At 45.2% G+C, this 144,179-nt stretch overlaps 2 protein-coding genes across 8 annotated transcripts; one reads left to right on the forward strand and one right to left on the reverse strand.

The window, feature by feature from the left end:
* Positions 1–15,933: 15,933 nt before the first annotated feature.
* On the forward strand, positions 15,934–46,275 carry NFE2L2 (NFE2 like bZIP transcription factor 2). 2 transcript variants are annotated; one of them, XM_083154722.1, is made up of 5 exons: positions 15,935–16,173; positions 39,862–40,134; positions 40,229–40,303; positions 41,501–41,683; positions 43,714–46,275. In XM_083154722.1, exons 1-5 carry the CDS (start codon positions 16,132–16,134, stop codon positions 44,893–44,895), a joined length of 1,755 nt encoding a protein of 584 aa, XP_083010848.1. In that variant the 5' UTR covers positions 15,935–16,131; the 3' UTR covers positions 44,896–46,275. The 2 variants fall into 2 exon arrangements, with proteins under 2 accessions (XP_083010849.1, XP_083010848.1); XM_083154723.1 differs by lacking the exon at positions 40,229–40,303 and having other exon boundaries at positions 15,934–16,173.
* An 8,106-nt stretch (positions 46,276–54,381) lies between these two features.
* HNRNPA3 (heterogeneous nuclear ribonucleoprotein A3) lies at positions 54,382–76,376 on the reverse strand. 6 transcript variants are annotated; one of them, XR_014450861.1, is made up of 14 exons: positions 76,232–76,376; positions 72,626–72,652; positions 70,548–70,670; positions 68,793–68,939; positions 68,505–68,715; positions 68,102–68,191; positions 67,563–67,694; positions 67,395–67,475; positions 66,388–66,552; positions 66,124–66,246; positions 65,954–66,041; positions 57,690–57,746; positions 56,254–56,390; positions 54,382–54,852 (listed from the first exon to the last, which is right to left on the reverse strand). XR_014450861.1 is itself a non-coding variant. In XM_083154725.1 (12 exons), the coding sequence occupies exons 1-11, from the start codon at positions 76,250–76,252 to the stop codon at positions 65,971–65,973; spliced, it is 1,176 nt and encodes a 391-aa protein (XP_083010851.1). In that variant the 5' UTR covers positions 76,253–76,375; the 3' UTR covers positions 65,417–65,855; positions 65,954–65,970. The 6 variants fall into 6 exon arrangements, 3 of the variants coding, with proteins under 3 accessions (XP_083010851.1, XP_083010850.1, XP_083010852.1); XR_014450859.1 differs by having other exon boundaries at positions 57,686–57,746; XR_014450860.1 differs by having other exon boundaries at positions 57,634–57,746.
* Between the last annotated feature and the right edge of the window lie 67,803 nt (positions 76,377–144,179).

A 144,179-nucleotide genomic window follows, 5' to 3' on the forward strand; every position in this document is an offset into this window, starting at 1 on the left:
TATCAGAGTCATGAGCCAGTGCCACAAAACAAAATGGCGGCAGAGTAGCGTGCGGACTCTTACTGACTGATTCTACAGATGTCAATATCTATTGCTGTTTTCCAAACTGTAGTTTGTAATTAGCATTTCACGTACTTGGGATCTGTGTGGATATATCAATTTCTCTCTTAGGGCGGGATGTATTAATAGACATCGCCGCCCTTCGCCTGGCAGCTGCCACGATGCTGCCGCATATGTACTAACATATGCGGCTAACATCGGGTTGCGGTGATGGAGACCCCCGCGATACCTTTGATGTGGTCTGCGGGGGTCTCCGTCACCTCCCGGCGGCTGCCAGCGCCCCCCTGCGTCTCCTCCTCCCCCCTGAAGCCGGATGTCCTCCCGGCTGTGACACCTGCTGGGGGAGAAGGAGATCAGGAGGACGGGAGGGGGCGCGCAGACGGCGGGTGGCGGGCGGCAATAGAAGCCCATAGGCTTCTATAGGGTATCGCCACCCTCTGGGTGGCGATACCCTGCCAAGCGAAAACGGGGCGGACGGGTAATGGTAAATAGGAAAATGCGGTAAACCCCCGTTTTACCACATTTTCCCTTTAGTACATCCCGCCCTTAAGGTGCCCATATACTAGGGCAATAGAAATGCAATTTTGGTAACTTTTTATATAATTATGGCAAAAAAAAACGCATTAAAAAAGTCCAAATCACATGTATTTGACATCGGGTCTGATCCGTTGTGTGTTCCCGTGCGCATCGCACCGAAACTACTGGGTTGCACGTGCTGGACGTGCGGTGTGTTACATGGCAGCCAGGTCACGCAGGCTTGGCTTGGAAAGCATACCATACAAAGTAAGCATATTTATTTATTAACAGTTTCTTATATAGCGCACACATATTCCGCAGCGCTGTACAGAGAATATTTGAACATTCACATCAGTCCCTGCCCCAGTGGAGCTTACAATCTATATTCCCTACCACATGTACACGCACACAGACATTCTAGGGTTAATTTTGTTTAGAGCCAATTAGCCTACCAGTATATTTTTGGATTGTGGGATGAAACCGGAGTACCCGGAGGAAACCCACGCAAGTACGGGGAGAATATACAAACTCTGCACAGTTAGGGCCATGGTGGGAATTGAACCCATGACCTCGGCGCTGTGAGGCAGTAATGCTAACCATTACACCGTCTGTACTGCCCCAGTTGTTAGTTACACCCAACTAATACAATACACATTCCTTCCAATATATACTTCTCACAAATATATGTCATACCTATATACTGTAGATATCAACAGCATATACAACTGTTCATATCTGCAATGCCAGCATTCTTCTCATAACCTTTATATTAACCTATGGCTGTTTAGTTATTTTCGAGCTGTTGTTGAACTACAGTACCCAGCATGCTTTGTGGTGGGAAGTAATACAATACCAGTTCACCAGAGGTGCGTAATATTGGCCTAATTCTGATTATTATTTTTTTTAAGCGGCAATCACTTACATGGCAAGGTTTGCCTCGTAATTGACTGCCGCTTAAAAAATATGTCGGGCTGTAGTACATCCCACCGCTGGTGTGCCATAGATAGCTTATGTATGGATTAGTACACATGAATTTTTTCTGCATTATTTATCTTGTTTTTTGGTACTTGTGTACCCGGTATATCGGATGTGATATCGGCCAATATATCAATGCGACCCGAAGCGATTTTTGACCTGTTCATAGCCCCACTATCCACTACGCATGGAGTTGATTTTATATAGTGTGGCGAGCGCAGTAATCTGCGACCCCTTGCGGGGCTCGCTACGCTGGCCACTCTTCAAGCTCGGTGCATCGCCACACTATATAAAATCAGCTCCATGCATAGTGGATAGTGGGGTTATGAACAGGTCAAAAATCGCTTCGGATCGCATTGATATATCGGGCGCTGTGAAACTACACATGTACCTGTTTTTTTTGCCATCTATTTTTGACTTTATTATGCATTTTAAAAACATGTTTTTTAATACGGTTCAATTTGATAATTGGGTAAAAAACTGTAACACTGAGAAAATGTACAGACAGAAAAATATCCAGCGGTGTAGTGTAACTTAAACTACTTTGTTTTGCTCTTTTAGTTTCTCCAACAGTTACAACCTTGAACAACACAGGACAAAGCTGAGTTTAACACATAAAATACATAAACCAACCGCCTGGCTCTGTCCTGTACACTGTCTATATTAGCATACGCCCCAACATCTGAGGGTCAGAAATCGGTACAAAATCAGAAAGGGGGTGTGACCACAGGAAAGGGGCGTGGCCACGCCTCCATTTCTATACTTTAAATAGTACAGTTTCTAGGTTATGTAATTACAGGCGCTGAGTGCGGGGAGACCGGGGTGGGCCTTACTTACCCCGCCATAATGAATAAAAAATTCACTGCTTACCGCCACAGCCGTTCCTGCCACAGATGTCCTGCCACGGATGTCACTGACATCCGAAGATCTCTCTACCAAACAGTGGGGCAGCACCTGAGTGCAAGAGCAGGTCCGCAGACCCGGCCACGTGACATCATGATGCGACACACGCTGCCCAGACTGGGAATGGGCATACCTCCCAACAGTCCCTAATTTAGCGGGACAGTCCCGATTATTAGGGCCTGTCCCGCTGTCCCACCCGCGGGCGGCAGTGTCCCACGGTGAGGGGGGGCTGTTGGGAGTCCCCCCTGTCGGCTGCTAAGCAGCGGGGAATAAACGCTGTGCCAGGGGGCTGGGGGCATGGCTAGAGGCTCACAGAGCCTCTGGGTCATGCCCCCATAGCGGCAAAATGGGGGCGTGGCCTCGCAGGAGAGCCGCAAGTATAGGTCACGCCCCCTAAATTAGGCCATGCCCCTCGAAATTCACAACGCGCCTTCGGCGCGCATCAGCAGTGTCCCGTGTCCGGGGTGGGCTGCTTTTCAATGTATTATTAATGAACAGAAATCCTGGCTTACGTGAGCAATTTTTTTTTTTTACATAATTATGCATGCATTATAACAAGACCACTTGCTCTCAGCTATGTATCATATAATCAAGATCTCTGGACCGACAGTGCAATCAAACTAGCACCATAACCATCAAATGCAAATATAACCAGCAATACTCCACCTGGCATCCTCACATAAACTTTGACACACAATACTATAACGTACAATGAATGGAATACTAGCTGCTGACAAATCTAGCATACTAGCACTCACACAATGTACACTAAAGTTCATAACCATGGGAACCTTTGTAACCTTGTTAGTTTATTTGGTGTGGGACCTTGTTTCAATTGAATGTGAACATGATGATGTGACTTAGGGTGGGATGTACTAAAGGGAAAATGCGTTAAAACAGGGGTTTTACCGCATTTTCCTATGTACCAATACCCATCCGCCCCGTTTTCGCCAGCCTATGGGCTTCTTTTCGCCGCCTGCCGCGTCGCCGCAACCCCGTCGCCTCGCCGACCCCCCCCTTTCCCTTTCCCTTGGGCTTACCTTCTTGCAGGTCCCCCAGAAGGTAAGCCCTTCATCCCCCTATCAACGCAGCCGGACGTCCTTCCGGCAGGGAGGAGACGGAGACCCCCCGCAGACCACAGTACAGGTATCGCGGGGGGTCTTCGTTACCGCACCGCAATGCCAGCCGCATATGTAAGTACATATGCGCTGGCATCGCGGCGGACACCCGGCGAAGGGCGGCGATGTAAATCCCGCCCTTAAGGGGGGAAATCAATGGCTGGTTGTTTATCACTCTCCATTTTATCAGTTTTTGGAGCTTGATACATCTGGCCCACAGTATGGGGGTTATTTTGGTTCACTCTTTCTGACAAATTCCTTCTAAGGAATGTGCACTACAGGGGGGCAGATGTAACATGTGCAGAGAGATTTAGATTTGGGTGGGTTGTTTTGTTTCTGTGCAGGGTAAATACTGACTGCCTTATTTTTACACCGCAATATAGATCTCACTTTGAAGTAAAACCCCACCCAAATTTAATTCTCTGTACAAGTAACATCTGCCCCATCTGCAGTGCACATGGTTTTGTCCATTTTAGAAGGAATTTGCCTTTGTAAGTGAACCAGAATAAGGGCCACAACGCCTTACCTCACCTATGAGGAAAAATTAATTCAAATCCCCCTTAAGAGTACAAAGGTGAATATTTATCAAAGCTTGGCGAGGGATAATGTGAAAAGAGATAAAGTACCAACCAATCACCTTCTAGCTACCATGGCACTGCCATGGGCAGCATGGGTGGTGTAGCGGTTAGCATTGCTGCTTCACAGCACTGAGGTCATGGGTTCAATTCCCACCATGGCTCTAACTGTGCGGAGTTTGTATATTCCCCCCTTACTTGAGTGGGTTTCCTCCAACAATCCAAAATTATACTGGTAGGTTAATTGTCTCCCAACAATTTTAACCCTAGAATGTCTGTGTGCGTGTGTGCATGTGGTAGGGATTAGGGAATATAGATTGTAAACTCCACTGGGGCAGGGACTGATGTGAGTGTTCAACTATTCTCTGTACAGCACTGCAGAATATGTGTGCGCTATATAAGAAACTGCTAATAAATAAATAAAAATAATTGTAAAATGACAGGTAAGGGCTGATTGGTTGGCACTAGGGAAGACAGACCCATCATTTTTATAATCAAAGGATACTGGATTGAAGAAAATCTCAATACAGAGATTCTGTGTTTGAATTCTGAAGTGTCAGAGGATTGCCTTCACAAGAAAGTAGGGGTAATGTTTGTTGCTCAAAATCACTGATTGGCTGGGAGCACACCACACAGTGATGATGTCACCACACAGTATCCTCACAGAAAAGGCATCATGGGATAATCAATTTTATACGCATATAATTACACCTAAGGGGACTGGAACTACAGGTAAGTGTTATCCCACTGCTCCCAGCCCAGAGTGTTTTAATCCCATAATAACTGGGATCTAATTATATTAGCTTCCGTTGTTGGTACTTTATCTCTCTCCACTTTATCTACAAGCTTTGCTAAATTTGCCCTGCAGTCCAGTGGCGTAACTAGTATTTTTTCGCCCCCCCGCTGCTATAGGAGGTGCCGCCCCCGCCCCTCCCCCTAGCCCTTCCAACACAGTTAAACACCCCCCCTTACCCCTCTGCATGCCGCTGCCGCATTACCACAGCGCAGATCTCTCCTCCAGGCTCCAGACCGTCTCCTCCTGACGTACAGTGCTAATGAAATGTTACCATCACAAAATGGCTGCCCTCTAATAGCAGACAGTTTTTAAGGATGCTAGAGGAGGCCGCCGCCTCCTCTAGCATCCCTACAAAAAACTGTCTGCTATATGGGGGCAGCAATTTTGTGAGGGGCGGTTTTCAATAGCGCTGTACGTCAGGAGGAGACGGTCTGGAGCTGGGAGGAGATCTGCGCTGCGAGAATGCGGCGGCATGAGGAGGGGTGATTAACTCTACGAGGGCAGGCGGATGGGAGGGCTAGGGGGAGGGGGGGCCGCGCTGTCTGCCCACACGTCCCGGTCAGCCACACACAGAGGTATAGTAACATAGCCCTGCAGCGTAGACCGGCGCCCACAGTTACTTAGCGCCTCCCCGCCATGGCGGGGGCTGCGGGGCTATAGTTACGCCACTGCTGCAGTCTCTGTGCACTTACCATTGTGTGTCCTGCATCCAATGATGGGGTATTAGAAATTATACAGATCTGCACCGCCATAACTACAACCCTGCTGTTTTTTGCTGGTTGTCCCTCTGCCGGTCACAGATACCAGGAAGCTTTCTCTCAGGTAAAGAACTTGCTTTGGATTCAGCAGTCTCCCCAAGAGGATAACTGGATCTAGACTCATACTCTTCTTTCCTCATGTTGCTGAGCTTTGTAGTCCCACAGAGGTTGTGGCTGCTTTCAAATGGGGTTTTTCCCAGTTCTTTCCCTGTAAAGGACCACACATAATGTTACTTCGCCTAACCTGCTGTTCTGTCTGGCTTTCCCACTCTCTCCTCTGCTCTGCCCCCCATTATAGGGCCGGATTAAGGTTTGTGGGGGCCCTGGACAACAAAATGACCAGCCCCCCCCCCCCCCCCCCTCCCCAATGGAGGCAGGTTACCCCCTCCCAAACGGGGGCAGGTTCCACACACAGATATATCTATCTATCTATCACTCACCCCCCCAAAAAAAGTAAATAGCTGCCAACAATGGCAGACATGGTGGCTTACCAGATAGCTGAAGAGCTGGATGGTGAGCTGGCTGGTGGAAATGCTTGTTTCGGCAGGAGGTCTGGCTCAGCAGGCGAGAGGGCTTGCAGCGCTGTGCAGCGTGACAGCATAACATCTCCTGTCCCCCTGCGCCGCCGGCATGTGCTGCGGATGCCGCCCAATCCCGAAATCCGGCACGCCACTGACTTCAAATCCCCCACATGGACCCCCTTCCCGCTCCACACTTCCTGACCCCGCTGCATGCCACCCTCCACCCGCCACCTTCGCAGCAGTGGGGTGGCGGGTGTGGGGGCCCCGGAATGTAATCCGTCGCCCCGTGGGTAATCCGCCACTGCCTCATTATGACTGCTGATCCCCCCCAATTTGCTCTGTCCCAACCTGGCCCCTTCCAATGGAAGCTAGTGGGTGGGGATTATCATTCATTTCTGCTCCCACTGCGCATACAGGACAGGACAGACAATAGCAATTATTATATAGATAATTTTTATATATTATATACAACAATATATTACATATTAAATACTATAAATCTATAATTCATCCATCTGTTTGTCATCTATCTATCTATCTATCTATCTATCTATCTATCTATCTAGTGCATTTAAAGTATACACGCCATTACATACTAGAAGAGAACTCTGGTGACCTATGATTTCAGAACACCTTGGCAGGAATGTTTAGCACGAGTAGGCTAAAGGTAATGTTAGTGTAACTGCTGATGAGACAAAACAAGCAAGTTAGTCAAGTCGGTTCAGCAAAGTTCTTTTGTTCAGAGAAAGTTTATCAGAGACTAATAACGCTACAAGCTGAATAGTGTTACCAACCGCACCTGCCCAAAGTTCTATTGTGGTTAGATGCCTGGAGAACTTGTCTCCATTGTGCTGTTGCCCCATAGATAAAAGGGATGTGCACCACCCACTTTTAGTGTTTGGTGAAACATGTTTTGGGTCTGTATCTCCAGCAGTTTTGGATCTGTTCCAAAACACCACGCTTCAGTGTTTTGTGTTTTGGATCTGTATTTTTTTTTGTAAAACATAAAAATCACTAACATCACAGAATTTTTTTTTCTTTTTTGTTTCTACGCTATTATTAACCTCAATAACTCACTCATTTCCAGTCTCTCCTGAATACCTCATACCTCACAATGTTGTTTTTAGGTCAAAAGGTTGCTGGATGACTATGCTAAGCGACACAAGTGGGCGGCACAAACATGTGGCCCATCTAGTAGTGGCACTGCAGCGGCAGACAGGATGGCAGTTTGAAAGGTCTAGGTCCCAAAGAGCATATAATGCCGAAAAAAAGAGGTACAAGATGGAATTGTCCTTCGGCACTCCCACCCACCCTAATGTTGCGTAAATAGGACATGCACACTTTAACAAACCAATCATTTCTGCGCCAGGGTCTGACACATGACTGTGGCTGAAATGATTGGTTTGTTTGGGCCTCCACAAAAAAGAAGCAATTCATCTCTTCATGTACAAATCGGCTCTACGGAGGCAAGATGTCGTCCTCATCCTCATCCTTCGATTCCTCACCCCCTTCAGTGTGTGCTTCCTCATCCTTACCGATTATCAATTTTTACCTGATGGAATCCACCATAACAGGTCCCTCTGTAATCTCTGGAGGCAATTGCTGGTCTTCATTGAAGAATTGATCATTCATTTTCATTAACATCTTCTCCACATTTTGTGGAAGCAACCTCCTACACTGCTCGCTGACCAGCTGCACTAAAACCTCTTTCGGAGTAGACACTGGAGGGGGACAACTCAGTTAAAATAGTGCCAGTTTGTACAGGGGCCTCCAAACTGCCTTTTTTTTCCTGAGTACATGCGGTCTTTCATGCAATTCGATAAATATTTTGTGCAGCACATAATATTTTTCGATGCGACATGGGACCGGCACATCACGTCGGGGGACCCATTATTCATGCATACAATCCTTTGATCTATCGCCCAGATGTGGTTGAAATTAAAGGATTATATGCAATATCGCTCTAGTGTATGGGCTACATTACATGCAACCAAGAGGGTTAGGGTTGGGACATAGGGGTAAGAAGAAAATAAATATCACAATGAATAGTTACAAACAAGAAACCCCTTATTGCAGGCAGCAGTGTTATTCCCCTTTCCCACTGCAGCTAAAAAACGGTAAATTGCCGATTTTCAGCGCAATTTACCTTTTTAAGGCTGCAGTGGGAAAGTGCTAGAGTTGAAATACCGTTGAAAGCTAAATGGTATTTCAACCCGTTTTTAAAGCAGAGTCCTACACGTTAAAATAACATTTAAGAGGCAGTGGGAATGCCTCTTAAACGTTATTTAGCCTCCAGGTAGTCCCAGTGCCTGATGAGACCTAGTAGTTCTCACTTTGTGCATGTGTAATGAGTGCACGTGCATAATAAAGAGCCACTCATTCAGGGCCGTTTCTAGACAATTTAGCTCCCAGGGCGAAGAAATAAAAATGCGCCCCCCCCCCCAATACATAACATGGTATCATCGAAATTACGCGCGCCGAAATAGGGGGTGTGGCGTAATTTTAAAAGGGGGTGTGGCTTAATGTAAGGCGTGGTCTAGCAGGAAAACAATTACCTTATATCACACTTTTGCAACCTGCATGACCAGACATTGGTTACCGCAGGAATTGTTATTGTCCTCCTGCACTTAAGTTGGCCGGCTGAAGGCCACACACAGTGACCTAGTACGCCTCACAGATCAAGGCCAAACAATGACAGGCTACTTAAATCATTATACACTATTTATCCGTGATGCCAATTACACATTACGCCGTACACTGTGATGACGATTACATATTACGCCGCACACCGTGATGACAATTACACCGCACACCAAGATGCCCATTAGACCCCACACTGTGATGGCAATTACATAATACTCCCCACATCGTAATGCCCATTACACATTATGCCCCATGTGCCGCTGCCGCACAACTGATGCCTTTTACTAATATGCCCCCACAGTGCCAGATATGCCCCCACAGCGCCACACATATGCCCCGACAGTGCCACAAATATATGCCCCCACAGTGACACAAATATATGCCCCCACAGTGACACAAATATATGCCCCCACAGTGACACAAATATATGCCTCCACAGTGACACAAATATATGCCCCCACAGTGCTACACATATGCCCACACAGTGACACAAATATATGCCCCCACAGTGCTACACATATGCCCCCACAGTGCTACACATATGCCCCCAGTGACAGAAATATATGCCCCCACAGTGCCACAAATATATGCCCCCACAGTGCCACAAATATATGCCCCCACAGTGCCACAAATATATGCCCCCACAGTGCTTCACATATGCCCCCACAGTGCCACAAATATATGCCCCCACAGTGCCAAACTCACTTTTTCTCCGCTGCTTCCGAGGGGAGGGGAGCGCATCGTGCCTCTCTCCTTCCCCTGAGCTGAGCCGTCAGCCATTCATTTCATATCTCGCGCCCGAGCTCTGATTGGCTGACAGCGGCAGCCCAGTGACGTGAGCGAGGGGATGGAGAGACGCACAATGCGTTCCCCTCCCCTCTCCAGCGTGGAGTCGGGCCGGCCGGGGAGACAGACAGTCACAGCGGCGGCTACGGGGTGTTGGGGGGGAGACTGCCGGGCGCCCTGGCTGTTTCAGAGGCGGACAAGCCGTGCGGCGCCCCGGGCTGCTGCACGGCTTGTCCGCCTCTAGAAACGGCCTTGCACTCATTACATATGTGCATATGTAATGAGCGGCTCATTATTATGCACGTGCACTCATTATATATGCGCAAAGTGAGAACTACTAGTTCTCATCAGGCACTGGGACTGCCTGTACCCCGCATGGACCCCCACTGCCTCCCCACTCCCCAATCCCCGTGCAGGTAAGCACAAGGGTAGGGGAGGTGGGGGCACAGGGCAGGTAGGGGGGTTAGGCACTCTTTACACTTGGGGGGGGGAGGGATTAGGCACTCTTTACACTGGGGGCGGTTAGGCACTATACATTTTACATGGTTCACTGCAATGGGAATGGTACTTAAATGGTATTTAAAACGGTAATCTGCTGCAGTGGGAATGCTAATACCATTTTAAATACCATTTAAGATTACCAGTACTTTAAACTGGTCTGCAGTGGGAAAGCAGCATTAGTATCAATACTTGCAAACTTCACAAAATATATTGTTAAGCTATTATTGAATACACACTGGGTGATCTCAATTGTTGAGAACATACATGGACTATATCGTTATCGTTATTGCGTGCATATCACCCAGTGTGTACAGTCCATATAGTTAACGATGCGTGCGGACGCAGGTCACTAATGACCCCCACCCCTGATGTCTGTACATGCAGATTAATCTGACAATCTCATCAGTGAATGCATGTACGGTGCGGAGGGGGTGGGTGACCTCTCTGACCGATATCGCTATTGTTCCACCGGGGCACCGTCCATATAGTCACGTCCATAATGTGCACCCAGCATTACTAGTGTTATATAGAAATATCTAATATAATCTAATATAACAGCAAACTGTTAAGCTTAGACACGCCCATATGTGGAGCTAGACACGTCCTTTAAGCAGAGTGTGACACGCCCCTCTCATTGGTGCGCCTTGGTTCAACCTGAGTAATCTCCCTGATTATAGTTTTCAAAAGTAGGCAAATATGATGCAGGTTGTGCTCTGAATACAATGTATATACAGCAAACATGTACTGCAGATAGCTCTTATGCTAAACGTTGCATCAGAAAGCGGATTGTGATGAACTGATGTAAACTGAAAGCAGAATGTCTTACTCTGGGCTATTTCTCTTCCTTCTTGTATCACTCATGTTCAGAGCTCACCGCCTAAATGTCTCGCATGGACGTTCTCCCAGACGTCAGGAGTCAGTAGAAACGCTTATTTGTAATCTTCAGATACTTCCTTTAAATATGACACTGGCATTATTCCATACTTACCTACCCTCCCGGAATGACCCCTACATACCTCCCAACTTTGAGGAGGGAGGAGGAGGGACGCTTTGGGGGCGTGACCTAGCAGGAAGGGGGCATGGCCTGTGCTCACGACGCTCCCAAGGGACTCCTAACTGCCCCCTCCCCCACCGTGGGCCCCGGGAACGTCCCCAAAAAACAGGACGTTCCCGCGTAAGCGGGACAGTTGGGAAGTATGCCCCCATCCCGCCTCTCTGGAAGGGTGGGCAAGCCTCCTGCATTTAGCGGGGCCTCTGCACCAGCCTCCGCACCCCCTCCCTCTGCCAGTGAAATACCGGCATCTTTGTGCTAAATGATGCCAATCGCTTCTTGCGTCATTTAGTACCACCCCCTCCCTGACGAGGCTAGAATCACGGCATTTACCAGAATGGGGGCGGGGCTTAATGACGGCTTCACTGTCGACCTAATAATTCACACCCATCTGTAATCGGGATACAGTGGCTAGGTCGACACTAAGAAGGTCAACATACATTACGTCGACCACTAAAGGTTGACAGGGCTTAGGAAGACACATGAAATAGGTTGACATGGGTAAGGTCGACGGGGTTGGAAGGTTGACACAAGCATTAGGTCAACAATGACAGTCAAAAGGTCGACATTAGTTTTTCATGTTTTTTGTCACAGATGTCGACGTAAGTTGACACGGACAACATATCAGTGTACCGCGTCCCCTCGCACGGCTCACTGCACTCGCCATGCATCGGGCGCGGTGCCTCGCTGCGATTGGCGCACTGTTATATTCTCCCTCCGCGCCCTAGTGGATGGTAGGGTATGAAATGCCGCTTGTTTTGGAAAAAAAAAACCTTCATAGTGTCGACCTAGCATCCGTATGCCAATTACAGATGGGTGTGGATTATTAGGTCGGCAGAAATTAGGTCGACAGCGCATAAATCGACCACTATTGGTCAGCAGACAGTAAGTCGACACAAGAAAAAGGTCAACACGGTCTAGGTCGATACTTACAAAGAAGGTCGACGTGGAAATGGTCAACACAGGAAAAGGTCAACATAAGTTTTTTTTTTTTTTTTTAGTTGGTGTCTGCTGGGCTCGCCCCGCACAATTATAATCTAACCCTATGCCCACGTGGATGAAGTAAGAACAGTCAGTAAAAAATAAAATCATGAAAAACTCATGTCACCCGTTTCATGTGTTGACCTTTAACCTGTCAACCTTTTGCTTGTGTCACCTGTCAATGTCGACCTAGACCATGTCAAACTTCTTCATGTGCTGTTTGACTGTTAATCTAATTACTGTTAACCCATCCATTGGCTGGATACCATTACATATACCCTACATCATATACACCAATAACTATAATTACAGATACATTACATCAGTGGTTCTCAACCTCGGTCCTCAAGGACAGTGCACATTCTCCAGGTCTCCACATAGAATCACAGGTGAAATAATTAGCTGTGGATCTTTTAAAATGTGTCAGTGAGTATTGAGTGCACCTGCCAGGACTGAGGTTGAGAACCACTGCATGACATCATACACACCAATAGCTAGAACCCCACTAAATAGACTCTATGGGTGAGATTCTATGGGATGCGCTAAATGCGCATGTTTTATTCGCGCACCACATCGCCGCAAATCGCCTTTTTCTAATTCGCACTTTTCAGCCAAAATTCGATTATTTAATGTGATGCGCATTGGAGGCTGAAAAGTGCGAAGAGGGGCGATTTGCGGCGAAGTGGTGCGCTCTATTTAGTCCTGAAAATGTGCGATTTTCATGTCTGAAAATCGCACATTTGCAGGACAGCGCAAAGTGTAAAAAAAAAAACCGAGCGCGGGGTCCCCCGCCCGAGTATAACCAGCCCCGGGCTCACTGAGCCGGTGCTGGTGACATAAAATCAGGGTCCCCGACAAATAGGGGTCCCCTTGATTTCATGAAACCAGCAACAGGCTCAAGGTCCGGCGCTGGTTCCCAAAATACGGGGGACAAAGTGACTAGGGGTCCCCCGTATTTTAAGAACCAGCACCGGACACAACCAGCCAGCAGGGTAATGCCACAGCCGGGGGAAACTTATTATATAAGCTCCCGCGGCCAAAGCATTAACCCCCTGGCTGGTCAGCATGGGCAGGGGTCCTGGGGAAGTGGGGACCCCCCCCCCAATGAAGGGGTCCCCCCCCTCCAGGACTTACCAGCCCATGCTGATAGTCCGGGGCTGTCCCCGATGCCCCTGGGCGGTGGGCATCGGGCTGATGGCTTGTGTAAAAAAAGAAGTCAAACTATTGTTTTATACTGGCGAACTATGAGTCCCAGCAAGCCTACCCCACATGCTGGGACTTGGAGAACCACAAGTCCCAGCATGCGGGGCATTAAAGGGCCCGCTGGCACTTGTAGTTCAGCAGTACAAAAAATAGTTAACAAAATCACACTGACACACTGTAAAATAAAAGTTTAATACACACAAAACACACACACACTGATACTTACCTACCTTGAGCCCATAGGTCGGTCCCTGGATCCTGGGTCCGTCCTCCGGGGCTCCAGGGCAGAAGAGTCCGGTTCCGGGGCCTTGGTCCTGGTTCCGGGGCTGGTCCTGGGGTTCCGGGGCTCCTGGGCTGCAGAATCCGGGGTCCGGGATCCGAGGTAGTCCCCAGGGGTACCTAAGGAAGCAAATCCAACTCACCTGGTCCCCGGCGACGACCTCGGAATCCTCTCCAGTGACAGCGCTACTCCAATGTGGTATCCGGCTCGCAGGACTTTGACAGGCGCTGAGATGTTTCCTCCTCTGCGTCTCTGCACAGAATGATTTCTTGGCCAATCAGGAGCCGAGAAACTCGGCTCCTGATTGGCCAGAAATCATTCTGAATACAGATGCCGAGGAAGTAACATCTCAGCGCATCCAGAGCAGAGATGTTTCCTCCTCGGCGTCTCTAGTTAGAATGATTTCTGGCCAATCAGGAGCCGAGTTTCTCGGCTCCTGATTGGCCAAGAAATCATTCTGTGCAGAGACGCCGAGGAGGAAACATCTCAGCGCCTGTCAAAGTCCTGCGAGCCGGATACCACATTGGAGCAGCGCTGTCACCGGAGAGGATTCCGAGGTCGTCGCCGGGGACCAGGTGAGTTGGATTTGCTTCCTTAGGTACCCCTGGGGACTACCTCGGATCCCGGACCCCGGATTCTGCAGCCCAGGAGCCCCGGAACCCCAGGACCAGCCCCGGAACCAGGACCAAGGCCCCGGAACCGGACTCTTCTGCCCTGGAGCCCCGGAGGACGGACCCAGGATCCAGGGACCGACCTATGGGCTCAAGGTAGGTAAGTATCAGTGTGTGTGTGTTTTGTGTGTATTAAACTTTTATTTTACAGTGTGTCAGTGTGATTTTGTTAACTATTTTTTGTACTGCTGAACTACAAGTGCCAGCGGGCCCTTTAATGCCCCGCATGCTGGGACTTGTGGTTCTCCAAGTCCCAGCATGTGGGGTAGGCTTGCTGGGACTCATAGTTCGCCAGTATAAAACAATAGTTTGACTTCTTTTTTTACACAAGCCATCAGCCCGATGCCCACCGCCCAGGGGCATCGGGGACAGCCCCGGACTATCAGCATGGGCTGGTAAGTCCTGGAGGGGGGGGACCCACTTCCCCAGGACCCCTGCCCATGCTGACCAGCCAGGGGGTTAATGCTTTGGCCGCGGGAGCTTATATAATAAGTTTCCCCCGGCTGTGGCATTACCCTGCTGGCTGGTTGTGTCCGGTGCTGGTTCTTAAAATATGGGGGACCCCTAGTCACTTTGTCCCCCGTATTTTGGGAACCAGCGCCGGACCTTGAGCCTGGTGCTGGTTTCATGAAATCAAGGGGACCCCTATTTGTCGGGGACCCTGATTTTATGTCACCAGCACCGGCTCAGTGAGCCCGGGGCTGGTTATACTCTGGCGGGGGACCCCGCGCTCGTTTTATTTTTATTTTAACCCTTTATTTTATTTTTTACAGCAGAACCCTGCACAGAACATTGCGATCTGTGCAGGGTTCTGGCTAATTCGCCAAACAGACCCTGGTCTGAAATAAGTGCGATAATTAGGCACCTAAAAAATGCGATGTGCAAATGCGCATTGCATTAAATAAGCGACTTGTATACTTTTCTATACGAAAACATCTGGATGCGATAAAAATGCGAATTAATCTCGCAATTTTTATCAGCATACCTTAACGCACATAATATGCGATTTCAGTCCCTTAGCGCATCCCATTAAATTAACGATTTAATGGGAAAATGCGATATCGCCATTTTGTGGTCTATGTACCGCAAAAAAACGAAAATCGCATCCCATAGAATGTCACCCTATGGGTCTCATGGGTCCTCAAACTGCGGCCCTCCAGATGTTGTGAAACTACAAATCTCAGCGTGCCTTGCCACAGTTTTAACGCTCCCTTATAGCAACTGTGGCAATGCATGCTGGGATTTGTAGTTTCACAACATCTGGAGGGCCGCAGTTTGAGGACCCATGAAATAGAGACTTCGTTTTGTTTTCCACGGGGAAATAATCTCTACATATGATTGGACGACTATAAGCAGAATATATAATTCACTCAATAAATAAATCACTTTAACTTCACAAAGTAACTTTCCATGCCCAGAATGCTATGCCCATTGCCCCGCACTGCAGCCCAGCAGCCCAGATCCGCCCAGCACTCCAGATTCCGGCAGCCAAGGAGTTAATGAGAGGGGCGTGGCTAAGACGCGATGGGCGGTAACCGAGCTGTCACTTCGTGTGGATGTTCGCCGTGTTCCAAAGGGCGTGTCCCGCCGAGCCCCGCGTTCCTATTGGCGCAGAGGAGCTGACGGGCGACTTTGGCCGTGTTGTCCAGGACTTTCCCAGTCATATCGCTCAGGACGGTCCTGTGTACGGATTAGAAGCGACCAGGCCGGGGACAGTGAGACGGGGGGCGCGGCACACCGAGGAGACTACACTGAGCAGAAAACACCGAGGATACACCCGGCCAGGGGCCATCATGATGGAGATAGACTTGCCCCCCGCACAGCACTTACAGCAGGTGAGGGGGCAACTGGGGGCGGGTTCCGGGGCAGCTCTGCTACTACACACCCTGATGGGTACCAGATCCCTCCCCACCCCCCTGAGGCCAACACGTGATTGGCAGCGCATGGGGTCTGCTGGTCCCGGGGGTGACTCCCTAATCTCTATATCATGCCAGTACCAGATATTATATCATCCCACAGCCGCTGTCATGGCTTCCAGCTGGGATTTGTAGTTCCACATCAGTTGGATACACATGCCCCTCCCCCCTAGTGGACTGACCCTGGTATGGAAGCCTGTCCTTGCTGTGCATGACTTTGTGGTCTCTGCTGGAAAATCTCCTTTACAGTGTCTGTACACTGTGATATATAATGCATCAGCCACAACAACTGTATATGTATGTACTGTATATATATGTATGTATGTATGTATGTATGTATGTATGTGTGTGTGTGTGTGTGTGTGTGTATATATATTTATATATTATTTCTTTTAACACACTCAATATGAGTACTGTTATGTATGAGTTAAGAACTGCTATCAGGCTGTTATCTAACATTGGCAGCCTGGCCAACATTGTGGTTAAGGATTGCTGTTGCTTTCCCTCAGTATTGGATCCCTGTGGTGTGGTGGTTCTCCCCAGTCCCCCATGCTGGAGCGGTGGTAGAGTTTGCATGCTCTCTCCTTGACAACTGAATGTGCACAGTCACCCAGGGGGGCTCCTTTAGGGGGTACAGGGAAGTGCTGTGATATGTCCTACTTGGGTCTTGCTTCCTACAGTACATTGTATTTGGGATTATTCTCCCAGCGCTGCATGGTGTCTGCTGGCCGAGCTGGCATCATGTATGTTCTGTGGTGTGTGAAGGGAGGGGTATGAACTGCAACTGTTCTATGTGCCATATTAAAGAGTATTTAGCCACCATATACCCGCCCTTATCTTCTGCCTGTTTGTGACATTGAGCTGGGTACATTAAAAGTGGACTTGAGTTTATCTGTAGAGATAACCAGAGACCTAACAACCTAGGCACAGTACGGCTAATAGTCATGCGTAAGGTTATTTGAAGGATATTTCTAATGAAAAGAACATGTTAAGAGTTTATTAAGGAAGGATATTGTTCCATAATACAGAAGCTTCATTCTTTCTTCATAAGATTTGGAAATGAGGTGGCATCATTGCTTCCGCTGCAGTAGGCAGCCGGAATGGGACGGTACATGCTACATACATTGGTGGCAGCCATTTTGTGGTGTGAGCCATTATTACTGGTGACCTGCAGCCTGTGCAGGTGATGGGTCCAGGCTATAGCAGCCCACCAATGTGTCCCCTGGCATCGAATACAAAAATGTCATGCCCCCCATAACTCCCACACAATTTACTATTACTGGTTACATGGCTGAATGAAGAAATATTTGGTTAGAAGTAAGATCTTTCATTCGTTAATCCTTTGAAGTGAACTAATGTGGGACATTTATGGGCAGAGCATGGCGCTATACGGGTCTGCGGCCTACTGGATCCAATAGAATGGCGCCCCCAGTGGACACTGGTAGACCGATTTCATAACTTATAGTGCGGTCAAATAAACAAAAACCCTGCCAGAAATCTGATTACTGTATAAACAGTATAACATTTTCCAAAAATGAAAAATAACAATATAGCAATGCAAAATAAAACTCACCCGAACGCTCCAGCAATACACAAATGCAACATTATTGTAGCCACATTTTACTGAGCGGTGGAAAGTGAAGGATTCTGGGGGAAAGTTACTTATGGGAGGTCTATTTCAGATCTATTATATTCCTGATCTTCTAGAAGGTGCTAAATAAATAAGAAGTAGTTTCTGATTGTTGCCCATAGCAACATCCCATGTGAAATAGAATTCCCATTTTAGTAAATTCCCCTCTTTGATGGTGACAATTAAAATAGACCCGTTTTCCCCCTAACCTACGGTATGCGGTCCATTAGGACGCACTCAATATGTCTACCAATATTGGTTGACACACAATACATTGACATATGAAATAGATTTAGGTCGGCTTTGACAAAAGGTTGACGCAAACAAAATGTCGACAGGTAAAGGATCGACATGGAAAAAGGTCGCCCTGAGTTTTTTCATGATTTCACCATCCCATCCCAGTGGGAGTAGAACTTGTGTTGACATTTTCCCATGTCAACTATGCACATGTTACCCCTTTTGGTTATGTCGACCTTTTTTTGACCACGCCAACCTAAGCATGTCAACCGGTTTCATGTGTCAACATATTGCCCGTCGACGTAATGATCCACGCCCTAACCTATGACACGAATCTAACAATAGAGGATCCAGCTTTCCTTCTGCGTTTGTTATGTGAGTGACAGCTCTGGGCCTAGTTATGTCAGCACTGACGTATGGGATGTGGTAAAGGCCTAAAGCCTGCAGGCCTGAATGGTAATGAAATATAAACATATGCATGTGTCCAATAAAAGACAGAATTATTATTTATTGACCCTTATTTATACATTGGCAGAATATTCCTAAAGGGGTATACACACAAAATCGAATCGAAATCGAATGGTTTTTAAGATGCATTGGATTCGATGCATGCTCCCGCTTTCTCTGTATCGAAAAGAAAAACAGACTGTGCAGGCAAGGAAATATCGAATTGGATCCAGTAAATCGAATGTGAACACTGTGCCTTGAATGTAAATCGAATTTGGTATAAGAATCGATATCTAATGCAAAAGTACAGATCTAATGCCAAATTGAATGCAAATATCTAATGGAAAAATCGAATCGGACATTAAATCTAAAGCAAATTGAAGTGTGTGTACTTACCTTAAGCGCTCTACAATTGGGTAATAAACGCAGTAGTAAAATAAAACACTGGGTATTAATCAGTGGTGCAAGTAGAAAAAATGTCTCAGTGGTACTGTGCGGCGCGCGGGAAAAAATGGGTGTGGATTGGGGCGTGGCCATATGACACAGGGGGAGTGGCTACATGACAAAACTTTAAAACACAATGACATTTCTGTTTGGGCTTGTGCACATATATGCCCCCACAGTGCCAGATATCATTTACCCCCACAGTGCCACACATATATTCCCCCACAGTGCTAAGTATGCCCCCAGTGCCATATATGCCCCCAGTGCACAGTGCCACACATGCCCCCAGTGCCAGATATGCCCCCACAGTGCCACACATATGCCTGACAGTGCCAGACAGTACCAGATATGCCCCCACAGAGCCAGATATGCCCCCACAGAGCTAGGTATGCCCCCACAGTGCCAGATAGGATCCCAGTGCCAGATATACCCCCCACAGAGCTAGGTATGCCCCCACAGTGCCAGATATGCCCCCACAGAGCTAGGTATGCCCCCACAGTACCAGATATGCCCCACAGAGCCAGGTATGCCCCCACAGAGCTAGGTATGCTAAAGGGGGGTATAAAAGAGCTGTCTGAGTGCTACGGTGGACACATCTGATGGCCTCTCCCCAATGCTGCACTGAGTTGTTAACAAGAGCTGTACATTGTGCAGCCGGGGAAAAGGTCTGGTAGTTGAACAGGGTGTTAAGAGCTGTGGTCCGCTGTAAACATTTGGCAATAGTAGGAGGTAAAGGGTAGGGAGCCACACCAGCATCAGACTACATATATACCCTGTAAGTGCTGGCAATCTGTCAGGGGGGAGAAGGCTGAACTTACGGCTGTAGTTCCCAGTTAGACAGGGGAGTGGAAGAGCTGTCTCTGCTGTTGCCGAGAAGAGCGGCAGCCGGGGAAGAAGTGCCGCCCACTCTCGGCCCCATCCAGCCAGAGGAGATGCGCCGAGCTGACACTGCCTGTAGCAGCCGCACATAAGCCCCGGAGAAGAGGTGCCGTCCACTCTGCCGCTCGCTTCGCCCACGCAATGCCGCCCAGCCAGGAGATATCCGGGGGATTGCCGGGAGAGCCGCAGCTCACTAGCAGAGTGACAGCACCCCGAAGAAACTCAGCTGTGGCTGGGCGGCAGAGGCCAAGCCCCCCGCCACTTACATATGCGCGCATGCGCATTATACAGTTCGGGGGGTATTTGTTATGGCGGTACGGGGTACCGACACAATATGTTTTACCGGTACGCCGTACCACCCCGTACCGCCATACTTACACCCCTGGTATTAATAGACAAAGAGGTAAGCGGGTCTCCTAATCTGTAGGACAACTGGAGTTATGCTGAGAACACACTGGCCATTATAGCAGTCGTTCAGTTGAATGGCCGATGTATCTGTGGAACATCGGCCAGTGTGCACCAGCAATATGTCTGTGAACCACGTTGTTTAAACATATTGAGTCGACTGTGCAACACAGCTGATGGTCGATTCAAGTGTGAAGCTATATCAGCGCATCGTGCTGTGCATATGGGCGATCAGCGAACAGCCCGTACAATTGCACCAGCAGTCAGCTGTGATTGACAGCCCAACTGGGGGGGTGCATGTAAACCCTCCCAATTGTTGCGTTAGTCACAACGAATTGGGCAGTGTGTATAAAGAACAACCTGCCCGATCTGTCTGTAGATATCTCTGCAGATCTGAGAGACGGGGAGGTGTAATCATATCTTCAAGATGGCTGCTGTGCTGCGTCTTCATAGGGCCCCGATGTTTACAACATTTCTGACCACACTTCTTGTTGGTTTTTTGTTGTTGTTGTTGGGTTTTTTATAGTACAGGTGCATGGGTGATCATTGGTAAGTCCTGTTTATTATTATTATTAATAATAATAATAATAATAATATTTTAAAAACGTAACAATTTATATTCCTCAAAATTATTTTATTTTTGATGCCTCTTTTGAAGTTAATAAAGATCAATGGGCAAAAGTAATAGCGTGCGGGATGCTGGCCGGAACTCTGTGTTTTTTGTTTGTTTTTAAAGGGGCAATCATTTATTTACAAGGCAAAGCCGTGCAGTGAAGACCACCATCTGCAGTAGCATATTTAAAACAAATTGAAAATAAACTGTATTTGATGCACTTTTACACTATGGGGGTTATTCTGGTTGATGCGCAGAGCTGCTTCGTTAACAGCACTGGGTGTAATTTTTCGCCCGCCGGCCGTTTGCATATGCTGCCACCTCCCCTTCGCAGTGCAAATTCCCCCGCACGGCTGCGAATGGATGTTTAGGATAACCATCCATTCCCAGCCTATGGGGAAACACTCATCATTTAATGGCCGCTGACCAGTGAATGATGCTGAAGGTGCACGCACAACTAAGTGACTCTCAGGTCACACCCGACAGGAACAGGATGGGCTGCTGCCTGCACCTGCGTCACCGGGCAATTTGCATGGGAATGCCCAACGTTTTCATGGGAACGGCCATGAAATGCTGGGTGTGCCCATGGGCGAACCCCACCGCCCCGCGCCAGCTGCCCACAGTCTTGGGTACATGTGCCCGGCGAACACTCTGTTCTCCGTGACCACACGCACTGGGCACATGCGCACAACCAAAACATCGGTCCTCCGTGCGTGCATGCGGAGGACCAAATGAACCAGAATAACCCCCTATGTACTAACCGTCTGAGTAGCATGTACCATGCATTTAGCTTCACCCTATACTATGGAATTAATGCATCTGCATAGCACAATAATTAGGTGTCCTGCTGCTTAATTGGCCTCCGCAGATTTGGAAAATCACCTGCGTGACACAAGTCAGACACATGACATAGATTGTAGGTCACAAGTGGCCTTGGGAATGCTCTATGTGTATTATAATAGCGCTTCCCTTTGTCAGTAATAAGGATAATGAATGGAGATGATCATACTGGACTGGGACCTCGGATGCCCGTCTGTTCCTCAGGGGTAGTCTGGGCATGCCTTTTAATTGCCCAACATGTTTGTTGCTAATTGTCTTGTAGCCGTTTCATATATATCAAATAGGGATGGCCATCGTTGCCTTTGTCGTTGATGGTTGCGATTGATGTCAAAAGTGCAACAGGCCATCGATGGTGTACAAGTATGCAATGGATGACCATCGATGTTTTTACATATCGATGGTCATCCATTTGCTTTGAAAGATTGGCCTGTGGGCCAATCAAAATATGGGGGTGGGGCTTCAGAGCTGTTGGGGGCGGAGCTATGCTCCGTGTCCCGGCCCCTTAATGAAAAAATAAAAACAAAACTAATCAGTTAAGCCTGACATCGATGGTGGGAAACCATCTGGTTCTCCCCCATCAATGATTTCTACTCCTAGATGGTCGATGGCCATCCCTAATATCAAATATATTCCACTTTTTAATGCATCTGAGCAGCAAATGGTCTCTAATGCTGGGCACATACTATTCGATATATCTAATGGCGCTGGATCATCGGAATGCTCATTGTTTTATGGGCGTCCCCATGAAAAAGCTGGATGTTCCCACGGAAATGCAGGGGGGGCGGGGGGGGGGGGGGGGGGCGCGATGCCTGCCGGGTGCCGACGTCACAGGACGTCAGCACCGCCCCGTCTTCAATGGACTCCGAGGGAAATAAGTCAGTTCAGAATTACTTTTTATTTCCAAATGCAAGAGAAAACATTCGATGGTTGCCGATCATCGAATGATTTCTCCTGCTAGCGGCCACAACGCGAGGGGATGTGTTGGAGAACACATCCCCTTGCATGGTACCGAGGGAATTTGGCGATGGGAGTCAGGCGGGCGGCATATCCGCGCCTGGTAAGCAGCGATTTTCACTACTTAATGAGCCAACTAGAATCAAGGTCCCCGGCAGTTTTATGTGAGCCCACCCATTTGAGCTGTCAATCACTGCCGGCTCTAGTGTGGGTGTACGGAGCGGTCACACAGCACGATGCGCCGATATCTCGATAGATGTATATCTATCGATATATCGTCCTTTGACTGTGTTTCAATATTTTGGAACGATATTGTTTAGAGACATATCGCTGGTACACATTGTCTGATGCGAAATCCTCAGTTATGTGAGAAGTCCAGGAGCAGAACATTGTGTACCTGACAGGAGGGTCTTCGCTACTGATGATATTCCCATATACTCCCTCACTGTTCTACCGACCATCATGCTTTCTGCTCCTCAGACTGTCAGCCATGTAACACATGCATGCTGATGTCATATGGAGGTGTGGCCAAACCCCCAGGGGACTGCCTGTTTGAAGCCCTGACATGTCACATGCATAGAAAACAAATGACACCAGGTCATGTGTAGCTTAAGTTATCATTAATGGCAAACTTGTTTTGTGGAAGCAAATAGCATGACAGAATACAGAGTATGTACAATGTCATTTCTCTCTCACAGGGGTATATGTACTAAACCGTGGAGAGGATAACGTTGAGAGAGGTAAAGTACCAGACAACCAGCTGCTACCTGCCATGTCACAGGCTGTGTTTGAAAAATGTCAGGGGCTGGTACTTTATCTCTCTCTCTACATTAGTACATATGCCGCTTTTTTTTGTTGCCTCCTAAACTTTTTATATGTTTTATTTGTGGCTTGCAATTGTATGACAGTAATGTCTGATGTGTCTTGGTGGATTTGCTGGTGAAATAAACTAAAAAAAAAAAAATAGATTTATTTGTATTTCCTGTGAGGATATCGCCTGTCTTATACCGGCTAACTAAAGGCTTCGGTGGGAAAGTGAAAATCTCAGGGATTAAGGGCGTCGCTGGCTGTTGCACGTCCGCAGCCCCCTTGGAGGATCCCTGTTCCTTTGCGTGTGAGCTCTTGTACTCTGTGAACAGCAGGGAGTTGTTGGGACTGCTGAGGCTATTGCACAACCACCAGCTCTGCACTTCCCTTCCACTCCCTCTGCCAAGAGCAGCCTCCTGGCTTTTATGTGTTCTCTTTTTCCCTTCTACATCTGGTTTCAGCAGCCATTATACACCCACATAAAGGGATGTTACGTACAGGTTGCACAATACACTGACAGATGATTGTGAGCTGTACTTGTCCGCAATGAACCGGAGCTTTTCTGGTCTGGTATGAGAGTAAGACCTGGATAAACAGTGTGCTAGTCAGACCGTCGCTGGGTAACAAGTAACTTAACCTAAATACGCACCCAGGGCCTTGACTCGGTATAAGGTCGACACATAGTCTAACGTGGCTAAGGTTGGAAGGTCAACACAAACATTTAGTCGACAATGGCTAGGTCGACAGTCAAAAGGTCAACGTTAATTTTTCACTGTTTTTGTGGTTTACTAGGACGTGGAAGGAGAATAGGATAGTGTGCCCGAAGCATGGCGAGCTCAGCTATCATGTCAACATTTTGGAACAAAAATTGTCGTTAAAACTCATGTTGACCTTTTGGCTGTCCACCTAGCCATTGCCGACCTTCCAAACCTGTCTACCTATTTCATGTGTTTTCCTAAGCCATGTCATCCTTCTGTGATTGGCCCAATGCATGTCGACGGAACATGTCAACCCCCATGACCCATACCCCTTGATACGCAGGTGGGCGCAGTGCAGATTGTGGGCACAGTGGAGCAAAGTTTAGCTATTGCGCATGTGGCGATGACTAAGGAGATTGTGCATACACAGGGGATATATTTGCAGTGAATGACCAGGTAGTTTGTGAATGGGGGGGGGGGGGGGGGTTTGAGGTGGCAGACCTGGGTGTGAGTGTCTGCTGGTTATCTACTGCAATTTCCTCCACACCAGATAAGGCCCAGGCATCTTATGTGAGAATACAAAGTACTGGGAGACAGGGACGTGATGTGAATCCTGAAGATGTCGCTTCAAATCCTCTATTTTAAATCATTCCATTTCCTCCATTCAGAAACCCCAAACAGAAACTCACATTACATTTCTGGCAGGTGTGCACATAAAGGTATCGTTCAGTTCAGTGCAGAAAGGGTAAAAGGACACTTACATTCTTATACTGTTCCGCATACACTGAAAGGTATCTTTGGCCACCCCAAGATAAACGACAATTTCACTCTTCTCAAAGTATAAAGGGAAACTTGCATTAAATTTCTACCTCGCGTTCCTCAAAAGATATCTTTAAATTCTTTAACGCCAATGAGCATCTACTTCCATATACAAAGATTTATTCACAAACACGAAACTCACAGTAAAAAAGTTCACAAATGAAGTCCGGGAGACACAGGGAGCCGCTCGCGGAAGTGGGGTGCAAGGTGCTGCAGACACATACAGACCTTCTCCACGAATCAATCACTTTGCGGCTTGTTCACAATCCCGGTCCCGGTCACACGACTTCTTAGATCTTTGATTCTGGCTAGATGCACTGGAGATTTTGACTAAGCGATGTAAAGGTCCATACACACTGGGTGACTATGCCCAGCGTGTATGGACAGTGATGATTGGCATGCAGCTTTCCCCCTGCCCGGCGCCGAGGGGGGGGTGGAGGACGGCGTTGCATAGCGCAGAGCTATGCAAAGCCGTCCTGAAAGCCGCTCATCTGCTGGTATAACCAGCAGATGAACGGCTTTCCCGGCGATGATGCGGGAGCGCGCAGCAGCACTCACCGCCGGGCCATACACACTGGGCGGCTTTGAGCTGAAAACCGCTCAAACTGGGTGTTTTGAGCGACTTTCAGCTCAAAGTCGCTCCCAGTGTTTATGGGCCTTAAGTAATGAAAGTCTATGATATAGTCAAAATTGCCTTGCCTCCAGTCTATCTATGCTAAGCAATCTGTGCTAGATAATATTGCAGGAGAAAATCTGGGAGATTTTGACTAACCTAACCTTGCAGGAGATTTTGACCATCTAGACAAAATCTCACTATGTGTGCACTGCTTAAGGCCCCCACACACTAGAACTATTTTTTTTTGTCTGATTTCTGACCGATTGTCCGATATAACGGCCGATTTGACCGATTATTGCAGATTATCTGTAAAAATCGGTCAGAAATCGGACAAAAAATCGTTCTAGTGTGTGTGGGCCTTTAAGTCTGAGATGGCATGGTGCTACTGAGGAGACACATCCACTGTGTGTCTGATGTATGGGTGGAGAATCATTAGGTCAACAGGCAATCTCGTGACCCCTATTTGTCGACACAGCAAAATGTTAACATTTATCATGTTGACCTGGTCGAAACAAGCAAAAGGTAGACAGGAAAAAGGTCTACTTGATTTTTCCATGGTTTTTTTTTATGACTACGTCGACATGGACATGGTATGACATTTTTTATGACAGATGTCGACATGGCCACGGATGAGTGTACTGCATAGCTCGCTGCGCTCTGCACACTATTTTATTCACCCTCTATGTACTCTTCGATGGATGAGTAATTCAGTTTTAACAAAAATGATGTCGCTCTCTGTTGTGGTGTTTCTAGAACAGTGTGGACTGTATTTCAGCAGTGATGTTCAGACCATGAAAAGAAGCCCTTGGGTTCTATGGGGTTATGCCAGCTTAGAGCTGGCGTAAGCCCTCTTAGCGAAGCCCAATAATAATTTTTTGTACCGCATTTTCAGTTTAGTACATCCCACCCATAATCATGTAGCCCGTGTGTTCCCTGCACCCTCCTGTGTCTCCCAAGTTACTGGAAAACAAGAATTGCCTGGCCTGATATTCAAGAGAACCCCCCCCCCCCACTAACTTTTATTGTTCTGAATTGTTGTGGGGGATTTAATTGGATTTTCTTCTTAGAATTGTGAAATCTGAAATCCAGGAATATGTAGGTTGGTTTCTAATGGCACCCATGAATTCCCCGCTTTTCCCCCATCATGACTTGATGTTAATGCTTCTGTGGTCATGTTTTCACTTCCTCAAATAATAGATGTGTAAAACAACACAATCCTACATGTGAATAAATGAATTGTGTAAACTTGCAGGTTGGGAGATCTTATCCAGGTCTGGAGTGGAGAGAGATAAAGTTCCAACCATCCAGCTCATACCGGATACTTTACAGGCGGTGTTTGATAAATGGCAGAAGCTGATTGGTTGGTACTTTTATCTCTTTCCACGCTTTGCAAATCTTCTCCTTTATTTCTCTCCTTATTTTGTAAATTTCCCCCATAGGAACATAACACAGAACAAAAATTCTGAGCTTTACCCACAGAAATGTAAGCACATCATGGTTCACCTACACCCGGGGGGCTCAAACCGGTCCTGGAGACAGGTCATGTTTTCCAGACCACCTAGTTGGTGCACAGGTGCAGTCATTACTAAAGGCCCATACACACTGGGTGATTTTAAGCTGAAAGCCGCCCAGTGTGTATGCCCCGGTGATGAGCGGTGATCGTTGATGTGCGCTTCCGCATCATCGCCGGGAAAGCCGTTCATCTGCTTGTATTACCAGCAGATGAGCGGCTGTGTGGACAGCTTTCCATAGCTCTGCACTATGCAAAGCCGTCCTCCCCCCGCTGACAGCGCCCGGGTTGGGGGGAAGTGGCACAGTGTGTATGCAACGAGCGGCTCCCCCCCCCCCCCCAGCGATGACAGCGGTCATTGCTGTCCATAATCGTCCAGTGGGTATGGACCTTAACTGTCACATTTTCAAACATGGACTGCAGTCATTCCTAACCGACACATTCCATTGATCCACAGGTGGCCTGGATAACATGATCTGTTGGTAGAGCTCAAGGACCTACCCCATGAATTTAGTGTAAAATCATTATGCCGGTTCTGACCCAAGATCTCTGATCTACTCTGCGCTCTGTAAAATCAGTGGATTATTATTATTCTTTTTATAATTTAATACCACAATATTTGGGAATGTCTCCTTTTTATCCCAGATCAGCCCCACTCAGAGCTGATGTACAGAATACATTTGTATCTGTTTAAGCTGTAAAATGATCTCTTTGGCAAACTGCTTTGGGTTGAAGCGACTCTCTTTTAATAATGAGCTGCAACCCTCGTTTGTGGCATCGGTCTCTTAGAAATCATTTAAAAACGTGTCTACTGTGTAAGCTCCATACCGTTAACGCCCCCCCCCCCCCCCCGGTCTTCTGTGCATGCAGCCCAATGACTGCATTGCGAGGGACCTGATGACATCACTGGACGCATTGTGTATGAACCATTGCGTACAGGCTTACAGACGATTGCATTGGTTATTGTTGGTAGAGTGCGTCATCTAGTGCGCACGGGGCTTATATCATACATGTTTCAGATTAAGATTTCAATTAGAGAAGTTCTAAAGAGGAACTTTTATTCCACTGTTAAACTCTTAAGTGTGTTCTACCGCCTCCCCGTTCTTTGACTGTTCCCTTCAACAGGACATTGATGTCGATTTATCAAAGCTTGGAGATATAAAGTGAAGATAAAGTACCAACCAATCCGCTGCTATAGGCAGAAAAGTAGATTAAATATATTTATTGCATTGCACGCATAGAAACAGAATATTCCCAGCAGATAAAAACCACAGTCGGGTTGGGAACCAATGAATCTGCCAGTATATTTTTGGATTGTGGGAGGAAACTGGAGTACTCGTGCGGGGAGTGCGTACAAACTCCACGCAGTTAAAGGCCGTGGTGGGAATCGCACCCATCATCTCAGTGCTGTGAGTCGGTAATGTACAGTTTTCCAGCCTGTTTTTTTTTGCAGCTGTTCTAGATGGAACACTCTGTATTATCTCTGCCAAATCCAGTTTCTCCTGTAATGTCTCTATTGTAAATGGTGCATACTGTATGTGCATAAACTGCTTGTGTTTATTTATCCACTCTAGGCTGACACTGGATATTCGGGTTACTCCGCAGCTGGCTCTGTGTGCTTAGATCTGCTTACAGAATATGGACTCTTGTTTAATGACATAGGGGTTATTCACTCTGAGACATCTGTTCGGTTCCTGCTGTTATCTCGCTGCGTTCCACGTAAATCTCTTATTAGGTAGTTTACTTACCAAACCAGTCATCCAGTCATCCATGCCAAACCAGTCATCCGCATTCACCTAATGTGCCAAACCAGTCATCCGCATTCACCTAACGTGCCAAACCAGTCATCTGCATTCACCTAACGTACTAAACCAGTCATCCGCATTCACCTAATGTGCCAAACCAGTCATCCGCATTCACCTAACGTACTAAACCAGTCAACCGCATTCACCTAATGTACTAAACCAGTCATCCGCATTCACCTAACGTACTAAACCAGTCATCCGCATTCACCTAACGTACTAAACCAGTCATCCGCATTCACCCAACGTGCCATACCAGTCATCTGCATTCACCTAACGTGCCATACCAGTCATCAGCATTCACCGAACGTGCCATACCAGTCATCCGCATTCACCTAACGTACTAAACCAGTCATCCGCATTCACCTAATGGGCCAAACCAGTCATCCGCATTCACCTAATGGGCCAAACCAGTCATCCGCATTCACCGAACGTGCCATACCAGTCATCCGCATTCACCTAACGTGCCATACCAGTCATCCGCATTCACCTAACGTGCCATACCAGTCATCCGCATTCACCTAACGTGCCATACCAGTCATCTGCATTCACCTAACGTGCCATACCAGTCATCAGCATTCACCTAACGTGCCATACCAGTCATCCGCATTCACCTAACGTACTAAACCAGTCATCCGCATTCACCTAACGTGCCACACCAGTCATCCGCATTCACCTAACGTGCCATACCAGTCATCCGCATTCACCTAACGTGCCATACCAGTCATCCGCATTCACCGAACGTGCCATACCAGTCATCTGCATTCACCTAACGTGCCATACCAGTCATCCGCATTCACCTAATGTGCCAAACCAGTCATCCGCATTCACCTAACGTACAATACCAGTCATCCGCATTCACCTAACGTACAATACCAGTCATCCGCATTTACCTAACGTACAATACCAGTCATCCGCATTCACCTAACGTACTATACCAGTCATCCGCATTCACCGAACGTGCCATACCAGTCATCCGCATTCACCTAACGTACCATACAAGTCATCCGCATTCACCTAACTTACCATACCAGTCATCCGCATTCACCTAACGCGCCATACCAGTCATACGCATTAACCTATCATGTGCCGTCTGGTAGGGCACAAATCCAGTGGTGACCTCGCCACAGCATCACAATAGCTGCATGCATCCCTGGTACTGCAAACGCTGTCGGCCTAATTAATGGCTGTCAGTACCTGGTGCCCAAGCCGGGTTGCATCCAATACTGGAAATCTGTGTTTAACTGAAATCCTTACAACTATAATCTTTTTGTGAAGGAGGTGATTTAATAAAGGACGAGTGGGAAACGCCTTTCAAGGAGTGGTTGTAACTCCTATTTTATAGACCAGCGTAATTAGGATTTCTTGCGTGCAAGAGTTTGCAGATTCAATTAAGTAGCAGCTGCTGGTCCTCCTGGGGTGGTGGGAGGCACAATCCGCCTACCATCCATTGACGTAAAAAGCACGCATTTCGCCGATGGCAGCACGCTTCATTTGAATATGCCTCTCAGGGAAGCGATGGTGTGAGTCTTTGTGCTTCACTACTGAGCAAGTTCTGTAAACACAACAGCATTCACACATAGGTCAGACTCATATCGGTGACAGCCAATGGAATGGCTGATTTTCTGCCCACAGCCTGTGGAGGAGGTAGCAGAAGTAAGATGCCATGATGAAGCTTGTCATAACTCGTCGGTATATTTTCTTTTGTTACAGTTTTTTTTTTTTTCTGTTTCATTTTGTAGAATTCTATTAAAATGTTAAATTACAATTGGTGAAGTTGTGAGGGCGGAGAAGGAATGAGTACACACAATAGCTGGGTACACACCATACAAAACCGTTAATGAATGATGCCATTCTCATCTGAACTTCTGGGCAAATGCTATAGTGCGTTCAAACTGAATGATATCGCCAATGTTACGGACAGGGGAGCGCATGTGTATGTGTGTTTTCCTAGTCTGTTATGCCCTGTACACATGGTGCAATTCCATCTTGCTTTCAAGTTGATTTATTTATATCGAATCGACATCCAAATGGTTCTTAGCCGAATTCGATCCCGATGCATGCTCCCGAGGCATCAAAATCGATTACAAAAATAGACTGTGTAGGCAAGACTATACCGTACAAATCGATTGCGTTTAGCTTGCCATGCAATTCGATCCCGTTTTAATAGAAAGGCCTGTTTCCTGCCTGTTCTCCAGAATATGTTGATGACTATGTGCCTAAATCTGTCAGCTGGGGACCACTGTTAATGTCTCTGTAAAGGGGCCTATAGGATACTACTGGATCTGTACACTATTGTCACGGAACAGTATACATTGTCTTTATAATTAATATTCTAGAATCTGTCTCTACATATCATCATGTCACTGGCGGCAGTGGTTATATCTGTGATGTAAAATATTTAGTGGCTAGTTCTACCTCCGCTTTATGTGTCGGACAAGCCGCCTCTGTGTGTCGTGCGATAGTCTGCATTGTGGAATCCAGAAGGGAATGTGGCCTGTCTGGTTCTGCTGAATGGAGCCCGGCCTGCAGAACGCGTTTGCTTTGTCCCTAATTACTTCATGTCTTTTATAATGAAGTGGTTGTTATGGGCTGAAAGACATTGTTGTTACTAACACCAGTCACTGTGCTCTGATTGGGTACAATCCTGTACTGATCGGAACCCTGGCATAGGACATGTTGTGTACCACGTTTGTGACCTCCAGTTAGTAACTACTGGCACAGTCTGTTGCAGACCGTATAAGTGATCTGCAGGGATTGACCTTAATGTTGGGATTGTGTCATGGCTGCCCCCCCCCTTTATATTACATGGCTATATGCCAGTGGGACAGATTTATTAAGCCTGGTTAAGTGGCTGGTGATATTGCAGCAGCCAGTCTGCTCCTAATTGTCATTTTTCAAACCCAAACCTGTAATTTGCCAGTTGGGAGGTGCGTTATCACCACCCACTTTATAATTTCACCAGGTCTTGAAAACTGTGTTGCTATGATCTGTGGCATTATTATAACACTAGTTACCATGCTGTCATAATGGCAGAACAACATAAAAATGTCAGCGCCGGCGGTTCTGTCAGGTGCCATCTAGTGTCCACAACACCTGAATTCCCCTCCAGGTGAGGAGCAGCGTTAGCTTTTTATTGGATTGTCCTGGGTGTACACAATAAGACCGGGCTTGACAAAACCTGCAGGCCAGGATGCCATGGCGACCAGTTTCTGCTTCTTGACAACCAGATTTTGCAGGGAGGGAGGAAGCAGACCCTGCACGTGGCAGAATGGTGCGCTTGCGGTAACGGTAGCAGCCGAGCAGAGCGTAGGACATACAACTTGGCTGTATCAGACCAGGTCCAAGGCTATTTCAAAACTCAAGCCAATTGGAGCTCATGGGCCAACAGGCAATCAGAAGCGGCAGTGGTAGCTCCTGATTGGTTGTCAGACCGCAAGCTCGGATTGGCTTGCGATCCGCTCTAATACAGCCATGCTTCACTTGGCACGCTTCAGGCTCGTTGGCTTGTTTTGCTCGCCACAAGTTTACTAAAGCACTGGAGGGTGGTGTGAAAGTACCTTTAGTTGTCGGAGACAGGTGACCAGACTTCAGCAATTGCTTTCAGAGAAGCGGCTTACGTAACTGGCGTATCGGTGGCCGCAAAGATGAGGAAGTACCAAAAAAAAATTCTCAAGCTCTGCCGGAACATCACATATTTTTGCATTTTTCACCAAACAGATATTTCAACAATTTTCTTTAGACCAAGCCTGTCCAATAACTATACTTTATATATGCTACAAATATCCTACTGCGTTCCGACACTCATAAATAACTTTGTACTTAAATCAAAATAGTTTTGCTAAGTTCATAAGGTACATCTCCATTGTTCTACTACTGTCTGCTATACATACTGTATAACTATATGGAAATGAACCTGTGCTGCTAAATTTATTACGGGAAGGGAAGCTTTGCCAGATCCTGTACCTCTTACCAGCTATACATATTACAGATTATCTTTACAAGGCGTGGAACCTTTGCACTTTTTTAAACCCATTCACACAGCCCTTCGTCTGAGCTGTGTTGTTCCCAGATTGTGGAATTAAGCTGTATACAGCTCAGGTATAATATACAATCATCTGTTTTGATCATTATTATTATTATTATTAATAATCATTTTACTTATATAGCACTTTTCTTCAGTAGGTATCAAGGGTCAGGATTTACAGTTGGTGTTTAGTGCCTTGAGCTATTCAATTATATCACACAGTAAACCCCACAGCTACCGTGAGGTAAGGCAAAGATTCCAGGTTAAGTTCTTGGAGCTATGCAATTAGCACATGGTATAACCCCACTGCTAGCCTAAAGTGTGCACTTAGCGCAAATGTACAGTATACTGAAATGCAAATGAAAGCTCATATTTAGTCACCCTCTGGCAGTAATTGAATAGCTTTGGGCTCTTAATCTGGGGAACTAAAAGTCAACGCTCAGTCACGTGGCTAATTTTATACCTCCAAGGCGCTTTATAGAAGGAATGCAATATAGAGGTTTAGATTTGTAGAAGATACAGAAACTAGAAATAAATTACACGGACGGTGTAGTGGTTAGCATTACTGCCTCACAGCACTGAGGTCATGGGTTCTATTCCCACCATGTGTTATATATACGGGGCAGTATGGATGGTGTAATGGTTACATTACTGCCTCACAGCACTGAGGTCATGGGTTCTATCCCCACCATGTGTTATATATACGGGGCAGTACGGACAGTGTAATAGTTACATTACTGCCTCACAGCACTGAGGTCATGGGTTCTATCCCCACCATGTGTTATATATACGGGGCAGTACGGATGGTGTAATGGTTAGCATTACTGCCTCACAGCGCTGAGGTCATGGGTTCTATCCCCACCATGTGTTATATATATACGGGGCAGTACGGACGGTGTAATGGTTAGCATTACTGCCTCACAGCACTGAGGTCATGCGTTCCATTCCCACCATGTGTTATATATATATGGGGCAGTACGGATGGTGTAATGGTTACATTACTGCCTCACAGCACTGAGGTCATGGGTTCTATCCCCACCATGTGTTATATATACGGGGCAGTACGGACGGTGTAATGGTTATAGCATTACTGCCTCACAGCACTGAGGTCATGGGTTCTATCCCCACCATGTGTTATATATACGGGGCAGTACGGATGGTGTAATGGTTAGTATTACTGCCTCACAGCGCTGAGGTCATGGGTTCTATCCCCACCATGTGTTATATATACGGGGCAGTATGGACGGTGTAATGGTTGGCATTACTGCCTCACAGCACTGAGGTCATGGGTTCTATCCCCACCATGTGTTATATATACAGGGAAGTACGGATGGTGTAATGGTTACATTACTGCCTCACAGCGCTGAGGACATGGGTTCTATCCCCACCATGTGTTATATATACGGGGCAGTACGGGTGGTGTAGTGGTTAGCATTACTGCCTCACAGCGCTGAGGTCATGGGTTCTATCCCCACCATGTGTTATATATACGGGGCAGTATGGACGGTGTAATGGTTACATTACTGCCTCACAGCGCTGAGGTAATGGGTTCTATCCCCACCATGTGTTATATAAGGCAGTACAGATGGTGTAATGGTTACATTACTGCCTCACAGCGCTGAGGTCATGGGTTCTATCCCCACCATGTGTTATATATACAGGGCAGTACGGACGGTGTAATGGTTATAGCATTACTGCCTCACAGCACTGAGGTCATGGGTTCTATCCCCACTATGTGTTATATATACGGGGCAGTACGGATGGTGTAATGGTTACATTACTGCCTCACAGCACTGAGGTCATGGGTTCTATCCCCACCATGTGTTATATATACGGGGCAGTACGGACGGTGTAATGGTTAGCATTACTGCCTCACAGCACTGAGGTCATGGGTTCTATCCCCACCATGTGTTATATATACGGGGCAGCACGGATGGTGTAATGGTTAGCATTACTGCCTCACAGCACTGAGGTCATGGGTTCTATCCCCACCATGTGTTATATATACAGGGAAGTACGGATGGTGTAATGGTTAGCATTACTGCCTCACAGCACTGAGGTCATGGGTTCTATCCCCACCATGTGTTATATATACGGGGCAGTACGGACGGTGTAATGGTTAGCATTACTGCCTCACAGCACTGAGGTCATGGGTTCTATCCCCACCATGTGTTATATATACAGGGAAGTACGGATGGTGTAATGGTTAGCATTACTGCCTCACAGCACTGAGGTCATGGGTTCTATCCCCACCATGTGTTATATATACGGGGCAGTACGGACGGTGTAGTGGTTAGCATTACTGCCTCACAGCACTGAGGTCATGGGTTTTAATCCCAACATGGCCCTAACTATGTGGAGTTTGTATATTCTCCCCTGTGCTTGTGTGGGTTTTCTCCGGGTGCTCCGGTTTCCTAAATCAATCCACAAATATACTAGTAGGATAATTGGCTCTTAACAAAATTAACCCTAGAATGTCTGTGTGTGCGTGTACATGTGGTAGGGAATACAGATTGTAAGCTCCACTGGGCAGGAACTGATGTGATGTTCTAATATTATCTGGACAGCGCTGCGGAATATGTGTGCGCTATATAAATAAAATAACTACAAACTATGAATAGAACGGGAAAAGCCTAGAGGACATGACCGTTAATGGGAGACATACAGCAAAGTACATAAACCTTACAGAATCCTGCCTATGAGGAAGCCATCTTGGGCACGCTACATAGGCTACAATGTGCAAGATGAGCAATGCGCGGGGGATGAGGCCTACAAGGGTATAAATGAAAACTAACAAGGTACCCACTGAATGAATCATGCCACGCGGTCATCCTGGGTGTGAATTAAAGGATAGACCGTGTCTAGGTCAACAGTCAATGTCGACCATTGTCCGCATTGAAAAAAGGACGACACATGAAAAGGTTGGCATGAGTGTTTCAGGTTTTATTGTTGCCTGTTGACACCTGAACATGGTGTAATAAATACCCCTTGCATGGTTGGCTTCACTCACCATGCTTTAGGCAAGATGCCTTAATGCGCTTGGCACACTTTATCGTTCCCAATCGAACCCAGGTGGATGTTTAAGTATGAAAATGTCCCCCCAAAAATTTTTGGAAAAAATTGAGCTCACGACGACGACATATTTTAATGCATCGACCATTTTCATGTTGACTTTTTTTTGTAAAGTAAACCTGGTGCATAACGACATTTTGGGGTAGGTACTGCGCATGTGCAATCATTGGATTTCACTCAGCAGCCCGTAGAGAGGTGTCCCGGAGGGAGGGAATGAACACCTCCCAATGAGGCTGCCTTGGTGACCGGCAGGTCAGACTTCCAATAGGAAGTCACTGCCAGTCACCGTAAAGCCAGTGCAGTTTCAAAAATACTAGTGACCTGGGATTTTTTTTTCCAAGGCAACAAGCCGGGTTTTAAGCAGGTTAAACCTGGGTAATGAGCTGTGGAAATGGCTCTTGCCTGGGATTTTATACACTGGTAAATCAAAAAGCTGCTGATTGGTCCTTCCAGAGTGATGGGCTGCGGATGTACCAATTTTTAATGACATCCACAGGTTTTGCTGAGCCTACCCACATTAACACATTTCAGTGGAAACTGAGTCGACGCTGGAAAAACCTGGGACTACAGTACTTTACAGTGGAAACGGGTTCTAGGCCAGGTATGACCCGGGGATATTCCAGTTAAAAAATCCCAGGTCAGACCACGCAAAGTGGGTGGCGGTATACAAACTCATGAGAATTGGAATTCATGCCATTTTATAAAGCATCTGTGTTGAAAATAATGCTAAATCGTATAGCCTATAAAGTATTCCTATGTTCTAAATCAGCATGGATGCTGGGTTGTGGCCAAACATATAATTATTTCACAATTTTTATGCCATTTCTTATTTTTGCCTTCTATACAGTGAATAACCCTTCCGGGCACCAAGTGGTCTACATTCTCTTGGGAATAAAATAATGAACCTTTTTAATAAGCTTCTGACAAAGCGTGCATAACATTGTAATAAAATTGAAGGGGGAGCCTTCTATATGCATCCAGATTAAATTGTATAATACTATATATTTTTTTTATATTGCATAATGTTCCAGTTATGCCGAATCAGCTAAAAAATTGTACACGCGTGAATTGAGCCATTAGAAGATGTGTAAATGTTGAAAAACTCTATTAAATCAAATACCGTAAATGCATAAAAAAATCTGTGTCGCCAAGACGATAACGCTATTTATAATTTTTTTGCTACTTAATCTCTATACATTCCGAGAACACAAGTAGAAGGAAAAAACTTAACGCGTGTAAGTAAAGATGGTAAATTGACACCATATTAGTATAATGTATGAGTTATTAATGACCTTTCCATTGTCTCCTAGAAAATAGTTAACTGATGTAGTGCTAATGATTTACAGGCGGTTGTACAGTATATCAAGATGCTGGTTAGACTTGGAACTTGAAATGTGAGCTGTTTGCAGAATTGCAACACTGTTTTTCTCTTTTTTTTATTGTAATTTTTTTTCCCTTTTCCTGGGTTAGATTAAGCCCATTGTGTGCAATAGAATATTATTCTGACAGGAAATGAAATGAGCCCAGTCCCTGTGCTAGTTCCCTGTTAGCTGGGATATCATGTGACAGTGGGTGTTTACAAATGACCACAACCCTCTTCCTGTACCTTAGGCTAGAATAGATAATGTCCCAAATAAAGGAATACAGTAAATCCCCTAATAGAAGTTGTTTGTGTGTAATGTGTTTGAATGTTTTTGTATTTAGGTGGTGTTTCTGCAGTGGTCGGACCGTTCCGATGGTGGTGGGGCTGCGCATGCACGTGTAACATTCGCTGAGGCATTGGCACGAGGGAGGGGGACGGACGGGGGTGGACACTGGCCTGAAGGGGGGGGGGCAGTTGGTGAACAACCGCTGCTTAGCGAGTGGTACTGAATCAGGCCCTTAGTGCTAAAGATGTGCATTTATACGATGTAGGCAATCCTTGGTGTTCTAGTGTCAGGCGGATCCCGGGGCTGGTTGAGTGTCGGCATACCTGTCGGGATATTTACACCCTGTCGGTATGCAGGAAATGACTCCTACTGGATTATATGTCCTCCTCGGGGGTTCCATCAGGTTTATAGAAATTAAAGTGATCTTGGGGTTTTCCCCCTTTACATTTGTTTTTCCATCCACTTACATTACAAATAAAAAGTCAATTTTTTTCAGACCTTTTATAAGGAACATTTCACAATTCCGGAGGTGTAAACCACCTGTGGTCAGATAGGGGTTTCCCCACAATTGCCGATCGTGTCTGTTTAATACACCTATGGTTCTCCTTCCTTTTATAACGTATTAATGAGCCAGAAGTCATTTGCATCTAACTAAACCCCAGGTTATATCCGTAATGGAGCAAAGTTGATCAGAGCGCTAGATACAAGTCTAGCAGGTAAGGTGGCCATACACCAGGATTATTTATTTATTAACAGTTTCTTATATAGCGCACACATATTCCACAGCGCTGTACAGAGTATAGTTGAACATTCACATCAGTCCCTGCCCCAGTGGAGCTTACAATCTATATTCCCTACCACATGTACACGCGCACACAGACATTCTAGGGTTAATTTTGTTCTAAGCCAATTAGCCTACCGGTATTATTTTGAATTGTGGGAGGAAACCGGAGTACCCGGAGGAAACCCACGCAAGCACGGGGAGAATATACAAACTCTGCACAGTTATAGCCATGATTAGTATTGAACCCATGACCTCAGTGCTGCGAGGCAGTAATGCTAACCATTACACCATCCGTGATGCCCAGAGCGATCTCAGGCCCGAATACACAATTTCCACGGGTCGTGAGATCGATTGTGTGCACATCATGTTCACATTGTGAGGAATATCGGTACGATGTGCGGTCCCACGGGTCGAGCCTCAGATCATATGTGATGCAAATATGATCCGTCGGCTTTGCCTGTGGTCGTAAGCAGATTGTATGTGCTTTTAAAGCATATGTGATCGCTTTACGACCTGCAGACGATCAGGTCGTATGCAGGTCATTCTGGTGTGTGTGTGTGTGTGTGTGTGTGTGTGTGTGTGAGTGTGAGTGTGTATCTATCTAGTGGATGGGTGTAATGATTTTCAGTCTAAAGGTTAGGCTGTATTAACCCTTTATTGGTCACATTGCCTTTGTACTTAAAAAATAATAAAATAAAAACAAATCCTGCTGCAGTACTCCAGTTTCACCACCAGATGGTAATGGTCAGTCTGATGTTGCCAAATGGTCACAATGTCTGAATATCAACAAATTTACAGCGAGATGACATTAAACACATTCCTGATTTTTTGTTGTAGCCATTTGGCAACTATATCGATAGTGTTAAATACTCTGTGCCATATTGTAGGGTGAGTTGACATTTTGCCTGTAACTTCGGGAGAGAAGGTTATTCACCGGGGGGAGAAGGAAGCCCCTGGTGCCATCTGCGGCTTTCCCTTCCCAACGCCTGGGGAACACCTGCACTACCAGAAAACGCAGGGTGTCAATCGCCCTGCTAGCCTTCGCTCGTGAATGCGCACAGTATCTGACGACCGTGTATGCGCACGGTACAATCACTCGTGCTGCAAATTCACAGTAGAGCATGCAATTTTGAATCTTGCCCACTAAGGAGCACTGGTACACAAGGTGATGAGGGGAATGCCAGGGAAGGGTTGGCAGAGACAGTCTCCTTTTGTAATCTGGTTTTATTGATGTCGGGCATATTGCACAGAATCAGTAACACAGACACCCCTTCTGTGGAATCCCCAGCATCCTGAATGATTAGTACATCTTGCGATGCGGTTATTGGTTTTGGAATTCTAGATTTTCATTGATACAACATTTGTTCTCCTCAGGATATGGATCTCATCGACATTCTGTGGAAACAAGACATAGACCTTGGTGTTGGCCGTGAAGTCTTTGACTACAATCAAAGACAGAAGGAGTATGAACTGGAGAAGCAGAAGAAGCTGGAAAAGGAGCATCAGGAACAGCTTCTGAAGGAACAGGAGAAAGCATTATACGCCCAGCTCCAATTAGATGAGGAGACTGGGGAATTCATCCCCATCCAGCAACCTGGACCCATACAGGCTGCTGCGGTCACACAGGCTGGCACAAGCTCCTTGCAGGTAATTAGCTGTGCTCTTGTTATGCAGTAACGTGTCGCAGAACGCCGCGTGACAACAACCACATAATAGTGATGAAACCCCTTTCTCGTTATAGAATAAGTCCGATGTCGGGCAAGACCTCTCCTTTGATGAATGCATGAAGATTTTAGTTGATACATTCCAATACCAGGTGAATATTAGAATGCCAGACTCCTATAAACATATATATCCCTCTCCGTACATTTTCCTGGCATAAGGTTCTAGAATACTGTTTTTGATGTGCAGGTTTTACAGTTAGTTCGTTAGATGGCTAATTTAAAAAACAAACAAAAAAAAAACTTTTAAAGGCGCTTGTGTAGCATTCGGTTTGTGGATGTTTTTAATTTATGCTGATGAATTCTAACCTCAAAGATGAGGATTAGGTAAGTTAAGGTACCTGCTAGAGGTTTGGTTTCTCACTCCCGGGAACAAGCTATAAACAAATGTATTGGCATTTGGCGTACTGTCAGAATTCAGGTCCTGGTCACACCCTCATTACTGAGACCGCCCACTACAGGCCTGGTCAACCTGTGGCTCTCCAGCTGTTGTGAAACTACAAGTCCCCAGCATGCATTGCCACAGTTTTTCTACAAGGGAATGCTAATACTGTGGCAAGGCATGCTGGGATGTGTAGTTTCACAACAGCTTGAGAGACACAGGTTGGCCAGGCCTGATGTACTGTGTCCCATTGATGTGTTACTGGCTTCGTACCACCAGATTGTTTATTTTATTTATTACCAGTTATTTATATAGCACACACATATTCCGCAGTGCTATACAGAGAACCACACACACACACAGAATTCTAGGGTTAATCGGTTGGGAACCAGTATATTTTTGGATCGTGGGAGGACACTGGCTATTTACCTTGGCCCAGGCTGCATGAAACAACCCTGGTCTGCAATTTCCCCCACTGCTCTGTCAACTACTGCTGGCTGTGTTTGTATAGCAATGCAGCTTAGCAGCACATTGGGCAGTGACAGAGAGTAGACTGCTGCAGTCTCCTTTCACTGCCCAATGCACTGCCAGACCATGCCGTTATACAGGCATGGGTAGTGGGCAGAGAGTCAGGGTGTCCTCTGCAGCCATGGTCCTGCCCCCTTACTGCTGCAAATTCAGTGGTTGTTTTTTTTTATGGGGGCGTGGCCATGCATTCCCAGATTTGGTCACACCCCCTATACAACATTATTGCTGCACAATTCATTCATCCATATTGCACTGCTTTCCTTCTGTCAGTCTCCAGTCATTGTACTTATAATCTTAAGATCTCATCAAAATTTTCATTTTACAGTTTGTTTTTTGGTTTTCCAACAGGGAAACTTTAATCTATTATTTTGTCTTCATTAAGGCACCTGCAATGACCTACCAGTCTGCAATGGTAACCAATCCTCAAGTAGAAGTCAGCCCGAACTTTCTACCCCCAGAACCGCTCCCTTCTACAGACAGTCTGCAGAACTGCGCAGCTAGCGCAGGCAACATGCAGGAGGTGGAAACTGTATGGGAAGAATTACTGGCCCTCCCTGAACTGCAGGTCAGTCTTATGCTGTTGTGTCCTCTGCTTATAATCCAATCCAACTCAGATCTACGGAGTGCTGTCCAAATCTTAAACTGGTTTTATTTGCATTTCTTTTAAATGACGGCCTTATGAAGTAGTGCAAGCTAAGATATGTGTTCCTGTGAACTATACCTTTTATTAAAAGTAATAAGATGTAGCTGTACGACCCCAATTTACATAATAAAACATTTGAAAGATGTCTATGCAATTCCCCATACTACCCTTGGCGTTCCCCTTGTTATATGGGGTTCGTATTCAATCCCAAATCCGACTGTTGGGACATTCCCAACAGTCAGATTCACAGCACTTTTCGACCAGTGCTGGTGGCTTCCGATCATAAACTGTGGACAAACGGAAGTGAATCCTGTCACTCACCACATAACTGAACCTAAAGATGTCATATAAAAATAATTGATTTAATTTTTTTGTTTATGATATAAGTACTCAATAAGAAACTTTTGGCCTAGGGGTGCCACGAAAAAATATCTGATACTCTAGGGCGCTGTGATTCGAAAAAGTTTGGGAACCACTGTACTAAGGAGTTATTTTTCATTAAATACATCGTCCTTCTCTAAAAGCAAAATAGAGCGGACTTCTCCCATCTCTGAGGCGGGGGTTATTTTAGTGCATTAGGGAAGGGGGCAGCTGTATATGGGTACATTTACTAAATTGGGAGTTCTGTTGAAGATGCGAGGTTGCCCATAGCAACCAATCAGATTCTATCTATTATCTTCTAGACCAGTGATGGCTAACCTTGACACCCAAGCTGTTGTTGAACTACACATCCCAGCATGCCCTGCATCAGTTTTAGCATGGCCAGATAGTAAAACTGTAGCAGGGCATGCTGAGATGTGTAGTTCTACAAAAGCTGGAGTGTCAAGGTTAGCCATTGCTGTTCTAGATGGTGCTAAATAAGTAGAATCTGGTTGCTATGGCCAAAATCCCATCTTCAATAGAATTCCCAATTTAGTAAATTTACCCCATAGAAACTTTATCTTATTACCACGCACACACTAGTAACTCCCTTTATACCCCTTTCAGACATGCGTCATGGCAGCATTTTGAGTTCCGGGTCATTTTTGAGTGCAGCCTGACCCCCTTTTACACACAAAGCAGCAAATTACCAGATTAAAAATGGTCAACCTGGTAATTTGCTGAAAATACGGGTAATTTGTGTAGAGTGAAAGGGTCTGCCGGGGTAACAAATCCAGGGGCGACGACCCTGGTAAAAAGCAAAGTTGGTGACCCGGGTAGACCCTTTCACACTACACAAATTACCAGTTAGAACTGCTTCACCTATTAATTTGCTGTTCTGTCTGAGAGGGGTATAAGTGGATGGGTCCTCAATTTAGCAGCAAGATGCAAATCATGTGGAAACAGAGGAAATAGGCCAGGCTTACTTTGTTTTTCCAGAGTGCGTAGAACCCTAACCCTAGAAATGATGACCACATTGTGGCAACAGTTTCCTTTTCCAAAATTCTGGAGCAGATGTATGAAGCCTGGTGAAGGGATAAAGTGAAAGGTGATAACGCACCAGCCAATCAGCTCCTAACTACTTTTTTTAAAGCCAGCCTGTAACTTGACAGTCAGGAGCTGATTGGCTGGTGCATTATCAACATTCCACTTTATCACTTCACTTTATCACATACATTGGCCGTAATCTTTTGTCAGGGGCTTTATGGCTAGCAGGTTTCCAATATGTGTGACTTGCGGTCTATTTGTCATTTTCATAAGAGCACATATATAATAAAAAGGGTACACGAAAGTATAGTAATCAGTGAGTACATTATTTGCAAAAAGTTTCAAATGAACTAAAACAAGCCCCACCAGGAAACTTACAGGCATAGTTGTCCTAGAATATTTGATTAAAACTAACCTGGATGGTTGTCCTGTAAAATGTAAAAATGGAAAATTCTAATATTATTGTATCTTGGTGTTTTGTTTTGTTTTTGGTTGTTTTTAGTATTTCCAGTGCCTGACATACTTTAAATCTTCTTTCCATACAGTGTCTCGGCAGTCAGATTGAAAGCTTGGTTGATCTGAGCATGTATTCAAGTCCAGAAGCCATGACGGAGACAACAGCCAACTACATGTACCACAATCCATTACCGCCCATTGAGAAACCTCTTGAAACCCCTCACCCAGTTTTCGCTAATGACTTTGTAGACTCTTTTGCTACTAATGTACCCACAGTAAACACAAATGAAACATTTAATGTAGAATCTTTTTGCGATGATCTATTTACCCTTATTGATCCAAAAGTGACCAGTGTGCCTTTGACAGACAATCCAGGCCAGTCCCTCACTGAACTTCTAGACAAACCTATTGACATTACGGACTTGTCGTTGTGTAAAGCCTTTAATGGAAGCAATCCGGCAGAATATAACGATTCCGACTCGGGGATCTCCATTAACACAAGCCCCTGTGCCACATCGCCTGGGCAGTCCATGGACTCTTCTGTTTACGGAGATGCTCACTTTGGATGCAGCGACTCTGAGGTGGAAGAAATGGACAGCACCCCAGAAACTGTACAAATGAGTTCCGCAGAGAAGTTTCTTATGCCGCTGACAGAAGACCCCTTCTTTTCGCTCTCGCCTTTTATACCACAAGACTCCTCTTTTGAATTAGAGGCTCATAATTCCCCAGAGAGCGATCTTCCCATTAGTCCTGGCCAGTGCAAGTCCCCATTCTCGAAAGACAAATCTTTAAGCCGCCAGGAAGCTCGTTTCACCAGAGACGAGCAGAGAGCGAAGGCCCTCAATGTACCGTTCTCGGTGGATAAAATCGTAAATCTACCGGTGGACGCATTCAATGTTTTAATGTCCAAACATCAGTTCAATGAGGCTCAGCTCGCTCTGATTAGGGATATACGCAGACGAGGCAAGAATAAAGTAGCGGCCCAGAACTGCCGGAAGAGGAAAATGGAGAACATTGTGGAGTTAGAGACCGATCTGGACAAGCTGAAGTACGAGAAAGAGAAACTGCTTGCGGAGAAGGGAGAGTACAACAGCAGCCTTCGTCTACTGAAAAAGAAACTCGGAACCTTGTACATGGAGGTATTCAACAAGCTTCATGATGAGGACGGAAAACCCTACTCCCCACACGAGTACTCCCTTCAGCAGACAAAAGATGGGAATGTCTTCCTCGTTCCCAAATCCAAGAAGATTGAGATAAAAAAAGAGATCTAGAAGTAATTTTTTTGTTTCTTGAAACCCTACGCTTTCAAGGACGGGTGGATGAGTTGTACTTTAAAGTTAGCTCTAATAGAACTAGCATTATTTTGTACCATAGCACTTTTCCATTGAATAAAAAAAAAAAAATTGAACTATTTTTTAAGCTAAATCGAAGTACACCGTTAAGCTAGTCCACCTGCTACGAAGATGAAGAAATATCGGATGCCTTAGGGGTGGTGATGAGCGGCATGTCTATTCACAATATAAAAATTGTGTCTAATGTAAATTCCGTTCTATAACCTACCAGTAACTGGAAGGACTAGGAGTGTAACTCAACAGGTTTATCCAGCCAGTATTTTGACTGGTTCATAGTAAAGAACAGATGGGCATTTAATGTGCAAATTATATGGCTTCTTTCTGATTGATTGCGTGTGTGTGCTGCTGTTCTATATTTGCGCCTTCGCTCCTGTAATCTGAAATCTCTGACTGTAGATCTGTATGGGGCTTGCTTTGTATAGCATACAGTGGGTAGCATTTATAGAAGGTCATAGGAAAAAGCATTCGGTTTTGCGGACTCTTGGCCTGATTCCGAAGCGGCCGTTAATGCCGCTGCAGCTTTGATTTTATTTTTGACTTGGCTGCCGTACGAAAATACGTTAATGCCATGGTTGGCAGCTTCGTAGATCCCAGAAACTGCATACAAATGCAGTGCGTGTAGGTCCTCCCTCGGTTTACCATCTGAGTAATCCTAAGGCCACGGTAACCAAGACACTGGCGCAAATACACACCTGAAATCGGTCATGTCCTAGCCACATATTTTGCCGCCATTTCCCAGTGCCTCCCACAATCTGTCATTTGTTCACAAATCTTCACTGCAAGTGTCGCATTCTCTTACAAATCAGTCGCTGTGATAATCACCCAGCTGCGTAAATAGTGACCGCATCGGAATCGGGTCCTCTGGCTGTAAACCTACTATAGTAGGAGGGGCCTTCCTCTCGTTACTAAGGCAGCTGGCCATTGTTTTAGTTCAAAAGGCAAAAAGAGAGAACCTGTGATGTAGAATGTTAGTGCATTTAGAACCATGCTTACCTCAGTAAATGCGCCTACTTTATTTCCCATTTCTGTATCTAAATAACTGTAAATATTGCAATACATCATATTTATATAAATATATAAAACTTTTTGTTAACCGATCTACCCAAAAAAAAAAAAAATCTGTAACTTGGCGTAATTAGTTTGTCCTCATTTGTAATTGCAGATGCTTTTTTTTTTTTTTTTTTTTAGAAACTTTATTTTTAACTCTGCCAGTTTTTCATTTGAATTTTGTTTTTTTAAATATGTTTTCATTAGGCAAGTCCAATGACAGTTAATAAAACATATCAACTTCTTATTCTATCTGTGGTCCGTTATATTTTTTGTATTCAACATTAGTCCTGTTAAACGGGATTATGGCTCTGCCTCTGCAGCTGTCCCTGGATTCAATCTTCCAGGGTTCTCCACAAGACATAACAAAACACAAGTCATGACAACCGCTACTGTGCTCTCAGATGGGGGCAGGGAAGCTCATGGTTCAGTCTTTAGCCCAGTAGTGTATACGTTCAGTATTGCAAAGATTTACATAGAATCAATATTGAAAGTTTTTGTTGCAATTTAGCCAATTCAAGTTCAGAGAATAACCTGAATTGGTACAAAAGTAAGCAGTTAATTGACGCAAAGAAACAAAAGGCTAAAGTTTTCAAAAACTGGCCATTAAAAAAAAAAAAAATATATTACCTCAGGGAGCCAGTAACGGATTATGAATTTATAGCTGTTCAGCAGCAAAGAAAAGGTTGGTCTAGGCTAGTGATGGCTAAAGGTTGCCATACATCAGAAAGACCAGTCTTAAGGTGCCCATACACGTTACAATTATTGTATACAATATCACATCTCATCGAATCTTGGTTTTGCCATGAGATCTAGTACAAAAAGTATGTGCAGCACATACTTTTTGTACTAAATCTCATCGCATCGCAAAACCAAGATGCAATGAGATTCGATATTGTATACAATAATTGTATCGTGTATGGGCACATTTATAATCATGATTGTGTCCAATTTCCCTTCAATTCTCTGGCAGCCCTTCGTGGTTTTTGGACACACAATGTACTCCCAATCTGTAATACAATCCATCTGCTGCATGACTATAGCTTCATTTAAATAAAGGACTGGCCTACTAGGATCAAAATGATAGGAGTACCAAAAATCCATTTTTGTATTTTTTTTTTTTTTAATTTTCAGGTTGCCAGCAACTACCAATCTGCTCACATCTGCTGTGTTATGCCATTATTAAATCGCCCTAATGCAGCAATCCTCTGAAAACTGTTTTCAGAGTAGTGACAGAATTGTGCAAAAGGACATCCACCGCTCTCTTCAGCCGCCCGCTCGTCTGCCGCTTGGAAACCTGCAGCTCCCAGCATCTTCACTGCCACGGGCCGCCTGGAAGCTGCACCTCTCTTCTCTGCTAGTCAGGGAGGGAGTGTCACATGACTGAGCCATTTCAGCCATCATTGTATGAGCCATCTAAAGACAGATTGCATGTACTTTAAAAGCACATGCAATCTGCTCCCATCCCAACTGATCTGACGTGCAGCACATCAGATCAGAGGACCAATTTCCCAGGAGATTGTATGCACACAATCTGCATACAATCCATCTTAGAATCAATTTAGATTGTATGATTGGGTACGATATCTTTCTGATGTATGGCCACCTTATCCTTAACACACCAGATGTTGAAATACACATCCCAGCATGCCCTGCTACAGTTTTGCTATTTGGCCATGCTAAAACTGATGCTGGGATGTGTAATTCAACAACAGCTGGAGTCTCAAGGTTAGACATCACTGGTCTAGGCTACCTTGCACTCTCCAGCTGTTTTGCTATTAGGGAGTGGTAAAACTGTGGCACCTTATGCTGGGACTTGTAGTTTCACAACAGCTGGAGAGCCACAGGTTGCCTACAACTGGTCTAGGCCATGAGCTCTGCCTGTGGACTGCAGAAGAATGAATGACAGGTCGTCTGTGCAGGATTTTTATATGCTGTTGTGTAGGCAAACGGCGCTTCCTAAGTGTTTTGGCTTGTGAGCGTTAACCAAAAATTAAAAAAGGACACTGGTATAACCATCTATATGTTTCGCTATTAAAAACATTAACCTTTCAGGCTTAAATACATCTTGGCACATAACCACGTCAAGTTGTGTAGACGGTGCTAATTTTGACTGGTCTCCAGAAACCACAACAGATTCAGCCAGATTCAACCCTTCGCTGGTCCGAATTCGCTTAAAATTACTCACAACCCCTATGGAGGTGCGAGCCCTTTTAAGTGAATTCAGCCCACTGTAAAATGCGCCCGGTGGTGTGATGATCCCCACCCAATACAATCGACCCCAACTGTTTGAGGTTTATAAAATTTTTATTGCTGCTATTCGGGCAGTAAGAAATTACTACGCTGATGTATTAAAGAATCACATCCAGGGACAGAAACTCTAATAGGAGCAAATCCTAGCAACAGGTAAGCTAAAATAATCACATCAGGGATCATTGGTGTGGTGGACCTACTGCTCATGTGTGGTCATTAGACAGATCAGATGTTACTGGAGAAGGATCCAGACAATCCCTCTCCTGGTAAATTGTGTGAAACATAGCTCAGACTACTACTGTGATGGGAAGCAAGGAACGTGCAGAAACTATCCACAATATAGGCTGCAGTAACCCTGTAATACTTTCAAGGAATACTTGGTACTTGTTTCCTAGCACGGCGCCCCCGATGTCCATCGTAGGGCATCTGATCGCATGCCACATAGCCGCATATGATGCATTGCGTTTTTTAATTGTACAAGCACCCTGATGGGTGCTTACAATGTTAAATGCCCCCCCCCCCCCCCCCCCCACTATCAACGCAAACCAAAAGCGCAAACCCGAAGCATGGCGAGCGCAGCGAGCCCACGAGGGGTGGCGGTACCCGTCCTCCGTCCTTTTCATACCCCTACTATCCATGTCGGCGTGGAGTTGATTTTAGATAGTGTGGCGAGCGCAGACAGCCACCGAGCCCGAAGCGTGGCGAGCGCAGCGAGCCCCTCGTATTACTTTACATGTATTCCGCGTCCCCTCGCGGCGCTCGCCACACTATCTAAAATAAACTCCACGCCGATGTGGATAGTGGGGGTATGAAAAGGTCGGAGGACGCATACCGTTGCGCTCGCCACACATCGTTGATCCTGGCGGGTGGCGTTAACAACGGGGAGCCATTTAACATTGTAAGGACCCATCAGGGTGCTTGTACAGTCAAAAATGATATACCATCGCATCTTATGCCATTGTATCGCGTTGCATCGCATACCATATTAAGTGTTATGGTATACGATGCGATGGGCGCCGTGCTAGGAAACAAGTACCGAATACTTTAAAGTCAAGGATATTCTTTTTTTTTGGGTGATATCCTACAAAATGTGAATATAACCTGTGATACCCCGTTCTCACTGCCGCAAAAACCCGGGTATTTGCCAGGGTGAGCGGTCATTTCCTGTGTCACGTCTGTGTGAAAGGGTTTTTGTGAAATTCCCGGGTGTTATGCCTCGGGAATTACACACGTGTTTTGGTACTTGTGTAACAGCACGGCGCCCATTACGCTATTTGCTTAGTGGGCTATTCTGAGTAGTAAAATCACATGGCACTTTTTCATTCCGTGCGATTTGATGCAATGTGATCTCACTAGTTAATTTATTCACTGCACCCTGACCGCTGATCGCATAGCATCGCATCCCCTGCAAAATGGAATGCTATTTTGCGTGCGATGCGATTTTGCACAACACCCTGTGTACATGATACAACGGGATTTAGGTCACCCCCACTATCCATGTCACCCCTACTATCCATGTCACCCCTGAGGCCCCCACTATCCACGTTGGCGTGGACTTGATTTTATAAAGTGTGCCACTACGATTATACAATTTGCCCCCCCCCCCCCCCCCCCGCGATGTAATATAAAAAGTATCCCAATATATACCAATCGGCACTAGATATACTACAATATATACAGTCCAGCACTGGATATACTATTTTTATCGCGTGCGATGCCATGCAATGGGATTTAGGTCACCCCCACTATCCACACCAGCCTGAAGCGGGGCGAGCGCAGCATTACGCATTCTCCTGACCTTTTCATACCCCCACTATCCACGTCGGTGTGGAGTTGAATTTATAAAGTGTGGTCGAGCGCACACGGAATACATGTAAAGTAATCCGCTGCACTCGCCACGCTTCGGGCTTGGTGGTTCGCTGCGCTCGCCACACTTTATAAGATCAAGTCCACGCCGACGTGGATAGTGGGGGTATGAAAAGGTCGGGAGGACGCGTAACGCATCCGCTCGCCCCGCTTCGGGGTGACGTGGATAGTGGGGGTGTTTTAGGAACACATTTACACCTGCCATATCATACATCTGACACAGTAATAACGAAATGTGTTAGCAGCTAACTTGAATTTACTTAATAAATAATAATTAATATCACATTAAATCACAATAAATAATTGCAATAATAACAATAAATCAAGGAAAAGAACATTAATAATAAAATTCATCAAGAAAAAAAATAAAAGATTCACTCTGCCTTAGGAAGCAGCGAAAGTGCGTGAAGAAAACGCTGAAATGAGTTATCAGCACCCAGAGTCTTCCGCCAGATGAATTCCTGCAGGTAGGACTCTAAATGGTGGCGAGCCGTGCCTCTTGTTGCACCATTTGCAGGAACCCCAAAAGGTGCTCAATGTTCTGGGTGGGAACACCTGTGTCCGAGTCCACAAAGTTAAAACAATGATTAACCCAAGCATGGTGCTATCCGACCTGTTCCAGCTGCTCCGTATTATAGGCCCGCCAGCAATCCAAGTAAATTGTTGTGCCCGGCTCGATAAATTCATTGATGGCGGTCATCAGAGTGCTGGTATCCCGATTCTGCACCTGAGTTACAAAGCACTCACCAGTTTCCCTTGAAATGCCTCCAAATATCCATTGCTGAGGCAGCATCCGTCCAACATGGCTTTTTCTTTGGCCTCTCATCCACTTCCATGATCTTACCGGGACCGTCAATACGCCGCTGGGGCTATGCCATAAGGTCCACAGCGCAGGCCTCCCACATCCAGTGGTTGTAGAGGACCGCAGTTTTATTGAATAACTGCAGCTGTCGCTCACAGTAATCAATAGATGTCAGCTCCTCTGCCCAGGAATAGATGAATCTGATAAGTGTCAGGAAGGATAACCGGCACCCCGGGAACCAATGCGCCGCTCTGAGGCTCACCTTCTTGTGACAGGATTTTATATGGCACCGCCACATGCACTCTTTCACAGATAAGCGCATAGGGTGACCGTTACTGCAATTCTGTGTGACCGGCAGCAAATTGTGCTGCTGAAAGAAAAGAGCAGCCTCCTCCTGCCTTCGGCAAGGGAACATAGTTGTGACAGGTTCTGCAGCCATTTCTGCCACTTCTCCTCCTGCAGCGCTCAGTGATGCAGCCATTCCTGTCAGTAATTCACCTCAGACAATCTGACAGGGAGCGGGAACACTATGCGCCTTCTGACTACGCAGTTTACGTTGCCTACGCTGATTCTGACAGCACAGTTACGCTAACTGCGTAACGGCCACCAACCTAATATACAGAACCATATTAACTACTGAGATCGCATCGCACGGCACTACAACGGGACATGCTATGCGATTTCAGTACGCTAGCGTATACATGCTAATTGGGCGCCCTGATACTACACAAGTACCTGGGTTTCTTTCTAGGTAATACACAGGCGTACAGAAGTGTGAACAGCCTAGACACAGGTTTTTCACACAAGATGCCAAAAAACAAGCTGATTGGGGGATGTAATCAGGTGACATGTGACGTCCATTTATGTTGCACAGAGGAGAGCAGATATGGCGCACTGGAGGGACGAGGAAGTGTTGGAGCTGCTGGCTGTGAGGAGATCAAAAAGCAAGTCACCGGCACAGTGAAGGACTCCACAGTTTATTATAACATCGCCAAAATCCTGTCTGCCCGTGGCATCATAAAAACACAGCAACAGGTAGTAAATAAACTGAAAGCCCTGCGCAAGCAGTACTCTAAGGTCCACAACCTTAATAGGAGGAAGAGTGGTGGGGCCCTTATGGACTGGCCATTTTATGACCAGTGCAATATCATCTTTGGGAACTCTGCACTGGCTAACCCCATTTCACTGTCCTCTTCCAGCAGTTTTGCTGGCAGTGCAGCAAGCGTGTGCGAAGATAATGCAGCAGCATCACCCATTGACCTGGAGGCCATAGAATAGATAGTGAAATGGATTCCTGCTCAGTCAAGATGAAGTTCAGGAAACATCAGTTCTCTCGCAGAATTCCAGTGGGTGAAGCATCATCACCGCCGCCAGGGCAGTGACCACCATCAGCGTCTGGAACAGGGCACCGAGCTGAAACCTTCAGTGCAGCCCGTGAAGCAACGCACCGAACAGAGAGTCCACGTCTTGTCATTATTATATTAAATGGGGTAATAGCAATGATAAAAATCAATGCACTGTGCCGGTGAAAAAATAGGCCTCTTTAAAAAACATCTTTAGCCAGCCAATAAAAGCAGCTTTTTAAACAGCCAATCATAGCACTTTTTACAAATTTCCCAACAGCCAATCAAAACTGCTATTACATTCCACACACTTGTTGGCAGGCAGAACAGGGGAAGCAGTGTGAAAGGGGAACATACAGGATATTCCCAGGTATGAGTTGCAGGATGAAGGGGGTCTGTGAGCCGAGATGCTCTATGCCCCCCCCCCAAAAAATTCGGCAAGAAAAAACTGGGTTTTTGCAGGGGTGGCAATGAGAACGTGGCATGAGTGACTTTACGTTGAAGTGATCAAATCCTTTCATAGCTCTCACACAGGCTTGAGCAGTTCTGGAAGCCACGGCCAGCACAGGAGCGCTGGAGGAGGTGGACAATGCGCAGGATCACCAGATGGTGATCCAGCACGGCCCAGTAACTGGGTAAGCGGCCCGGGGGCACATGGCACAGGATAGGTCGTAAAGTAAGAGGGTTGGAGGACAAAGAGGAGCAGAGAAACATGAAGCTGAAGATCTCCTGTAACTAGATACAGACTATAGGAGTTGGAGCTGGGTGCAGGGTTCTCTGGCTGGCCCTGGACACAGGCAGAGAATGCGGAGCAGCCATAAATGAGTTAATCACCACCATAGCACTGAACATATCTACTGCAGATAACAGCTACCCTGTGCCTGATGAACTAGACCAGTGGTTCCCAACCCTGGTCCTCAAGTACCCCCAACAGCGCACGTTTTCTAGGTCACCCGGCAGGTGCACTCATTCAGACACATTTTAAAAGATCCACAGGTGGAGCTAATTTTGTCACTTATGATTCTGTGTGGAGACCTGGAAAACATGCACTGTTGGTGGAACTTGAGGACCAGGGTTGGGAACTACTGACCTAGACCTTTGACTGGCGAATCTGTCTATCTGTGGTGTGTGGAAGGGGGTGGTGTGTACATCATTAAGCACACATCTTTTACACCCATTAGACAGCGTGCAGGCTAAGAATTTATTTCTTATTCAAAGTATTTTATCTTCTAAGTTCATACATATGAAAAATTAAGATTTATACAGGAGTTAAACAGGAGGAAAATGTAGGATAACAAAATAGACTTGAAATCCCTATGATGGTAAAACTACTTTGAGGAAACTAAAAACTGGAAAGAGGCCAAAAAGCAAACACCTGGACCTGACCTGCTGGGGACACTGCTTGGACATCACAGAAGAATACTTAATCTGATGGTCCTATGGCTCCTGTACTCCCTCCTAGGACCCTCATGAGTGATCAGGCTGTGAGTTTCTGCCCAACACTTTTCCCGCCACTGCAGTTGGCCAGGATCTGTTCTGTACATGTCTACAATACTATGTTCATATTGCTTGTGTGAACTAACCGCCATTTAAATGCCGGGGACTGCAGCACCCGATCCCATTCTCACTTCCCGGGTGAAGCAGTTCTACCCAGTAATTTACCTTTTAACACTTTCTTGCAGTATGCAGGGGTCATCCCAGGTCTAACCCAGGTAAAAAGCAGGGTTGGAAACCCAGGAACTTCAAACCGGGATGATCCGCCCACACTGAGAAAAAAAAAAAAACCTGTTAAAAAGGCAAATTACCGAGTCAAATAGCTTGACCTGGGAATTTGCCTAGCAGTGAAAACAGGGTATGACATTCACTGCTCTATAGAGAGCACTTCATTCTCATTAACCCAAAGAACTCAGTTAGCATCTTGTGATTCGTCACAAGATGAACTCTTCACATTCGGCTTCAGTAGGGACAGAACACTGTACACCAGCTGCCGCTCGCAGGCATATTTAATGACCTACTGACATTTATGAAACCTTATTGAACAGTCCACATTTGGCAGGAAAACACCTAAGACAATATCTCCACATTACTGAGGGGTAGTATTACAAAAGCCATATGTTTAATAGAAATGGTTTACTGAGCCATAACCCTCCAGTATGAAGTACTGTAATGCAGCCAAACACACATCATACATGTCAGTCTAGTGCACTATTTAGTGACAGGATACATAGTTTCTATATAGCAAAGAATACACTTTAAAAATGGAATATGTACATGTAACGAAGGTAGAGCTCCGGAGAGGAGTTGGATCACAGAATTCAAATTGAGACCATTTCAAGATCTACATATACATTAAGTTCTTGTAGGTTTCCAGTTGGCTACTAAATGCCATCATAAGTGGCTATGAGCTGGTAAAAAAAGACCCATCTTCAGTAAGTTCAGTAAACGAAGACAATGAAAAGTATAAAAAATAATAATTCAGCTACAGTTTGTACATTCCATTCATCTTCTATAATGCCGCTATGCCTTGGAAGTTGCTGTGCACCCAGCCATAGCTTCTTGTATTATCTGTAAAGAAACAATACATTGGGCATCATACATTAAAATCCTGTATTACAGGTACAGCAGCATCGGGGGAGCGTCAGGCTGCAGGTGGGAGAAGCAATGTTGCTGGCAGACAGAGGGAGTCAAGTAGCCAGCCCTAGGTATTTGTTTTGGAATATTCTGAAGTTCTGCTACTATAATGGGCATTACACGCACTTTTAAGAGAGCATTAGTATCAATTACACAGGGCCATGTTTAAGGGAAAGGAACATATATTTTCTCTAATCGGTGCTTGAATGACTGTTTAATACCAGCAACTTCTACTAGGTAAAAGCGATGCTTTCAGAGCCCAGATGTACGTAGTCCCAATGTAGTGCAATGGCTGCTTAACAGGCAGACGCTTCAGCGAGCTCTATAAAATGGGTTAATCTCCCATCTGTGAATCCCGAATACCACTGTCAGTAACCTAAAATCCCCATTTATCCCAGAATGTCTGGCAGCAAGACAAATTATATAAGCAGGAGACCAGACTTCAGATAACATTATGTAGTAGTGTCAGAGTTTGATAAATTAGGTATCCTCTTTAGGACTACAAACCTGATACACACACAATATATATATATATATCAATGAGGCGAGTGCCAAGACAAAAAGGTCCTTAGTACTAGAGGGCCAAACTTGAGGGAGACGGAATGATAAATGTCCAGCCAATCCGCTCCTTACTGTTCTAGCTTGTGTTTGAAATCGACAGGAGCGGATTGGCTAGATATTTATCTCTTTAACCCTTTGAGTGCCAAGTGAATTTATCAAAATCAGTGTGAAAATTGCCAAGCAAACATTTATTGATCATAAATGACCTGTGATGTTTACCTTATATAGTAAATCTAATCTTTTACACAAAATTTTTAATTTGACTTTATATACCAACTGTGAGTGACGCTGGCATTTTAGAGGCTATTTTGGACATCTCACAGATGTTGGTACTCCAGGTGAAAGCTTAATACAAGTCATTTCAACTACCACCTATCTTTAGGAGCAGGAGGTGGGCAAGTCTCATCTCTGAAATGGGAAATTCTATTGGTCACAGTTGGAAAGCCATACAAGCATAGGATTGGGCCAATATGGCTCACCAGCACCCATCCTCCAAATTCTAGATCTGCATTAAGCAGAATCTAAGGGAATAAGGAAAAAAGCACATAATCACATGGAATGTCCCTGTTCAGCTCTCTGGTCCAGTTGTCTATGTGACCAGGCAGTAAAACGTAACCGAAAGCAGTGAAAGAATACACGGTATCGGTAGAAGGCGCTAACTCATATGTTCTAGAAACACTTTGTGGACTCTTATGCTCGGACAGACCAAGAGGCCTCCTCACAATTCAGGTTGCTTTGGCTTTAGCACTCCAAGTGTAAAATTAGGGTAATAACCTTTTAGTGTCCCAGTGCGTTTAAGTTTATAGGTCCAGTAACAGACACCAATTCCCAATCAATCAACTTTTAGCCGGAACTGAATGGTCAATCACAGGAGTTTCTTCCATCATATCAGTTGCAGCCATAGGGGTGTGCTAAAAGAATACAAAAAAACAAAATACTATTTGTTATTATGGAGCACCTAAAGTTAAAAAAAAAAAAAAAAAAAAAAAAAAAGATACAAAACGCCATAACAATAAATTTTATACCATTTACAACAGGGAGGGCCAAAATCTGCCCTCAAGATCTACCAACAGTTCATGTATATCAGGCAACCTATGGCTCTATAGTAGGAATGAAAGCAGCATGTGTGACAATGAGACAGTAATGACTACAGCTGTGCACCAGCTAGGGAGTCTGGGAAATGTGACAGTAATGACTACAGCTGTGCACCAGCTAGGTGATCTGGGAAATGTGAGTTAGTAATGACTACAGCTGTGCACCAGCTAGGTGATCTGGGGAATGTGAGTTAGTAATGACTACAGCTGTGCACCAGCTAGGTGATCTGGGGAATGAGACAGTTAGTAATGACTACAGCGGTGCACCAGCTAGGTGATCTGGGGAATGTGACAGATAGTAATGACTACAGCTGTGCACCAGCTAGGTGATCTGGGAAATGTGACAGTTAGTAATGACTACAGCTGTGCACCAGCTAGGGAGTCTGGGAAATGTGACAGTTAGTAATGACTACAGCTGTGCACCAGCTAGGTGATCTGGGAAATGTGACTGTTAGTAATGACTACAGCTGTGCACCAGCTAGGTGATTTGGAAAACACGGGCCGTTGGTAGATCGATGCATGCCCATATGCTATGATCTAGCTACCAATGGTCTTAATGACCAACCAGTGGGGGATATTTAAGAGAATAAACGATAAGATCCTACATCCCTGCTCATTTATGCTGGTTTCACAAACCTGCTTTCAACCCGTTTTTGTAAACGTGTCTTAAAAAGTGTCAAAAGCCAATTAAACCCCTTTCATATTGCATGTTGTAAACTGTATATTGCAGATTCAATACAGTTTTTGTGCCTTTCAAATTCAACCCATTTCAAGCAACAAGTTCAAGCAGTGCGTCTTTGCAAGGAATCTCCTTTGTTTATTTCCTGCTTGTGGGCGGGGATCATGCAGGGAGATAACCTATCACCATTGTGTGGTTATCATTTGTAGCAAATACTGTTTGTGAGCTGTTCAGACTGCAGGGAAAACGGCTCAGAAACAGATAGGATCCAGCTTTTAACAAGTTTCAAAATACCGGTATTCTGTAACCGGTAAATTGACAATGGAGCTTTCACACTGCAGCTGAACCAGTTTTAAAAACGGTTAAAAAACTTCAAAATACCGTGTTAAAGCTGAAATGTGAACGGGGTATCATAGGTGTGTTTGGCACTCACTCACGAGGCAGGTTGTCCAGATAATTCTGCAATCTTCCTTCTCGACGGCTTCTCAAGACTCCTGTGAAGAGAGAAGAAAGTCAGCACAACTTTGCGATCAAACCTTCATTCAAAAGGGGTAGAGAATGAAAGCTCACCTTACCTATTCTTATGGCCCTCGCTTTCAGGTCTCACTGCTAGACCTATTGGCTTTCTGTCACACCTGTAGTGCTATCATTCTAGTAGGCTCCAATAGATGTTGCTCTCTTGCTAGACTGTCTTCGTTATTTCAGCTGTAACTAGTCTCGGGGGGAAGCTCCTTACTATCAGCATAGAAACTCCTGGCACTTCTCGGAAGCTTGCAGCTCTTGTTCCTGCTGTAACTCCTGCAATAAGGCTGACTGAGACCATACTGTAGTGCTAATTAGTTTGCCTGTAATCCACTGGTCTATAAAGTAGTACCGCTCGCAATTTACTAGTACAAGAGACCATACTTATCTGCAAACACACACATGAACTAAAGATCAATAGGTACCCCCCCAGACAATCCATTAAACCAGGTTTTCTGAACGTTAATTACAGTCCATGTTTTAAAGCAGATGTGGGGAACCTTCAGCTGTTGAACTACACATCCCAGAATGCTCTGCTAGTTTTAGCATGGCCAAATAGTAAAACTGCCGCAGTGCATGCTGGGATGTGTAGTTCAGCAACAGCTGGAGGGCCAACGGTTCCCCATCCCTGCTTTAAGGTTATGCATGCTAATGCTCAGATTTAATCAATACTTCAAATTTTATTTAACCAGCTGGACTCAAGCATGGATATCCTCAAGATCTGTAATGGTGGAATTGGGAAACCGGATTAAACCAGTTAACGCTTAAAACCAACCAAATAAGCTCCCGTTATGGCTATGGGTTGTGTATGATTGAAACATTGATTTAGGCAAGTGTACATTGTTTTTCTCCCCACAAGTTGTATAAATGTACAGAACTGAAAAGCAAGCTCTACAGAGCTAGGCCTCGCACCTATTTCAGCAAAAGCTTTCTATTATAAAAGTGTTCTTTACTGTACTATATTGTAATGGAGGACTGCGTCATAGAAGATTGACGTAAAGGGTAAAAATTACACCACTTACAATTTTGATATGAACTAGTTGCTTAAAATGAGCAATCTCTCAGCATGGCTAAAATGAACGCTGTATCGCATTTTCCTGCCCAGTGTGTACGGGGCTTAACTTGAGGTCAATGGATTTACAACTTTCTGGCTCCTACATTTTGCTGCCTGGTTCGTGAATCTTATTTCATGCAACAGTGGCTAAGTTCACACCGGTAACACGCAGATTGCGCATCAGTTACAGGTCAGACACTTCCTAATGGGTGAATGCAATGCATTCTCTAATCACCTCCATCTACATGATCGGTCAAGTGATTTATAAAATAAGCCCGTAATTTGGGCCATGTTGACCTTGTGTTTGTCAAATAGACCTATCCAACCATATGGTTTGCAGAGTAGATTTATCTCTGCATATATACATTCTGATTAAACCAATATCAGGCGATTGTCTACTTTATGGATTTAAACATTGAAGATCTGCGCCCTTTCCCTAACTAAGCATGTGGTGATTTCTGACTTCTTAAAGGAAAAGAGGGCTCCAGAACCTCTTTGTGACTTTGGAATAGATTAGGTCCTTTTTGGTGTAGTTTCTACTACCAGAACAGGTCAATACCATTTCCTAAAAGTGGCCTCAATTTTAAGGTTAATTGCATTTCGCTCAAAAACCTGACAGGTGGAAAGGGAAAACCCTTGCATAAGGTATAAGGAAGTGTAGCATAATTTGAGTATGACATGGTTTGAACAATACCATGGGTGCTTTCTATTATCCCGAGTTTGCCTTAGAACACCAGCATTATTGTTTGCCAGGTGTACCGGCCGCAAACTCCGATCCCTGTGCAAGACATGGTCACCTGTAGGGTATTTGAACTGCATGAACTTTTAAATAACATTGAAGCCATATAGAAGTAGCTTAACATTCTATTGGTAGAACCAGAGAGCAAAACCAGGACCTGCTCTATTCCAAGACCTTATTTAGCATTACATAACCAGCAAACGAAAATACATTCAAGTAAATACAACAAGAGAATACAGAACTGAAATTATCCGCTCAACATGGTCCATACTATTCAATGTGATGCTTACGATGTGCCATTGAGTTTAAACGCCAGCAACAGCACCTAATCTCGCACCCTTAGCAGGCTGGTTTCAGCTTCAAATTGCTTACTGCTCTGCAGAGCCTTGGCAAGTATCGGCTTCCGCCGTGACGATAGTTACCCCCAAAATCATGGCTTATAGGATTGACCCCTCAGTTATTAGGAATATTGAGTGCACCATCGAAAGTAGTAAAACACGTTAACCCAACTAGCTCTCAAAATAGGATTACTGGACTTGAGCTTTGAAATTAAGTTTGACAGAGGGGGGGGGTTAGCATTAAGTTGGAATAACCACTCCTGTGCAGATTGCAATGGAGGCACAGCCAGATTGCACCAAAGATCACTGTACAGTAGACATCCTCCATACACACCAATGCCACACAAGATTTATTGCGCAATCTGGCTGGTTGGAACAAAAATCTGGTAGTTTATGGGATCAGATGACAGTTGACCATTTGCTTTGAAATGCTGGAAAACTGACAAACTGTCATTCAAATATTACCAGATTTTTGTTTCAACCAGCCAGATTGCACAATAAATCTCCAAGTGTATGGCCAGCTGATTCCAAGCACTAGAGCAAAATCCTACTTGCGAATCACCATGGCAGACACTCCAAAACATTTAATACAGAACGTATAATCTATTACAGACATGGGTGCAATAGAAAACAACGTATACAATCTTTACATTGGGAGATTTCAACAAAAAACGTCTATGGTATAGTCAAGAGATTTGTTGTACACAAGTGGTGTCAAACTCATGACCCTCAAGCTGTTGTGGAACTACACATCCCAGCATGCCCTGACAGCTTTATCAACCCATTATATAAAATGTGGCAAGGCATGCTGGGACATGTAGTTTGACCTCACTGGTGTACACCATCTCAAAACCTGCATAGATTGACTATTGTCCACAGGGAAATCCCTGCCAAGTCAGTGGTACAGTATTGGCCACCAAGTATCTTGGTCATTTTGGTTTAACCACCTGTGCAATGAATATCGGCTTGGTACCAAACAAATACCTTCCAAGTATTCAGCAGTGTACTCGACTCAGCCGCTATGGAAACAGCTGTACTTACATCAGTATACACCCTTCCTTATTCACAAAGAAGTGGGACAACACGTGAAAAGGTCTCTAAAAGTAGGGAGTCCAATTTGTGAGTGAAAATGTCTCTATATTGGGATGGGAATATGGATTGCTGTAGAGAGCTGGTTGAGTGGGTGCGGGAAGTAGCGAGGGAGGGTCATAGCATAGGTAGCAGCAAGGAAAGGAGAGTAGAGGGAGGCGGCAGACTAGATGGATTTACTTAAAACACTTATTAGGTGGGCAGCCATTAAGATATATAGCGCCATTTCAAATGTAGCACTGGACGCAGGCCAATCAGGGGCCGCTGCTACATTTGAAATGCTCCTGACACTGTCTATGGCTGACCGCCTAAGTGCCATGCGTTCAGCATCTGAACCAAGTGCTGCCAGGCAAAAATGCACAACCCAATTCCATAAATACCAGGATTCAAATCCTGCCATTTTAGGCCAAAATCCCACGATAAGCTTCCCTACTGTAAAATAGTTCTAGGAACCATTGATCCCGATAAAAATGCTCCAGGCATGAGACATGTTACTGGGGTGAAAACCAGCTACACTTACTGTATCCCATTCCACAGGACTTTCTCTAAACCAATGGTTCTCAAATTCAGTCCGCAGGCCCCCACACAGTTCCCAGGTCACACAACAGGTGCACTCATTAAAGACTGAAACATTTTAAAAGGTAAGCTAATTATTTAAATTGATTCTGTGAGGAGACCTGCAAAACATGCTCTGTGTGGGGTCCCGAGGACAGACTGAGAACATGTGCTCTAAACTATGAGGCAGACCTATGGCTTGGAATCAGAGAAGACTTGACCTATTCCTGTAAAATAACTTATGTATACACTTAATTCACAGCAATTCAAATGGCACTTCAGTAGTTGGTGCCTTTTTATAATGGCAGAACTGTTAAAGTTATACATTTAGGTATAGTTTCATTTGGAAAGTCTGCACTTTCATTAGATCCTATTAGTCATGTCAGGAATTAATTTTCCTGTAAATTTTATATCATATCCTAAAGTCTTTGGGTTGGGAATACACCAACAATGAAGGAGCCTACATAACCACTCCGTCAGCGGGTCGCCTAGCGACACATGTACCGCTATATCTACATTACTATACCGGCACTGGCTGACTCATGAAAGACTTCAGTCATGTTTGCTGTATACTCCCGCAACCCGTTGGCGATATTCATCAGCTGAACAATTGATCTAGTGCTTAGTGTGTACTCAGGCTTTTCCCCAGACCAGACTGTTCTAGTGTAGGTTAAAGATAACTCAGCCAGGCAACATGGTAATGGAACTTGCTGTATAAATAGCCTATTGGACACTTGCAGGGCTATGCAGATTGTGTAACCCCGTTCCTCATGGCCAGCAGCCAAGGGATAAAATCTAGAAATATACAGACACGGCAAGCCATAGTCACCAATACAGTACTGTGTACCAAGTCATCCACATGGTGACGGACCAGTCACCCACATTGTGACAATAGGATGAGAAGACAAATGCTGGAGGCCTATTTTTCAGCACCTTTTTCACCAAATTAGGTAGGAATTGTGTCCTACCGCAGACTGAGCATTTGTAATGTCCACCAAGTCAGACACTGTCCAGTACTCCTGGAAATGTACAGTGTGCAGCACTGCATCATGGGCACTTCCTGGGATGAAGGTGCAACAAGCCACCATTGTGGAGGGAATCACAAGAAACCCTTTGTCGGATAAAGTGGACTCGTGAAAGTGGGCTGCCAGCTCCAAGGGAACGAGACTAGGCAGCCACCCGCAAACACTCAAGTGTACCCCCAGCTGGTCAGTCATGGCTAGGTATATAAAGTGAATGCAGGCCACTCCAAAACAAAAAGGAAGTCGGTACCATGCTCATGTCTGCTCTGCCAGCATCATGGTCTTATCAAAGGCAAATCTAGTCAAAGTGGCGAGACAAATCAAGCCATCTGGTCACGTGAACGTACTTCTGTAAAAATCATTACTCACATCACTTCCCATACAGACCTAGGAAGGGGAATACAGATTTGAAAAAATAAAAATAAATCAGTGCACCTGGCTTCCATGCCATGGGCTCCAAAGACTCGGTATAGGTAGATACAGGATGGGAAATCTTGTAATCATCATAACACAGATCTGGATCATCTGGTTACAGATTCTGCAAATGCAATAGAAATAAGCTGATCAAGGCCAGAGCTGGCATCACATGCCCTCGCTGATCAGGTCTGCATTTTTCTGCAGATCTCAGAAATTTGTTAGTGACACCAACAAACTTTCGGTCAAGCTTGCAATTAGAAAGAAAACTCGCTGAATGGACTCACGCATGTACAGTCGTTTGATAAACTTCAGCCTAGCGAAAACAGGGCTGCGCTGAAAACAGCCTAGCGAACCCCCCCCCCCCATTGCATTTACAGGCTATTTGGATTGAACCAGAAGTTTCAACAGCGACGACACCTCAAATATTGATGTGGCTTTTAATTGCCTTTCAGGACCCTCTTCACGTGTCAATGGTTACTATCCTGATTCTAGCAGTCATCTTGAAAATACCAACTAATGTGCTCCCTGCAAGGTGGCAGAGAGTCTAGTGGCTGCGGCCACTGGGGCTTGTATTATGCAGTAAGAGCAGACCCAGCTGCACATTCAAGGGACAGCGTGGGCAATCGTATTCTGAGCATGAGTACCATGTGCCAAAATACGCTGCTATTTCTGAAGTGTGGAAAAGACAAAGACGCTGTTTGAGTTAGAAGTTCCTTTAAGTGCCACGTCTACCGTATGTCAGGAACCAGGAAGTTACTGGAGCGCAGCTACTTTGAAGTCAGATTTCCTTATAGTTTCACTTCAACAGTCGTCTATAAGCTTTCCTCAGCAGGATGAATAAGTCTTCCACTTGAGCATAGTGCATTTCAAAAAGGTACCACCAACAAAATAAAGCAAACCAGCCAAGAACCTTTATATTGAAGGGGAGAGAATGTCAAATAATGCGCTGGATGGGTCAGTATAAGGTGCTAGGAGGATAACTAGCACATTAACGCCATAGATGACCTGTGAACAGGGTAGAAACCACCCAACATTCTATTCATATAGTTATGTAAGGTCTTAAGATATCTGATCAACCTTAACACACCCAAAAAGGTGGTGTTTTTAGGTATTAAGATACATTCCCAGTCTCTTCTATATTCTGCCATAGTAAACCCTTAGGTGGGCTTCCACAAGAGCTGCATTCACGCTTTCAGAAAAGGGTGCTCATATCAACTATACTGCATACAAACACTAAACCAACATGGTTGTAAGCTTAGTGTTCTAATTGCGGAGGTCTTAACTTACTACTCTTCATGGAAGAATGCTGCGCTAAAATAACTCGAGGCAAGCTTACAGATACAAGCCAGTTTATTAGAAAACATACAAGAGGGGGGCAAAAAAAATAAAAATTTACGTTTGTTACGTATCAACTTAAATAAGTACATGCAAGTAGTTCCTGGCTAGTTCTATACGGAAAGTTATATAATAACTTTGGCAAGTAGTGTCAAACTAAACTCAAGACGGCGGTTGTCCAAAATGGAGAAAAAACAAAAAGTCACACTAAACCCAATACACATACTTTTGTCAATACATCTATTAATCATTATCACTCCAGGTACAGCAACAGAAGTGCGACTATCACGGTCTAATACAGTTATACAAAATGGCACACGAGGCTACCTTACAAAACAGTTTGAATATGGACAGCAATTGATATTTTAGGCTACCAATCATTGTGCCAACAGGAAGCAAAAAAAATTACTTGACATTTGACCAGATTGAACCGGACAGTGTTGAGGATAAAGTAACAAAGTCCGTAAGACATTTCACTGGTGTATTTGCCTCATCGTCAGACTAATCTCAAAGAGATTACGGCGTCGGGTTTACAGAGGTGGTCACAGCACACAGAGCAACCAAATTCCACACTCACTACCAGATAATTGGTAACTTAAATCAGGGGTAGATTAAGCCTGGTGCAGCGGACGATGATAATGCCCCATAAAAAACAGAGCTCCTAACTGTCCCTTCTCGAAACCTAGCCTGTGATTTGGCAGTTAGGGGCTAGGTTTTAAAAAGGACAGCTAGGTGCTGATTGGTGATAATGCACCAGCCAATCAGCTCCTATCCCTTTTCAAACCCAGCTTCCAAGTGACAGGCTGTTTTGAAAAGGGACAGTTAACTGGTGATGACAAATCAATCAGCTCGTACTTTATCACTGCGCCAGGCTTAATCTGCCAACACCTTGACTTCTGGAAACTGGAGCTTTAATACATTTACATACGTTTCTTAATGGATATTCGTACTGGAGGTTTAAAAAAAAAACAAAAAAAAAAACCCTGGTTTTAGGGCTTGAAATACCACTGGAAGAAGGTTCACTCTGGTCACCGAGCTGCACTTTTGGATACTACCAGGTGCTCATTTGATAATAATCTGACTAACTCATGGATAATAAAAAAAAGCATGTTTATTGTTGGTTAAGCAATGCTTTGTGCCCTGATAAGTGGAGATACTGAACTACACAAAATTGTTTTAAAAGTTAAAAATGCCTTAATTCTTTATTCCTGGTTTCACTAGCACAATTTACAGGGCAATATACCTGATGTAATGGGGTAATGGGAGAAAGACTACAACAGATAAAAAGACCTCAGGAATGTACATCTAAATCAACACTACATTGCATTAATCACCAGCTGCACTGTTTGCAAACTGTGGCTATTACAGTCCTGAACAAGAAATGCCTCTGTATAAGCTGCGGTAACTTTTCTGACTATGGATCCTCGCTGCTCCTGTAGATTTTACAGTTCCTCTAATGCACATGGACGACTGTCTCAAAGTAACCTGCAGCTTTCCTGACAACTCCTCGCTCTCTTGCTAAGAACTGTAGCCTGTTGAATGATATAGGACAAGAAGGTTATTACTCAAGTGATTCTTCAGCCAAATCCGATTCATTAGCACAAGACAGGAAACAGCCGTTAGAACTTACCTTTTTCTGTTGTAGTCTCAAAACCTTCTGCTGCCGTAGCTGCCTCCACCACCAGCGCCGCCCCCTCCGCCGCCGGATCCGTAGCCACCTACAGATTAGTGAGGGGTTAGCCGCAGGAAGTTTCTTGCCAAAGCTCAAAAAAAAAAGAAAAGAAATGGAACGCTACTCACCACCATAGGGGCCGCTGCCACCTCCAGAGCTTCTTCCGCTGAAACTTCCTCCACCACCACCCTTCATGGGACCATAACTGGACTGCTGCTGCCCACCGTAGTTCCCAAAGTCATTGTAGTTGCCTGGAAATTGACAAGATGCGAGAAGATTGTTAACAAAAGCAGAGTTTACCGTAAAAATATCTATATAGGACACAGCAGTGTCTAGTCAGCGTACACATAGCTTAATAAACTTTTCCTTATAAGATTTTAGGACTAACTTACCTCCACCGCCGCCGCCAAAGTTTCCGCCTTCATTGTAGCCATCATATCCACCACTGCTGCCCCCACCACCACCACCGTATCCACCTCCCTGGTTTCCATAACCTGGGCTTCCTCCGTAACCTCTGCCACCATACCCACCAGGTCCACCACCATAATTGCCTCCACCTAGGTAGAAACAAACAAAAAAAAAAGTTGTAAGAAAGTGCATGTACGGCATACTGGGAGCTAAAGCCCTCTCCCTATATTCTATAATTTGGAGAACCTTAACTACGGAATTAAAGTACTTTGAAAGCCTGTAGTTGCCAGTAGTTGACAAATGACTGCTCAGTGAGCATCAATGGCTATGATGTATGGACAGGTATCAAAAGTGGAAATACATTTTCCACATTTGTTAAACAAGGATTTCTTTACTAGATAGTGCGGTTTTGATTTCCGGTCACACATCCCAATTTACACTACTTCCTGACTGGCTGCAGAAACAGCATTACCCAGTCTACCTCAGGGGTCTTCCCCTCTGACTAAGAACTAGCAAGTGAAATGCAGTTGCTGTTTTAGTGACATCTGCCGTAGATACTGTACTTGAGGCTGACTTAACATGGATTGGTCAGTCAGGTGACATTTCCAAGTTATACACAGTCCACATAAGGGTGAAGTCAACTCTTGTTTTGGCACCTGCCAACATTTCTACTTGCCACCTCTTGTAAAAAAAACAAAAAAAAAAACAGAAACGTGTGAGTCCTGTTTAGGCACCCAAACCGGACATTTCACATCGCGGCCAGGACTCTATGACGTCCAAAAGTAAGGGTCAACCAACTGAAAAAAACAACCAGAGCAAGCAAGGACCATGCCATTGAGTGATCAGTGCGAAATGAGAAACTATTATGTATAGCTTTCAAATTCGGTGTCGCAGTAAAAAGAAAACTATATTACTTTGCTTCAAAAAGGTGAAAAAAAAACAAAATCCATATCTTAGAAAGTTCTCTACCATGTAGAAGTAGCAGACTTACCATCTCCACCAAAGCCATTGTATCCATCTCCACCACCACCGTAGCCACCTCTGCCGCCGCCGCCACCACCACCATATCCACCTGCAGACAAAAATGGAGTTCCATTTGAATTTCTTCTACAACACAACATGGCTACGAGTGCACACATCCTGGGGCCGGAAGACTTACCACCTCCTCCTCCTCCTCTGTTACTGAAACCCCCACTGCCGCCGCCACCACCACCTCCTCTTCCAAAGTTACCTCCACTGCTTCCATAATTTCCACCTCTACCCATGAAGTTGCTTCCGCCACCTCCGCGTCCTGACAGACAAAAACACCATGGTGTCCAAAACTAGTGAGACTGAAAACCCCTTAATCACTTGTCGTTTCGCTCCATGAGCAATAGCTGTAAAAAATTCCCTTAAACTCCCAGGCAAACTATCTGTTCGGACACACTGAACAATACAGTTCAGTGATGTCGCGGGGTCCACCCGCTGAGCATGCAGTCGTTTGACCAGGTCAAATTAAGTTGCATGCACAGATGACAGCGGGAACCGTTAACTACCCATGGGAGCGCAAATAGTCTTAGTCTTTCGATGGATACACACTGGGTGCTATTGTGAACGATAGCGCTCAGAAGTGACAACACAATATATATTGTTCAGTATATCGCCCAGTGTGATCGCACCTTAAGACTCAAGTGTTCCCTCATTGGTAGAGCAGCTTACCTCTCTGGGTGCTGGCCGTTTGCATCTCCTGCTTTGAAAGTGCTTTTTTCACTTCGCAGTTGTGTCCATTGATTGTGTGGTATTTCTGAACTGAAAGACAAAAACAGAACTTTTATAGAGTCTATCAACTACACCAAGAACTTTCCACAGTTTAACATAAGATTTGCTACACATTTAGAAAAACATAGGTTTAAATAAGATTAATAAAAGTATTTGAGAGACTTGGTAAAAATAGATTTGGAAAAAACTGCCTTAACCTAATTCACCGGCAGCAAGTCAACCACTGAACCAGCACAATGCACCATTTCAACAGATACAGGCGTTCATCTCTAACAAAGCCATCACAGGCGAGGGTGCCATGAACACAACAGAGCCAACTTAACGTACTGGCAATTTCACTCACCAACAATCTTATCAACTGTGTCATGGTCGTCGAAAGTGACAAAAGCAAATCCCCTTTTCTTTCCACTCTGACGATCTTCCATTACTTCAATGGTCTCAATCTTGCCGTAAGTTTCAAAAAAGTCTCTCAAATGGTATTCTTCTGTGTCTTCCTTAATGCCACCCACAAATATTTTCTTTACGGTGAGATGTGCACCGGGTCTGACCGAATCCTGTGAACAAAGAAGTTTGTTATTTCTGCTGCCGAATCAAGGATTGCAAGGTAAGGAACAATGAAACACGGTATTACCTCTCTGGAAACGGCTCTTTTGGGCTCAACAACGCGACCATCGACTTTGTGTGGCCTAGCAGACATGGCGGCATCAACCTCTTCTACACATGAGTAGGTCACAAAGCCAAAGCCCCTGGAGCGCTTTGTTTGTGGGTCTCTCATAACCTGAAATTAAGACTTGTTTTTAGTAATGACAACACAGCTGTGATTGTATTAGCAAGGCGCTGAAGCATGATCTTCATGTTACAAGAGTAGGGCTTTATAACAAGGCATTATGGAGCAATAACCCTTAGACAGGCTGCAGAATCGGGTGATCTCAATAGACGAGAACCGCTGAAGCAGGCCAAACCAGCCATTTATAGTGGGGGACAGATCATCAAAACAGCAGGAAAGAACATGTGGAAAGTGGAGTTAGATGGTAGTAATGTCCCATAACCGCTGGTACTGATAGGGTTATGGTGAGGAGTGCACTATTGAGTTTAGTATATACGTGTAGTTTGGTATTCAACCTTGACCGTTAGTTCTAAGGATCTGAAATATTGGCCATTGGTATTCAATCTTGCCTATGCAGATCCAACTTTGTTACGCTGCAGCCGCACATTGCGTTTTGGCAGGATGCAGCAGGCTTGTGGATATATCCCTTTAGAGTAAGCATTCTGCTACACGGCTCCTGTTTGACTGCATCCTGCTAAAGTGCAATGTATACACAGCCATAGATTTAAATGTGCCGGCTCTTTCCTGCCAAAAAGGTGCCTGTCCAAACACAATGGGCGGTATTTAATGTGGGGGGCGAGCAGTGCCGAAAGCTTGCCGTTTGAGTATTCAAAGCAACCCCCACCAGCTCCATACCCACTGTTTCAACCTCGCCTGCTCCGAGGCAAGGTGGAAACGGCGAGTGCGGCCATCAAAACGATGAGGCTCGCCATTATATGCATTGGCTCCCTGCATTTGCGACGAGCCATGCCAGGGAATCCTAGCCACCCTCTGATGGCGATTATTTCCCGGATGGTGAGGATGGCTTTTCCTCGCTGAACAAAAGCCATCCTCGCTGTACAACACTCCCCCCCCCCCCCACTGAATACCGCCTATTGTGTAGACGCCTTCCAAGTCGAATCTGGAAGGCATCTAAAACAGCTGCTAGATTGTTAAATCCGCTGCCATTTTCGCCAATGCACTGCCTATCCGACTGCCTGAAACACAGACCGGTACTGAACAGGTAGAATGTAAATTAACCTGATCATGTCTGAAAAACCCGGTATTTCCACCTCTAGGAAATATCGACCTGATTGAATACCCATCCATAGCATCCTGCACTTATCAAAACATATGCAGCTCCTCTTTCTTGCCTGGGGTGTCACACTGCTGTGGTGCTTCTAGCACAAACAGATCTGTATTTCAGCAGAGAGAACACCATCATGGCCTCAAAGAGCTCCAACTAAACCAGTTCTCAACTTCAGTCTTCAAGTAGCCGCAACAGTTCACATTTTCCAGGTCTTTTCCACATTTTCAAGTGAAATTAGCTTCACCTGTGGATCTTTTAAAATGTGTCAGTGAGTAATGAGTACACTTGTGCACCTGCCGGGTGACCTGATAAACCTGAACTGCTGGGGGTACTTAAGGACTGAGGTTGAGAAACCCCACAATTCACATTAGAGACTTGTTTATTACAGCAGAGTAGCTTCATAGGATATAGAGGTCTGGCGCAATGGTTTAAGAAGGAAACTACAATATGAACAACTCGGATTCAAATGTATAGGACAGCTTGATACTTACTACACAGTCTGTGAGCTTTCCCCATTGTTCGAAGTGTTCCCTTAGGCTGTCATCTGTAGTTTCAAAACTCAGACCACCAATAAAAAGCTTCCTTAACTGTTCTGGCTCCTTTGGTTCGTGTCCCTACACAAGGGAGAACAATAAATGAAAGAGGCAATACCCAAGTACGGTACATACAATAATTTTCACTAGCAGAAACCAATGCCTATCATCCCAAAATGTGCCAGCCAGTATGAGTAATGGTCAGATAGGAGGTGAACTTGTCCACAACACCCACTCCATTTCATGAGTTCAAGCTAGAAGGGCCAAGTTTCTCTTAAACTACTGAAACCTTAGCACAAGGGGACACGGTTGGTTGGTCGACAGTCAAAAGGTGGACATGGGTTTTTCACTGTTTTTTGAGCTAACAGGCAGCATTTCATGCCCTACCATCCACTTGGGCATGGTGTGAGAATTAAATTGGGAGCAGAGCGCAGCCAGGCACCGTGCCCAAAGCATGGCGAGCGCAGAATGCCATGCGAGGGGACGTGGTGAACTTAAGACTGTTGACATTCAGGTAAAAAAAAAAAGTGAAAAACCACGTCGACCTTTTGACTGTCAACCTAACCCATGAAATTTAATAGGATGAGATTCAGAAAGATTTGGTAAGAAATCTCCAGGTTTTTTAAAGCGGCAATCATTTACACAGTGCAGTGTAAATGATTGCCGCTTTCAAAAAAACCTGGAGATTTCGGTACTTGTGTAGTTTCACGGCACCAGCGAAATATGTCCAAAAAAGTAACTTAACTCCATGCCAACATGGATAGTTCATACCTCCACTATCCATGTTGGCATGGAGTTGATTTTAAATAGTGTGGCGAGCGTAGCGAGCCCCGCAAGGGGACTCAGACGCATGGCGCCATGCTGGCGCTGTGAAACTAAACAAGTGCTGAGATTTCTTACCAAATCTCTCTCTCATCCTATTAAATTTCACCCTTTGTTTCTTTACAAACTAAATAGCAGCCAAGGTATATCTATAGAGACAAAGTAGAAGGTCTTTTTGCACCCTTAAACCAACACTGCTTATTGTAAATTCACATTACCCCTCTTATGCTGGCCACACATCAGACCAACTTTCCTCCAATCATCCAACTAGTTGGTTGGACTGAAAATCTGGTACTGGATGGGGGAAAATACAAATAAGCAATTCATACCTCCCAACACGACCCTCTTCAGGAGGGACACAATGCTGTGTTACTGGACTTCCCTAGTAATGTATGATTGCCATCATCTGTGGTGAGCTAGGTAATTGATAAGAAAGGCGTTTCACCACAGATGATGGCAATCATACATTAAGGGGGAAGTCCAGTAACAGCCATTTTGTCCCTCCTGGCGGGTCATGTTGGGAGGCATGCAATTTGCTCACAAACTCAGGAGAATGGACAAAAGCATTCAGTGAAATTGTTTAAATCAAATAGGTCCAACTACAGGACATTGTCTGAGTGACAGTTGTTGTCCATTTTCCAATTTAGGAAACAAATGAGTTAATTACATTTGCTCCTATGCAGTACCAGGTTTTTATTCCATCCAACCAACTAGTTGGATGGTTGGAGGAAAGTTGGTCTGACGTGTGGCCAGCATTAGTAAGGATACCAGAAAAAATATTTCCTACTATGTTACATAATGTAGTCCATTACAGAGTAGAAGGTGTTAAGGGCCCCATACACCTGCTTCTCAGGTCGTGATTTCCCCCCCCCCCCCCCCCCCAGATAAATTGTTTCTCCAATCTACTTGACTTGCCCATACACTACAGATTTGTTTCATTGATCGGCAGATTTTTCCTGTTAGAATGCCCACACAAAAAGATGAAACTCCAATAAACCCAGATTTTTTAAACATGTTTAAAAATCTTATTCAGCAATCGATTGGCGATCCCTATTAATTTTTGATTGGGATCGCCAAAAGGGGGAGCCCACACATTAAAGATTGTGACAATCATATCCAGAACAGAGGATGGTCACAATTGCTGATGTATGGGGCCCATTACTGTATTGGAGTTAAAAGTTAGCAAATATTGGCATGGAAAAGAGTACACTCACCTGATCTTCTGAAGTTGCCCAGTGATCCTAAAACAATACAGAAAATAGTTTACCATTACAGGATTCTCTCCCATGTACAGTACCAGCATGTTACCCAACCACTGATCCTAGCTGTACAACCTTCTAGAAATCCGAATCCGGCTTCTCCATAGCCTGTAGCTGTACATAAATCTGGAATATATACATTTGCTAGGACAGGAGACACTAGCGGTATACACCATCCAAGGCTACCATTTGAAAAGCTGACAAGATATGCTGCACTTGCTGGGATGGGATAAACTACCCACCATAATTCCCAATGTAGGACCTGCAAAGCCCCCAGATGTTAAGGGATTGGGACAATTAAGATCTATCTATATATCTAGATCACAATCTCAGACCATATCTTGGTATACTGTATATTGAAATGTTTCAAAGTACACGCTGATACTATACAATAAGATGGGAAATCTTTAATTAGCTAAAATACAAAAATGAGTGAAAATGTAAAGTCTTATGAAATCAGTCCCTTAGAACTCATCTGATCGATAGTCATGTACAAAGAAATACATAACACAGGCTTACTACATAACGTATTCATATTACTATGACAGATCTGCTCTACACACAGGTCAGCTGAACAGTCTTGCAAAGGTCTAAATGAGTGGTAAAGTAACTGTTAGATCGGTGAGACAATTATACTTGGAGCATGTGGGGCAGATAGGGCCTGAGGGCCTGAGGTGCAGTGTGGGGCCTCACATAACTACCATGTGCATACCGAGGCAAACATACAGGATTACTGTGTTTCTGGGATTAAATCACAACAAAGACTTGCTTAGGAGACTGGTCTCTGGGAATAACCACATAGTGCCCAAAATAAACTCACAGGAGCATGGCAGTGTACACTGGTCGGTGTCGTGGGTTCTAGCATGTTATGTTACAGTACATGCAATTAGCATGTTACATCACATAGCCACCATTTGCACTCAGTGATCCAGAAAAATGATATGGACTATTACCAGAAAAAAATAAGTAGTGATTTGATAAAATCAGAGAGATGTGAGCAGCATCATCTACTCCCCTAGCCAGGCACAGCCCTGTGATAAGGGCCACTAATGTATAACCCTGCACAGCGCTGTGCCGCGGGGAGAGGGCCACTAATGTATAACCCTGCACAGCGCTGTGCCGCGGGGAGAGGGCCACTAATGTATAACCCTCCACGGCCCTGCTGCAGGGATAAGGGCCACTAATGTATAACCCTCCACGGCCCTGTGCCAGAGGGATAAGGGCCACTAATGTATAACCCTCCACGGCCCTGCTGCAGGGATAAGGGCCACTAATGTATAACCCTCCACGGCCCTGCGATGCAGGAATAAGGGCCACTAATGTATAACCCTCCATGGCCCTGCGATGCAGGAATAAGGGCCACTAATGTATAACCCTCCATGGCCCTGCGATGCAGGAATAAGGGCCACTAATGTATAACCCTCCATGGCCCTGCGATGCAGGAATAAGGGCCACAAATGTATAACTCTCCATGGCCCTGCTGCAGGGATAAGGGCCACAAATGTATAACCCTCCCTGGCCCTGTGCCGGAGGGATAAGGGCCACAAATGTATAACCCTCCATGGCCCTGTGCCGGAGGGATAAGGGCCACTAATATATAACCCTCCACAGCCCTGTGCCGGAGGGATAAGGGCCACTAATGTATAACCCTCCACAGCCCTGTGCCGGAGGGATAAGGGCCACTAATGTATAACCCTCCATGGCCCTGTGATGCAGGAATAAGGGCCACTAATATATAACCCTCCACAGCCCTGTGCCGGAGGGATAAGGGCCACTAATGTATAACCCTCCACGGCCCTGTGCCGGAGGGATAAGGGCCACTAATGTATAACCCTCCACAGCCCTGTGCCGGAGGGATAAGGGCCACTAATGTATAACCCTCCACAGCCCTGTGCCGGAGGGATAAGGGCCACTAATGTATAACCCTCCACAGCCCTGTGCCGGAGGGATAAGGGCCACTAATGTATAACCCTCCACAGCCCTGTGCCGGAGGGATAAGGGCCACTAATGTATAACCCTCCATGGCCCTGTGATGCAGGAATAAGGGCCACTAATATATAACCCTCCACAGCCCTGTGCCGGAGGGATAAGGGCCACTAATGTATAACCCTCCACAGCCCTGTGCCGGAGGGATAAGGGCCACTAATGTATAACCCTCCATGGCCCTGTGATGCAGGAATAAGGGCCACTAATATATAACCCTCCACAGCACTGTGCCGGAGGGATAAGGGCCACTAATGTATAACCCTCCACGGCACTGTGCCGGAGGGATAAGGGCCACTAATGTATAACCCTCCACAGCCCTGTGCCGGAGGGATAAGGGCCACTAATGTATAACCCTCCACAGCCCTGTGCCGGAGGGATAAGGGCCACTAATGTATAACCCTCCACAGCCCTGTGCCGGAGGGATAAGGGCCACTAATGTATAACCCTCCACAGCCCTGTGCCGGAGGGATAAGGGCCACTAATGTATAACCCTCCATGGCCCTGTGATGCAGGAATAAGGGCCACTAATATATAACCCTCCACAGCCCTGTGCCGGAGGGATAAGGGCCACTAATGTATAACCCTCCACAGCCCTGTGCCGGAGGGATAAGGGCCACTAATGTATAACCCTCCATGGCCCTGTGATGCAGGAATAAGGGCCACTAATATATAACCCTCCACAGCACTGTGCCGGAGGGATAAGGGCCACTAATGTATAACCCTCCACGGCACTGTGCCGGAGGGATAAGGGCCACTAATGTATAACCCTCCACAGCCCTGTGCCGGAGGGATAAGGGCCACTAATGTATAACCCTCCACAGCCCTGTGCCGGAGGGATAAGGGCCACTAATGTATAACCCTCCACGGCCCGGTGCCGGAGGGATAAGGGCCACTAATGTATAACAATCCACGGCCCGGTGCCGGAGGGATAAGGGCCACTAATGTATAACCCTCCACGGCCCGGTGCCGGAGGGATAAGGGCCACTAATGTATAACCCTCCACGGCCCGGTGCCGGAGGGATAAGGGCCACTAATGTATAACCCTCCACGGCCCGGTGCCGGAGGGATGAGGGCCACTAATATATAACCCTCCACGGCCCTGCTGCAGGGATAAGGGCCACTAATGTATAACCCTCCACAGCCCTGTGCCGCGGGAAAGATCGTCCCTGAGCCTGCACACCCCAGTCCCTGAGCCCCGGGCACGGTGACACAGATAACGTGAGATCAGCGCGGTCACCCCTGGCCGGCTCCATCTTGCCGTCTCCACGCTTCCTGACCGCCGCCATTTGCTGCGCAGGCCGCACAGAGGGGGGAGGGGGAGCCGGCGCCATCCCAGCTGCTAGGCCGCGGCGCCCGCCGATAGAGAAGGGATATAGGCTCTCTGCAGGTCGGAACCATCCCGCGGGCCACACGCAGGGGAACTACAGGTCTCAGCATCCACAGAAGCGTTTACCCGGGACCGGCTAGGCGCCGCTTCCAGGTAACAGCTGCCTAATCCCGGTGTCTCCCTACATCCCCCACCCACCGATCACCTCATTAGCAGCCCCAGCTCTCAGTACTATGTACGGCACTCACCTCCATTCCTGGCCGGGGCATGACGCCGAGCTTACTCTGACTACGACCTCCGCTGCTGAGGAGAAGAGAAGGGAGACGGCACGTTCCCCGCTCACGTTACGGACGCTGGCTCCTCCCCCTTCTTTCTGCCGCTACGGCCCCGCCCACACCAGGGTCCCGCCATTGTCCTAATGGTGGTGTATGAGGCGTGACGTCACTTAGTGGCGGGCTCCTAGCACCACCGTCAGCAGTGCGGCCTGGCCCTAATGCAAATGTATATAGAACAACACAGTGTTGTTTGTGTCCCCCCCCCCCCCCCCATGCATTGCAAGGGCATGCTGGTACTTTTAGTTCCACAACAGGGAGCCTCTAAGCTATAGTAGCTCTGCCACCTCCAGGGAATATAGGTCCCAGGTGGGGGTCCTATTTATGCACAATAGAGGTCCCTATAGGATACTCTTACGCCCCATAAGGGTCCCTGAGAGTGTCACCGCGCAGGTCTTCCTGTGACTATTCCAGGTGCGTTTAGGTAGCAATCAATAAAATAAAAATGATTTATTAATGTACCATTTCTGGTTAATTGTCATTTCTATCCATTGCACAGCATCCTGATAAGCACCAGCACACTTATTAACATCATTTTTACATTAAGGTGAGCGCTGTGTATAAATGATCTATTTCCATCAGATGGAAATCAGTGGACATCAAATATACTTAGCTTGCCAGTCCGCCAAGAACCCCCGTGCCGGCCGCTCACCATATTCAACGTTCCAGGGGAATCCTGATTTCCCCAAACAGCGAGGCTCATGGCTAATGCAGGGAGCTCGCTGCATTTAGCCGCGAGCCTCACTATTTTAGCGGCCGCACACGCCGTTTCCCCCTCGCTCCAAAACCTAGCGAGGGGGAAACGGCGTGTGTAGGGGGTCAGTTGAATACTGACCCAGCGAGCAGGCAGCACTGCTCCCTGTCACAGTTCGCAGAAAGCATTGAATACACCCCTTAGGGTTCCTCACCTCCCTGGTCTTCCTGTCCGGGTGCAAGAGAAGGCATAGGTTGCAGAATTGCGCAAGTCTTCAGTGACATATGTGTGCACCTTGTTCTACCTTTGTCATGTGCGGAGAAATGTATATGAGGGTCGTTTGATAAGTGTGGTACATTTATATGGGATGGCGCCACAATCCCTTTGGTGACGTTACACCTGTAAAGTTCCACTCTTCTAATGTCCCATGTGAAGCATAGTTCACATGCGGTAGTTGGTTTTGCAGCTGCCACAAAAAAAGGAATAATACATATCTGTGCAAAATTACACAAATTGGGCTTTGAATTGATCACCTAACCAATTTATTCTCCAGATTTGGGGCCTTATTCTAGTTCACTCTTTATGACAAAATCCTTCTTAGATGGACAAAACCATGTGCACTGCAGGTGGGTCAGATGTTACTTGTGCAGAGAGAATTAGATTTTGGTGGGGTTTTACTTCAAAGTGAGATCTATATTGCAGTGTAAAAATAAAGCAGCCAGTATTTACCCTGCACAGAAACAAAAAAACTCACCCAAATCTAATTCTAATCTAATATAATCTAATTCTCTGTGAGAGATGTTTACAATATCCAGCATCGCTCACATTTGTTATATAAATTCAAATAAAAAATGTTGTGTAAAAAAATATTACATTTCCTATATAAAGTAAACATTACAGGTCATTATGAGGAATAAAAATGTTTGCTTGGCAATTTTCATACCTACTTTGACAAATTCCATTGGCCCTCAAAGGGTTTACGGAATCCGTGTATCAGATTGGAAAGGGCAAGTGGATTTTGCGCTAATTTTATCATGTGCTTGAAGGTCCGAATCAAGGACAAAAGACTTTACTGTATATAATGTAAAATATTTTTCATTTATTAAAAGTAGACATGAATTAAATAAAGATAACAGATTAAAATATCATGATTATAATGTTCAGCTTGTAATATACAGCTTGTAATTTTTGGAAATATTCTAAGTGAACCTCAGTGAAAGAGGTGAATGTCCTGCAAATATCAGAGCACCAGATGGAAAGTAAATTATGAGTATAAATCGCCTGGCCGTAGATTACGGCAATCCCGTTGGCAAAGGGTGATGTCCCTAATGATTGTTGGAACTTGTATAGGAAGGCACAGCCGATCAACCCGAGAAATTGATGGAAATAAAAATGCGAAATTGCACGTGTTTGACATCCAGTACGCGTTCACGTGCGCATTGGATCAAAGTTTGAGATCGGATGTGCTGCACGCCCGACCTCCGGCTCGGACAGCCTCTCAGCATCAGGGAATGGGATCCTGTACGATATATCATATGCAAAAGGACCGCATACGATATATCGTATGTGATCCGGCCAGTAGGGGAAGCTCCTGGCGGCAGGGCCGGCGCCACCACTAGGCAAATCTAGGCATTTGCCTAGGGCGCCGGCCACTGGAGGGCGGCATTTCCCCCCCCCCCCATGCCACGGGGGTACCTGTCCTGCGGCTGTGTATATAAAGCTTGCAGCGGCAGCGGGGGGTCCCTGCAGTCAAGAAATAACGAGCGCTATCCGCCTGGCTACGCGGAAGCGCTTCTGTTGTGGAAACACCGGCCAGCCAATCAGCGTGCGCCGTGCGGCCAGTTTTATATACAAAGCCGCAGGACAGGTACACCCCCCCCCCCCCCGGCACCGGGGCGCCCCCACCCCGACTCGCCTGGGGCGCTCCGGAGCCTTGCACCGGCCCTGCCTGGCGGGTTCAAGGGGTATCATATGCTACTTTTCCTCTCAGAAAAGTGGCATAGGGGCAGATTTATTAAGCTTGGAGAAGAGATAAACTGGAGATAAAGCGGAGAAAAGGTAAAAGGAGATAAAGCACCAGCCAATCAGCTGTGTTTAAAAAAGACAGTTGGGAGTTTATTGGCTGGTGCTTTATCTCCTTTTACCTTTTCTCCGCTTTATCTCCAGTTTATCTCTTCTCCAAGCTTAATAAATCTGCCCCTCAGTCTTTATTTTATGTTTTACAGAGTGCCACCCGCAGAGCTGTGGATATATGTATCCTGTCTTAAGGCCCCCATACATTAGGCCGACTTGTCCTTAGGACAAGTCGGACCCAATTCTCCTGTGAGCCGCCCGGCAGCTCCCCGGGAGGCTCACATACAATTTGGCACTTGATGAGCCAGTTTTTACATGTGATAAATCGCTTGCGATTTATCACATGTAAAACAAATGGGGAGCTGCAGGGCGGTGAGGAGCAGTGGGGGCGGGCGGCGGCAGTAGTGGGGGCGGGCGGCGGCAGTAGTGGGGGCGGGCGGCGAGTGATGCTGACCTGGCTGGGCAGCTGTGATCACAAATAGCAGCGCTGCCGCTGCGGGACGGGACGGGACGCACAGTGGCGGCTATTAGATTTTCAAAATCCCTGTCAAATGACCGGCCGTTCTGTGATTGGCTGAGAGAGCTCTCAGCCAATCACAGAATGGCCGGTCATTTGACAGGGATTTTAAAAATCTAATAGCCGCCACTGTGCGTCCCGTCCCGTCCCGCAGCGGCAGCGCTGCTATTTGTGATCACAGCTGCCCGGCCAGGTCAGTGTGTCTGCCCGCCGTGCTCCCCCGCCCCCCGGTGTCTGCATGCATATGCCTGACAGGTGGGCAGGCATATGCATAGCATACAGGGAGGTCGGATGATCTTATGTGCTGACCGTCCGACCTCCCTGATCCGGTCCGATGCGCACGGGACCGCGCATCGGATCGGATCATACATCACACACCTGCGATTTTGGGGCGATTTCATCCGGTTATCGGCCCAAAGTGCCGAAATCGGATGAAATCGTCCCAAAATCGTATAGTGTATGGGGGCCTTTAGTTACTTAAGTGGAAAAATGGACTTCAGGCAAACAAAATACCTCAACATGAGGCTTGGACAGGATAGGGGAATGTCCTTGCTGAGTACCATCTGGAATTTTACCACCATTTTGTAGACTGCTCAGAGCTAGACAAGAAACCTTGTGAAATTCTATATTACACAATAGACACCAATCGTTCTTGAGTGGAATAAGATCGTCTCTTCAAGGGCACTCAATGAGTTCATTCCAGACAGTGTAACACTAGCCCTGACACCAAACCCCTTAACAATGTTACCTTGTTTCACACCTTACTGACCGCCTTACTGTACGTCTTAATTATTAACCCTTTGAGTGGCAATGTTGCGGAGAGAGATCTTCAAAATAGCCATAAAAAATGCCAGCACCGCTCACAGCGACTTCTTTTTTATAGGTGCAATATTGAACTAAACTTCACTTGGCTGTGTCAGTATTCATTTATTCTAAAAGAACAGTCGCTGTGAACGATTTTTTGTGTGGGTATTTTGAGGACCGCTCACAGCAACGTTGGCGCTCAAAGGGTTAAGGGGCAGATTTATTAAGCTTGGAGAAGAGATAAACTGGAGATAAAGCGGAAAAAAAGGTAAAAGGAGATAAAGCACCAGCCAATCAGCTGTGTTTGAAAAAGGCAGTTGGGAGCTGATTGGCTGGTGCTTTATCTCCTTTTACCTTCTCTCAGCTTTATCTCCAGTTTATCTCTTCTTCAAGCTTAATAAATCTGCCCCTAAACCACATATATAATTATAGAGGGTTTAGCATAACCTAAAGCTGGCCATACATCAGAAAGATCGATCTTAAGATCGATTGCGCTCATGATTGTGTACAATTTCCCTTAAAATCCCCGGCAGTCCTTGGTGGTTTTTGGACACACAATCTACTCACAATCCATCATACAATCAGTCATACAATCCATCTGCTGATTCATTGTATGATTGTGTACACAAGATGTGCACACAATCTGCATACAATCCATCTTACAATCAATTGAGATTGTATGATTGGGTACAATATCTTTCTGATGTATGGCCACCTTTACACATCTATCTTGGTACAGTAGAGTGGGAAATGTTACCACAGGCCCAACAGTCACTATTATTTAGATTTATTTTTCACCAGCATAATAGTCAGCACCAGTATTGTGTAAATATAAAGATTGTCATTTTCATACGAAGAGAAAAAATATATTGGGTCTAGTGCAGACTTTTTAGTTTTAATTTATAATAATTTAGTTTTATTTGCAAAGTTTTTTCCCTCACGATATATTCAATAATGTTTATCATCTAGGTCAACTTATGATGGGTTGTGGTAAAAAAAAATGCTGAATATTCCAAATACTTGCAGTAATACATAATAAGGTGACACGTTTGCCTTAAGGATACACATCATTTGAGTTTGCCAGATTTTCTGTTCTATACAATTAATCATACCCCCATACATGGTGCAAGGTCCCTGGTAATATATTAATATACGTGTTATAGCTTAGTTAAACAAAATGCGTGTGACTATATTTATAGATCAAAAAAATCCTGACACATACTAATAAGTAATAAAAAAAACAAATCAGTTTGTTTCAACATAGGGCCCTGTTTGCATTTATTGTTTACATAAAATAATATTTCCTGCGCAGTCATAGAGATATCACAGCATATTGTATAGGAAGGTGATACACAGTCATAACTGTTCAGAGACATAAGGCTCATGTTAAGTTGGACCTAAATTGTGATTGCAAAATGCACAATTAAATTTTGGGCCATTGTCATGGAGACAATGGCGGTGTCTGGTTTACACAATGAGATGAGGCATCACAGTGGTAGTGCATTTCCTACACAATATAGTACACATCCGGACAGTGCTCTTACTGCCTGGAAAGGAGGGGGTTTGGCCTGCGAAAGGGTGCGGTGTGGGGGCTGTGATGCTGCAAAGGGGCGGTGCTGGGGTGTGGTTACATGGTCAGATTATAAAGGCCATGACACCTCTATACAATATGGATATTATTGCAATTGTACAGCAAAGGGTGTGGCTACGATGGCGCAATTAAGCACAAATTGTGTCTTTGTCCGTCTGGGCCGCCCACTTTACTAATATACATAATATAAGGCAATCTATATTGTTCTCTTAGCTTTTAGTTCTATATATTTAAGTGAGAACTTAATTTGCAGTAGAACAATCATAGAGAATTGTGGGTCAGATGTATTAAGCCTTAACAAGAGATAAATGCAAGGGTGATAAGAAGAGATAAACGTCCAGCCAATCAGCTCCTTACTGACTTTCGACAAATAAACAGGTTGACGTGTTTTTCAATAGTTTTTTTGTGCTAATGTGAACCCTCCATTAGTGAGCCGTATACCCTCACGCTCGTTTCACATTACATATTTCGGTCAAGGTGCCTCACTCCGCTGGATTACTGTAATCTGTGCTTTGCTCATATCATAGACCAACATTAGGTCTACAAGCATTAGGTCGACCACTGAAGGTCGACATGCATGAAGGTCAACATGACTGATGGTCGACATGCATAAAGGTTGACTTGACTGAATGTCGACATGTGTTAGGTCGATGGGGTCATTAGGTCGACACAAGCAAGAGGTCGACATGGGGAAGGTACACAGTCAAAAGATCGACATGGGGGTTTTCACTTTTTTTGTCCTGAATGTCGATACAGTGGACATGGACACTAAAAATGTGCACCTCCTCTATGAAACACCTCCTGTTGGCACATGATGGCTAAGAAAAAAAGTGAAAACCCCATGTCGACCTTTTGTCTGTCGACATTCAACACGTCGACCGAATGCTGCTGTCGACCTAATCCATGTCGACCTTCAGTCCTGTCGACCTTCAGTCAAGTCGACCTTCATGCATGTCGACCTTCAGTGGTCAACCTAATGCTTTTGGACCTATGAACCATATCCTGTGGGTTCTACTTCAGGGCCTCTAGCACTATTGACCAGCGTTAGGGCTCCAAGCCCTCACTAGACTGGGGACAGCTCATTTCTAAATCTGTGGAATTATTAGTCACTGCCGCCTTAGAATTATGGGTACTTATGTAGTTTGGCGGCACCCATCGCATCGCATACCATAAGGCATGCGATGGTATGCGATGCAACGCGATATCGCGCGATATTGTACAATGCCATACAATGCGATGCGATTTAACATTGTATAAGCACCCTAATGGGTGCTTACAATGTTAAATGCACCCCCCCGCCACCCCCCCACTATAAACGTGAACCCGAAGCGGGCCCGCGAGGGGCGGCGGTACACGTCCTCCGTCCTTTTTATACCCCCACTATCCACGTCGGCGTGGAGTTGGGAATAGAAGCGTGGCAAGCGCAGCGAGCCCCGCGAGGGGACGCGGATACCTGTGAAGGCCGCGAGGGGACTTCGATACCTGTGAAGGTATCCGCGTCCCCTCGCGGGGCACGCTGCGCTCGCCACGCTTCGGGCTCGCCACACTTTCTATTCTCAACTCCACGCCGACATGGATAGTGGGGGTATGAAAAGGTCGCAGGACGCGTACCGCCGCCCCTCGTGGGCTCGCTGCGCTCGCCACGATTCGGGTTCACGTTTATAGTGGGGGGTGGCGTGAGGGTGCATTTAACATTGTAAGCACCCATTAGGGTGCTTAAAAGCACCCTAATGGGTGCTTATACAATCTTTCATCACATAGGGGGCAAAAATCGTGTCGCATCGCATCGCATGCCATCGGGTGCATGGCATGCGATGCGATTAAAACATCGCGCGATGGAGATCGGGGGCGCCGCCAAAATACACAAGTACCGAATTATGTTAACGGTCTGTTTCTGCAGTAATAATGCAGAATTCTGCGTAATAAATGTCTTTAAATCCGCCCTTCACATGCTGAACCAGCCCCAGCGCTAGACAACCTCAACAAGATTTCTCTGTTACCGAATTGAAGTTAGCCAATCATAATGTTTTGTAATGTTGGCTGCTTATCATTGGATGCCAGTGAAGAGGACCATTATTAAGGTGCCCAAACACTTACAGGATTTGCCGGATCGGTCCAAGAAATTCCTTGAAAAGTGTCAAGTCTAATCAGAACCTCAGATTCTGATCCAATGCGCAATCCCGAGTGCATTGGATCGGAGCCGGAGATGGCCATGGCTGCGATGAAGATTATCGGACTGGATTATCAGATCTTGCACAGCCATGACTGGGATTGTATACGATACATTGTATGCAACAGGACCACATACAAAGTATTATTATTATTTATTATTTATTAACAGTTTCTTATATAGCACAGCATATTCAGTTGCGCTTTACAATAGGAGACAGTGATACAACAAACTGGGTATTTACAGACAGTCAAAGGTATGAGGGCCCTGCTCGCAAGCTTACAATCTATAGGGAAATAGGCATTGATACATAACGATAGATTTTCTTTATTGCAATAGTTCCACCAGAATGCAAAGGTTCCTGGTGTGCTTTATAACACAGGCAGTTTGGCCAGGGGTCAGGAGGATGGAAAATATGAAAAAGAAAAAGAGTGGATATGTGTGGACTGTACAGTGGGGATGTGATTGGATAGGACAGAGGATATGTGTGGACTGTACAGTGGGGATGTGATTGGATAGGACAGAGGATATGTGTGGACTGTACAGTGGGGATGTGATTACATACTGTAGGAACGGTATATGAAAGTTAAGTGGCTCGTTCTGGTATTTGATAAGCTTGCCTGAAGAGGTGAGTTTTTAGGGAACGCTTGTAATGTGTAGTATGTGTATGATCCTGCCACCCGAGAACTGCCGAGGAGTTGAAGGGAAATTGCATGCATCTTAAGGCACCGAGTCGCATAAGTGTATTGGGGCCTATAGACTGGAGTATGAATGGTAGAGAGGTGGTTTCAGTTCAGGGAGTGGCTTTAACATGCTTTGTTTATTCATAGGTCCAGGTACTGAACAATGCAAAACATATAACACAATGGCCCTTATTCTGATTGACGCGGACTTTACCGCGTACTTACGGATCGCGTCTTTACGACGTCTGCGCATGCGTGGAGAACGCTACGCGCATGTGCCACGCCTTGACTCGGTACCAGTTCGGGCAAATCCCGTCCAAAACTGTTCACCGCTATCAGTCTGGAAATAGGGGCGTATTATGGGCGTCATGCGGAATGACACATGGGCGTAGTTTCAAAGTGGGCAAAACGGGGCGGAAACATGGGCGGACACGGGGGAGTACACTTATGTTGGGGGGCGTACATTCGGAAACCACTCCGAATGCACGCGATTAAAAAAGGGCAGAAATGTGCGGTGTCCACAAGTGTACTATTGCTTTGCGGACACCACTCGTTCATGCGGTAGGCGAACGTACGCCTAATGACTACAACCATTAACACCTGAACCCAATAGAATCTACTCCTTTACTCATTACTCACTAATAGGCCGCTTGTCAGTGCTTTAATTGAAACCATTGCTGCTTCAAGGAAACCTTAGTAATCCACCACATATGCTGTACTTGTCCCACACTTAAAAACTGCTAACAATGGACATGACTGAATATTAATACTATCAATACACATGTGTATTAGACATGTATAATAAGTGGGTCATGTGATGTATTGCAGAAGATACTTCATAGTGGGTTGTTTGGCGTAAATACTCCGCTTACGGGCGGTAGCACCGCTTGGCTCCCGTTCGGATGCGGTATTCCCGAGCATACTCTGTAATACTCTGTAATACCGTGACGAATCGGAGTGTTTCTCCCGCACACGCATGATTTGTATGTCGTCCGTAAACACGCCCTGTTCTTAAAGAGTGAGTCCGTCCGAATGCGGAGGACACGTGGGCGTTTCTACGGACGATGGCCGCATGCGGAAAAACACCGTGGCGTGCGGACCGCTCCGTAAGAATGCGGGAATTTCCGCACAGATCAGAATAAGGGCCAATGCCTCTCTTGGATTGGGCAGCATGCGCATACTGTACTTGTGAAAAATCACTTGAAAAAAAGGCTGGTTTTGTAACACAGACACTTTGCATATGGTGTATGCAAACTTGTTTCTCTTGTTTGTGTACGTCACCACTTTAAGATCCATTCTATCCATTCTATGCTTTTAACCCTTGATATATACATATGAAAAGCTTTTTGACGATGTCCACAGGAAAATAGCCATTGCGCCATTTTCCTGGTAATAATGCAGCGCTAATTGTGTGAGTTTGGGCCCCTGCGCAACTGGTACTCAAAAAAACCAGGAAGCAAGGTCTACTTACTCCGCCAGAGTCATATATGGGCATTATTTACCCCATGAGATGTGGTTTCCTTGTGCTGATAGTCCGTCCTGTGACTGTCACCTGTGAATAGAGGCTGTGTGCGTGCCCCCACAAAATGGGGGTGTGGCCTCGAGGCAGCAACGCCATTTGCAGACCTTGCTACCTTTCTGCTAGACCACGCCCCGAAATTTTGCTGCACTTTAACATACCTCCCAACATGACCCTCTCCAGGAGGGACAGAATGCCATCACCTGTGGTGAAACACCTTTCTTATCAATTAACCCAGGCATTTTCAACAGGTGTGTCAGGTGTGCCGCCTGGCCACTGGTCACGGCAACTCGCCAGCACTACATTAGCGGGCAAGCTGCCTCGGCGCCCGGTGTGTGCGCACGCAGCTCTGTCACACCGGGATGTGCCTGTGCGTAGCAGGCGCCGGGTGTGTGCGGAGCCGGCGCCCGGTGTGTGCGCACGCAGCTCTGTGACACCGGGATGTGCCTGTGCGTAGCAGGCGCCGGGTGTGTGCGGAGCAGGCGCCCGGTGTGTGCGCACGCAGCTCTGTGATGCCGGGATGTGCGTAGCAGGCGTCGGGAACATAGATCATCCCAGGCGCGTCCAGGCGCAGAATGCCTCCAGTGGGACTGATGATTCAGAGCCATCTTGCAAGTGCGCACTGCGCAACTCTTTTGGAATACCTGAGGGGGCAGGTGCGTGCAACAAAGCAGGGGCATTTGTGTCTATTATTTGTAAGGGGGAGCTAGGGCATGCAATAACAAAGCAGGGGCAGGTATATGGACTAACTTATACCCCTTTCACATCGCACTTTTAAATTGCCGTTTTTTTCCCTTTTTAAAACGTTTAAGCCTGCACTGTGAATGCACCACAGCCGATTTACCGTTTAAAGTTAACTGGCATTTCGAACCGTGTAAAAAGCAGAGTCCTACACGGTTCCTTGCCGTTTTTTGTGCAATGTGAATGTGTACAATGTGTCTGAAACGGTAGTTCAGGCAAACAACACAAGCTACAGAGCAAAATGACAGGCAATGTTGACATTCTGGCTTGAAACGTGTTCGTGATGAACCGGTTTCACTGCTATGTTGAATGAGACTTAACCGGTATTTAAAACGGTAATCTGCGGCAATGTTAAGGCTCTGACCCGTTTCAATTACCGTTTTAAAATACCGGTTTTTAAAACGTGTCGGCGATGTGAAAGTGGTATAAGGGACTGCCTGGTGTGTGCAATTACAATGGGGACATGTGTGTATAATTATTACGCTGTGGGGTAGGTGTGTGCAATTACAATGGGGACGTGTGTATAATTATTACATATATGTCAATATTTGTTTTTACCTGTCTTATATTTGATTAAAAACTGTTGGTGTGCCTTGGCAATTTTTGAAAAAGGTTGAAAAACAAGTGACGATAATCATAAATTAAGAGAGGTTCAGAAACAGAGCATTGTGTCTCTCCGGGAATGGGTCATGTTGGAATGTATGCATTTACTGGGGTGCGGATTAGCTCTCAGACATTGGGCCGAATGTAATAGGGTGTGAGAATCAGAAAGTGAGAGATTTTTGGGAGAGTTTTCTCCGTTTGTGTAAAGCGGCAATCATTTACATGGTAAAATCATCCTGATTTATTGATTGACGATGTAAAAAGAATTTGGCCCAATGTCTAGTTATACAGTCAATAGGTCAACGTTGACAAAAGGTTGACATTCTCATGGTCTACAGATTGACATAAGCAAAATGTTGACACGGAAAAAGGTCAACACACGAAAAGGTCAACATCAACAGGTTTCATGGTTTTTTGTGTGTCATTTTCGACATCTAAGCAAGCGGACCCCCAATTAGCTGAAACATCTAGAAGAAATTGACCTTTCCCTAACGCAGGGGTTCTCAATCTTTTTCTAATCACGGCACCCTAGAGTATCAGAATTTTTCCACGGCACCCCTAGGCCCACAAAAATATATATCAAATTAAGTAAATTGTGTTTGTATGTGCTTCTTAGGTTCAGTTATGTGGTAAAGGGCAGGATTTGGTTCTGATTGTACACATTTTATGATTGGTAGCCACCAGCACTGGTTTTGTCCAGAAATAATTGATCATAAATAATTTGAATTGGCCCTGGATGACCAAACCGAGGCACCCCTGCAAGTGTCCCGAGGCACCCCAGGGAGCCTAGGCGCACAGTTTGGGAACCACTGCCCTAACGTATTCTCTACGTGGAAGCAATAGTAAAGTGTCAGGAGCAGCTGCAAACTTTATTATACTTTATTGTGCTAATTATGATAACACAAAACCTGGGTTAAAGAGTTGACAGTTAAAGAGTTGACAGTGACAGGGGGCAAAAGCTCTGTCGGGCCCCTGGTAGAATTAAATTAGGGGGTGCGTCCAAGGAGAGGGGGTGTGACCAACGGGATAGGGTGTGGCCAGGTCCTTGATAAAAATACAAAGGAAAAAAAGGCAAAAACTTTCCGGAGGCCAGCATGCAGATGAGGTCACTGCCGCTGCAGCTGCCTCTTTCCCCAGCTCAGCACAGATCAGTGTGTGCTGGGCTGGGGAGAGAGGCTGCAGCAGCGACAGCCTGCCTTCTCTCCTCTACTGCCTGGCTCTCTGCAACAGGCAGGAGGGAAGCATGCCCCAGCCCCTCCCTCAGACCAGGGTGCGGGTAAAAAAGTAACCGCCTGCCCCCCTTTCAGCGGCACTGTGCATTGGCACACTTTACCGTTCCCAATCGGTGTCAACTTAGACACTTTACATTAAACCTGTCTGTGACGGAAACATTTTAGTTTGAATTAACATGTAACTTCCCTGACTGTAATTCCAGTAAACTGATAGAAACTTAAATAATCCAAACGTATAGTTCTTCTTCAAAGAATTTCTATTTTATTTTCTAGCCAGAGACAATGATGAAATAATGACACGGAGGGCTGGCTACCTCAGTAAGTAAAGCTGTAATTTTTCACCAGATAGAATCAGGTTCATGCCCTGAAGCATTTAGAAAATGGGAACATCTTTGGTAGGCAATCTTTCTAACTTTCATTAAGTATTTACTGAAGTGGAAGTTGGAGAGCTCCGCGGAATACAAATGGCGATACGGTCATTATTTATGCACATCCCATTGTACATAATTAAAAAGTGTGCAGAAATCTCCAGTTATAATTCGCAGAGAGTTATTGGCGTTGCCGGGGAATTTAACTATAGAGGAAAAGATTTCATTTTTATACATCTTGATTTTATAACACGGCAGACCTGGGTAGAGATTAACCTCTATTCATGTCGCCGCTAATGTTGTGCTGGCGAAGACCGTAGGGTTTTAGGATAATGCCGTATTCAGTAAATTACAGAAAATACGGCGAAATAAAAAAAAATAAAACTTGTCCTCTTTGTTAAATAATTAACTCTCAGATTTATTATGATACTGGAGGAATAGATTATTAAATATAGGTGTCTAATAAAATAAAAAATAATAATTGTACTTTATTTTGTAGATTTGTACTACAAAAAACAAATTAGCCTCATTGTGTTTTTTTAATTTTTATTATAGGCACACTACAATAATAAAAAACACCACTGCAATTAGGGAGGCAAATCCCGGGCTGTTTTTTAAATCCTGGAATTCACCGGGATTCTGGTATTGGCCTTCTGATGCTGCACTGGGAACTGATATGAAGCAGTCCTTAGGTGGGCGGGAGGGTGCGGGAGGAGGCGGGTGGACATGGCGGAGGGGATGGCCCGGTGTGGCTGCGCAGCGTGACCTAACATCATGCTGCACAGACGCACCATTTGTTTGCTGGGCAACTCCTGAGCTGTACTGCTGGTGTCAGCACCGCCCTGCAGAGAGGGATGAAATGCGCATGCATTGGAGGCTCCAATTCCAGGATTGAAATACTGGCAAAAAATGTCCTAAATCTCAGGATCCTGACAATTCTAGGATTGGCACCAGGTGGACACCATTATGATATTAGAGCAGCCAATGTGTACATGCGCCTAATGACACTGCGCATGCGTTCCTGTTCAAAGATACAGATTGAAATTGCACACTGATATGCAGTGTCAGTGGGTGTTTCTGGGTGGTAATATGGAGGAATGGCTATCCAGTTGTAGGCGTGTTCAGATCAGCGATTTCTTATAAATATGCAGTTGCACTGATCCCAGTGGCCATGTTTATATGGAGTTTCTGTGCCTCCATTGGGCTGGTGCAATCTTTGGTGGTGCAATAATGATGCGTCTCAGTACGCACAATTGCAGATTAGCACTCAGATTAGCACTGCAGCACTCAGATTAGCACTGCAGCACAAGGATTAGCACTGTAGCACTGCATTATCATAAAGATGCAGGTGTGGCTTCAGCAAAAAATTACTAAGTAAAGTAAGAAAGAGTTAAAAATGAAGAATAAAAACGGCATGGGATCTGCTCCCCTGAGCATAACTAGCCCCAGGTTCTTTGAGCTGGTCCTGGTTCCAAAAATACAGTTAAAAAATCATATAGGGGTTCCCTGTATTTTTAAAACCAGCTCCGGACTCTTGGAACAAAAGACGTAGGGGTCCCGGTATTATTGCAATCAGCACCCTGGGAGATAGGTGCCGGGTTTATAGTACATAATGTGTAAAAAAAAAATTAGAAAATCAATATTGGGTTTGGCAGTGGAACTAAAAGTCCCAGCAAGCCTCCACTGCATGCTGGTTCTCGGATAACCATAAGTACCAGCATGTGGAGCATTAAAGGGCCCGTCTGGACTTGTAGTTTTACAGCCAATCCAATACTAAAATAAAAATGCTGACATTCACTCCGTGATTGGCTAAACTCTGATAACCTGTAAATCGAGCTGTGCTTACTGTCTATTTAGAATGGGGAAGAAGTCCCCTTTCTATATAGGTGTGAGAATTTTGCGGTTTGCTAAAGCACAAAGGTTAAATAGGTCAAGAGTGTGAGTAGGATTCATATTTACCATGTGTATATACCATCCAGCCTTCTTCATGTGAAATCGGCCCAAAACGCATGTGTATGACATCAAACCGATCCGATGTGCGGTCCTGTGCACATCGACCCGAGTTGGAGGTCGGACCTGCAGAACATATGATAAATCGGAATTGGACCCATCAGTGGCACATTGCGGGTGCTTCTGGTGCATATGGCGGGCGTTGGGCAGGAGATAAAAAAATAACATTCAAAAGAATGGGAGGCCGCTGATTGGCTGAGAGAGCTCATTCTTTTGAATGTTTTTTTTATTTTTAATTCTCCTGCTGCTGCTCCCCGGGAGTCTTTACATGTGATAAATTGAATGCGATTTATCACTTATAAACAATGGCACATTAAGTTCCAAATCACATGTGACACTCCTAGGAAGCTTCCGGGGCGGCTCACGGAGAAATTGGATGTGACTTCTCCCCCGCATAGTGTATGGGGGCCTTAATTAGGTTGGCCAATCCCGGGAAAGGGATCGGCAGGATCCCGGGATTTGGTCCTAAAAATGTGAATCCTGGAATTGTCATGCGCATTCACAAATCGAATGCCGGGCAGAGCTGATGAGAACCCGCTTAGATGCTTGCCGGCTACTCCTAAACCCGGTGTGTGGCTCTGCGCAGCCAGGGCCGTTGCAAACCCTGTCTGCGCACCAGGCAATCCCCCCCCCCTGCCCACCCCACCCCCCCTCCGCTCCCCCTCTCTGCTCACTTACTCACCTGCTCCCCGCTACCTGCTTTCTTTGGTACTTCTCCTCAGCAGCTCAGTACCGCCCTCCAGTGGCCGGCACCCTAGGCAAATGCCTAAAGCTGCCTAGTGGTGGCGCCTGTGCGCAGCATGAACTGAAGTCAGAGGTCACACTGCACAATCTGTCTGCTGCCCATCCACCATACCACCACCTGCTTTGATGGGGAGAGGGGGTTTATTAAAGTTTGTCATTATATTGATGAACTCAATATCAGGTATCCCGGGATTAAGCATTTTTCAATCCGAATCCCAGGATTGATAAAATGGCCCGGGATTGGCACCCCTAGCCTTAAATCTACAGGTTCAGTTATTACTGAGCCTTGATAAATTATGCAGGCTTGCCTACCCTCCCGGAATGGCCGGGAGCCTCCCGGAAATCCGGTCCACCTCCCGGCCCCCCGGGAAGGTGGGCAAGTCTCCAGCATTCTGGTATTTGCCCCCGCTCCCCCCTTGCCCGCTGGTTTAATTACCTGAAATCATGGTCCTGCGGAGAGGGTGCGGGGCTAAAATGACGCAATGGCAGCATTTCGCGTCATTTAAACTCCGCCCCCTCCCCGCTGCCCTCAAAGTTTTACGGCATGGGGGGGGGGGGGGCATGTGATGTCAGCCTTGCTCCCACCCCCCTGAGGTGTTGGCTCTCCGGGATCCTCCCGGAGAGGTAAAATTGAAAGTAGGCAAGTATGTCATATCATCTGTCATCTTGTTTAGGTTGTGTGAAGCTAAGACTGCACCACATGACCGAGCGCAGACATTTGGCCATGGACTGGAACATGTATAAGTTTATCTAAGGTCGCAGAGAATGATGACACGTACATCCAAATAGCAGGACAGCACAGATGGCATGTTTGGCACTGATGCTGATTCCACTCTTAATGCCCGCACTTTGCTTTGCGAACTTGATTACATTTTCAGATGTTTACTTATTTGTTATTTTGATACGCTTGTGGTACATTGCCAGTACTTACTGTGATAAATCATTTCTCGTCTTTCCTGGTGGTTTTCTGAATTTCGCAATGATGAAAAAAAAGTTTCAACTTTACTTTTCATGGTTACGTGGCATCTGGCATGTAATAATCCCTACCCTTCCAATCCCAAAAATGCAGGCCCACCTACCACATCTAATTGACATCATTGGGGGGCTCTAACATCCATTCTACCATTTTATAAATGTATCTAGGTCTTACCTATTATAGTGCCTAGTGTTCCTTCTAGGAACTGCGCAGGGCGGGGGCAGAAAGAAAGAGGCGGCCCGGTCCCACCGACGTCACCAAAGGGGGCGGGCCTGGGATGCGACGTCACCAATGGGGGCAGGGACTGGCCCGCCACGTCACCAAAGTGGATGTGCCAGGCCCCGCTGAAGTAACTGCCAGGGCAGTGCACGGGCTTCAACATGGGCTCTGCGCTTCTCTGTGGGCATCGGCAGCAGGCTGTTCGGTACTTGTGTACTAGCACGGCACCCACGATGTTTGTAGGCACAACTTTTAATCGCATCGCTTGCCATACACCAGATGCACTGCGATGCAATTTAAAATTGTATAAGCCCCCCTATACGATGTTTAATTTTATAAGCACCCTAATGGGGGCTTACAATGTTAAATCCACCCCCACTATGAACGTGAACCCGAAGCGTGGCGAGCGCAGCGAGCCCGCGAGGGGCGGCGGTACGCGTCCTCCGACTTTTTCATACCCCCACTATCCACGTCGGCGTGGAGTCGACTCTATACAGTGTGGCGAGCGCAGCGAGCCACCGAGCCTGAAGCGTGGCGAGCCCCACGAGGGGACGCGTAATACCTGTGAAGTAATGCGCGTCCCCTTGCGGGGCATGCTGCGCTCGCCACGCTCCGGGCTCAGTGGCTCGCTTCACTCGCCACACTATATAAAATCAACTCCACACCAACGTGGATAGTGGGGGTATGAAAAGGTCGGAGGACGCGTACCGCCGCCCCTCGCGGGCTCTCTGCGCTTCGGGTTCACATTTATAGTGGGGGTGGCGTGTGGGTGCATTTAACATTGTAAGCCCCCATTAGGGTGCTTATACAATTTAACATCGCATTGCATTGTATGGCATTGTATGCCATATACAATGGTATACAATTTTAAATTGTATACCATCGGGTGCCAATTGCGTCGCATTGCATCGCATACCATCGCATGCCTTATGGTCTGCGATGCGATGGGGCCATGATAGTACACAAGCAGGGCACTGCTAGAGGGGCAGAGCACATTTTTCCCTTAAAAAATCTGGGAGGGCGCAGCGCCCCCGCTAAAACATCCTAGCGGGAACACTAGTGCCCATTCTAATATGTAGATAGAAAATGCAAGGACCCATGCAAATTAAAAACACCAGGGCATGTGGGTTTGGTTCTAATCCAGGCAGAAGGGCCTCCACCTTCAAGCGTATGTGCACATATGGCTGACTACTATTAGGCAGCTGCCTAGAAACCGGAAACTGGGGGAGGCGGGTGCCACCAAATCGACCTATCACAAAATTAAGGATAAAAATACAAGGTAGCACTTGTTAATACACAGCACTCAAAATTAAGGATTCTATGTGGAAGACATCCTTGTTGTATTAATGCAGGAACTTCGAAGATGCCACCACTGCACTTAAACGAGAGGGACTGGAACTTGGTGGCATTGTGGGGTTGGGAGGGTGTAGGGTGTGCGGGAGCCTTAAACCGGCCCTGCACACATGCACAATTACACAATAAAGGGAGGAGGTCTAAAGCTCCCCATACACTACTGCAACTTCTTCCCTGGAGAAGTCCATGCCGATCCCCCTTAGCTTCCCGGGCAACAGGATTGCATGCGATATATCTCATGTGGTCCTTTTGCATGTGATATATCGCAGGTCCGATTGGATCAGATCAGATTTCAAACACCTGCGATTTGGCCACTTTTCACCAGATTTCTCGGCCCGATCTCTCAGAATTGGGTGAAAAGTGGCCAAATGGGACAAGTGTATGGCCAGCTTAACTGTCACGTGGAGCCGATTGGCTGGCACCATTTATCATACGCATCAAGTTTTAAATAGCTGAAACTCCTTGATAAACGGATCCCATACTTGACCTGGCTATACTTGTAGTAGACATACTTGTGCTGCTGACAGCTAGAGGGTCCAAATAAAGTGCAGTCAATCGTTATAACCCACGCAGAGATAATCTGGTTTATATGTTTTGTATAGGTCACTATTTTATCACAAACACTATATTTAGACATGTACTTTTATATGCAATACTGATTTGAGAAATGATTATGTCACGCTCGATTATACTGCCTGGAATAGCCCGTCTATGAGATAACAATATTATTTACAGTGGATTGTCTTGTTATAAGTGCTATAAATGCTTCTGTTGCATATAAAGTGAACGAGTCATATTTCACATGTCATATGTTCTCTCTCCCATTCAGCCTGGGAAATGCGCTGAGCGCACTGGGCTGAGATATTTCAAGGACACATTCAGCTTTTATGGAGCATGATTGGTTACACATAAATATTGCATTCCCTTTAGGATTTTACAACATCTTGTATGAGTCATAATGTGCCAACTAAAAGATCAAACAAACAATCTGGTGGGGAACTAAAATTACCACAAGCAAAAAAAAAAAGAAAAATCACTTCCATTGCACAGATTCAGCAGTGATCTATGAACTGAACAGGACGATGAGCAGTATAGAGGAAGTATTCATTTGGTTTTACTACACTGCCTACTGTTCTGGATCATGGGCACCAACTTCTGGGACAGCCTCACATGTTCTCCTGTGACAAATCAGTTTCCAGCAACTATGGTCAGATGACTCATTCAGCCTATCAGTTCCAAGGGTGCCTTATTTAAAGCAGCAGCTGCTAAATACTCAATGCCAGAACAACATCTGTCTCTGAGGATAAGTACCCTGGCTCCTGGTTCAGTTACGCCTGATAAAAATCATGAATGGGGATTTGACTATTGGTGTCTACTCCCTTGGAATGCCCAGGAGGCTACTGCTATTCTGCACGGACACATATAGGGCCTTATTCCGATTGATTCAGTTGGGCGCTAATTCGCACCGGGACTGATGTTTTGCGCAGCTGCATGATGATGAAGAGGGGCGTGGGGTGCTGGCCAGGGGCATTAGCATATGCATCATGGGCGTTGCCAAAAAACACTGGGCGTACATATGAAATGCGGTCGTGGCGCACGACCGGGGGGGCGGGCAGCTGGCATAACCGGATGTCAGAAGCCAGCCCATATAACTGCATTTCTTCAATCACCCTTACATATGCGTGCGCCTTTCCCATCATTTGATGATCGGCGACCATCGAAAGATGGGGGAGGTTCCCATTGGCATGTGAATGGTTGTTTATGTATAAAACCATTTGCGTGCCGGATGAACGAACCTGGTGTGCGAATGGGGGTGGGCGTACCACAATTTGTTGGTCGGGTTCTGGATGGCTCGCAAGTTCGTGAATTCACGCCCAAGCGAGTCAACCAGAATCAGGGCCACAGGGGAGCGATGTTTAGCTACTGTGCATGCGCATAAACTTTTATGCGCATGTGCAGCTGCTTTGTGCGAGCGGGCGCAGAAAATTGATTATTTGCCGGCCCGTTCGCACTTAGCAGTATGGGCAGCGGGTGTGGGGCGGTGTCCACGGGTGGCGCCCATGGGAACGCCCTAGTGTTTCATGGACTCTCCCATGGACATGCGCCGGTGACGCAGGTGCCGAGGGCGGGCAGCTGACATCATTGGATGTAAGCTGCCCGCCCTCTTCCCGTACAGGGATGCCGCAGATCTAAGACACCAGGCAGGTATCTTAGATCTGTGAGCTCTGTAGAAATCATTCGATGGTTGATTTATGCAAAACATCCATTCGCATGCGTGCACGGAAATTCGCAGTGCATGCGGCGGGTGGACCTTTGTGCAGGCGGCAGCTTTGCAGGTCAATCAGAATGAGGGCCATAAAGCATTGTCAAATATAGATTTGGCTGCCTATGTTAGTTTTTGGATGTTTTTAGGTGTGGTTTGACCCCACAAAAAAACATTAAAGGGTCCCATTGGAGATCCACCAGTTGGACAGCCCTGAAATAAAATATAAACCAACATTTATCTCATACAGTATTTATATAATGTTTATTACATGTATATTATACAGTAGGTCCTATACATAACTATAGGAAATAAGGAGCAGTAAACAGGACTCATTGATTCTCAGATAATATCTAATCTGCAACAGATATGAAGGTTGGATATCGGTACACATTCGGAAAGGAGGCGTGACCAAGGGCAAAGGAGGTGTGTCCATTGGTAAAGGGGGCCACACACCCCTTTCCGAATGCGTACTGGGCATTATATATATATATGATGCGAAGCACGCTTTCCGGGACCCACCGCAATGCACCACTGGGAACGGAGAGGGTGCCGGAGAGAGACCTAACCTGCCGGAGAGGGGCCAGAGTAGAATGAATTATTCTTTTGCACCGTGTACGATCATGGAGAAAAGAAGTAGCCGCCTACATCCTTCAAAAACCGGTACAATCGGTACACTCTGATTTTAAAAAACGGTACTGTACCGGCTAAATAGGTAGAGTTGGAGGGTATGAGTTATATGACACTACAGTATATACACATTCCTGGGTACTCTGGACAGAAAAGCTGGCAATTAGAAGTGATATTGTTTAATGTTTCAGCAAGCTTGTAACAATCATGGATCCTGACAAGTGTCTGACAATACAGCTGACAGGTTAATAGGAGGTGAGAAAGTGTTTACTGTCTATTCAATAAAAGGGTTTATTTGCATCTTTATGGCGTACTCTAATTTATTCTCCAGTTACATTAGTGAACAGTGGGGTCAAACACAGATAATGGGTGTAGGTTTTAATTACAGTATATATTTATTGTGTCACAATGAAAACAGAAAAAAATACCTTGTCAGTGCACTATGGTGTTTCACCTAAATACCTTGTCAATGCACTATGGTGTTTCACCTCATTATGGGCGGGAAGTACTAAAGGGAAAATGTAGCCAAAAGACCCTTTTTTGGCTTTGGCCGCATTTCCCATATGTATTAAGCCAGGCAATGCTGAGCTTCGGTGCAGAGAGAGTAACGCCAGCCCTACAGAAGCGTTTGGGATTCATTCCGCATTGAGCACTAGAGCCATCCGATTGGATCCTTTCCAGAACTGCTCTGAATCAGTTGTTAAGGTGCCCATACGCGGTACAATTGCCGGGTGCGATGAGATGTGTGGTCCCGCGCACATCTCATCGCACAGCTCAAAAAGTATGGGCCAATTGCGGCCGGTGATGTCACTTTAAGTGGCCCGCCCCGCAACCTCCAGCCGGAAGCAGGCAGAGCATTAGAAGCAGAGTGCGCAGTGTGCACAGCGTGGGACTGCAGAGGCGAGCGGGCGTTACCTTTTGTGACTGTGCAGGGTGCACAGTGTGCACAGCGTGGGACTGCAGAGGTGAGCGGGCATTACCTTGTGTGACTGTGCAGGGTGCGCAGTGTGCACAGCGTGGGACTGCAGAGGCGAACGGGCGTTACCTTGTGTGACTGTGCAGGGTGCGCAGCGTGGGACTGCAGAGGCGAGCGGGCGTTACCTTGTGTGACTGTGCAGGGTGCGCAGTGTGCACAGCGTGGGACTGCAGCGGCGAGCGGGCATTACCTTGTGTGACTGTGCAGGGTGCGCAGCGTGGGACTGCAGAGGCAAGCGGGCATTACCTTGTGTGACTGTGCAGGGTGCGCAGCGTGGGACTGCAGAGGCGAGCGGGCATTACCTTGTGTGACTGTGCAGGGTGCGCAGCGTGGGACTGCAGAGGCGAGCGGGCATTACCTTGTGTGACTGTGCAGGGTGTCGGCAGCCGCTGTAAGTCTGTGTCCAACCCCCGTCCCCCGCCCGCATTCCTCTCCATTCCTCTGTGGGAATGGCAGCATGCGGAGCAGACGTAGCAGAGGAGGGTGACGGCGGGAGCAGGGAGTTCAGGCACCTGTCTACTCTCCAGTATGCCGGGAGGTAGGAGGGGACTGGGGATGGCAGCATCAGCATGCAGAACGCAAAGCAGACTCAGCAGAGGAGGGTGACAGCGGGAGCAGGGAGCTCAGGCATCTGTCTCCTCTCCTTGTGGTGCCTGCTTGGCCTCTCCATCCTCTGCCTTACAGAGGGGGCCATTCAGAGAAGGAGGGTCAGGCAGGGGAATATACTGTGAAGGAGCAAGCTGGGGGAAATAGAGTGGGGGACATACAGAGAAGGGGGAAGCAGCAGGCTGGGGGAAGTACACTGAATGGGGGCAGAGTGGGGGACATACAGAGAATGGGGGAGTAGGCTGGTGGAAATACACTGAATGGGGGCTGAGTGGGGGACATTCAGAGAATGGGGGGGGGGGGTGTCTTCTGACGTGATTCATGGTTCAGGCTGAATGGTCGGCCCCCACACATTTTCACCTCACAAAATCTGGCCCTCTTTGCAAAAAGTTTGGACACCCCTGCCTTAATACCTATTTGAATTGTTTATCTTGGTTGTACCTGGGAATTTATTTATCTACCTATTACTGTCCCTGTGTTACATGTGTGCATGTTTTACTTAGAAACATGGTGATATGTAATAGGATGATTCAGAAAGTGAGAGATTTGGTAAGAAATCTCTAGTGTTTCTAAAGCAGCAATCATTTACACTGCAGATCAAACTGGTTTTGCAGTGTAAATGATTGCCGCTTTAAAAAACTGGAGATTTCTTACCAAATCTCTCACTTTCCGAATCTATCATCCTATTACATTTCACCAATGGAACTGAATGAAAAATGAGAACCACTTGGTCCACCTGTTCAACACACACACACACACACACGTGTGTCGGGAGCCAATTAAACCACCGGTACTTGTTTCCTAGCATGGCCACCCCGATTTGCATCGGGGTGGTCGTGTCGGAAAAATCGCGTCGATCGCATGCGACCACATCGCATGCGATCGACCCGATTTTTTAATTGAATCAAATGTGAATAGGGTCCATGGGACCCGATTTTACATTGGATTCAATGTAAAATATTCCCTAGACCCCCAATTTTACACCATCAACGCCACCCCACGATTGACGCGAACCCGAAGCGCGGCGAGCGCAGCGAGCCCGCGAGGGGCGGCGGTGCGCGTCCTCCGACCTTTTCATACCCCTACTATCCACGTCGGCGTGGAGTTGAGAATATAAAGTGTGGCGAGCGCAGCGAGCCACCGAGCCCGAAGCTAACTTCACAGGTATACGCGTCCCCTCGCGGGCTTCACAGGTGTCCGCGTCCCCTCGCCACGCTTCGGGCTCGGTGGCGCGCTGCGCTCGCCACACTTTATATTCTCAACTCCACACCGACGTGGATAGTAGGGGTATGAAAAGGTCGGAGGACGCGCAATCGTGGGGTGAAGACAGGGCCATATACAATGTGAAATGGATCATGTTGGCCCATTTCACATTGTTTCCTATGTGAGATGGACTTAATCAAGTCCATCTCATCTTGTGCCATTATAATGGCACAAGACCGACGCGATGCTCCCGATTTCAATGTTAAAAAATATTTTAACATTGAAGCCTATGGCGAAATCGCGGGCATCGCTTTCAAAGGAAATCGGGTCCATCGCGGGCATCGTGTACCTTAACATTAAGGTACACGATGCCCGCGATTGTGGCCGTGGTAGGAAACAAGTACCAAACCACCTGTATTTTTTATTTTGAGAGGAAACCGGAGTACTCAGAGGAAACCCATACAAGTATGGAGGGAATATACAAACTCCACACAGTGACGGCCATGTTGGGAATTGAACCCATGACCTCAGTGCTCTGTCTGTCTGTTGGGTAGGGCACATTCTGATGGTTCAGACCCGCTGCTCCAGGGGGGGAAGGGGGATGCAGCCAGACCCCCTGCTCCAGGGGTGGGTGCGGCCGTAGCCCCTTACGACAGTGTGAAGAGTGCCCGGAGGACGCGATGAATCACCTAGTGCACCAATATATAGTGTACAGCAAAAGCACCATTTGTCCTGAAAAAATTGCCATTTTGACATTAGACAAATCAGCCTCTTTTAAGGCTAGTCCGCTGCTAGTGGGCCAGTGCAGTCTGCTTGCTTCCCAGCCAACGTCTATTCCTGTGCACGTTGCCCCTGGCAATCTCTTTTGTAACTTTGACTTTGCAAAGGAAGTTTGGAGGAACTTTGTGTTATCACTGTGGGTGCTGGAGCGATAAATGCAGCAATCACAGAAGCCTCCTTGGTCTCACACCAGGATACTGCCAGGTACAGCTGAAATGATTCTCTGCTGGAAAAGCCAGTCCAGAGCCTGAAGCTTTTAGAATAAGGGAGAATCTTTGATAGACAATCTTTGCTAGTTTCAGTATTAACATATAAGTTAAAGAGTGGTTGCTGAATAGCCCAAAATAACCTAAGGCTATGGCATTTAATTAATCCGTGTGAGTTGTTTATAACTTTCTTAATTACTTGTGCAATCAATTATTGCTAATCTAATATAAAAGTTGCCTAATTAAACTCTGAAAGAAAGGAGGACGAGGCTAAGAACAAGCTTTAAATTTAGGCAGCAGGGCAAGAGCCATTTTTCTGTTGGTCCTTCTTAAATTCTACAAAATTTTATGTGAAAAGGAAATTATATATATATTTATTATTTATTAACAGTTTCTTATATAGCGCACACATATTCCGCAGCGCTTTTACAGAGAATATTTGAACATTCACATCAGTCCCTGCCCAAGTGGAGCTCACAATCTATATTCCCTACCACATATACACGCACACACAGAAATTCTAGGGTTAATTTTATTGGAAGCCAATTAGCCTACCTGTATATTTTTGGATTGTGGGAGGAAACCGGAGTACCCGGAGTAAACCCACGCAAGAACAGGGAGAATATACAAAGTCTGCACAGTTAGGGCCATGTTGGGGATCGAACCCATGACCTCAGCGCTGTGAGGCAGTAATGCTAACCATTACTCTGTCCGTGCTGCATATATATAAATCTATATATAATTAGAAATGCCGTTGTAAACATACAGATACTATCAGTCCGTTTACAACGGCATTTCTAATTGATTTAATGCTGAAAAATCTCGGCTTTTTGATTTATAGACCTAATTGGGTATGTGAAATATTTTTTGAGCTCCTAAAAAACACTGGTGGCTTTATGGGTTATTGACTCCTCCTCCATCTGTGGTTATTATCTCGCCACCTCCTTTTGTCTTCTAAACCTCCTCCTCCTCCCGTATTATGTTTTTGTCTCCTCCCCCTAAGGTCAGTCTGACCTAGTCTAATATTCAGGTACTATATGAAGTACCGTTTTAAAGCTTATGTGTAACTGATGGTACATGTTTCACCACTTAGATCCAGATCACCCCTGAGGAAGTCCTAAGGGACGAAACGCGTAGGGTCGTATCTGTACAAGCTTCATTCTGGTGTTGGATCATCTTGTTGGATCTACTGTTCAAATTTTATGTAAAGTCTTATCATTGAATTGAAATTTTTATGTATTAATAACTGTAATTAATACAGATTTTTAACAGTGTGTAATTTTTGTGGTGAAAAATTATATTGGGCGCACTCCTATTCCTTTTCTTGTTTCTATCTATATCTGTTGTGCCTTCATTAACAGTGAGGCACTATAGAAGTGCTGCCCCCACATTAGCGCAGAAAAAAGGCCACAACCCCCCCCCTTTGTTTTATAATATATATATATATATATATATATATATATATATATATATATAGATCGCAACAGCTATACAAGCAGCGGCACTCCAAAGGATTTTAAACTGTGCTTTTAATGGTGCTCCGACGTTTCGGGGTGGCGTGACCCCGTTTTCAAGGCAAAAAAATAACAGTGTGTGTACATACAAACATTATGTACACACACTGTTATTTTTTTGCCTTGAAAACGGGGTCACGCCACCCCGAAACGTCGGAGCACCATTAAAAGCACAGTTTAAAATCCTTTGGAGTGCCGCTGTTTGTATAGCTGTTGCGATCTACAAATTCCCCCAGAGGGCACCCAGGGTGGTTGGACACAGGAGCGAGTGCCGGGCTGAACTACAAATCTATATATATATATATATATATATATATATATATATATATATAGAGAGAGAGAGAGACCAGGATGCCAGGCACAACCTCCGTAACACGTTTCAGCCCGGGTGCCCGCACAGCAGGGAATGTAGATAGAGCAGGAATATGCAGCACTCCACGGCAGTTTAGCAGTAAAAAAGCTTTTAATTTCCAAACAACGTTTCAATATCGTGTAGATATTATCATCAGGTTCAAATAACATGTGTAAAACACTCGCCTTAAATATCCAGTGAACAGTGGTTGGTGGGGCGGGAAGCGTGCGTTGCGTCCCTGTTCAGATCCTAATCACGGACCTGCGTCAGGAGACGCTTCACACACCCAGCGCACACACCGGAATAATCAATGACAACATACAATGTAATGGTAACACAAAGATACATTGATAAATAGACAACAGTGTAACCGTGTCAAAAAATATAGTGAAAAATAGATACAAAAAAGTCATAAAAATCATAAAAATCAACAAGGATCAGAAGGGAAAAATTACAGAATATTACAACTATATATCATGTAGTAATGGACATTATCAATTAAGCAACACCGCGATGCCAGACTGCTCATTGAGCCCATGTGGGGTCATAGTGCCAAGTCTGGCAATTCATCGGGCTTCACATTTAGCGTGAGCTTTTTTACTGCTAAACTGCCGTGGAGTGCTGCATATTCCTGCTCTATCTATATATATATATATATATATATATATATATATATATATATATATATATATATATATAAAAAGGGGTCTATGTACTAAGACTTGAAGAAAGATAAAGTTAACAGAGATAAATATTTATGTATTTTACCAAAAATAAATTTATACTTATTAGTATACAATGCATTGGTTCAATCCAACACAGATATTGCTTTGGTAAGTAGCAATTCATATATACCGTGTACTGGCCAAAAAGGGCTTTGTACCATTTTTTGGGTCTCCTACTGTCCATTGTAAGTATAGGAAAGGGAAGAGTGACTAAGCCCCTTTACCTGTAGCCATACCCCTTTCAGAATTTATACCAGTTTCTGCCCTGTTGGAGGGTATGTATACTCATCTTTCCGGAGATGCGGTATCTCGGCTCAAGCGGCCATGTCTTCTCATAAATTCTCACTTTGAGGTGTTTAATTCAGCCGGCTGTCCATCTGCGAATACACCGGCTCCTGAGGTCCTGGGAACCTGCAGGGGCTGCTGGGAAGTCAGGGGCAGAGCTTCTGCTGCGTGCCAAGCTGACCTTTCCATTCCTTCATGAATCACACTCACCATGGACCAGGATCAAATTTATGCATCTGTGTTTTTGTCTTTTTTATTGTGAATCAGATGGAACTTAGCTAGATCTGTCTTTCTGTGAAATAGGGAGTCTCAGGGCGGAACTAGGAAGTGACACTGTGAAGACAAGTAACCGCCCTGAGTTATGGGTGTGTCATGTGACCTGTATGTAAAGTTCCATGAGATTGCCAGTGGAAGCCTAACATGGCACTAGTTAAAGTTCACACACTAATGATGATGGTATTAGTGGCTGGCATATTAAACAGAATCTCACATTAGCATAAGATAGTAAATCTGGCTTACATGTCTGTCCACACATACAGCCACTTTGCCTGCTGCTGCTCAGGATAAGTTCCTAAGTTGACTCATGATCATGGGTGAAACTATGGGGTTGTCTGGGGATGCACCAGACACCCCATTGGCCTGTTGGAGATGGGAACTGCTGGGGCAGTCTTTGTAAGCATAGAGACTTACGCTCCTCCAAAAATGGTCACCGCCTATTTGGAGACAGATGCTAGAGGTGCTCCTTCACCTCTAGCATCTGACAGGTGAGCGCAGGGTTCCCAGCGTTACCCAGAAGTGCAGATTCCAGGAGCGCTGGCCACACTGTTTCCCTGCAAGCCTTCAATGCAACCCCAGGCACCAAGCATGTAACAACACCCCCAAGGCAAAAAAACATGTAATCCCTTGTGGCAATAAGCATATATTCCTTCTTGGCAATGAGCATGTAACCCCCTGCCAACGAGTATGTAAATCCCATGTGACGATTATGTAATATACCGGGCAAAGAGCATGTAATTTCCCCTGGGCAATGAGCATGTAACGCCCCTGTGGCAACTAGCAATAAACCCCTGGCAAGGAGCATGTAACCCCTGGCAATGAGCATGTAACTCCGTTGCAACGAGTTTGTAACCCCTGGCAAGGAGTGTGTAGGTAAGCAGCACTTATGTGGCATAATATGTAAAAGGCAGTATGGTGTGTGGTATAATATGTAATGGGCATTATAGTATATGGCATATAAAGTAATGGGCATTACAGTGTGTGGCATAATAAATAATGGGCAGTATGGGGCGTGGCATAATATCTAATGGGCATTACTGCATGTGGCATAAAATGTAATAAGCATTTCAGTGTGTGGCATAATAAGTAATTGGCATTATGGCTTGTGGCATAATGAGTAATGCGCCTTACGGTGTGCGGTATAATGTGTAATGGGCATTACAGTGTGGGGGTATAATGTGTAATGGGCATTACGGTGTGCGTAATCTTTGCACTTGGTCCATGGGGCTTTACCTGGTGCAATGTGTATGCGTGGCATTACTGTGTGGTGTAATGTGAATTGGTACTATTATGTGGCCACGCCCTACATTTTTAACATGCACTGCTGTTACTGGGCACATTTTTTGTATAATAGGCACTACTACTATGGGCATTATACAATGGTAATGGGACAGATGTACTAAATAGGGTTTGGAGCAGGTTAATTTTTTCTAATCTGGCCATATGTTTGAAAAATAACAGGAAGATAATGACGACCGGCATACTGGAGACAGATGCAGGCCTGCTTCTAAACTGTAAGTTCCCATCTCTTGGTTTCCCTAAAGAACAGGACCCTAATGCCCCCTCTATCATCCCCCATTTCTCTCTCGACTATCCAGCGATCTCCCCCCCTCTCTCTCCTCCCCCCTCTCTCTCTTAATCCTTTCCCTTTCTCTCCTCTACTCCGTCTCCTTTCCCTCACTCTCCCTCCTTTGCCCCCTTCTCTCCCCCTCCTCTCCTTCAAATCTTGTACTGTAGAGCAAAATCTTGTTCTTACAAGTTGGTTCATGACTAGGTTCACTCTATTGCTTAATCTGTAATCATCAACGAACAACCCCAGCCACAAAACGCCTTCCATTGAACAATGTATATTGTACGTGGCACTTTCTTGACGGCCACGAGACATATGATATGCCCCTGCAAAGTCATGAAAGCAGATATAATTACAGATCAGGAAAAAAAAAGGGGGGGGGGGGATAGCAGCGCTCTAGGGATAATACCCAAGATTTGGTCAATAAATAAATTGGATGATCTTTACAAATATTTAATGATAATAGCACACAGTATTAATAAATATCTTAAAACTTGATATATAAAATGAAAATGGTAAAAGACAATACCTATACCCACAATTGAGTCGACAAAATAGAGGGAGAGTCCGTTCCTATTAGGCCCAAAGTTTGTAGATAGGGTGTTTTATAGTTACCACTCCAGGTCAAGCTTGGTTGCTTCTATAGACACCATAAGTCCAGAGTGACCGGCCCAAAGTTGGCACAAATAACCGGTTTCACTGGCAAATTATTTTTGAGGAATTGTGGGTCTTTTTATAGCAGGAGAAGGTTTGCTGGTGCACCAGAGGTGAGATGGCTTACCAGATTGAGATAGGGTGGCAAATGAGTTCAATCCTGTAGGGCTGGTCCGGACTGCAATCCCAAATTGGTAGGTGGGTATAGGGCAGGCCCTCCCTGACGCGTTTCGCTGCTCCTGGCAGCTTTATCAAAGGTATAGTGCTTGCAGACATGTGTGGGCCGGTCACTCTGGACTTATGGACGGTGTCTATAGAAGCAACCAAGCTTGACCAGGAGTGGTAACTATAAAACACCCTATCTACAAACTTTGGGCCTAATAGGAACAGACTCTCCCTCTATTTTGTCGACTCAATTGTGGGTATAGGTATTGTCTTTTACCATTTTCATATTATATATTAAGTTTTAAGATATGTATTAATACTGTGTGCTATTATCATTAAATATTTGTAAAGATCATCCAATTTATTTATTGACCAAATCTTGGGTTTTATCCCTAGAGCGCTGCTATCCCCCCCCCCCTTTTTTCCATTTCTATTGTACAGGTCTCACCAACCTGATTCTTTAGCAGCTGCTGAGGTAGCCACTCTACCAAGCGCTCCCCCTAGTTCACTTCCCTGTATAGGGTTGGATCTAGACTCATCTCACCATGGACTTGCAAATTTTCATACTCAACTCTATGGGTGTACAAGTTTGTGGTGACCGAATGGGCTGCAAATGTGGGCACTTATGGGTCAAGTCAACTCATGACTCAATACATTGACCCCATGCTCTTTAAACTGAGTACAATTAAGCAAATGTAGGCAAGTAACAAAGGGGCTGATTTACTTTTTTTTGTGTGGCTGCCGGGATGAAGACAGGGCGGATGACTGACGGCACACTTTGTCGCGCCCACATAACTATGGGAACACCCAGAGTTTTCATTGGGACGTCCATAAAATGCACGGTGTTCCCATGGGTGACACCCAACCCTGCAGCCGTAACCCCCCCCCCCGGGCCAGCACCGATCCCTGCGAACGGCTTGGCGACTATGCAAGTCGCCAAACACGTTCGCAAAGGGGACCTGCACATGTGCATAAATTACCATGCACATGCATAGTCCGTCCCCCCACCATTGGAACGGGCCTAATTCGGCTCCGTCCGAACATACCAAACTCACCCCCAAAGACAAGAACATGAGCGACGCTGGCATTTTTAGTGGATATTCTGCACATCGCTCACAGCAACGTTGGCACTCAAAGGGTTAAAAATATGAATTGAAATTTTATGTGGTTTCGCAGGGACTCATTTGCCCAAATCCGACCTAGTTGCGTTCTCTTTACGCCTTTATGTCATTTTAAATCACCTTATAACGATATTAAATCTTTGCATGCGCTTAATCCTATTTCAGTCATTTAAACTAAAAGATTGGGGGAAAAAAACTTTGAAATTGCTTAAAAATCCATCGCGGGATTCTAACTGGAAGATACAGCAGTTGCCGAATGCCATATTAATTCCGCCACAGGTAGAAACTAAAGTCCGAAACAGATTATTTTGTGCTGCGCTTGACTAACTAGCGGCGGGTGCAGAAACCTAAACAGTGATGGATTTCTAATTTACATTTTCTTTTTGTTTTTACTTTAACGGTCAAACTAATTGAAATTTTGATTTCATACACTACTTAGCTTCATGGGTTCATTTAATATGGCCCATGGCATATAATAACACAACTCCGAGTGTATTGGAAGGGTGGTATTAATTTGTTACTTTGCTAAAAAGTCATCTGGAATCTAGGGCCTTGTTCAGCAATTCCAGCAAATCTGCAAAAATTGCAAACGGCCCAAGGAGCGACGGGGAGGGGGCGGTGACGGGGTGGCGACCAATTATTGTGGAGTTTGCGACCAACCAATGCAGGAACGCAATCTGGACAATGTAGGAGTGTCGGGATTGTTGGGGGCGGGGTCTTGCTCTGTGCTCAGCGGCCCCCAGTGCCAACAGTTGTAATTTTGCGAATCCTTGCAGACAGGACTAGTTAAATGATAGCAACAATCTAATTGGTTGAAATTGTGGAAAACTGATTGGTTGCTCCCTTTTTTGTACTTTTAGCAAATCTAAATCCCCTAAATCTAAGAATTTAACGCCAAAGTGGATCCAGACTGAAGACAAAATGTGTTAGTCTAGTCAGCTAATTTTATCATTATTGGGCAGTCTGCACAGTTAATTTTATATTTAGCAGTTACCTTTTTATGTTATATTTTATGTAGCCTTCAGTAATAAAAAAAGGTCCAGCCTATTTAACAAAAGCCTAATTCAGGGGATATCAGAGATTTTTCCTGCGTCAGACAAACTAATGCTGCAGACAGCAGTGCTCATTAAGGTAAAATGTGGTCTTCAGATTGGGCTAATTTACTATGGTCTGAAAAGTTTTTGTCAAATGCCAACTTCAGATGCTGTAAAAAAGGTGCCCATACACGTTACAATTATTGTATACAATATCGCATATCATCGCATCTCAGTTTTGCGATGAGATCTAGTACAAAAAGCCATCCAACTCCCCAAAAAACTAGATCTCATCTCATCGCAAAACCGAGATGCGATGAGATGCGATATTGTATACAATAATTGTAACGTGTATGGGCACCTAAGTGCTGTTAGTGGGCTAGCATCACTGAAGAAGGAAAGGGCTGGATTCTAGTCTCAGAAGCTGTGTGGACCTTCCGGACCCTGACCGACAAAAGATAACCAGTCCAGTCCATTATTGTTATATAGGCAAACTCAATTCTAAAAATTCTTAAACTGGCAGAAAAATATATATATATTTTTAAATGGATATAAAATCAGTCTGATAGTTCTTCATGCTGCAAATGTGCAAGTGGGTTCTGTTTCTCTGTAATAATAGGTATGTCTGTTTGAGCCTGGTCCCTCCCCACCAATATTACTTTTAAATTGTTCCTCATCCTCTCTGCTCCCATCTCCTATAAATGTTTTCATTTGGGACTGCCCCCTCTAGAGTAGTTGCACCCAGCCCTCTCTGTGGGGTTTATTTACTAAGATGGGATGTGGCTAGGGACAACCAATCAAATTCTATCTGTTATCTTTTAGAAGGTGATAAATGAATAAGAAGTATCTCTTGATTGATTGCCCCTAGCAACATCCCATCTTCGTAAATAAACCCCTGTTGGTAAAAGTCTTGTGGTAAAAGTCATTGGTAGTTCTCACGATGAAATGCATTAGATGCAAATGAGAATGTTTACACGGTCAAATTATAGACACTAGCTGCAAATAATGTCCACAACACTGTCCTGTCGCCCTGCTGTCCTGCATGGGATGGCTGGGAGTCTCCAGTCAGGGGCCACAGCTTGCTGACCACTGTGTCTAACTAACCGCTCAGTGTAGCTGCTGACTGTGCTGTACAGCTGCGATGGTGGACTGCAATCGTGTTGCAAAACGCAACCCCCCCTACCCGCCCCCAAGCAGTAACAAACTGTCCATCATGGACAATCTGATGCCGGACTGCTTCTGTCCACACTAATAAATGTAAACAAATTAGGGATGACCATTGTTTTTATTGCCATCAATGGTTGCCATCGATGGCAATAGTGCAACATGCCATCGATGGTGTTAAAATATGCAATTGTTGACCATTGATATTTTTACCTATTGATAGTCATCCATTTTGGTTGAGTGATTGGCCTAGAGTGGGGCTTCGTGGGTGCCATGGGCGGAGCTATGCTCTGTTTCCCGGCACGTACAGGGACGGAGTTGCTGGCACCCGAAAAACATAGCGGTTTCCGGAGTCTGGGCCACTGAGGAGGGCGCTATTTTTTCATTACTGGCTTGCAGGATCCCATTTTATTCTCCCTCCAAGCCATAAGTGCAGGCAGTGGGGCGGGTGACGGTGTGTCCACAGAGCTTCGGCACGGTGACGGTGTGTCCACGGAGCTTCTGCGATTGGTGCAGCGCACTGCTCGTCAACACATAGCTACAGCCCTGTCTGAGTGTTCAGTAAAGAGCAATGCTGCTGATAGATCTCAGCAGCAGCATTTACACAATACTTGAATAATTAGGTGTCATAGATGCATTTGGTGAATCAGACATGGCATGCAACCTTCATATCAACCCACAACTTGGGCAAAAAATGTGCATTTGTGTCTGTAATTGGGAATTGGAGGTCAGGCGTGAGCCCGTAGCTGGGACAGCTGGTTAGGATGGCCTGATTGGAACATGCGTTGCGCTGATGCACCCTTACTTTACTCTGATGCATCTACACGGCCGCTCCAATCCCCCACCCTATGCTCTTTGGTGCAGGGAGTTTGTAAAAGTGGCCATGTCCAGGGAAAAACAAACAAAAGAATAAAAAACACAGAAGAAACATGCACACTTATAAAAGAGTAAGTATGAGTTTGTACAGAATGTATTACGTATTGTGGCAGATACAGCATATTTCTAGATGTGGAAAATCCAGACCAGGTTTTAGAGCAGCAGCAGGAAAATCAGATCCAGTCCAGGTTTCCTAACTGATCAATGTTGGGCTGATTAGCAGCAACTGTGGCTTTCTGATAAAAACTGATGGTGGAATAGCTGGCCAGCCACGTCTGGGAAAAATTGAACATACTGAGGAGTTTGTACTATGCTGTGACATCTGTATGCTGCAATGCTATAACCATATCCTTGCCTGTGCTGTTTAGCTGCTACAAAATAAAGATCAAGAATTCATCTTACCCAGTGTATGTGATTCCTTGTCACAGTATCAATAGAGATGGGGTGATGATCAGTTTATTCCGTATGTTACAGGACAGGCAACACAAGGCCAGTTCCCACCAGAAAACTTTTGAGGCATTTATTTAGCAAAATATTTTGCAAGACTGGAGCTTATCTCTAGCACTTGCCATAATGCAGGAGAAGGCAGTGCAACAACCACTAGGTGGCACTGCACTCCACACATATGTACATGCGTATAGATCTGCAATTTCACCCTTATGAAACCTGACGGATATCAGTGCAAGCAAAAATAAAAGATAGAGACAAATGCCAGCACGCTGTCCAACGAAGACCTAAAATAAATGAAGCATGTGATGGATGTGTGCGTCCAGGATAGTATCTAACGCATAACCTAGTAAATCTAAGGTTATTACGAACATCACGCGGCTATTCATTTGACAGAAGAACGTGAGGAAGGAGAGGGGGATGGTAAAAAGGTGAAAAGGAGGTCTACTTAACCCATACAACGCCGGATGGAATCGAATGTTCTGCTTTTTTTCCTTGTTATTCATCTGACATCTCGGTGCGTTTCCCGCTGCGTTTTATCCTAAATCATTTTTTGGTTTTGTATTTTTGTTTTTTTTTATATGTTATAACATTCTTCCATCATATTTGTATAATAATAATAATAATAATAATAATAATACAACATATGTCAATATTAGTAATATATTTATTATGTTTTCTTTATTTTTGTTGGTAGTTTTAACAGGAAAACGATAATCTACCCCATTGTTGTATCACAATATGTACAACTACTGATCTCTGGGTAAATGAAACGCCAAACAGAAAACACCTTGTTTGCATTGAGCTCGGAAACAAAGAACCTGCAGATTTATGGCGTACGCCCATTAAACGCGTCTGGACTGAACAAAGTTGATTTTCCGTAGAGAACGGTTATGTTGGGGCTACAAGCGCATCCGCCTGCTGTAAGCATTATCCCTCCGTACCCACCTGTCTCACTTTCTCTACTAGTCGGATCAAGCCATGTTTCCTGCCACTATGAAGGGATACGGTCGACACTACGAACGTCGGCATACATTGAGTGGACCGCTAAAGGTCGACAGGGCTTATCCCGACACATGGTCGGAAGGCTGACACAAGCATTAGGTTGACAATGGAAAGGTCGACAGTCAAAAGGTTTTTTTTTCATGTTTTTTTTTTCTAAAATATGTCCACCTTTATAGTGTCGACACTATGACCTATACCCATTTTTACTTGATAGGCTTTAATAACGAAGACGTCAGTTATCAGTGAAACATTAGTGCCGCTCGACGTGACGTCATATTCTATTTCCAGGGTAAATGATGCACCGTTAAGGTCACCAAATGACCCAGCTTCAATTGTAAGAATAGCTAAATACCAAGCCTCTTACTCTGGGATGCTATCATTTGGTCTACAGCATTGTGGGCGACAGTCATTAGGTCGACACCATTAGGTCGACACCATTAGGTCGACATGGGAGAAGGTCAACATGGGTCTAGGTCGACATAGGAAAAGGTCGACATGGTTCTAGGTCGAAAGGTCATTAGTGCGACAGGTCAGGTAAAAAAAACAGTGAAAAAACCCATGTCGACCTTTTGACTGTCGACCTAGACAATGTCGAACTAATGACCTGTCGAACTAATGACCTGTCAAACTAATGACCTTTCCACCTAGAACCATGTCGACCTTTCCCCATGTCAACCTAGACCCATGCCGACCTTTCCCATGTCGACATTATGGTGTCGACCTAATGACTGTCGACCATAATGCTGTAGACCAAATGATCCCAAACCCTTACTCTTAGGGGTATATTCACTAGTTTCTAAAAAAAAGAGGTGACGTTGCTCATAGGAACCAATCAGATTCTTTCTATCATTTTTGCATTGTAAAAAATGATAAACAGAATTCTATTGGTTGCTATTATGAGCAGCATCACCACTGTTAGTTATTTTGCATACTTATTATGCTTGCATACTGTATGTATATATATCACCACGCACCTTGACAAAGAGGGACAACCCCCGAAACGTTGGACGCTTGTTGCCACTTAATACAGCACGTTTATTGAAGACCCCGGAGTGCCAGTCTTTTCTTTTTTGATATATATATATATATATATATATATATATATATATGTAGGAATAAGAGAGAATAGCGCAAGCGAGTCAGATGAGGGTCAAATCTAATTTACTCATGAAATAAAAGCTCACATACATATAAAATAGCAGCAATCAGCTTGCCCGGTAATTAGAGTCCTTGGATGCAGCCTTCAGTCGGGGGAAGCCAGGACGTAGTTCCCCGCCGTTGGTGCTTCACTTGCTCGGACCAGGAACAACACAGGTTGTAAGGAGACAGCCCAACCTAGAGGCAGTCAGCAAACCTAAGCACAGGTAGCTGGAAATATGTTCTAGCACATAGCAAGCAGTCACAGTCCGCAAATAAGGGTATCATTATAAAATGAGTAGCTGATATATGTGTTTGGTGTGCTGTGGGATACTGTACTTTTATATATATATATATATATATATATATATATATATATATATATCCGCAGATTGGGGAGGGATTAAAATATCACAAAATTATGCTATTTTCAGCATTTTAGCCCCACCTCCTCGCCGTGGACACAGGCTTTTCATGTGGTATATATATACATACACACACACACACACACACACACATATATATATATATATATATATATATATACACACATACAGTATATATATATATCACATGAAAAGCCTGTGCTTGTCCCTCTGTACTCTGTAGGAGACCTCACAGGCTCATTGCTCCCTCTGCTTAAAAACCCTCCCATGACAAGGCCGCTGTTGCTGCTGTCTTCTATGGGTCTAAGAAGCATGTGATGAGCCACATCAATCAGAGCTCAGCACAAGCTTCTCAGCCTCTGACCTCTTGTGCAAAGTCTCATGGGTCAACTCCCAGTAATGCACGGCACACTTGTGCAGTCAGTGTGCCTTGGCTCCCAATGCTCAGCACCATTAATCATTGTCACAATGGCAGATAGGTGAAGCTGCAGCACTACCCCACTCCCATGCACAAAACCTTTAAACCTTTAGCTAAAAAATATATATATATTTTAAAAAATACATGCCGACCACAGGGGGCCCTAGATATAGGGGGGCCTAGGGGTACTTACCCCCTGAGCCCCCCCCCCGTCTTAATCCGGCCTTGGGTATAGCACACAAGTCGCATGGTAATGATAAATATCAGTACCACATGTGTGCTGCAACTCCTCTTCTTGGGACGCCCCCTGGTGGACAGTCATACAAAGCATCAGATGGGCGGCCAGTGCTACTGTACTCTGTATTATAACGTCGTGTACAATCCCCATTATAACAATTTCCAAATCTGCACTAAAAAGATAACATCCAAATTGTCATATGCTCTAACTCGCTCTGTATGGATAACATCTAACGCTTATTTGGCTAGCTACAGCTAGGGCCCAATTCAGTCCTGCTCGCTAGCCTAGCAATCAGATAAACACTGCCCCACCAAACGCGCAACCCCCCCGCCACCCGAATCCCTGTGCTTCACTGCGAACAGATGTGTACGCTTACACATCCCGCTCACTCTTTGCAGATAAGAGTAAGACATGACTTACTTTTATCCTGGCCATTCTTCGGTGAATTGGGAGTGGGCATGTGACGTCATCTGCCATCCCCGAGCAGGCAGGAGCACGCCCAGCATTTCTAAGGCCGTTTTTGTGGGCTCGCCCATGAAATGCTGATCGGACCCCAGCCACTTCCCCTGCCTGTCACTCAATTTGCAAATGCCTTGATGAGGGAAAAGCTCGCCGAAGGTTGTTGTTCCGAGAGTTTGCACATGCGTATAAGCAATTACGCACATGCACAACCCCGACCATTGGAGATGGGACTGAGCTTTGTAGGTGCTTGCACATCTGCAGTATAGCTGATATTACATCAACTCTCCCCGGGTATGGGTAAAATCCGGAATCGGATAAGACACCGGAATGCCGGACTGGACATCAAACTCTGCATTCCGGAGCTTGTAGTATCCGGTCTGGGGGTGTCCTGTCCGGGGGTGCTCCATCTGATGAGGCTGCTCTCGCACCTGTCACCTGGGAGAGGAGAGGGGGGAGAATACAGCCTCACCGCATGGTCCGGGGGTGTAATAAAAACTGGAACGGTCCAGACCACACAGGGAGGCTGTAATCTCCCCTTCCCCATGTCCCTGGTGTGAGCAATCACAGGCATCCCCCCCGGACAAGACACCCCCCGCATGGGACACCCCTCGGACCAGACACTATAAGCTGTGGAATGCAGAGTTTGATGTCTGGTCCGGCGTTCCGGTGTCTTATCCGGGTCCGGTTTTTACTTTGTCCCACTCTCCCCCTCAAAGTATTTGTGTATATGTATATGAGTTTACATGGGGATTAGGCAGCAGGTATCTTGCAGTGCTGTTTATACGACAAGCAAACCCAAGGCTCTCACCCCGATTCCATGTACAACAAGGAGCTGTCTACAAATCAAAACCATTTTTACTAGTATTAGCAGCACAGTGCCAGTGGGCAGTATTTCATCTGGCAGCCTGACTAGTTTCATACCACACAGGGAGCTTCCTCAGAGGTTCATCGTATCTCGAATTTCTGTAAATAGTGCACCAGTGGTAAAGGAGCCAATATCAGCTTTTAGATAGCACAGACGTTGCTACTGGGGTGTCATTGTGATCGTTTCTAAACTTCGTCACACCTACATCTTGCATCGTAGTTAGCAGTCCCATACGGTTGTATAATAAATGCACAAATCCAGCCTATCATACATTTGGGATTAGTGCGCACTGCACACCTCCCGTACATCAGGCATTTCTGTGTCACTCCTAGTTGAACTGACCCCATAGCGCGTCCTATTGCTAAATGTGTTTATTGCAACCTATAGGTCTCAGTTTTCCGACCTGTCACATTTCTTGGCTAAAGCTGGCCATATATATCTACAGATTAATTGTCACATCTGGCTGGTTGGAACAAAAACCTGGTAATATCTGAATGACATGCGATGCGACGCGATTTCAATGTTAAATGCCCACCCAGACCCGATTTTTAATTGTATCTCCACCCTGATGGGTAATGACAATGTTAAATGCCTCCCCATTGTTAACGCCACCCCACTATCAATGCCAACCCGAACCGTGGCGAGCGCAGAGAACCCGCGAGGGGCGGCGGTACGCGTCTTCCGACCTTTTCATACCCCCACTATCCACGTCGGCGTGGAGTTGATTTTATATAGTGTGGCGAGCGCAGCGAGCCACTGAGCCCGAAGCGTGGCGAGCGCAGTGAGCCCCGCGAGGGGCCGCGCATTACTTCACAAGTATTATGCGTCCGCTCGCCATGCTTAGGGCTCGGTGGCTCGCTTCGCTAGCTTCGCTCGCCACACTATATCAACTCCACACCGACGTAGATAGTGGGGGTATGAAAAGGTCGGAGGACGCGTACCGCCGACCCTCGCCACGCTTCAGGTTGGTGTTGATAGTGGGGTGGCGTTAACAATGGGGGGCATTTGGACATAGTCATTACCCATCAGGGTGGGTGTACAATGTAAAATCGGGTCTGGGGGGGCATTTAACATAGGAATCAGGCATCTGGGTGCCTGTACAATTAAAAATCTGGTAAAATCGCGTCTCATCGCATCGCATGCGATCATATGGCATGGCATGCGATGTGACGCGATAGAAATCGGGGGCGCCGTGATAATACACAAGTACCCAAATTTGTTCTCAAAATGGGCAAAACCGTGTGCACTGCAGGTGGGGCAGATGTAACATGTGCAGAGAGATTTAAATTTGGGTGGGGTGTGTTGAAACTGAAATCTAAATTGCAGTATAAAAATAATGCAGCCAGTATTTACCCTGCACAGAAAAAAAATAACTCATTTAAATCTAACTCTCTTAGTCCCAATAGAACATATGCATTATATACAGTAGGTCCATCTTTCGAAATACTTCAGCCTATCATGAAAAATACATTTGTTGAACGGTGTTGGCTTTATCTGAGCCTTGAATTCTATGAGCAACAGTGAGTTATGCAGCATGAAAAGACAACAAAATACTGCTTTTATTAATGTGTTCAGTTCATGTCCCTTTAAGAAATCATTGTTCTCAATGTGTGTGCCAGTTACTATGGTAACATAAGTCATAATAATACATATTCAGCTGAACCATGGCGCGGGCCCATAGATGTTTATATTCATCCACACTAAACTATTCCTATGGGAAATCTACAGTATATATGAATATTAGATATAAGGTGGTGATTCGCATAGATAATAACCCAGCTATTGCATGTTATGCCATATACCTAGCATATACCAAATAACAGACTCGAAGGCAGATGTGTTAAGCCTGGTGAAGTGATAAAGTAGAAGGTGATAATCAGCTGGTAACTGTAATTTTCCAAACCCAGTCAGTATCTTGACAGTTAGGAGCTGACTGGCTGCTGTGCTATCACCTGCTGCTTTATCACTTCACCAGGCCTAATACATCTGCCCCTCAATTTATTTTATGAAACCCATACCCCTTTCACATCGCAAAAATTGAAAAAGGCCCTGCCTCTGTGTGGTGTGAAAGGGCCTTTTTCAATTTTCTCGGGTCCAACAACCTGGCATTCCGACCTGGTTTAAAAAAGGGTTAACCCTGGGATGGACCCGGGTTGCTGTGCAGTGTGAAATTGAGACAGTGTCAGCTCAAAGCGCTGCCTTTTTCCAGCCCCCGATGATGCCCCGCCGCTGCACCCCACCCCCAAATAATGTCAACAGGGTTGCTGTGGGCTTCTAAACAAATGCCATGTCGCTCCTGGGACGGACCAGATCCAAATCCCATGACCTGGCATTTGCGATGTGAAAGGGGTATCAGTGTCATTAATGGTGTTGAAATCCTTTCGCTATAAACCCAAACACTCTCCATTGTGATGAATCGGTACTTGTGTATTTTGGCGGCGCCCATCGCATCGCATACCATAATGCATACGATGGTATGCGATGCGACGCAATATCGTACGACAGTGCCTGATGGCATACAATTTTGAAATTGTATGCCATTGTACATGGCATACAATGCCATACGATGCGATGCGATGCGATTAAACATTGTATAAGCACCCTAATGGGTGCTTATACAATGTTAAGCACCCTAATGGGTGCTTACAATGTTAAATGCACCCCCACGCCACCCCCCCACTATAAACGTGAACCCGAAGCGTGGCGAGCGCAGCGAGCCCGCGAGGGGCGGCGGTACGCGTCCTACGACCTTTTCATACCCCCACTATCCACGTCGGCGTGGAGTTGAGAATAGAATAGTGTGGCGAGCGCGGATACCTGTGAAGCCCGCGAAGGGACGCGTTTACCTGTGAAGGTATCCGCGTCCCCTCGCGGGGCTCGCTGCGCTTGTCACGCTTCGGGCTCGGTGGCTCGCTGCGCTCGCCACACTATTCTATTCTCAACTCCACGCCGACGTGGATAGTGGGGGTATGAAAAGGTCGTAGGACGCGTACCGCTGCGCTCGCCGCGCTTCGGGTTCACGTTTATAGTGGGGGGGTGGCGTGGGGGTGCATTTAACATTGTAAGCACCCATTAGGGTGCTCAAAAGCACCCTTTAGGGTGCTTATATGATTTTTGATCGTGGCATGCGATGCGATACGTTCATCGTACGACGGACATCGGGGGCACCGCCAAAATACACAAGTACCGATGAATCTATGCTATACTTTCCTACTTTTGAAAACTAGTTTCAGGGAGATTATAGATGGTATAACTATGAGGGGACTTGTCTTTCGCTACCTAAACGGCGTGTCTAGTTCCATATATGAACCAGCGTCTGATTAAGTGGGGGGCCCAAGGTGTCAGTGCCTCCTGTCTAAGGGGGCCCCATTGGACGGAGTGATTTTTTTTTTATAACTCAGCATATCTAAGCTTCAAAAGTGATAAGATGGAGAATGGTAAAGAACCAACCAATCAGCTCCTGCCTGACAGTTTTCAAACAGAGTCTGTGACATGACTGGTAGGAGCTGATTGGCTGGCTGTCTATCACTCTCCATTTTATCACTTTTGAAGCTTAGTGCATCTGGCCCTATATGTGATAATAAATGCGATGCCTATGCCTTATAATAAACAATGCAGGGAAAGGGGATTATTGATTCCGTTTGAATGTGTATATCTCTTTTTTCTCCCACAAATGTAACTGCTGCATAATGTGGGTCAGGTGAAATCAGGGAGATTGCTAGACCTTTCAAGGAGAGAAGGAGATTACTACTATTTCAGGGAGTCTCCTGCAGAATGCAAGAAGGGAAAAGAGAAAGTACTCTCTGTTTTTGGGGGCACGCTTTTAATTTTAAAACTTAACGTTTATTTATTAGTTCATTAAAATAAATTTAGACATAACAGGACAGACATACAAAAAACATGTACAATTCCTGAGACTCCAATACACAGAATTCTCTGTTAGTTATTGAGGTACCACAATATATGGAGTGGACCGCGAATATTTGTTATTATGGTAAAATACCTTATTTAGCACCGGAAAATCTTTAGTTTTTCAGGCCATAAGAGTTTTCTATTGACAGGAAGATTTTTGATGTAAGAAAAAAGAGAGAGAAAAGGAAAAAGAAAAAGGGAGAAAGAAAGAAGAAAAGGAAAAAAGGGAAGGGAGGGAGAGAAGAAACGAGGCAAAGAAGAAAGAGAGTACAAAGAAAAAGTAGATAATAGCCAATAAGGTGTCAGTACACCCCTGCAGTTTGTTTGTTGTCACGGTGACTGCTGCTGATTGCTCTGTATGTCTGGCTAAACCAGACTGTGCAATTGAGCGGGTCTTACCATGCGACAGTTGCAGATAAGGGTGTTAAATAGTTGGACTTAATTCCCTCTCTGTTAGAGTGGGCGACTCCCTGATTGGCTGAGCCCTTGCAGGGAAATCTACCCTCAATCAGTGAGGTTTTGAGCCCAGAAAGTGTGTAGTTTAAGAGAACAAAGTTAATTGCTTTGTAGGGTGTATGTGCACGCTGCTATCTCCCACTTGCTTTACAGTATTGGTGGGCGATGAGCGGTGAACACCACCTTTGAAGACAATTTTGGAATTTCCCAGTTATGTAGAAAAAGATATTTTTTAGAAGATAAAAGAATTTAGATAACAGGTGAAAGCAGTGATATATATAGTATGTGATATCACCAAGGATCAAGGGAATAGTCCTTCGGTCACAGTATCATTATATACACCTGTATATCAAATGAAAACTATCATACATCAAATTAATAACCTGTGTTTCCAAACATGGAAAATATTCCTGTCACTAATTATATAATTTTTACTAAGAAAAAGTAATCATGAATCTCATCCCTAAACATAAAGAGTATCACTCTAGGTGATTTTAGTGGTTCTAAACCAATCAGAGCAGATAACGACAGAACAAGAAGGGAAACCAATGTAGCCCTTTTCCAAAAAATGATGGAAAAACAGTATAGTTTCTATGGGGTCGTATACACAATTATATACAAATGGTTTGTAATGTTAGCTACCCCTTAATAGGGGTCTTACCACCACCCAGATAGTTGTCTGCTCTAATCTCAAGGACAGTCCGTCTGCTGCCAAGGGAAAGAGATTTTTTCTTAGGTATGGACCTGATTGTAGTAAAGGGGAGTCTGGTATCTCCTCAATAGCTCAAGGTGCAAAGAAATGGTTGTGGGATAGACAGCTGTTTCGCGGAGGTCCCGCTTCCTCAGTATCCTAAACGTTAAGTTTTAAAATTAAAAGCGTGCCCCCAAAAACAGAGAGTACTTTCTCTTTTCCCTTCTTGCATCATTTTTTACTCTCAGGGGAGCACCTCCACATTACCTACCAATGCATAACGCATAGTTGATACTATCTAATAGTGGACTTTACTATATAAATATACCATATACACAACCTACACAATTTTAAAGTGGTACTGGTGCACGGGTTCTTTTTCCCAATCTACCTTTTTCCCATGCTGTAGTCTCCTGCAGAATGCAGGAGGGTAGGTAACTACGATTTCATGCAATGCCGTAACAGGGTCGCACTGCATGCTGCATCAGCCCCGCCCCCTGAGTGCATGACATCACAATGTTGTGCTGAGGGGGCAGGGCCACCAGCGCCGGGATGTGCGGCACTGTCTGGATGCCACCAAAGCATAGTTAGAGCAACGGTGTAGTTAATACAGTGAGCCAATATAATAATAATAATAATAATAATAATAATAATAATAATAATGCTATTTATATAGCACTTTTCTCCAAGTAGGAGAGTGCTTTACATTTGCATTAAAACACATCAGACAAAATAAACGTAGATTACTAGCATAAAAAAAGAGTTAGGCATTAAAGTACATCATATCACAGTCAGGTTTTGTCAGCCCAAGGAAAGCCAATACCTTGGTTGCTAACGCATGGTACATGCCCTGCTGCTTGCACCATTGTTATTAAATGGGACGGCTGCTAGCTACTTGCTATCCCATTCCCCACCTCCTCCTGTCTGTGACACTGGAAAGCCATGATGACCTGACCATTTTCTTTTGGCCTCTAGGTGTCACTGTTGATCTGCTCTTAATGCCACATTGTGCACAACTTCCTGTATGCACTGAGACTAGTAACTGTCTGCTGTTTAACCATTTTATTCAGGGATCCAGACCTTTCATCAGAACACATCCTAAAAGCAGCTGTTGGGAAATAATAATGTTATTGTTGGGATGCCTTTTTATTGTAGAGGTCATTGCTGCTGCAGCGGAGGATGTTTATGTCTGTTCTTTGATTATAAAGTTAATCCCAGATGAGCAGAAATCTACTATTACCTTAAAATGTTACACTGTAAGCCAGACACATACAATGCAAAACATGTTAAATCAATTGTAGAACGCTATAGCCGTGACCTTTTCAATACAACAAGTGACTGGCAGCGCTATGTAACATTCAGGCAATATATTACAGTTTACCTGTGTTATATCTATTCTCTACACATCTGGTGACCAGTATTGTGTGGTTTATTTTAAATTTAAAGCAATCTATGACATTCTGCACTTTTTTTTTAAAGTGTGGTTATTATTTTCTATTGTGTAACCATAGTAACCGCTCAGCAATTACCGTTTATTCGTTTATGAATTCATTTTGGTTTTCTTCTTACAAGAGTTCATATTCCACACCACTTGGCAAGAATGTATAAAGAACATAACATGCATGTTAAGCCCCATAAAGACTAGACGATCCCCGCCGGCAGCGATATTGGCCGCGAGTTGACAGCATCGGCAAGTGCATACACACTTGGCGTTGCCGGCAGGAAGGAAGCGGCAGAAGGAGCGAGGGCCATGCATGGATGTCGTTATCAAGGACCTCCCTCGTCTGTATATGTTCAGACGTGGAAAGGGGTCATTATCGATGTGTGGAAGCGCGCATCATTAACGAAATTGCACGTACAAACGAGACGAGATAGTAAAAGATATCGCTCATTACTGCCGCTAATAGATTTGAATCCGTTTTCAGCTGATAAAAACAAGCCTCTGATTGGATACCGCTATATAGATCATCAGTCATGAATCACAATATCAGGCGTTTTTTTCGTCCGGAAATGCTTTGTGGCTAATTGGATAACCCTATAGTTTTCCAGTTGCAAAAAGATTTCTGTGTTCATTATGGTTATCTCATACCTCCCAACTGTCCCGTTTTTTCCGGGACCACCCCGGTTTTTTTGGGTGGTCCCGCGTCCCACCTAGGGGGGCAGTCTATTCAGGGGTGCAGAGGGTGAAAATTTGGGCGTGGCCTAATCATGACTCATTTGCATACATCACACCCTAATTAGCAAAGACCACATCCCCTTTCCGGGCAAGCTCGAGTGTCCCTATTTCCAATCTGCAGAAGTTGGGAGGTATGTTATCTGTAGCTAATGAATGGAACCTGATCATCGTTTTAGGCCATTTCTTTAGTCCTTCATGCGAGTATACCCTATATCAGGATAAGTAAAGATCATCCTTATCTATCTAGGGGGCCCATACATCCGCAATGTCCTATTTCCCCATTATGCAAGGATCAGGAAACTACAACATGTTGGGAATCACCAATTAGCTGATTCAGTGCAAAAAATGATCATGTTCCTCGAGTCAGGAATCTTTACCACTCTAAATTTCCACAATTCTCTGATGGCTCACCGATCATTGATGGCCAGCGATCAGCAATTTTGATCAAAGGTCAATGGATCGCGGAATTGCGGCGGCCCACATTGGTTGGAAAAAATAAAATTTTTGACAAATTAGTTTTGCAGTTGTAACAAATGAATCCCAATTTTTTGTGTTATTTGTTATACAACAGTAATGGATTAGTGTTTCAGAAGGTATCCTGTAAGTACATAACGTAGGGCATTCAGGGAAACATTGTTTAGCTGGAAATTTACATGGTAGGGTAAGAGGAAACAGGCGGTGAGATATTGGAAAGCAGGCAGCGGTCCCGGATCATTCCAACACCCTGTGCATCTGCAAGTACAAAGGAGAACCTGGGTTGAATGTGTGACTCACATCTCCTCCCAGGAACTAAGGACAGCAATTCCCTAGCATCTGTTTCCTTAACTATCACCCAGAGGATATTCACAGCAAATCACAATGAGCAGAAATAGAGGCAGGAGATTACCTCAAAGCAAATTAGGTGCATCACAGATATTCCTTCCATGTTATATACCCATTCATTATATATTACATTTCCTTTGCTTGATGATCTTAAATGCAACCTTCGCACTTTTAATCGTTTCATTGAAGCTATATTTATATTTACTTAGTATTTTTATTTATGAAGATGAGTTCTAGTCCTTTTATGCAAAAACGATGGCATCAAAGTCAATATTACTCCAGATATCATTTACAGGAGTTTTACATATATTGATATCACTTGTACAGTATTGGTTACGGTTGATAGATCAACAGGGGGAAGTTTACTAAGGTGGGAGTTTGGTTTCATAACCAGAATCTACTTCTTAGCACCTTTTAGAACAGTGATTTTCAACTTGGGATCCCCACAGGAAAAAAATTACACATTGGCCCCCACAGAAAAAAAAACATATTGGCCCCCATATAAAAAAAACAATCACACTGGTCCCCACAGGTAACAAAAATAAAATACACTGACTTTTTACATGAAACGAAGAGACCAGTAAATAACAGTTGAACTGGTGGTGGCTGTAAACTGGTTTGGGCATCTTTAGATCTGGGGGCCACACTTGAGAACAGCTCAAGGCACAGTAGAGTGTCATGGCACAGTGGTTGAAAAAGAAGATAATTGATGGAATCTGATTCGTTGCCCATAGCAACCTCCCATGTGAAACAGAACTCCCATCTTAGTAAATTTTCCCCACAGTGTCTAGATCAGTGGTAGACAACCCTAGCCCTCAAGAGCTACCAACAGTGCACATTTTCCAGACAACCTAGCTGCTGCACAGCTGCAATCATTAATCACTGACACATTTTAAAAGATCCACAGATGGAGCTAATTAGCTCACTTGTGATTCTGTGAGGACACCTGCAAAACATGCACTGTTGGTAGCTCTCGAGGACTAGGGTTGGCTACCCCAGGTCTAGATAAACAGTCAATAGGACTACCCCAAAAGGTTGACATGGAATAGGTCGAAAGCATCAAAAGGTCGACAGGGTCCCAAGGTCGACATGAAAAAGCTCAATATGCAATAGGTCAACAAGGTCAAAAGGTCTACATAAAAAAAGGTAGACAAATGATAAGGTCGACATGAGTTTTTTATGCTTTTTTTCTAAACTGGCCTGTTCTTACTGCAGAGGTGGAATGTATTAGTGTGCCCAGCCCGAAGCAAGGGGAGCGAAGTGAGCCATGTGAGGGTACGTGTTACATTAATTGGGGGTCCATGTTGACAGTTGTTGACATTGACATAAATATAGCTCTCTCCAAGCTTCGATAAATCTCACCCCTGAGGTTTTTTATAAAAGTCATGCAACATTCATAATACTTTTATGTTATTTATTCATCAATATATCAAACTTTTTGCCCATTTATTCCTCGTGCCTCTCTCAACCATCCTCCTGTTTGCATGTACTACAGACATGATACATTCCATGCTATTCATTATTTATGAGGAAGTATTTAGCCACATGGTGAGTAACACAGTGGTTGTGGGTAACTTATTTTGGGGGTGTAGTTTACATTAGCTGATTATTGTCTACTGTAATAGTAGCAGCAGTAACAGTGTACCATAGAGAGTATATAATATACAGAGTCAGGTGTGTGTGTATGTGTGTGTGTGTGTGTGTGTGTGTGCGGGGTGCGTTTGCAAGAGACACTGTACCCTGGTCCTGCCTCTATCAAGGGAAGGGGGGGGGGGGGGCAGGGTGCAGTTGGGGATCGCACTCTACCCTGGAAAGACAATGATGTCTTGATCGCACTGACATCACTAGCTTTCCCTCTTGTGCAGCAGCAGAAGCAAGAACCCGGCTGTTAGAATGGGAGCAGGATAGCACAGAGATGCCTGATCAGAGGAGAGATAGAATGGTGAGAGAGCTGTAAGTGACCCAGGGATCCCAGCTTTTCTTGACTCTCCCACCCTGTTATCTAATGAGATCATTTGCATACCTCCCAACATGACCCATTCCAGTAGGAAAGCTCCTTCTGGAAGTTCAGACAAAATGGAGCATCCACCTACAAGGCGGGTCATGTGACCAGGGGCAATAGCTTCTGACAGGACGGTGTATAATTGTGCAGTTCTGTTTTCCGAGCAGGCCATTAATACAAATATTAGTTACAGGAAAGTCTATTGACAAAGTTCACTGGCATGTATTATTATATATAACTCTCAGTACGTAAAATGGAAGTCCACATGTGGTGCTTGTGTGGCATCTATTGATTCATTATACAGAGCTCACAGCTAAGTATCTGGAAGTCATTGCTTCTGGCGATGAAAAATAACACAAGACTTTCATCCTTGAATCAAAGTGCTGAAACACTTAGATGTTGCTAGTGTTTGAGAACACTTGTTCCTTGTCTTAATAATCACCATATCTGGAGAAATCACAGATCGTTTGCATGGTATTAGCATGGATTTCAATTCTTCTCAGTGACTGTGGAAGCTTAAATGTGAAGTTGTATAGTGAATTCAGTATAAAAGTAAGGAAATAGGGGAGATGTCTCCAGGGCCCTTATTCTGATCGGTGCGGCCGGATCCGAATATGCGGCCAGGACCGTGCGTCCTAAACTCCGCCTTCCATACGGATCGCCAACTTCGTCAGTACGCGGTAAGAAGCTGTCCGAACGGACCGCACGTGTATTTCTCATGAATGCACCTCCTCCATCTCAGGGAACCTCCCCCATCATTCGATGGTCGCAGTTCATCGAATGCAGGACCGAGTGGTCCGCCAGCTCCCGCAACCTCAGACCACTCGGGCATTTCTCCGTGCAAAAGCAGGGATCTGGGCGGGCAGCTGACATCCGGCAATGTCATATGTCCGCCCCCTACACGTGCATCACGGCCGCATTACCATACGTACGCCTAGCGTTTGCATGGGAACGCCCATGAAATGCGGGGCGTATGCATATGGTAATGTGCCCAAACAGCCCTTCACACCCCTCTCCACCCCCTGTTCGTAGTGTACACATTTCATGCGGAATGTTGCCGTGCGTCCGCCTCGCACATGCGCAGAGACGCCTCTGCACATGCGCAGACACAAAACATCGGCGGCACGAACGCACGCGGATATTACCGCACCAACCAGAATAAGGGCCCAGATGAGGAGTTGCCATAGCAACCAATCAGCTTCCACCTACCATTTTATTGAATGTACTTAATAAACGCTAGAGAGAAGCGGATTGGTTACTTTGAGCAACCTGTAATACTGGTCCAATTCTCCACTCTGTTTTACCTGAATTGTAGTATACACAACTTGGGTTTTCACAATATATTAGTACACACAGACTCACTAGCCTGCCAAGAATAGACGCTGTGCGCATGCGCACAGCGTCTATTCAGCGCCGACGGGCGGTAAAAACGGGGGCGTGGCCGGAGTTCGTGTCACCCCGTGAGGCCACACCCCCTTTCTAGAGGCCACGCCCCTTTCGGGAGCGTGTGCGGCTTTGCCGCGCGAACGTCCCGACCTCCCAACTGCAAAAGTTGGGAGGTATGCACTACTCCACTCTTTATATTGCTTGATAAATCGGTACTTGTTTCCTAGCACGGCCACAATCGCGGGCATCGGGTGTCATTTTTAGTGGTATACGACGCGACCGACGCGATGCCCCCGATTTTCCCATTGAAATGCATTGAAAACAGTCAAAATCGGGTCGGCCGCGTCGTATGCGGCTAAAAAAGGCTTAAATGGTCCAGACGCGATGCCCCCGATTTCCCCATAGGAAACAATGTTAAATGGCTCAATGTACCCGCGATGCCCCCGATTTCCCATAGGAAACAATGTTAAATGCCTCAATTTCACCAAATCATCATAGGGAACAATGGTAAATGGGCCAGAAAGCCCCCAAAACACCCCAGAACAGTGAAATGTCCCCCCAAAAGTAGTTTACGCCACCCCACGATCAACGCGAACCCGAAGCGTGGCGAGCGCAGCGAGCCCGCGAGGGGCGGCGGTACGCGTCCTCCGACCTTTTCATACCCCCACTATCCACGTCGGCGTGGAGTTGAGAATAGAATAGTGTGGCGAGCGCAGCGAGCCACCGAGCCCGAAGCGTGGCGAGCGCAGCGAGCCCCGCGTGGGGACGCGGATACCTTCACAAGTAAACGCTTCCCTTCGCGGGCTTCACAGGTATCCGCGTCCGCTCGCCGCGCTTCGGGCTCGGTGGCTCGCTGCGCTCGCCACACTATTCTATTCTCAACTCCACACCGACGTGGATAGTGGGGGTATGAAAAGGTCGGAGGACGCGTACCGCCAGCCCTCGCGGGCTCGCTGCGCTCGCCACGCTTCGGGTTCACGTTGATCGTGGGGTGGCGTAAAATACTTTTGGGGGGACATTTCACTGTTCAGGGGTGTTTTGGGGGGTTTCTGGGCCATTTACCATTGTTCCCTATGATGATTTGGGTAAATTGACCCATTTAACATTGTTTCCTATGGGAAATCGGGGGCATCGCGGCTAAATTGAGGCATTTAACATTGTTCCCTATGGGGAAATCGCGGGCATCGCACCTGATTTTTTAGTGCATGCGATGGCCGCGATGCCCCCGATTTTTTCTCACGATGCCCACGATCATGATCTTTGTGGCCGTGCTAGGAAACAAGTGCCGATAAATCTTACCCTGGGCTAAGCTTCAAAAAGTGATAAAGTGGAGTGTTATAAACAACCAGCCAACCAGCTCCTAACTGTCATTTTCAAAGCCAGCCTGTAACACGGCAGTTAGGAACTGATTGGCTGGCAGTTTATCACTGAACTGAATTATCTGTACCTAACTTCCTCTTCACTCCCCCCCCCCCCTGCACCCTGGTTTAGCCCCCCTGCACCCATGTTTTGAAACCAAGTAAAATATATCTTTCATGCACCAAAGGGGCCGGCTGATATGTCCACTGCATCTGACTGACTGCATACGTAGAGTGCATGTGAGATCTATTTATTTTATGCTTTTAAAACAATTGGTGGAGTACGGCGAGGGCAGCAGAGGATGGTAAGACAAAGGTGGCAGGGGGATTAGCGGAGCAAGTGACAGGAGCCAGGCAGCGGGACAGGAGAACAGGCAGCCGAGGCAGGCAGTAGCAGAAATGGTAGGGAATGCGCGGACACATATCGGTGTATTGTTTCAGAAAAATACAGTGATGTGTGTGTGAAGATGATTGACAGGGGCAGCGCTTCCTTTGCATGTGATAATTGATGCATCCCTGCGAAGCATTCAGTTATAGCATTGCGAGATTGTGCAATATTATAACAGCACATCCACACCTGTGATGCAGATTGTGAGAAATATGCCCCATAGGCACAATGCCAAGCTGCACACATATCAGGCACGTACAGTAGGTTTCCCTCACACCTCTGCCAACAGGGTGCAATGTGCCATTCCCACTTAGGAGGTCATTCTAATTCAACCGGCCCACGGTGATGTGGCATGGGGGACCGATTGCTTGTGACTGCGCATGCGCGTAGGTTTTTATGCCCATGTGCAGCCGATTTGAACGAGTGCTTGCACACAGAAGTCTGAGCGGGGGGCGTGAGGCAGTGGGCCGGGGAATTTGCCTATGGGAAAGCCCAGCGTTTCATGTAATTCCCCGTTGACTCGGGCGTGGGGGGGGGGCAGGCATGTCAGCTGCCCTCCTGCTTCCCGTACAGGGCGCTCGCAGGTCTGAGACATCATAGAGGTGTCTCAGATCTGCGAGCGCTGAAGAAATCATTCGATAGTCGCCAACCATCAAATGATTTCTGCCCCACACCTGGCTGTGAATAGATGATTATGCAAATCATCCATTCACATGCCTGCGGGGGCTCGTGGGGGCGGGCGGGTGGCCATGCGGGCGGGTCTGGGGTACTTGCAAAGCTGCGAAATTTGCATCCTTGTGGGTCAACCAGAATAAGGACCATTGCTGTACGACAGCGACCGCTTTAATAATTATATATCTGCATGCGTTATTCAATGTCCGGCGCTATTTCCGACAGGGGAAATAGTGTTCTCCCCCTATTCAATGCTGCTGTTTTCGACAGCATTGGAGGCGGAACCAGACAAAACAGATCTGACTTTAAAACAAGTTGAATCTGTTTTGTCGGAAACGGCCGTGGATCAATAATCAATGGACGTTTTCACTGACGCGACCACTGTTCGACACTTGACAGGCGGAAAATTGACAGTTTCGACAGTCGGAATCCCACATTGAATACCCCCCATTGTGTTACATGTCATATCGTACTTATAAAGCAAAATGAACATTTAAAATGTGTGCTTTGTAATTCTGCATCTTGTATTCCACTTCACTGAGCAAGATGCAAATTATCCAAAATAAACTAAACTGGTATTCAACAATATGGCCAACGTTCTGGGAACTTTTTGGTTACTGTAAAATCAGCTTTCTTCCCAAATTAACCCTGTTTATTTTTAGAATAAATAGGAAATGGGCACAGTAAGACAATTCATTTCAAATTTCTTTACGGAAAAACAACAAGCGTCTATTGAAATCAAACTAATCCGGTGGGTACTATTAAATGCTTTTATATTTGATGCAAAAATATACAAATATACTTGGGGAAAAAACATTCCTTTGAAAGCGAGCAAACAGGAAAATAATTCTGTCATTTTGTACATTGATAATGGTCCTGCGAATGTAAGGCATATCAGATAACCTGCGATCAGGCTGGGAACACTGCTTTGTGCTAAGTAGCTATATATACATCTTGTCATTTCTACAGTAATACATATCTTAATTTTTTTAGAAAATAGTACAGTTTTTTTGTATTAATTTAAAATCATCTATACTGTATATATGTCTAGTGTCCGTGAGTCTCCGAAACACTGCCATCTGCTGGCAGAGAGTGAAACTACATCTCGTATTATTTATTTATTTATTTATTTACAGTTTCTTATATAGCGCAGCAGATTCCGTTGCGCTTTACAATTGTAGACAGTGATAGAACAAACTGGGTAACAACAGACAGACTTGGAGGTAGGAGGGCCCTGCTGCAAGCTTACAATCTATAGGGATATAGGTGGGAAACACAAGGACAGGCACCAGTAATAGCATAGCAGTCCCACCAAGTTACAAGTCCAGAAGGGAAGCTATATAATACATAAGTGCCTCAGAGGGTTATGCGTGTAGAACTTAAATATGATAGGCTTGCCTGAAGAGGTGAGTTTTCAGGGAACACTTGAAAGTTTGGAGGCTAGTGAAGAGTCTTATTGTGCATGGAAAGGCATTCCACGCACAATAAGACTCTTTCTCAGACTCTTTCTCACACATGCACAAACACAGAAGGTAGCAGACTAGCTTTCGAAGCTTTTGCTTCGAGTGGGCTTACTAGTGTAACATATTTGCAAAAAAAAGGTATCTTGTTGATAACAATTTGAATGGCTTTGAGAGGTTATGAACATGACATCATTTGTAAGTACAGGTTGAGTATCCCTTATCCAAATATCAGTTATCCAAATGTATTTTTTTTTTTGCTAAAAGCACTACTGGGGACATCTGTAACAGCACTACTGAGGACATGATATGTAACTGGCACTACTGAGGACATGATATGTAACTGGCACTACTGAGGACATGATATGTAACTGGCACTACTGGGGACATCTGTAACAGCACTACTGAGGACATGATATGTAACTGGCACTACTGGGGACATCTGTAACAGCACTACTGAGGACATGATATGTAACTGGCACTACTGGGGTCATGATATGTAACTGCCACTACTGGGGACATGATATGTAACTGCCACTACTGGGGACATAATATGTAATAGGCACTACTGAGGACATTATATGTAACTGGCACTACTGGGGACATGATGTGAAACTGGCACTACTGGGGACATGATATGTAACTGGCACTACTGAGGACATGATATGTAACTGGCACTACTGAGGACATGATATGTAACTGGCACTACTGAGGACATGATATGTAACTGGCACTACTGAGGACATGATATGTAACTGGCACTACTGGGGACATCTGTAACAGCACTACTGAGGACATGATATGTAACTGGCACTACTGGGGACATCTGTAACAGCACTACTGAGGACATGATATGTAACTGGCACTACTGGGGTCATGATATGTAACTGCCACTACTGGGGACATGATATGTAACTGCCACTACTGGGGACATAATATGTAATAGGCACTAATGAGGACATTATATGTAACTGGCACTACTGGGGACATGATATGAAACTGGCACTACTGGGGACATGATATGTAACTGGCACTACTGGGGACATCTGTAACAGCACTACTGAGGACATGATATGTAACTGGCACTACTGAGGACATGATATGTAACTGGCACTACTGGGGACATCTGTAACAGCACTACTGAGGACATGATATGTAACTGGCACTACTGAGGACATGATATGTAACTGGCACTACTGGTGACATCTGTAACAGCACTACTGAGGACATGATATGTAACTGGCACTACTGGGGACATCTGTAACAGCACTACTGAGGACATGATATGTAACTGGCACTACTGGGGTCATGATATGTAACTGCCACTACTGGGGACATAATATGTAACTGCCACTACTGGGGACATAATATGTAATAGGCACTACTGAGGACATTATATGTAACTGGCACTACTGGGGACATGATATGAAACTGGCACTACTGGGGACATGATATGTAACTGGCACTACTGGGGACATCTGTAACAGCACTACTGAGGACATGATATGTAACTGGCACTACTGAGGACATGATATGTAACTGGCACTACTGGGGACATCTGTAACAGCACTACTGAGGACATGATATGTAACTGGCACTACTGGGGGCATCTGTAACAGCACTACTGAGGACATGATATGTAATTGGCACTACTGAGGACATGATATGTAACTGGCACTACTGAGGACATGATATGTAACTGGCACTACTGAGGACATGATATGTAACTGGCACTACTGAGGACATGATATGTAACTGGCACTACTGAGGACATGATATGCAACTGGCACTACTGAGGACATGATATGTAACTGGCACTACTGGGGACATCTGTAACAGCACTACTGAGGACATGATATGTAACTGGCACTACTGGGGACATCTGTAACAGCACTACTAAGAACATGATATGTAACTGGCACTACTGGGGACATGATATGTAACTGGCACTACTGGAGAAATTATATGTACCTGGCACTAAATATGTGCAAGGCCATGATTGCTCAGCATTTAAATCTCAGTGCCTGAGATAGTACACAAACTTTTTTCATGTTTTGAAACTTTGTTTCATGCACAAATAAAATATATTTGTGTGCATTTCATGTATTTGATGTGTTTGTAGAACATAAATGCAAGATACCTCAAGATATATCAATGAAATATAAAAATATTCTGAAATACAGAATAATCCATTATCCAAAATTCTTCTGGTCCCGAGCCTTTTGGATAAGGGATACTCAACCAGTATATACCATAGGAACATACATATCATAGAAATATGCCCCCTCTGGTGGCTTTGCCCTCTCATTAATGAGTCTCAGTTGCCCTTCCAATATATAATACAAACAACTTTGCAGTCATCGTGCTTAATTTCCCAAAGCTTAAAAGCACAGTCAGTCCATTCTGTAATGGGGTCATACTTATCACAATCCGCATCTCAGATGTGAATAGGACATGATACATTTGCCCAAATTTCCAATGCAATATTTAAATATATCACAAGGATTTATCTAATATCGCATTCAGGGACAGAGTTTTGACGAATCTCTCCCCGCACTTCTCAGAGTAGTTTTTCGCAAAAACTGTGTATGCGCATGTGCCGGGGAATAAAGCAGAGAAGGATGAGGAGAAATTAGAGGGAAGCCAGGTTAGTGCCATCTGAAGATGGCGTTATTATCACAGGGCTCCCTGTGGTATTCTTTATACAATTTTATTTTAGTAAAGTTGAGCAGGTCACATTTCATTATGGTAAATGTGATCTGAGTACTAAAAAAATGCAAATGTTAGGGCTTGGAGGATAATATTGTGAATTCTCAATTAAATGTGGATGTTCAAATATTCTCTGTAAAGTGCTGCAGAATATGTGTGCGCTATATAAATAACTGTTAATAAATAAAGAAATTTAAATGTAATTAGTACATTTCATGTGATATTAAAATAATGTAAAAGGGTGTGAAAAAAAATCAGTTTTTCTCATTTATTTTAGTAAAATATTGATAAATATTTGCGATGGCGTGGCTGATGTCTATTAACACTAAGGCTAAATTCTTCTGAATAAACTACTAAAGTTAATAACCACTTGTGGAAGAACTATCGAACAGTATCATGAAAAGTTTGGAACATTTTTGCACACCTCTAGTATCTTGTTCTAGATATCAGCAGCTGTCAGGGATAGGCCTGTGGAGAAATAATCTGATTGGCTGGTATAATTATAATAAAAAAAAAGTTTATTTTTAGGAACCTCTAATTAATAGTAAATATCTGCAGACTTATGGTGTGTACACACAGTGAGATTCCCTTGCTATTCGAGTTAAGATTCGAGTGCTATGCAATCTTTGCTATCTCTGTACTTTTTACATACAATTCATACAATCTGCATTAGATTTGCACTATATAGTCACTGCTGCCCTGTCTATCTGGGTTTCGATTTGTGCTGTCACAGGAGCGCGCATCGGGATCGCAAGGTAAAAAACCTGTGCGATCTGCATGTGATCTGCATACGATTTACATGCGATTTTGACTATATAGTCAAAATCTAATGTCAAATCTCACCGTGTGTACACAGCATAACAGAAAAAGATTCCAATAGACTATCATGTTTGGCTTATCTATTATACCTTATACTGGCCCTCATTCAGATTGACCCGCTCGCATGGGAATTCGCATTTATCTACAGAATGAAAGCATTGCGCCTGTGCAAGGAGCCACCAACCTATCCGGAAGCACCCTACCGAGCAGCTTTAGCCTTGCGAACGATTGTATGGAAAGTAGGCGTGATGTGGGCGTTTGTATGGGCGCGTCCAGAATAATGAGCAAAACTGGGCATATACCTGGGCGTACAAATGGGCCTTGATTACAAGTGCTGGGGTTTGGCTTTGCATGTGTGCAAGAGCACTTGTACGCCTCAGCCTTAAAAACATTCGCAAGGAAAAAGCAGGTTTTATGTTTCGCAGCCCATCCTTTTCCCTGCTCAACATTCCCAACCCCACTAAATGGCTAAATCAATCTCACCTGCACACATCTACACCCATACATCCCTCAATTTGTTAGCCAATTAACTCACAACAACAACTCAATGCATACCCACGGCAAACACATTTGTGTAGGGATGTGAGTGCGAACTGTTTACTGTGCGTGCACTGTCAGTCCACTCCCCTTTGGTTGTATTTGGGAGAGAATGATTTTGCAACCACAATAGGCGTGATTATGCCGGATGCATGCATGTGTATTAATCTTGTAAGGCTGCTTGCGATTGTGCATGCGAGCGATTGAATCTGAATAAGGCCCACTAATACAATGACAGTAACAGAATAATTTTCTCACAGAATCACCTTTGATGAGGTATTACTGCTTTACATCACTGTGTTGAGTTTGTATGTTCTCCCTGTATTTGCATGGATTTCCTCCAAGGGTTTTGGTTTTCTCCCCCAATCCAAAAACATACTGGTAGGTTCACTGGATTCTGATAAAAAGCTAACCCTAGTGTGCATGTTTGTACATGTAAAAAGGGGAACTATAGATTGGGTACTTATATGTTAGCCGGGCCCCCGGATACGCTGCACTGACAACATAGCTTTGGCTACATTATCAGCGTAGCCATTGCCGGGTGGCCGGCTAATCTCGGGCGTCGTGTGGGATTGTGCGGCGGGAGGGGGCTGGCGGGCAGACAGGGGGGTTTACTTACATCGTCGGCGGGCGGTGATTCAGCGTAGTCAGCGCTGGGGGAGCATCACATGGTTTTCCAGCTCCCCCAGCGGCACTACACTAAAAGCGTACATGCCGGTTTGTCATGGCGGGCGGGACTGCGGGGAGCCGAGGGCCGGAGCCGCCGGGGATATCGTGGATGGTAAGTATCATGCACACTACACACACACACACACATTACACACACACACACTACACACACAACACGCACTTACACAATCATATGGCCACTATCCACCTCATAACCCCAGTGTCCACGTGGGCGTAGAGTTAATTGTAGAAAGTGTGGCGAGCGCAGCGAGCCACCGAGCCCGAAGCGTGGCGTCCCCGCACGGGGTACGCTGCGCTCGACACGCTTCGGGCTCGGTGGCACGCTGCGCTCGCCACACTTTCTAAAATTAACTCCACTCCCACGTGGCCACTGGGGTTAGGACGTGGATAGTGGCCATATGATCCTTTATGTGTTAGCAGGGCTCCAGTTACGTAATTTGCGTAATTTACGTCATTTGCGTAAGTTACGTAGTTTACGTAGCTAGCATAGTGGTGTATTGGTATTCTCAATACACCACTACGCAAACTACGTAACGGGCGCCTAACTAACATTAGGGCGCCTAACTAACATATAAATACCATAGATTGTAATCTCCCCTTTGTTAGAGAATGATATGAATGACCAAATATTCTCTGTAAAAGTGCTGTGAAATGTGTGTGCACAATATAAATAGCTACTTATTTCAATAAATAAAGAAAAGCTTTAGAACTCTACAATAAGATATAAAAATCAACAGATTATGACATAAGCAAGTGTGACAAATGGCAATTGATCCGCCAACTTGAATTGAGTTTGAACTAAGCCTACTGTGCCATCAAAATTAGCTACATTTTATTAAACGCACTAAAATAATTATTTCTAAATAAAATGCTTTTAAGAAAATGTGCTGTTCTATTTTTGGAGTTGCAAATATAATTAAAAGAGATGTCAGAAAAGTAAACAGACACTTTTTAGGTCCTGTAGTATTATTTATTATTATTATTATTATTAATAGTAATAATAATCAATATTCATATCTTCTGCTGCATTCTGTAGAATGAGTATATGAGGGCTATGTTCCAGTAAGGTAATCCCTGACCCTATGAACTTCAACTAAAATATATTAAAGCATCAACAATTTTCCAAAAACAATTATTTATAGATAAAAATGCTTAAAAAAGTATGACTTTGTATATTGGAGATACAAATATAATGAAAATAAATATCAGAAAAGTACAGAAATTTCTTAGGTTCCTGGATTATTATTATTTTATTATGAATAATAATCAATATTCGGGCAAGATATAATAGGGTACAGGTTGAGTATCCCCTATCCGAAATGCTTGGGACCACGAGCATTCCGGATAGGGGAATTTTTCGGTTTTTGGAATAATTTTTTTTAGCCATACTTACCTGTCCCCTGATGGTGTCCGGTGGTCCCTCGGCATCCACACAGTCCCCGGGCATCCACAGCAGGCCTCCGGCATCTTCTCTGGGTCTCCAGCGGTCACAGGAATGCATTGCGCGGGTGTGCCGTCACCGGCGAGCGCGCACACTCGCGCAATGCATTCCTGGGACCGCTGGAGACCCTGGAGAAGATGCCGGAGGCCTGCTGTGGACGCCCTGGGACTTGGTAAGTATGAAAAGAGGGTTAGGGGGGTAAAAAAAAAAATTGGAATGATTCCAAAAACCACAGTTTTTGGAATAATTTGGATAATGGATGCACGGATACAGGATACTCAACCTGTATAATGTTTTTGGTAATAAATGGCCATTACCACACGTTTACTGCAAATGGCACATGTAATTGTGTGCGATTTGCTGTAAATATGGCATGATTCCATTACAGAAAAATCAACAGAAATCGCAATTGATTTCTGGCTTGTTCTAAAAACTCGCACGTGCGACTGTGACGTATTTGACATGGTGTGAATTTTTTTAACTGTCTAATAATGAACTCTATTACATCTCACCCTCATATCTTCTGCTATAATCTGTAGATTAAGTATATGAGGTTTATATTCCAGTATACTAATCCCTGACCCTATGAACTTTTGCTAAAACATAATAAATCATCATTATCAATTTTCAAATCAAAATTGGTTATTTAATAACAATTTTATTAACAATGGTAATTTAATTCAGCAATTGACTTGTATTTGCCATTTATTGAATGCTAATTATTTCTCCTTTGACAAGTTGACGATTTCTTAATTACTTGAGGGCAATGGAGAGGATTGTGGTGCAGGTGATAAACGTTATGGCAGCAATGATTTTTTGTCACATTTGTAATCTAATTGTAAAACAATCACGCGCTTCACTTTCAATGTCCATATATGAGGGACTAACACTTCCTTTTAAAGGTATTTCACTTGTGCAGATAAATTATATTTTTTTCTTTTCTTTTAATAAAAAAAAATGTAGACATACAAGGAAAAAAATCCTATTCAGTAATTTATTAAATATATATTGTAATGATACAATCAGCAATCTTTAATATTTGGAATTAAATAGAACAAAAGTATAAAAAAGTAAATAAGCAATAATAATAACAACTATAAAATGTCCTGTAAAGTCCCTTAAAGGGACTGCTTTCTTAACGCCAATTATGCAGATGGGATGTGTGTATTTTAATTCTGGAGCTGAGTGTTCACTTCTTTAGGGGCTCAGAAATGTATTCAGAGGCATTTGCAGATGAGCAGGCCATATTAAATTAAATGAAGATTTATGTAGGAAGCCTGTATTATGTCTCTTAGGAACTGATTGGCTGGTACTTTATTTCCACTCACTTTATTTCCTTCCAATGCTTAGTACATAGATTCCAAGATTTGAATTCGGTGGTACCGGCCAATATCAGTGAATGCAACTGTGGTTAACAACGCTGCATGCCCACTCCTAGAGGGAGGCAGTGGCGAGAAGGAAGCAGAGTGTGGTGGTGGTGGTGGTGGTGGGGGGGTGGGTGAAGGTGGGGGTTTGAAGCCACACTTCCAGTCCATCAAAGTAGTTGCTAGGTACTGATTTGTGATAGGCAAAGGACGGTATCCAATTAGAAAGGCGGTATCCAATTGAAGCTCCCCGGCAATGGCAGAAAGAGGCAGGAAGAGCCAGCAAAGTGCAGTGTCATGCATAATGACAACATGACATCCACCGGGACCAGGTCAAGTGAAGGGTAACTGGGGAGGGGTCTTGTGAAGCATGTTGATTGGTTTTCTAGTTAATAGGGGAGCGACCTGGCAGGCTGTGCAGACAATATAAAAACTATTCATTGCGGAACCGTTATTTTTTGCCTTTGACCCTCGGAGCCCCTCTTAAAATTGGGGGCCCAGTTTGGGTGTTACCTTTATCTCCCCTGTCACTTGGCCTGCTATGGGTAAGCAGCCGCGCAATATAGTTCAAATACTTTGAAAATGCTGCAGGAGGTATCTGTTGGAAGAGACATCTCCTGCTAGCATCAGCCATTTTGTAAGCCAACCCATACTTAGATTGGCATATGGAACTCCACTGCCGGGTCCAGGAAGTCTGTACCCAACGACGTAGACCCTGGTCCTGGCATTGTAGAATGATCCCAGTCTCAGCCCTCGCTCCACCCCAAAAACTCTGCAGCATGTCAATCATGCTGCGGCTAGGTGGGGACTGCGAACAGGCAGGACTTGCACATATGCAGTATGGGTCATATGCATGCGCAGTGCGCACATCTTCCGATGTGTACATAAACCATTCACCGGTTTACGTACATATCTGAATAAGCCCCACAACTTGGTTGGAGCTGCTCAGATTTGTCATGCATAGAAAAAGAGCTCAATGGGGTTAATATAGTTGAGAAGTGCTGGACATATTATACAAATATGTCACCTTTAAGGTACAAAGACGGATAAGAAGTATAAATACATTTGCAATACTTTAAGAAGAGCTGCAGAAAATAAAACGACTGAGTTGGATTGATGACATAATGAATAGGCCTATCCAGACAAAGGCTGCGGATCTGAAATACAGCTTATTAAAGATTGGTAGGTCAAGAAGAAGAGGTCATTTAAAGTCAAGGCATGATTTTTTATCTTCCTTAGCCTCTGCCAAAGAGCCAGATCAAAAGGTAGTTTCATTAGAAAACATTCACTTTGATTACCTCATTGATTTCCAGACAGCGAAACAAATATCTTATCCTTATGAAATGCATTGAGCGGCCCTAATGTCATGTCTCACTTATTGACTGTGGCTCTCTGACAACATGAAAATTCTAATCTTGACCTGATCAGTTTTGCAAGAAATTATTACTTTGAGATGCAAACCCAGCATGTGTTATATATATATATATATATATATATATCTCGCTCGATCAAATGCTTCGAAAGCTAGTCTGCTACCTTGTGATTGCCTCTGTGTTTCTGTATGTGTTAATGAGAAAGATTTGTAGTTTCACTTGCTGCCAGCAGATGGCAGTGTTTCGGTTACACACAGTCACTAGATATATATATAAGCCATAAGGTAGTGACAGGTGAGCTCTAAACCAGAACAAAAACCCACGTTAATTTTAGCTATGATATGTCAGAAGTTGCCAAGTTCTTAAGAGATCAGTTGTTAGTGTAGGCAGGGCGGTTTCTAGAGGCGGACAAGCCGTGCAGCAGCCCGGGGCGCCGCACGGCTTGTCCGCCTCTGTAAACAGCCAGGGCGCCGGCAGTTCCCCCCAATGCCAACGCCAACGCTGCTGCCTCCCAGAGCCGGCCCTGGTTATGCGGCAGCAGCGGCAGGGTCACGAGTGACGGATCGGATCTCTGTTGTCACGGATCCGATCCGCACCACTACTCCCCTCTGTGACAGGCAGCTCCCGGCGCAGGCTGCCCAATCACAGAGCTCAGAAGACAGCCGGCTGACTTCTGAGCTCTGTGATTGGGCAACCTGCGCCGGGAGTGCAGGAAGAAGCCCAGCCTGCGCAACAGCGCCAGGAGTGCAACATGCAGGAAGGAGAGAAGTTAGCTATGATCATCCTGCCCGGGTTCGCCGATGCGCTGGTAAGTCACTGTTAGTGGCACTGTGGCTACCTTCAAACAAGAAGAGGGACAACGCAGCTGCCGCATGTGGCACTGTGGGGGCATATCTGTGGCACTGTGGGGGCATATCTATGGCACTGTGGGGGCATATCTGTGGCACTGTGAGGGCATATCTGTGGCACTGTGGGGCATATCTGTGGCACTGTGGGGGCATATATGTGGCACTGTGGGGGCATATCTGGCACTGTAGGGACATATCTGTGGCACTGTGAAGGCATATCTGTGGCACTGTGGGGGCATATATGTGGCACTGTGGGGGCATATCTGGCACTGTAGGGGCATATGTGTGGCACTGTGAAGGCATATCTGTGGCACTGTGGGGGCATATTTGGCTCTGTGGGGGCATATATGGCACTGTGGGGCATATCTGGCCCAGTAGGGGCATATGTGTGGCACTGTGAAGGCATATCTGTGGCACTCTGCTGGCATATTTGGCACTGTGGGGGCATATATGGCACTGTGGGGGCATATACGTGGCACTGTGGGGGCATATGTGTGGCACTGTGGGGGCATATCTGGCACTGTAGGGGCATATGGCAGCGATGGCAGGGGACTGGAGGGGGAGACCCAGGGCCAGAGGCAGTGAGTTGTGCTGCTTGTGGCACTGTGAGGGCATATGTGTGGCACTGTGGGGGCATATATGTATGGCACTGTCGGGGCATATTAGTAAACGGCATCAGCTGTATGGCAGCGGCGCGTAGGGCATAATGTGTAATAGGCATTACGGTGAGGGGAGTATTGTGTAATTGCCATCACAGTGTGGGTGTAATGGGCATCAGAGTGGGGGGGGGGGGGGTCTAATGGGCATTATGGTGTGAGACATAATGTGTAATTGTCATCATGGTGTGCAGCTTAATGTGTAATTGTCATCACAGTGTGAGGCATAATGTGTAATTGTCATCACGGATAAATAGTGTATATTGATTAACCCCTTCCTGACACAGCCAGTTTTTGCCTTCCTGACAGAGCCCTTTTTTTCAAATCTGACATGTATCACTTAAGTGGGGATAACTTTTTTTTGCTTTTACTTATCCCAGTGATTTTGAGATTGTTTTCTCGTGACACATTGTACTTCAAATTAGTGGTAAATTTGGGTCGATACAGTCTGTGTTTTTTTGTGAAAAATACCAAAATGTCGTAAAAAAATGGAAAATTTAGCAATTTGCAAAATGTTAAATTTTCTGCTTGTGAGACAAATAATCATACCACTCAAAATAGTTAATAACTAACATAGACCATATGTCTACTTTATGTTTCCATCATTATTTCAACTTCCTTTTAATTTTTTTGGACACTAGGAGGCTTACAATATGAATAGCAAATTCTCAAATTTTCAAGAAAATTTCAAACACTGATTTTTTTAGGGACCAGTTCAGTTCTGATGTGACTTTGAGGGACTTGTATGTGAGAAAACCCCATAAATGATGCCATTTCAAAAACTGCACCCCTCACAGTATTCAAAACAGCATTTTGGAAGTTTGTTAACCCTTTAGGTATTTCACAGGAATTAAAACAAAGTGTAGGTGAAATTTCAAAATTTCATTTTTTTTGCAGATTTGCAATTTTAATACATTTTTCTAAGGAACACAGTAGATTTTACTAGAGAAATGTGACTAAAAATTGATTCCCCCAATTCTTTTGTTTTCATAAATATCCTATATGTGGCCCTAGTGTGCACGTTGACCAAACCACAGGCTTCATAATAGGAGCACCTACTTGATTTTGGAGCCTCCTTTTTATGAGATTATTTTTTAGGCACCATGTAGGTTTCTAGGCACCATAAGATGCTAAAATTTAGGAACCCCCCCACAAGTGACCCCATTTTGCAAACTACACCCCTCAGGGAATTCATCTAGGGGTATAGTGTACATTTCAAACCCCCAGGGGTTTCACCAATTGTGGTACAACTGGGCAGTGAAAATGAAAAATTAAATTTTTTACACAAAAATGCAGTTCTGGCTCAAAATTTTTCATTTTCACAAGGAATGAAGGAGACAAAGCACCCCAAAATCTGTGCCCCAATTTCTCCCGAGTACGGCAATGCCTCACATGTGACCAAAAAATACCATTTGGGTGCATGGCAGGACTCAGAAGGGAAGGAGTGATTTTTGGATTTTGCAGCTCAGATTCTGGTGGAATGTTGGTGGGTGCTATGTCGCATTAGCAAGACCCCCCAAGCACCAATATAGTGGAACCCCCCCACAAGTGACCCCATTTTGCAAACTACACCCCTCAGGGAATTCATCTAGGGGTATAGTGTACATTTCAAACCCCCAGGGGTTTCACCAATTTTGATACAACTGGGCTGTGCAAATGAAAAATTACATTTTTTACACAAAAATGCAGTTCTGGCTCAAAATATTTCATTTTCACAAGGAATGAAGGAGACAAAGCACCCCAAAATCTGTGCCCCAATTTCTCCCGAGTACGGCAATGCCTCACATGTGACCAAAAAATACCATTTGGGTGCATGGCAGGACTCAGAAGGGAAGGAGTGATTTTTGGATTTTGCAGCTCAGATTCTGGTGGAATGTTGGTGGGTGCTATGTCGCATTAGCAAGACCCCCCAAGCACCAATACAGTGGAACCCCCCCACAAGTGACCCCATTTTGCAAACTACACCCCTCAGGGAATTCATCTAGGGGTATAGTGTACATTTCAAACCCCCAGGGGTTTCACCAATTGTGGTACAACTGGGCAGTGAAAATGAAAAATTAAATTTTTTACACAAAAATGCAGTTCTGGCTCAAAATTTTTCATTTTCACAAGGAATGAAGGAGGCAAAGCACCCCAAAATCTGTGCCCCAATTTCTCCCGAGTACGGCAATGCCTCACATGTGACCAAAAAATACCATTTGGGTGCATGGCAGGACTCAGAAGGGAAGGAGTGATTTTTGGATTTTGCAGCTCAGATTCTGGTGAAATGTTGGTGGGTGCTATGTCGCATTAGCAAGACCCCCCAAGCACCAATACAGTGGAACCCCCCCACAAGTGACCCCATTTTGCAAACTACACCCCTCATGGAATTCATCTAGGGGTATAGTGTACATTTCAAACCCCCAGGGGTTTCACCAATTTTGATACAACTGGGCTGTGAAAATGAAAA

Source organism: Crinia signifera, chromosome 7 (genome assembly GCF_055691185.1).
Source record: "Crinia signifera chromosome 7, ASM5569118v1, whole genome shotgun sequence".
Classification (NCBI taxonomy): domain Eukaryota; kingdom Metazoa; phylum Chordata; class Amphibia; order Anura; family Myobatrachidae; genus Crinia; species Crinia signifera.

Excerpts from the sequence above, each read along its gene's own strand:
- NFE2L2 (XM_083154722.1), top strand. The coding sequence starts at position 16,132 with ATGATGGAGATAGACTTGCCCCCCGCACAGCACTTACAGCAG. Across the intron at positions 16,174-39,861 it reads CCGCACAGCACTTACAGCAG|GATATGGATCTCATCGACAT; the intron begins GTGAGGGGGCAA and ends TGTTCTCCTCAG. Across the intron at positions 40,304-41,500 it reads TTGATACATTCCAATACCAG|GCACCTGCAATGACCTACCA; the intron begins GTGAATATTAGA and ends GTCTTCATTAAG.
- HNRNPA3 (XM_083154724.1), bottom strand. The coding sequence starts at position 76,252 with ATGCCCCGGCCAGGAATGGAG. Across the intron at positions 72,653-76,231 it reads TGCCCCGGCCAGGAATGGAG|GATCACTGGGCAACTTCAGA; the intron begins GTGAGTGCCGTA and ends GTATTGTTTTAG. Across the intron at positions 66,247-66,387 it reads CTTTGGCGGCGGCGGTGGAG|GCAACTACAATGACTTTGGG; the intron begins GTAAGTTAGTCC and ends GTCAATTTCCAG.